The sequence below is a fragment of the Dipodomys merriami genome, unplaced genomic scaffold (assembly GCF_024711535.1).
Source record: "Dipodomys merriami isolate MVZ:Mamm:240054 unplaced genomic scaffold, mDipMer1.0.p SCAF_98, whole genome shotgun sequence".
Classification (NCBI taxonomy): domain Eukaryota; kingdom Metazoa; phylum Chordata; class Mammalia; order Rodentia; family Heteromyidae; genus Dipodomys; species Dipodomys merriami.
The window spans coordinates 2,212,917-2,334,812 of NW_027206601.1; the positions used below are offsets into that span (position 1 = coordinate 2,212,917).

At 45.6% G+C, this 121,896-nt stretch overlaps 1 protein-coding gene and 1 non-coding gene across 7 annotated transcripts; both read right to left on the reverse strand.

Annotated features, from left to right (window-relative positions):
- Window positions 1–10,172: 10,172 nt before the first annotated feature.
- Ogdh (oxoglutarate dehydrogenase) lies at window positions 10,173–120,539 on the reverse strand. 6 transcript variants are annotated; one of them, XM_070014553.1, is made up of 24 exons: window positions 120,461–120,539; window positions 78,005–78,253; window positions 55,830–56,021; window positions 53,960–54,050; window positions 45,551–45,595; window positions 34,734–34,849; window positions 29,332–29,486; window positions 28,937–29,083; window positions 28,256–28,346; window positions 27,519–27,698; window positions 25,140–25,268; window positions 23,316–23,495; window positions 22,671–22,823; window positions 21,599–21,701; window positions 21,186–21,314; window positions 20,736–20,886; window positions 20,372–20,499; window positions 20,104–20,282; window positions 19,300–19,371; window positions 18,654–18,782; window positions 16,866–16,938; window positions 11,572–11,735; window positions 11,264–11,418; window positions 10,173–11,183 (listed from the first exon to the last, which is right to left on the reverse strand). In XM_070014553.1, exons 2-24 carry the CDS (start codon window positions 78,224–78,226, stop codon window positions 11,063–11,065), a joined length of 3,105 nt encoding a protein of 1,034 aa, XP_069870654.1. In that variant the 5' UTR covers window positions 78,227–78,253; window positions 120,461–120,539; the 3' UTR covers window positions 10,173–11,062. The 6 variants fall into 6 exon arrangements, with proteins under 6 accessions (XP_069870654.1, XP_069870657.1, XP_069870652.1 ...); XM_070014556.1 differs by lacking the exons at window positions 53,960–54,050; window positions 120,461–120,539 and adding exons at window positions 53,735–53,837; window positions 84,506–84,609; XM_070014551.1 differs by lacking the exon at window positions 120,461–120,539 and adding an exon at window positions 84,506–84,609.
- On the reverse strand, window positions 91,269–91,375 carry LOC138822081 (U6 spliceosomal RNA). The gene has a single exon (XR_011370311.1). It is a non-coding gene; the product is annotated as a U6 spliceosomal RNA (small nuclear RNA).
- Window positions 120,540–121,896: the final 1,357 nt, after the last annotated feature.

Sequence of the window (121,896 nt, forward strand, 5' to 3'; positions counted from 1 at the left end):
CTGTTCACAGCTAACACTATCACTTGAGTTTAGGCCTTTTTTTTTTTTTGGTCGTGGGGCTTGAACTCTGGCCAGAGCACTGTCCCTCAGCTCTTCAGCTCAAGGCTAGCGCTCTACCACTTTGAGCCACAGTGCCACTTCCAGTTTTTGAGTGGTTAATTGGAAGTAAGAGTTTCATAGGGACTTTTCTGCCCAAGCTGGCTTTGAACGATCCTCAGATCTCAGCCTTCTGAGTAGCTAGGATTTCAGGCATGAGTCACTGGTGCATGGCTAGGGCTATTATCTAGTTAACTGAAGATAAGTATTTGTCTATCTAGGGGCTGGATTCAAACCCTGAGTCTGAGATCTGTCTCTGGGGTAGGCTGGATTATAGGTGTGAATAATCTGCCTGCTTTATTAGGATTTTGAGTCTTTTTTTTTTTTCACACCATCAACGTAAGCAAAACAAGAGATTCATAGCAACCAACTAGTGAACTGGCTAAACTGAGCTGGCTGATAAGGAAATCCATTGTAAGGAAAGTAACTTTAAAATGGCCAACCCATTGAGTGCTGGTGGCTCACACCTATAATCCTAGCTACTCAGGAGGCTGAGATCTAAGGAGCATGATATAAAGCCAAACCCAGGCATGAAAGTCCATAAGACTCTTATCTCCAATTAATTATCCAAAAATGAAGTGGAGGTGTGGCTGAGTGCTAGCCTTGAGCAAAAAGCTCGGGAACAGTGTGCACAGGCCTGAGCTCAAGCCCCACAAGGACTAAATAAATAAATAAATACAATAAATAACATATAAATAAATAAATGGCAGATTTTTTTTTTTTTTTTTGCTGTTTTTGCTTCAATCAAGCCTTTTCTGTTTATAAAGCCACCTTCCTCTGCTTAGTTCACTGGAATGTTTTTCTTTGTCAGTCATGGGGTTTGAACTCTGGGCCTGGGCGCTGTCCCTAAGCTCTTCAGCTTAAGGCAAATGCTCTACCACTTGAGCCACAGAGCCATTTCTGGCTTTCTGGTGATTATTTGAAGAAAAAAAAGCTGTTAGGGTTGGGAATGTGGTAAAGTGCTTGCTTAGCGTGAATGAAGCCCTGGGTTTGATTCCTTAGTACCATACAAACAGAAAAAGTTGGAAGTGGTGCTGTGGCTCTGTGATAGAGTGCAAGGCTTGAGCAAAAGAAGCTCAGGGACAGTGCCCAGGCCCTGAGTTCAAGCCCTATGACCAGCACACACACATACACACACACACACACACAAGCTGTTTGTTTGTTTGTTTGTTTATTTATTTATTTTGGGGTCCAATTGTGGGGCCTGAACTCTGGGCCTGGGCGCTGTCCCTCAGCTCTTCAGCTCAAGGCTAGTGCTCTACCACTTGAGCCACAGTGCCACTTCCGGCTTTTTTCTTTTTGCTTATGTGGTGCTGAGGAATCGAACCCAGGGCCTCATGCATGCAAGGCAAGCGCTCTACCACTGAGCCACTTTTCCCAGCCCCACAAGCTGTTTTATTTTCTGGTGTCTGCTCAGATATCTTTAACTTCTGATCATTTCAGCATGGACCATGTCTTCTGCTAGTGTCATTTGGTTCTACCTGGCCTGATCTGGTTTGGATATATTTCTATTTACAGTTCTACCTTCTCACATTCTCCCCTGCTAACTAGATGTGTGTGTGTGTGTGTGTGTGTGTGTGTGTGTGTGTGTGTGTGTGTGTGTGTGTGTGTGTGTGTGTGTGTGTGTGTTATTTGTGTGGTCCTGGGGTTTGAACTCAGGGCCTGGGCACTGTTCTTTAACTCTTTTACTCATGGCTAGTACTCTACAACCTTGAGCCACAGTTCTATTTCCAGTTTTCTGGTGTCTTATTGGAGATAAGAGTCTAATGAGCTTTTTTGCACAAGCTGGCTTTGAACCACAATCTTCAGATGTCAGCCTCCTAAGTAGCTAGGGTTGTAGGTGTGAGCCATCAGTGCCTGGCTTCCCTGAACTTGCTCAAGGATGGTGCCCTTCTATTTAAGCCACACCTCCACCTCTGGCTTATTGATGCTTAATTGGAGATGAGAGGCTCATGGACTTTCATGCCCATGCTGGCTTTGAACCTCGATCCTCAAATCTCAGTCTCTTGAATAGTTAAGATTATAGGTGTTTAGCTAGGTGCCGGTGGCTCATGCTTATAATCCTAGCAACTCAGGAGGCTGAGGTCTGAGGATTGCAGTTCAAAGCCAGCCTGGGCAGGAAAGTCTGTGAGACTCTTATCTCCAGTTAATCACCAGAAAACTAGAAGTGGCACTGTGGTAGAGCACTCGCCTTGAGCTGAAGAGCTTAGGGACAGCACCAAGGCTCAGAGTTCAAGCCCTACGACCGATCCCCCCCAAAAAAAAGAAAAAGAAAGAAAAAGAAAAATTATAGGTGTAAGCTACCAGTGCCCAATAGATCAATCTTTTAATGTTTCTTTTTTTTTTTTTTTTTTTCACCTGTCCTGGGGCTTGAACTCAGGGCCAGGCCACTGTCCCTAAGCTTCTTTTGCTCAAGGCTAGCACTCTACCACTTGAGCCATAGGGCTACTTCTGTTTTTTTTTCAGGCAGGAAAAGAAGTTTATTTACCAAATGCTGCCATGCATGGTAGAGAAGCATGGCTGAAAAGGGCGGTTTTTGTTTTGTTTGTTTGCTTTGTTTTGCTTATGTGCTACTGAGGAATAGAACACAGGACTTCATGTATGCTAGGCAAGCACTCCACTACTAAGCTACATTCCTAGCCCCTTTCAATGTTTCTTTTTTTTTTGGGGGGGGGGTCCGGTTGTGGGGCCTGAACTCTGGGCCTGGGTGCTGTCCCTCAGCTCTTCAGCTCAAGGCTAGAACTCTACCGCTTGAGCCACAACACCACTTCCAGCTTTTTTTTTCTGTTTTTTTTTTTTTTTTTTTTTTTTTTTTTAATGTGGTGCTGAGGAATCGAACCCAGGGCCTCAAGCATGCAAGGCAAGCGCTCTACCACTGAGCCACCTTCCCAGCCCATCTCCAGAAGTTTTTGTCCGGCTGGCTTAGAACCATGATCCTTTTGATCTTTGCTTCTTTTTTTTGTTTTTGTTTTTGGTCGGTCGTGGGGCTTGAACTCTGGGCCTGGGCGCTGTCCCTGCACTCTTCAGCTCAAGGCGAGCTCTACCACTTGAGCCACAGCGCCACTTCCTCAATGTTTCTTAAAGTTCTGACAATCAGTGGCTAGTTAACTGACTTTTTCTCAGGCTGTGATCACCTTCTGAACTGCACTTCTGCCCCCAGTGGGGGGCAAGGATAGGAGGCAGTGAATATGGGGGCAGTGTCCTAGATGGATAGAACTGAGGTTGTGAATTTACCAAGACATGAGGATAGAAGACACAAAGGTTCATTCAGACATAGGTATAAGAAAGACACTTCGAGGCTGGGCACCAGTGGCTCACACCTGTAATCCTAGCTACTCAGGAGGCTGAGATCTGAGGATCACCGTTCAAAGCCAGCTGGGGCAGGAAAGTCTGTGAGACTCTTATCTCCAATAACCACTAGAAAACCAGAAGTGGTGCTGTGGCTCAAGCAGTAGAGCACTTGCCTTGAGCTGAAGAGCTCAGGTACAGGCCCAGAGTTCAAGCCTCACGATCGGAAAAAAAAAAAAAAAAGACACTTTGATTGTCTATTTCACTTAGTGAAACCTGTTGATTGGCTTCTGTTTCTTTCTTACATCATGATTTACACTTCGTGTGAGTGGGAAGGGCTTGAGCCCTTCAGGATTCATATGATATGATACCCATATCAGGGTTTCATCTGATCCATTTCCTGGTCTACACTCACTTCCTCATTCCACTTGGAACTTGGTATTTCTGTGTCCATCATGTCACTTTAAATGGAGTTCCCTCCACAGGTAGTCAATGTGCACAGCAATAGTTCAGGGTCAGAGGTCGTGAGGGGCAGCTAGAGGGTTTTTTTTTGACTGATCCATCTATCCATCCTGCCTCCTAGACCAAGATGGTGACTAGCTGCCTCCTGCAGTCTCCTTCCCTCTGTGCTTTTTTTCTAGAACAGAGGCCAAAGACCTTGACACTCACAGCTCCTTCACTGAGGCCTGACAATGATCCACTGGAATTCCAGGCTCTTCTGAGGTCCTACCCAACTCCAACTCTGGTCCCACCCAGATCCCAGGCCTGGGTTTTTATCCAGCCCCCACCGTAGGCTCTGCCAGGCCAGACCTGGCTTCCTCCCAAGAATCACCAGTTAATAATGTTGGAATTTGTGTGTGTGTGTGTGTGTGCGCACGCGCGCGTGCGTGCGTGCACGCACACCTATCCTGGGCTTGTACTCAGGGCCTGGGCACTGTCCCTGAGCTTCTTTTGCTCAAGGCTAGCACTCCATCACTTGAGCCACAGCACCACTTTCAGCCTTTTCTGTTTATGTGGTACTTAGGAATTGAATTAGGGCTTCATGCATGCTAGCAAGCCCTCTACCACTAAGCCACATTCCTAGCCTAACAATGTTAGAATTTCAAAGATTACATCATGTTGAACTGTAACTCCTTTGCATAACTCCTCCTCTTCCCCTTTTTGGGGGCAAGTTTCAATGTCTGAACTTTTAGGTCTGGCTACCACTTGAGCTACAGCTACACTTCTGGCTCTTTTTTAATTTGTTGGGTGCCAGTGGGTCATACCCATAATCCCAGGAGGCTGAGATCTGAGGATTGCAGTTCAATGCAGCCCAGGCAGGAAAGTTCATGGGGCTTGGAAGTGGCACTGTGGCTCAAGTGGTAGAGCGCTAGCCTTGAGCTGAAGAGCTGAGGGACAGCGCCCAGGCCCAGAGCTCAGGCCCTACGACTGGACCCAAAATAAATAAATAAATAAAAAATAAAAATTAAAATTAAAAAAGTCTCAGACTTTCTTGCCCAAATTGGCTTCAAAGTGTAATCTTCAAACCTCAGCCTCCAGAGAGCCATCAGCACTCAGCTGCATAACTATTTTAAAATAGCAAAATTAAAGTATGATTCAACTGAAATACTAATGTATTATTTGAAGAGTTTTTGTTTTATTTTGTTTTTTGTTTTTTTGGTCAGTAGTGGGACCTGAACTCTGGGTTCAGCTCTTCAGCTCAAGCCTAGCACTCTACCACTTGAGCCACAGAGCCAGTTCTGGCTTTTTCTGCTTATGTGTGCTGAGGCATCGAACCCAGGGCCTCATGCATGCAAGGCAAGCACTCTACCACTGAGCACCTTCTCAGCCCTTAAAGAGTTTTAATTATGTCATCACAAAAGTAATACAAGTTCAGCTGGGTGCTGATCTCAATCTCTGAAGATTGTGGTTTGAAGCCAGCCTGGGCAGACAAATCTGAGACACACTTATCTTAACTAGCAAAAAGCCAGAAGTGGAAATGTGGAGTGAGTACCATTATTGAGTGAGTTCAAGCCCCAGTAGTTGCATATGTATTAATACATGGCCATTGAAGAAAATATTATATAAGATAAAGTGTACTACAACTGCCAGCTTTTTTTTGTGTGTGGGGGTAAGATGCCTCTCCTGGTGTACTATCTCAGGGCCTGGGCACTATCCCTGAGCATTTTGCCCAAGACCAGCACTCTTGAGCCACACTTGAGCACACTTGAGCCACAGCTTAGCTTCAGGCTTTTTGGTGGTTACTTGGAGATAAGAGTCTCATGGAGCTAGGCGCGGTGGCTCACGCCTGTAATCCTAGCTACTCAGGAGGCAGAGATCTGAGGAACGAGGTTCAAAGCCAGCCTGGGCAGGAAAATCCGTGAAACTCTTACCTCCAATAAACCACCAGAAAACCAGAAGTGGCACTGTAGCTCAAGTGGTAGAGCGCTAGCCTTGAACTGAAGCCCTGAGGGACAGTGCTCAGGCCCAGAGTTCAAGCCCATGACACACACACACACACACACACACACACACACACACACACACACACACACACACACACACACACACACACACACACACACACACACACACACACACACACACACGAAGTCTCATGGACTTACCTGCCCAGGCCAGCTTTGAAGTACAATCCTCAGATCTTAGCCTCCTGAGCAGCTAGGATTACAAACATGAGCCACTGGGACTTGAACTGCCTTTTGTTGTTGTTGTTGTTGGTTGTGAGCTTTAACTCAGGGCATAGGCAGTGTCCCTTTTCGCTCAAGGCTAGTACTCTACCACTTTGAGCCATAGTGCACTTCTGGTTTTCTGGTGGTTAATTGGAGACAAGAGTCTCACAGACTTTCCTGCCAGGCCTGGCTTCAAACTACAATCCTCACCTCTCAGCCTCCTGAGTAGCTAGGATTGCAAGCATAAACCACCAACATCTGGCATGCTCCTATATTGAATGTATTTTTCTTTTGGCATTCATGAGTCCTGTCCCATTAACCCTACAACCTGCTGCCTGAGTTTCCACAGTGAAAATGGGTGGCACCAACACCCATGCACTCCCTGGGTCACTCGTTCCTCCCTTTGCTTTTCTCTCCATCCACTCTTGTCTGCACCTAGTCATTATGCTCCTGGTTTATGTGGCCACACTGTGGACATCATCTCCATTAGCTTCTAAATCTCTGAAGACCTGAGTCAGGCAACCTGGCCCCACCTTCAAGGCAAGGACAGACATTAGCTGCCCTCCATGAGCAACTGACTGCTCCCCAGATGAAATGAGTTTCTCTCAGGGCTGCCCCTTCTAGCCACTAGGACCTCCATGTGTAAGGCCCACCTGACCTGGCTCTGGTCCATCCTAGGCACTCAGTGCATGCTGGCTTGGACTTAATTGATGAAGGCAGTAGAAGGGAAAGCAAGCAGAACCTACACAACTCACCCAGCTCAGTTCCTACAAATGCCTGGAAATCACACCTGGGACAGATCACCAGCAATACACCATGGTATTGAGACAAACACTGGCTTTATTATCTGCTGTTTTCCTTTCTGACCACTGGCTTCAGGAGAGCCCTTGGTCTGTGGGCCATGGGCTGACTGCTATTTAGATGATGCAGGCTAGACAGAGATCATCGGGTCTCTTTTGCTGGCTTTACCAGACTCCACTAAGTGGAGATGCCCCTCCTACCCCCACTAAGCTGTCCCTGAGCCCAGGTTCTCCACCCATGTTGGGCTGAATGGTGGCCCTGAAGATGTCATCACATCCCAATGCCCAGAACAGTGACTATCACCTAAGTGGCCAACAATGTGACCAATGAAGCATCGGATTGTGAGTGTGGCTCCTGGAGTATGGGAAGGAAGCTGAGAGGCCACTGGAAGTCAGGGCATGCCTCCTCCATACCTCCAGATCATGTTAGCCCAATGCCTGGGGAGCACGTCACCACTCCCCCTCCAAATATGTAGGCTGAAGCCGTGCTAGTGTCAGATGGTCTGCATGAACACATATGTATGTGTTGTGTTGCCTTGTCTGGTCTCCCAGTTACTCTACTTAGTATATCTTCCCATTACCTAATGTCTGTAGCATTTCCCAAAGTCAGGGACAGCTGGGCAGTGGCTCCTGCCTGTAATTCTAGCTACTCAGAAGGTTGAGATCTGAGGATAGTGGTTTGAAGCCAGCTTGGGCTGGGAATTCGGTGAAACTTATCTCCAATTAACCACCAGAAAACCAGAAGTGACTCTGAGGCTCAAAGTGGTAGGATGCTAGCCTTGAGCCAAAAAGCTCAGGGACAGTGCCCAGGCCAAGTTCAAGCCCTGTGACTGACAACAGAAGAAAGCTGATCTGGGCAGAAAAGTCTAATTAACCAGCAATAAAACCAGAGGTAGAGGTATGGCTCCAGTGAGTTCCAGCCTTGAGTGAAAAAAAAAGACAAGAACTCAAGGCCCTGAGTTTAAGCCCCAGTACACAACACACCACACACAATGACTAACCAGTGAGTTTGGCATATCAGAGTACCTAAGGTTCTACAGAATGCAAATGTGACAAGTCCTAAGTGGCTACTATAAGGATATTGGGTGGGGCGCTGGTGGCTCACACCTGTAGCTTTACTCAGGAGGCTGAGGTCTGAGGATTGAAGTTCAAAGCCAGACTGGAAAGGAAAGTTGGTGAAACTCTTTTTTTTTTGGGTCCAGTCGTGGGGCCTGAACTCTGGGCCTGGGTGCTGTCCCTCAGCTCTTCAGCTCAAGGCTAGCGCTCTACCACTTGAGCCACAGCGCCACTTCCGGCTTTTTTCTTTTTGCTTATATGGTGCTGAGGAATCGAACCCAGGGCCTCAGGCTTGCAAGGCAAGCGCTCTACCACTGAGCCACCTTCCCAGCCCTGGTGAAACTCTTATCTCCAATAAACCACCAGAAAACCAGAAGTGGCACTGTGGTTCAAATGGTAGAGAGCTGAGGGACAGTGTCCAGGCCAAGTTCAAGCCCAGGACTGAATTAAAAAGAAAAAAGAGGGGCTGGGAAGGTGGCTCAGTGGTTAGAGCGCTTGCCTTGCATGCCTGAGGCCCTGGGTTCGATTCCTCAGCACCACATAAGCAAAAAAAAAAAAAAAAAAAAAAAAAAAAAAAGCCGCAAGTGGCGCTGTGGCTCAAGTGGTAGAGCGCTAGCCTTGAGCTGAAGAGCTGAGGGACAGCACCCAGGCCCAGAGTTCAGGCCCCACGACCGGACTCAAAAAAAAAAAAGAAAAAAGAAAAAAAGGATAATGGCCAACAAAGCAAGGAGCAGGGTCACCATCTTTCTGCTGCAGAGCCATGATGAACAAGGTCAGCACACACTTCTAAGAAGCCAGGTTCCAGGTTCTAGAGGAGCCAGCACTGTTTCACGGCTTGAAGAGGTTACTATGGGCAAAGGGGCCAGTTCTGTGTTGGGGGCTAGGAGAGAGGGTTGCTATAACTTCCAGCAATTGTGTTGAGGAACTTTGCGTGAATGGCTGGCTCTCTGAAGAGCCACATGCAGGGAAGACATGCTGGGTGGTAAGGGAGTGGGAGAGGCACTGAAGGAGCCCTTGAGGGCTTTGGAAAACCAAGATAGGACCTGTGGTTTAGGGGACCGTGGTATTGTACCCTGAAGGGAAGGAGCCTAGGGTAACCAGCAGACACAAGGTTAGAGTCCTCTTCCCTTTCCCCACACTGCTGGCTTCTGTACACATCCTGCCTGTTTGTGTATGCAACAGTAAAAGCTGGCTTACCAGGCTGAGGCCAGTTCCTGGTGATGGTGACGCAGTGAGGCACCTTCCCAACTCCAGGGCAGTTCAGTGAGCTCTCACTCACTGCCCCCCCCCCCCCCCCCACAGTGGACCATAGTGGTGTGTGAGTGTGGTGACTGCAGGCAGATGCACAGGAGTGCTCTACCCTTTGCAGTTCTGGGTGTGAGGGTAGGTCTTACCACCCCAGGACCTGCCCTGGCTGGCACTGGTTGCCAGTTGTGTAATAAGAAAACCCTCAAGCCTTGCTATATTGGAGATAGGGGGAAGGGCAGGGGGAGTGGAAATAGAAAGCTTCCAAAGGTGTTAATGGCATGAGTACTGGCAGGTATGTGACTGAAGTCCTACCCCCAGAAGGCCAGCACTTGACTCAATATGAGCTAAAAATAGTGGGCCCCTGGTGTGGCCAACGGGCCTGTGCTGGTTATAGAGTCTCATCTCCAGGTTGGATGAGTTGTTTGGAGGGACAATAGCCAGTAACTGTCATTAAAACAAGCCTATTAGGATTGGGTGCAGAGGTTCATGCCTATAATTCTAGCTACTTGGGAGGCAACCATCTAGGGAGTGTGGCTGGAAGCCAGTGAAAGACCTCATTTCAACCAATAAAAATGCTGAGTGCTATGATATACACCTGCCATCTCAGTTACTCAGAATTGCAGACAAGGCTGCTGGGGCATAAATGGGACATCCTATTAAAAAAACAATGAAAGCAAAAAGGGCTGGGGTATTGCTCAAATGTCAGAGTGCCTGCTTAGCAAGGGATGAAACCCTGAGTTCACACTGTAGTATTGCAAAAAACTTCCAAACCCACCAGGCATGCTAGCTCAAATATGGATGGGCAGAGTGCAGAACACCCTTCCTAGAGGAATGGTTGCAAGGATGTGAAGCAAACTTAGCCACAGGCTGCATGCAAGCGTAATCTGCTTATGATGACGTGAGGGTGTAGAAGGATGTGGGGTGATCTGTGTGGCAGGGTGGGGAGGGGATGGCTGAGCCTAGCTGAGCCCGTTATCTGGGGAGAAGTCGGAAACACAGAGTGACAGCACACAAGTCATGGATAACTTAGTTTATGGGTCAAGCCAATGCAATGCAAAGTTATTTTTTTTTCTTTTTTTATCCAAAATAAATAAATCAGATCTGTCCCTGTGAAGGTCAAAGTGAGGGATGAAGGGCAGCTGGCCCCTTGGCCTACCCTGCCTCACCTACCCTTCTCCTGTTTCTGACCTGCTTTGGCACAGCAAAGAGGATGCATCAAAAGTCTCCATTGCGCTCAAAGGAACAGCAGAAAGTTGGGGGGAAGGCGGCTGGGGGACTAGAGGAGGTGAGGAGTCAGAAGGACCACAAGGGACAGCCAGTGCCCCAGCTGTGGAATCCAAGGGAGCTTTTGTGCTCCACATAGAGCCAACAGGCTCCAGGGGCTGAGTAGCCCCGGTGGGATGGGTAGGGCACCCTGACCACACACAAACCAGGACCTTCACATGGCAGAAGAGAAGGCCGAGACCTGTCTTCCTCCACATCCCCCAGCTGAGGCCCACCCTGCTAGCTCGATGAAGCTACTCCTAGTCCTGGATCTGTGCCTTGCTGGGTGACAAGGATGAGCACCAGGCAGCCACGAGGCTCTGCTCCTGCCTCAGAGGATCACAAGATGAAGGGCGGTGGCCAGAGCTGATCTTTCCCAAGTTGTCTTGCAGAGGTTCCTGCTCCTCAAGGCCTGCCTTCATGAAAGCTGCTCAGCCTGACACAAATCAGACAGGCTGGCAGCATCTGGCCTGGGGCGCAACCAAGCAAGGGGACAAGAGCCTGATTGCTATGAGCAGGGGACAATGTGAGGCATAGCGAGGGGCAGAGGGTGGGCAGCGCCGAGGCACTATTCTTTAGTTGAGAAGCAAAGGGCATCATGGGCATGGGGGCAGACCATGGCCTGAGTAACCCCAGGAGCATCTAAGTGAATTTCTTGAAGGCGTTCAGGTCGAAGGCTGTGTCCAGGAAGCGCTGCAGCTCTGTCAGGTGGGTTTTCTTGTTGCCAGTTGCTGGAGCAGCTGCTGGGTCTCGGCCAGCATACCTGAGATAGGAGGGGGCGGTCAGTGAGTGGGCTACCTGCTCCCGTCCAGCATACCTACTTGGTAGGGACAGAGGCCTTACCATACGGGCCTGGCACGGTCAATGGTGGTCCGGAGTCTGGGTTTCACATAGTCATAGTAGCCTTGGTTCTTGTGTTCCTCCTGGCACCAGGCTAGCTCAGCATTGGAGTACTTCTGTGCTTCCTTTAGCAGGAGGTCAAATGGGAATGGTGACAGCTGGAGAGAGCAGGAGTCAGGTCAATGAAAGCTGAGCAAGGGGAGACTGGTATTCTCAAAAAGGCAGTATTGACAGTAATTCTGCCAAGATACTAGAGGTTCAACAGCCTTAGGAGGGATTCCACACAGAGAGGCTATGCCATGGGCCCTCACCTGCTCAATCCTTGTGATGGCCACCTGCTCCTCCATACCCCTGGCTTTGCGTTCACGGGTAAGGTCATAGTACACCTTGCCAGTGCAGAAGAGGAGCCTCTCGACCTTGTCTGGGTTCTGAGCGGCAGGGCCATTTTCTGGGATCACACGTTGAAAATGGGTTCCTACAAGAGAATCCCCATGTTTAGGCTGGTTCTCTCTTCATGCTCTGCTGCACTGCTGCTGTGTGTTAACTGGGACCATTTGTTGCCCAGGGCATGTGGGTTTCAAGGGTTAGAGCAAGCTCAGCTCTCATCTGCCTCTGAAGTCACTAATGCCAAGAACACTTTTTCTTTTTCCCTCCTTTTTTTTTTTGGTGCTAGTCCTGGGACTTAAACTCAAGGTCTAGGTGCTGTCCTTGAGCTTTTCTGCTCAAGGTTAGTGGCCAAGGGCACTTTATTATTATTTTTGGTCAGTTGTGGGGCTTGAACTCTGGGCCTGGGCACTGTTCCTCAGCTCTTCAGCTCAAGGCTAGCACTCTACCACTGGAGCCACAGCACCACTTCTGGCTTTTTTTTTTAAATGCTTATATGGTGCTAAGGAATTGAACCCAGGGCCTCCTGCATGCAAGGCAAACACTCTATCACTGAGCCACCTCCCCAGCCAGCCTAGGGCACTTTAAAAAGCACATAAAAGCTAGGTGTTGGTGGCTCACATCAGTTATCCTAGCTACTTAGGAGGCTGAGATCTGAAGATTGTGGTTTGAAGCCAGCCTGGGCAGAAAAGTCCCTGTAAGGATCATATCTCCAATTAACCAACAGAAAATCAGAGGTGGTGCTGTGGCTCAAAGTGGTAGAGCACTAGCCTTAAGAAGAAAAAAACTGGGACAGTGCTAAGGCTCTAAGTTGTTCAAGGCCCAGTACAAAAAAAAAAACAAAACAAGACAAAACAAAACCACACATAATACACAGGAGATAGGGCAAGACCAGGATAGAGCAGGTTATTCTGTTAACAGTCCACTGCAGACTTTAGGAACAACTAATTATGTCAAAACATAGCTACTCCACTCATACTCCTCATGAATTTACAGGTGGCTCACACTTGTAATCCTATACTCAGAAGGCTGAGATCTTGGTTCAAAGGCAGCCCAGGCAAGGAAAGTCCGTCAAACTCATCTCCAATTAACCACCAGAAAACTGGAAGTGGCGCTGTGGCTCAAGTGGTAAGAGCGCTTGACTTGAGCTGAAGAGCTGAGGGACAGAGCCCAGGCTCAGAGTTCTAGCCCTAGGACCAACAAACAAAACAAAACAAAAAACCTCCAAAACCTTTAAACTGGAGGACTCACTGTAATAGAGAGTATTAAGATAGATGTCCATGATAACAATGGGATCAATGCCAACATAAGGGGCTTATTTGATGAAAATTCAAATCTCAGTATGATGAAAATCACAGATGAAAACCATAGCAAGAATAACAATGATGAAAAAGTGCAATCTGTTCCTCTAAGGTCCACAATAAATCTAGAATGTTCACTCTTGTAGTACCAGAAGTACTACCAGGAAAGAAAAAAGAAACAGAATGACCTCTGTTCACAGACAACAGGATCTCATAATTAGAAAATTCTGAGCACTGCACTTAGAATTACAAATGCAGCAAAGTAGCAGGATGCAAAAAGCAGTGTACAAGTCAGATGCAACTAGACACCAGCAATGGAAAATCTGAAATTAAGAAAATGATTCCAGGGGCTGGGAAGGTGGCTCAGTGGTAGAGTGCTTGCCTTGCATGCCTGGAGCCCTGGGTTTGATTCATCAGCACCACATAAGCAAAAAAGCCGGAAGTGGTGCTGTGGCACTAGTGGTAGAGCGCTAGCCTTGAGCTGAAGAGCTGAGGGACAGGGCCCAGGCCCAGAGTTCAGGCCCCACGACTGGACCCCCCCCCCAAAAAAAAAAAAAAAAAAGAAAAAAAGAAAAAGAAAAAGAAAATGATTCCGAAGCTGAGTACAAGTGGATGATGCCTGTAATACTAGCTGCTCAGAAGACTGAGATCTGAGGATTTCAGCTCAAAACCAGCTGGGGTAGTCCCTGAAACTCTCCAATTAACCATCAAAAAGCCAGAAGTAGCCAGGTGCCAGTGGCTCATGCCTGTAATCCTAGTTAAGGAGGCTGAGATCTGAGGATCACGGTTCAAAGCCAGCCTGGGCAGAAAAGTCTGTGAGACTCTTATCTCCAATAAACCACTAGAAAACCAGAAGTGGCGCTGTGGCTCAAGCGGTAGAGTGCTCACCTTGAGCTGACGAGCACAGGGACAGCACCCAAGCCCAGAGTTCTTCTCCTCCCCCCCCAAAAAAAAGCAGGAAGTGCAAGTGTGGCTCAAGTGAGCAAAAAAGCTCAGGGAACACACCAAGGCTCCAAGTTCAAGCCCTAAGAACACTAGACACACACAGACACACATGATTCAATTAAAAAAAACAAACAAACCTTAAGAAATACCACCAAGGTAAATAAAGTAAAAATCACTGGAGGCTGGGTGGCTCATGTCTGTAATCCTAGCTACTCGGGAGACTATGATCTGAGGACTGTGGTTTGAAACCAGCCTGGGAAGAAAAGTCCCTGTGAAACTCTTATATCCAATTAACCACTCAAAAACCAGAAGTTATACTATGGCTCAAAATGGTAGAGCACTATTCTTGAGCAAAAGCACTCAGGGCAGTGCCCAGGCTGAGTTAAAGCCCCACAACCAACAACAACAAGAAGTAATAATAAAATCACCAGAATCAGTTTCTAATTTTGTAACCTATAACAAAGTTACAGTAACAAAAACAAGTGTCATTCATATAGAGACAGATAGATTAACAGCATAGAGAGCTCCGGAGTAAGCTTTCACATCTGGCTTGTTGTCCACCAGAGAAGCAAGGCATTCAATGGGAAAATACAGCCTTTCTGAAAAACAGTGCTGAAAAACTGGAAACCTCTATACAAGAGAGATTTTAGGACCTTAACATCATTTTACAAAAATTAATTCAAGCCAGGCGCTGGTGGCTCATGCCTGTAATCCTAGCTACTCAAAAGGCTGAAATCTGAGGATCACGGTTCAAAGTCAGCCTGGGCAGGAAGGTCTGTGACCACCAGAAAACGGGAAGTGGTGTTGTGGCTCAAGTGGTAGAGTGCTAGTCTTGAGCTGAAGAGCTGAGGGACAGCGCCCAGGCCCAGAGTTCAGGCCCAGGTCTGACCAAAAAAAAAAAAAAAGGCAGAAAGCTATGACTGTTGAGTATCATGGCCCTATAAGACATTATGTTAAATGAAATAACTCTGGGCTTGGGCGCTGTCCCTGAGCGCTTCAGCTCAAGGCTAGTGCTCTACCACTTGAGCCACAGTGCCACTTCCGGTTTTCTGGTGATTAATTGGAGATAAGAGTCTCACAGAGACTTTCCAGCCTGGACTGGTTTTTAATCTCGATCCTCACACCTCAGCCTCTGAGTAGGTAGGATTACAGGCGTGAGCCACTAGTACCCAGCTAGCATCACTACTTTTTTTTTTTTTTAAAGAACTGTATTATTTTTTGTCTTTTCTCTTTTGGTACTGAGGATCAAACCCAGGATGTTGCACTTGCTAGGCAAGTGCTTTGCCACTGAGCTACTTCCCAGCCCAGCATTACTATTTTTTTTTTTTCTTTTGTCGGTCGTGGGGCTTGAACTCTGGGCCTGGGCGCTGTCCCTCAGCTCTTCAGCTCAAGGCGAGCGCTCTACCACTTGAGCAACAGCGCCACTTCCGGTTTTCTGGTGGTTTATTGGAGATAGGAGTCTCACGGTCTCTCCTGCCCGGGCTGGCTTTGAACCGTGATCCTCAGATCTCAGCCTCCTGAGTAGCTAGGATTACAGGCGTGAGCCACCAGCGCCCGGCAGCATTACTACTTTTTAAAATCCAAAATCTGAAAACTTTTTTGTTTTTTGCTAGTTCTGGGGCTTGAACTCTGGGCCTGGGTGCTGTCCCTGAGATCCTTTTGCTCAAGGCTAGTACTCTTACTACTTGAGCCACAGTGCTACTTCCAGCTTTTTCTGTGATTAACTGGAGATAACAGTCTTACAGACTTTGATGCCTGGGCTGGCCTCAAACTGTAATCCTCAGATTTCAGTCTTCTTAGTAGCTAGGATTATAGGTGTAAGCCACTGGCACCTGGCTCTGAAAACGTTTATTTTTTATTTTCTGCCAGTCCTGGGGCTTGAACTCAGGGCCTAGACACTCGAGGTTAGTACTCTATCACTTGAGTCACAGCGCCACTTCTGGCTTTTTCTGTGTATGTGATACTGAGGAATCAAACCCAGGGTTTCATATATGCTAGGCAAGCACTCTACCACTAAGCCACATTCCCAGCCCTCTGAAAACTTTTTGAGTGTTGATATGCTACTTAAAAAAAAAACATTTGACTTTATGAAATGTAAGTGAATTTTGTGTTTAGACTTGGGTTCCATCTGAGATATCTTTCTCTCTCACACACACACTTGGGTTCCATTTCAGATTTCACACACACACACACACACACACACACACACACACACACACACACGCACGCACGCACGCACACACACACACACACACACACACACACACACACGCAGATATTCCAAAACCTGCAAGAAAAATAACCCTTGTCATTTAAAACATTTCTGGGCCCAAGTGTCTCAGAAAGGACAGTCAGCTCTACTGTATGATTGTACTTAGAAGTAGAATGCTTCTAAGTAGGTTGCTTTGTATATGAGTGTGTATGCATGTGTCTGCATATGTGTGTAGGGGTCAGTGGAAGGAGTCCTAGAGATGGATGCTGAACTATATGCATACATTTTAGGATGAACTACATACTAAAAAAATGGTGAAGATGATAGATTTTGTATTCACAGACACATACGGAAAATAAACATGGGAGGAAGTGGTCAGCATGGCTGTGCCAGCACTTGCTTGTCACCATGGGACATGCACATGGGAATCTCAAGCCACAGTGTCCCTTCACAGCAGTACAGTTGTGTTACGTGGAGGTCCTGCCTCCTAATGTCTTTTCCTCTGTTCTGAGCTTGAGGTAAGCTGCTGTCACATTTGGCCAGGGCTGACTAGGGCAGCAACCCCACCTTGTAACTTGAGACTCAAGTGTCTCTAACATAATCCTGAAGGTATTCAGACTAAAGGCAACAGTCCACAGATCTTTTACCCATGACCTACAATTTGGCAAAAGCCATAAATACAAGCCCTATAAGCAAGCCCTCAGAGCTGTAAAGAGGCCCCAAATTCTGGTCCTCCCAGCAAATGCTCCTCCCCCAAACCTACCTGGAAGCATCTCATCAAAGTTGGTTCTGGCCTCAGGGTGGCGCAGGAGGGATTTGGGAGTGAAGATGATTAACTGAAAGACAGAATTTTTGTGTGTGTGTGTGCTGGCCCTGAGGCTTGAACTCAGGGCCTAGGCACTGTCCTGGAGTTCCTTTTGCTCAAGGCTAGTGTTGAGTCACTTGAGCCACAAGTCCACTTCTGGCTTTTTTAGTGATTAATTGGATGAGAGGTTCACAGACTTTCTTGAACTTTCAAACCGCGATTTTTAGATCTCAGCCTGAGCCAATGTCAGTTAGCTTGAAAGACAGACTATTATGCCCATGGATCTTCATGATAGGGAATTGCAGGGTGGGGTTTACAATGGAGATGTGGCTCAAGTGGTAGAGCTCCTGCCTAAAAAGCACAAAAGGCCTGGTGTCCAAACTCCAGTACCACCAAAGGAAATCTAGAGGGATGATAAAAAACAAGGGCCACTCAACAAGAAGGGAGGCAAGCCTCTCCCTGGTAGCTTCTGAGCAACTGCTAGGTGGTCTTAAACACACATACCCTCAGCCTGTCTAAGGCTGTGACAAGGTCCAACACCAGGGCTATCCTGTCATGGGTGATGATGTGAATCTGCAGGCTGCCAGGGACACAGCTGCAAGCTTCAGCCATGTACCCACTGCTAGTAGTGAACAGAGCTCTTCCAGCTGGGAAGGTGGCTCAGTGGTACAGTGCTTGCCTTGCATGCCTGAGGCCCTGGGTTCGATTCCTCAGCACCACATAAACAGAAAAAGCTGGAAGTGGCGCTGTGGCTCAAGCTGTAGAGGGCTCGCCTTGAGCTGAAGAGCTGAGGGACAAGCGCCTAGGCCCAGAGTTCAGGTCCAGTCCACGACCGGCATAAAAAAAAAAAAAAAAAAAAAAAGAGCTCTTCCATACTGTCTTACTGTTTTTTTTTTTGGTCAGTCATGGGGGCTGAACTCTGGGCCTGGGCACTGTCCCTCAGCAGTTCAGCTCAAGGCTAGCACTCTACTCTTGAGCCACAGCGCCACTACCAGCTTTTTTCTGCTTATGTAGTACTGAGGAATTGAACCCAGGACCTCATGCATGTGAGGCAAGCACTCTACCACTGAGCCAATTTCTCAGCCCAATCTGTCCTACTCTTGGACCACTTTTTTTTTTTTTTGGTCATGGGGCTTGAACTCTAGGCTTGGGTGCTGTCCTTGTGCTCTTCAGCTCAAGGCGCGTGCTCTACTGCTTGAGCCACAGTGCCACTTCCGGTTTTTCAGTGGTTTATTGGAGATAAGAGTCTCTCAGACTTTCCTGCCCGGGCTGGCTTTGAATCTCGATCCTCAGATCTCAGCCTCCTGAGTAGCTAGGATTATAGGCATAAGCCACCTGTGCCCGGCCTCTTTGACCACTTTTTCCACTTGCCTCCTACCCAATTTCTACTTATCCTTCAACACCTAGCTCAGAAGTTGCTTTTGGGACCCCCTTCTCTGCCTTGGCCCTGGCCAGGGCTTACCTCTCTTCTAGACTGCAGCTTACACACCTGTTCTCCCCATAATGCTCAGTCGCATGGGAGGACTGGGCTATAGGGCAAGAACACAGTTCTCCAGTATTAGCAGTCAAGGGAGTCCAGGTCCTATACACCACATCCTGTTCATAGCCTCCCTCAGGGGTCAGCTACTCTAAAGTAGGTGGCACTGGGGTGAGGGGATGGGAGGCTTCTTGGTGCCAATACAGCAAGGTGGGACCCCAGGTCATTTTGAGGCCAGATCTGGTCAAGGTAGGGAGACTACTACTGACCGGCTTCCGGAAGGGCAGCAGGATCTGCCGTCGTAGCACGTGGAAGAAGTTGCCAGGAGTGGAGCAGTTGACAACAATCCAGTTGCAGTCATATAGCTGATTGATATCAAAGTTGGCTTCTTGCAGGTCCTGCAAGTGCAGAAGGGTAGGGCCAGAGGCCAGGTGGCAGCACTGAGCACACTGCCATATAGAGGTGAGGGCTTCAGGAAGTTCCACCCTCCAAGAGTGGAAGAAGCAGCTGGTATTTGTATTTCAAGTCTTAACCCTTCTAAAATACAAAGCTACAATCTGGCAGGGAATTGATAGCATTTTTAGGAATTGCCTAAAGCCAATTCTCATTTTAGATACTGAGTCCCAATAGTTTTCTTCCATCCTTTAAAATGCCCAGGAGATCTCTCCTTCATAGTATTTGCCTGAACCAGAAAACCAGCCACAGGACAGAAACAGCAAGAAGCAAATAGAAACAATCCTCTACTTTTATATTCTGGGTCCTGAGGAAGTCTTTCATTTCAAGGAGATCAGTGGGTGTGGGCTACCCTGGTCTACAGAGGAAGGGCCAGCAGATATTTGACTTCTCAGGACATCTAGATGGACCACCTCCTCAGGGTCCCAAGCACAGCTAGGCAATAGGGTCTGCTCTACTTACTGGTAGGACATCTGGGTCATCATTGCACATCTGCAGGAATCGCTCTGGACGGGCTGAGGAGTGTTCTGGACCCTGGAAGCAAACATACACAAAGGATTTAGTTTGGCAAGCCCGGTGCCAGTGGTGCATGCCTGTAATCCTAGCTACTCAGAAGGCTGACATCTGAGGATCGCAGTTCAAAGCCAGCCCAGGCAAGATAGTCCGTGAAACTCTTGTTTCCAATAAACCAATAGAAAACCGGAAGGGGGGCTGGGAAGGTGGCTCAGTAGTAGAGTCCTTGCCTCGCATGCATGAGGCTCTGGGTTCGATTTCTCAGTACCACATAAATAGAAAAAGCTGGAAGTGGTGCTGTGGCTCAAGTGGTATACTGCTAGCCTTGAGCTGAAGAGCTGAGGGACAGCACCTAGGCCCAGAGTTCAAGCCCCACGACCAACAAAAACAAAAACAAAAAAATTAATAAAAAGAATTTAGTTTGGGAACTCTCATACAATGCCCTCTGCTGCTTCTGCTGGAGCTGTTCTCTAGTTTGCTTTTTTTCTGATTTTTCTTCCTATGATGTCATTCATTTAATTGCTCCCCTCCTCAACAACAAAGGGCAGGACAGGCAGAGCAGGGAAGTGAGGGAGCCCATATTCTTGGGATGCCTGAGGTCTGCATGAATACCACTTGCTATTTATCCAAGGATAGGCATGCAAGTGCCATCCAGATGGGTAGGAGGCACCATCAGAACCCTCAGGATTTGGGGCAGGGTTTCTAGGCTCTGGGTCTTTTTGGGGGTGAGGGCAGGGGAGGGCAGGAGCTCACCATGCCCTCCATGCCGTGAGGGAGCAGCAGCACAATGCCATTCTGTCGCACCCACTTGGCCTGTCCTGGGCAGATGAACTGGTCAATGATGCACTGGGCCATGTTGTTGAAGTCACCAAATTGGGCCTCCCAGAGGACCAAGGCATTTGGGCTAGCCATGGCAAAGCCCAGCTCAAAGCCTATGAAAGATAGAAGAGAAAGGAAGTCATCCAGGAGACTAGGGGCAGAAGACAGTGGCAGGAGTGGGTGGGTTGGGGTGGGCACTCACCCAGCACACCGTATTCAGACAATGAGCTGTTGCACACAGTGTAGGGGGCCTGATTGGGCCAAAGGTGGTTCATGGGGATGCAGGTTCTCTTGTCCACATTCTGGTCATGGAGCACATGGTGCCGGTGGCTGAGGCAGAACAGGATAAACAGGAATGCAGATCTCTCAGCAAACTGCTGAGGATCTCTTGGCAAGTAGCAAAAGGTCATGGCAACAACCAGGCTTCCTGCCAGATGTGGGCTGAGCCTGCCCCGTGCTTAACAGGGTATTTACAGTCAGGAGAAGGGTACAACTTGACTAGACAGATACTGGGAACTCCCCACTCTTGCATCTCTGATTCTGAGGGTGAAAAACCTGAATGTTACCTGAAGGTGCCCCGCTCCACATCCTGGCCACTCAGCCGGACATGGATGCCCTCCTTCAGTAGTGAGCCAAATGCCATATACTCTGCCAGGGCCCAGTCCACAGTCCGGTTTGTCACTAGATCCTTTCGAGTTTTCAAGATCCGGCTTAGTCCTGCAGAGAAATGGAATGATCACCCAGCTACTTCATTTCCTATGCTCCAGCAACACTCTTGGCACTCTGGAGTTTCTGATTAATATAAAGTAGTGATCTCTCAGTTTTTAAACTCAGGGCTTGGGCACTGTACTTGAACTTCTTCTGCTCAAGTTTAGCACTCTGTCACTTGAGCCACAACATCTTGCTGAAGGCTGATTGTAGGAGGTGGGCCCACTACTACATCTGGTGGGCTGGGCAGGGGAGTCATCACATGGCACGGGCTGGGCCACCATTCCTGTGGGCAAGCCTAGGGTTACCTCCATGGATGGTGAAGTTCTCCACAGGCACAGAGCTGGCCACATTCCCAATGTGGGCTAGAACGTCCTCCTCCAGGCCGGTGGAGGGGCAGGACATGCTCCTGGGCTGTCCATCCAGAGTGAAGAAGCCTACAACAGCAAGGACAAGGTGAGGCATGCCACCTGATTTGGAAGGAACATTTAGGAACCTCACTGTCATAAACCTAACTTTGGGGAGATCCAGAGTGAGAGACGATGCAACCTGAACCGGACTCCCTTTGAGCACCTGGGGATGACCAAGCTTTACTGAAATGGTACACCATGAGCATGGAGGGGGCAGTGGGAGTTTTTTTTTTTTTTTTTTCCTGGGAAGAGGGTTCATGGTTCCATCAGATTCACAAAGGAATCTATCTGTGGTTTGTCTCCTTGCTTACCAGGCCAGGGGGAATCAAGCCAGTGCTTGATGTGCAGGATCTTCTCATCTTTGGATCTGGTGAATGCTTCCTCACAGATCTTATCGTACTTGGAGATCTCCTCCTGGGGGTAGAGTACACACACAATGGATTAGTTTGGCACACCCTGCTGTGCAGGCTTACCATACCTCTGGGCTCCCTCAGCCTTGCAGGCCTCCCATGCTCATCCACATGCATAGCACAGCTTTTCTAAGACTGGGAGAAGCCTACAACTTTCTGTTCTTTTCATACAAGACAGCACAGAGTCAGAGTTCAACTCTCACATTCTTTCCTAAGAACTGGTACAGTTCTTGCCAAGTGTGGTGGCTCACCTAGGAGGTTGAAATCTGAAGATTGCAGTTCAAAGCCAGACTGGACAAGAAAGTCTGTGATCCTCTAATTCCAATCAACCGCCAAAAGAAACAAAGAAAAAACCAGACCTGGTGCAGTCTCAAAGTTGCCATGTGCCATGGAGGATTAGGCTCCAGAGTTGCACTTCCCGCAGCTGTTTCCATTTAATACATACTACCTAAATGGGCTTTTCTCCTCATCTAGTCAGGACTTCTGATGCAGGTCACATGAGCCCTTTACCAATCTGGACCCTTTACTCACCTCTCACCTCCACAAGACGGGCCAAGTAAGAAATGTACTGGCCAGGCGCTGGCTCATGACTGTAATCCTAGCTCTCAGGAGACTGAGATCTGAGGATGTGAGGATCCTGCTTGGGCAGGAAAGTCTGTGAGATTCTTATTCTCCACTATACTACCAAAACATCTGGAAGTGGAACTGTGGCTCAAGTGATAGGGTGTTAGCCTTGAGCAAAAGAAGCTCAGGGACACTGCTTATGCCCTGAGTTCAAGATCCAGGACTGGCACAAAAAAAAAAAAAAAAAAAAGAAAAAGAAAAAGAAATTTACTGCATAGCCATACCCAGAATACTCCAAAAACACTGCTTTAAGGTCAACCTCCTTTAAAGCATTTTGATGACTTTCACTTGGGTCTTATTGTGAGGATTGGGTGACTTTGGCCTCCCCAGCTCTGCAGCCAGGACAAACCTCATATTCAGGCTGGTTGACCACACCCTGTGACACCAGCAGCTCTGCATACTTCTGTAGCACAGGCTTCTGCTTGCGGATCTGCTTGTACATGAGTGGCTGTGTAAACATGGGCTCGTCCATTTCATTGTGGCCATTGCGCCGGTAACATACCTGGTCAGAGCAGAGCAGTAAGAGATAGGTGAGAGATCACAACTGGCCCTAAAGAAGAAACACAGGTGAGGGCCTTGCCTTATCTTGTCTATATAATGCCAACATGCCCATGTCTGTGCTGCCTCAGTTTATTTCCTCTAGAATTAAGTTCCTGTCTCCTTCCATTATGCAACAGGGTAGTTTTACCAGAGGAAAGTGATTTAGGAATGTGAACCACTGACAATACAGTCCATGGCAGGACCAGAGGAGCCCATGAATGGCTCTCTTCACCCATACAGCTCCTGGCTGGGGAGTATTCAGGGTGGGCTTGGCTGAAACACTCTGGAGCTGGAGGGTTCTCTAGTGAGGCATGGTTCTTAGAAAGCTCCAAGGTGGCTCTGGTGCCAAGGGTGGGGCACACACATGGGGTGTATATGTGTGTGTGTGTGTGTGGGAAGGGGGGTGTAGTTGGTCAGGTGTTCTGCCTGGAGACACACTCCCTGGAATACGCACCAGATCAACAACCACGTCCTTGTGGAAGGTGCTTCTCCACTCTGCCGCCACCTTGCACACATACATGACGGCCTCTGGGTCATCTGCGTTCACATGGAAAATGGGGGCATTCACTACGCGGGCCACATCAGTAGGGTAAGGAGAGGAGCGGGCCATCCGAGGGTCTGTGGTAAAGCCTATCTGTAAGAAACATACGGCTTGATGAGAGGGTGCCTAGACTGGCTGGCCTAGGGCCCTATGGGTCGTAGACAGTGCTAGACATGGTTGTACTTCCTGTTTGGCTACTCTGAGTATGTGTCCCAAATGGCCATTTAGACTTCTTAAAACTTAAAAGTTTTGTTTTTGTTTTTTTCTATTTTGACAAAAAAGTTTGTGTATGTTTAAAACAGAATTTGGAGAGGCAATAAAAAAAATTAAAGTTACTGATAATTCTATAGAGTATAGTATAAACATTTTGACATTTTTCTTTCCATACTTCTAGCTTTTTGCTGGTTAACTGGGGAGACGAGGCTCATAGATTTTCCTGCCTGAGCTGGCTTCAAACTGTGATCCTAAGATCTCAGCCTCCTGAGCAGCTAGGATCACAGGCATGAACCATCCATTATCCACACCAGGTCTGATTAACCTTATATGGTAATATTGAGCATCTACGGCTTTCATTCAAAAGATTTCTTTTTTTTTTGTAGGTCGTGGGGCTTAAACTCTGGGCCTGGGCGCTGTCCCTCAGCTCTTCAGCTCAAGGCGAGCACTCTACCACTTGAGCTACAGCGCCACTTCCGGTTTTCTGGTGGTTTATTGGAGATAGGAGTCTCACGGTCTCTCCTGCCCGGGCTGGCTTTGAACCGCGATCCTCAGATCTCAAGCCTCCTGAGTAGCTAGGATTACAGGCGTGAGCCACCAGCACCCGGCCAAAAAACAAAATCTTAAACAGAAAGATACCATATAATCCAGTAATTCTACTTCTACATATATATCCCAGAAAAGTAAGAAATGTATGTACATACAAATGAGCCCCTTTGGATTATATGTATTAAATCAATGTGTATGAAGTGCTTGGAGGTCTGGCTCACAACAGGCATTTAGTAAATCTTTTTTTTTTTTTGGTGCTAGTACAGGGTGGAGTTTGAACTCAGGGCTTAGGTACTACTATCTCTGAACTTTTGTGTACAAGGCTAGCACTCTAGCAACAGTTCTACTTATGGACTTTTTGGTGATTAACTGAAGATAAAGAGAATCATGACTTTCCTGCCCAGGCTGGCTTTGAACCTCGATCCTCAGTTCTTAGTCTCCTAAGTAGCTAGGATCAGCCACCCGCCTGGCTAAGTGGCAGCTTTTACCATGGATGGACATATTCTTTGTTTTCTGTTGGTCATGAGGTTTGAACTCAGGGTCTGGGTGCTGTTCCTGAACTTTTTCGCTCAAGGCTGACATCCTACCACTTGAGCTACAGAGCTCCCACACTATTGGCTTTTGGTGGTTAACTGAAGATGAGAGTCCCACAAACCTTCCTGCCTGAGCTAGCTTTGAACTGAGATCTTCAGATCTCAGCTTCAAGTAGCTAGGATTACTCAGGGCCTGGGATCTGTCTCTGAGCCCCTCTGGGCTCAAGGCTAGCACTCTACCACTTGAGTCACAGCAGTGTTACTTCTAGCCTTTTCTCTCTATGTGGTACCAAGGAATCGAACCCAGGGCTTCACAGATGCTAGGCAAGCACTAAGCTACATTCCCAGCCCCAACAACAGATATATTTTTATAATCACAAAACAGTGAATGATGTAAATGACCAGAATACTCAGGAGGGTGACCCACTGCTTTGGGAGTTACCTGGTTGTTGACGACTACATGGACGGTGCCATGGGTTGTGTAAGACGGCAGGTCGCTGAGGTGGAAGGTCTCATATACGATACCCTGGCCAGCAAAGGCAGCATCTCCATGCAGGAGGATGGACATTACCTGCAAAGGAGATCCCAAATCGAACACATCTGGACCTCTATGTCCAACGAGGAAGTAAAGATATAGGTTATATTTTGCTTTTCAAAAATTATTAGTTTACATTCCCATCAGCAGTATAGTAGGGCTCCTTTTTTCTCCACATTTCCACCTGAATTGTCTGAATTCAGAATACTAGCCAGTTTAAAACTGGAGTAAGATGGTATCTCAATCTATTACTCTTATATTTATTAGGTGACATTCTTCTCCAAGAACTCCAACCCCAACTGGTTTGTATTAATATGTGCTTGTCTTTAATTAGGTTGTACATAACAGATCAACACCACCATTTCTGATGCTCTTGTTCCTGCTGGCTCCAGCATGTTCTGGGTGGCCTATTGTTCAGGTACCTCCCTGCTTTGTGGTACAGCAGCACTGAAGCTCATTGTGCTGTTCTGCTTGGCTCTGGGTCCTCCAGTGGCTGCTACCTGATATAGAATATCCTCAGTGATAGATTCTGATGGGGTATGCACATGCGTATGCAGGTGCGTGCACACACACATACAGCTTATTTTGAATTCTGTGTTTATATATATATATACACAGTTCGTACTGATACCTCTAAATTCCAACTCAATACTTTTTTCTAAGCTTCCTCCCTCCCACCTATCTTCTCTTCCTGATACATGCAATATTTACCTATTTGCTCAGTGAGCCCTGCTCCTTGGATGTCATCTATGCTTCTACCAACCCCATGCACTAGTCAATAGTCTCCAGAGAAACAGAGCCAGTGGGTTTAGGGGTGGGCAGGGTACAGCCTAACTTTAAGTTGGCATGTCCAAACTCTATAGGGCAGGGTAGGCTGAAAACCCAAGGAGGAGCTGAAGATGCAGTTTGAGTGACAGCCAAGCACCTGCAGAATCTGTTTGAGAACCCCAGTCTTCTTTGCAGGTTTTGATTTATGAAGTTGAGGAGCATGTGTTGTGGAGGGTCATGTCCTTCAAAGTCCACTAACTGAAATGTGGATCTCATCTAAAAATGACTCCACATAAACATCTAGATAGATGTCTGGCCGACAAGGTGACCTAAGCTGTTACCTTCTGCCCTCTCATGCTGTGACTCATTACTGACTTGTACTCCTAAGTTCCTATCACCATCCTGGTGTCTGCACCAGGCAAAGTCCTCCTTGCCAGGAAGGGAGGGTCCATGATCTGCTTTCTACAGAGAAAAATCTAAATTTTCTGAATATCCCGATTTTGGTGGACATAGAGGATGCTCACAAGTCAGAAAAGGGACAAATTGTGTAGTTTGCACAGGGACTCAGCTTTGCTATAGAGCTTGAACTCTGGGCTTAGGCACTGTCCCTGCATTCTTCAGCTCAAGGAGAGTGCTCTACCACTTGAGCCACAGCACCACTTCCTGTTTTCTAGTGGTTTATTGGAGATAAGAGTCTCATGGAGGGCTGGGAAGATGGCTCAGTGGTAGAGCGCTTGCCTTGCATGCCTGAGGCCCTGGGTTCGATTCCTCAGCACCACATAAGCAAAATGAAAAAAGCCGGAAGTGGTGCTATGGCTCAAGTGGTAGAGTGCTAGCCTTGAGCTGAAGAGCTGAGGGACAGTGCCCAGGCCCAGAGTTCAGGCCCCACGACTGGACCAAAAAAAAAAAAGAGTCTCATGGACTTTTGTGGCCTGGGCTGGCTTTGAACTGTGATCCTCAGATCTCAGCCTCCTGAGTAGTTAGGATTACAGGCGTGAGCCACTGGCGCCTGGCTTCTTTTTTCTTTTTTTGTCAGTCATGGGGCTTGAACTCCCTGAGCTTTTTCACTCAAGGCTAGCACTCTACAATTTTGAGCCACAGCACTACTTATAGTTTTCTGGTGGTTAATTGGAAATATGAGTCTCAGACTTTCTTGCCCTGGCTGGTTTCGAACTACAGTCCTCAGAACTCAGTCTTCTGAGTAGCTAGGATTATAGGCGTGAGCTACCTGTACCTAGGCTTTCTCCTCTTTTTTCCAGTGAACATGTCTTTGACAATTAATTAAGACTCTATCCACCAATAGCATGATACAAATCTACCTAGTTGGATGATTTCAATCTAGAGGAAGCCTGTCTGTAAGCAGGATTGATCTGCTCTTTTAAATTGTCTTTCAATATTTTTAAACAGCAGAAATAAATCTACAACATGCTCAGGGCATTGAGCCTCAGTAGAGTAGAGAGCTCTGTGTTGAATTCTGGGCTGAAGGGACTATTCCTCCATGCTGTGTGGGGACCTCACCTTTTTCCCTTCAGTGTCCCCACAGTAGAACTGCTCAGCTTTGGTCTTGCCCATCACCACAGGGTCAGCAGCCTCCAGGTGGGAAGGGTTTGCCACCAGGGACAGGGTGATGTTCCTGTCGGTCACACGGTTGATCCTACGGTGATACATGCCCAGGTGGTACTTCATGTCCCCGGAGCCCTGATGGTGCAAACAAAAAATCTGATGGGGCTGGGAAGTTGGCTCAGTGGTAGAACGCTTGTCTTGCATGCATGAGGCCCTGGGTTCGATTCCTCAGCACCACATAAGCAGGAAAAAAAAAGCTGGAAGTGGCGCTGTGTCTCAAGTGGTAGAGTGCGAGCCTTGAGCTGAAGAGCTGAGGGACAGCATCCAGGCCCAGAGTTCAGGCCCCACGACCAGACCAAAAAAAAAAAAAATCTGATGGTGGCCAGGAGATGCTCAGTTTCCCACAATAACCCTTCAGATGGGATTTCTACTTCCAAGGCTCACTCTAGAAGGATGGCATAGCCTTTTCTCAAGATCATCCAACCTAGCACAAGGAGAGGGGGGGGCTCCTTCCCCCACCAGGAAGAAAAGGAGACTGCTGGGTAGGGAAGTTTGGCCACGCCAGAGATAAAGACAAATTAAAGTTTGGAAGAGCCAAGCATCTGCTAGGACATTCTGAGAAAGCAGTGTAGTCAGGGACCTCGTGTAGGTGAGGCAACCACACTAGGTATGTCTCCATACAGAGACCTCACCTCATCAGCTGCCTCCAACTTTGAATCGAACTGACAGAAAATCTGCTCCAGCTCCTTCCTGATGACATTTGCAAGTACATTTAGCCGTCCCCTGGGAGGGATAGAAGGTCAGATAAGCAGAACTCCAGGTCATGGCTGTTCCCCCTGTCCCTCTTTCAGGACACTGCATCATCTTCATCTACAGCCCAACAATAGTTGTAACCAGGACCCATTTGGTGAGTGAGTCTCTGCCTAGTGGGGATTCAAGGCCACAAGCCATGGGTGGTAGAAATGGAGACGGGTGCAAAATGTTGCCAGCCCCTGGTGCCCCCTTTGCTTACCCTCAACATCAGAGTGGCCTTTCCTCCAACCAGGGTCCCACCCAAGGCACTGGAATTTATTTTTGAGACAAGGTCTTGCTATGTACGTAGCGCAGGCTATGCTGGAACTATGTAGCCCAGGCTATCCTCCCTAGTGTGGGATTGTAGGTGTGGATACCATGCCCAGCTGGGCTTTCAACTGTATAAAATTCAGTACAATGCTAAAAGCCAGTCTGAACTATATGTAGGCTGGCTTTGAAAATGACTCTGTAGTCGTTCTAACCCAGGCATGCCTGGAAACAAGACATGTCCCAGTGAGGCCCCAACTCTCTGGCACTGAAGAGGAACCCCACTCCTGTGCCTGCAACACGCCTGGCAGTACCTGTGTGGCATGCCCATGATCACATAGTCCACGCCATTCTCACTCGACTTGTCGATGATGGTCTTGAGGGCAGGGATCAGCACCTCACAGCCTTCCAGACCAAAGCGCTTCTCAGAGGACCACTTGCGCTGCAGGAACTCCTCAAACCTGGACAAGGAACCAAGCACCTTGAAGAGCAATGTCTCAAGAGCTAACCTGAACATCACCATTAGATGTTCCTAAATGACAAGAGGATACTCTGAAGACCAACTCTACTCACTTGGCCATCTGTATGCAGCTGTGGACAGCCCCATGGCCATCCACCCTGGCCGACAGGCCCATATTAGGCCCATAACCACAGACGAGCCATGGATCCCCTGGGAGTCTGTGCTCCACAGTCCCAGCTTGACTCATACCTGGTGGACCGCACAAGCCTTGCCAGCAGGGTCCGCTTCTCCTCATTGGTGAACTGCATGATCCCAGGGGTCTCGAACTTTTGCCGGATCCATTGGCATTGCTCCAAGTCGTTAATGAACATGAACTCCACCCCAATGTGCTGGCAATATGCCATCTGTACCCCCACAAGAGGACACACAGATCAATGGTGAACATGAGCCGCACCCCAATGTGCTTGCAACAGGCCATCTGTCTCCCACATATACATATTTTACCAAGCTTGGTTGGATGAATAGTGCTGACTCAGTCTATTCAGCCAAAAGGTTGAGGAGGAGCAGACTTCCTCCTCCAATGTCCTTGAGCTGGTGTGACTAAGAAAACAGGAATAAGAGTCGCATGGACTTTTCTGCTTAGGCTGGCTTTGAATTATAATCCTCAGATCTCAGCCTGCTGAGAAGTTAGGATTACAGGCATGAGCCACTGGCGCCTGGCTAAGACTTACATTTTTAACTTTAGTTTGGTAGTATTGAGTTGTTTTGGTTGGTCGTGGGGCTTGAACTCTGGGCCTGGGCACTGTCTCTCAGCTCTTCAGCTCAAGGCGAATGCTCTACCACTTGAGCCACAACACCACTTCCACTTTTCTGAGTGGTTTATTCGAGGTAAGACTTCTGTGCCTGGGCTGGCCTTGAACCACTATCCTCAGATCTCAGTCTCCTGAGTAGTTAGGATTACAGGCGAGAGCCACTGGCATCCAGCCAATATTGAGTTTTGAACTCATAGCCTTGTGCTTGCTAGGCAAGTGCTCCACCACTTGGCCATGACTCAGCTCCTCTGCTTTATTTTTGGATAGAAGAATCTTACAGTTTTGCCCCAGTCTGCCCTGAACTGTAATTCTATTTTTAGCTCTGGAGTATCTGGGATTACAGATGTGCACCAACATGCCCAGCTTCATTTCAATTTTCTTTTTCTTTTTGTCAGTCATGGGCCTTGTACTCAGGGCTTGGGCACTGTCCCTGAGCTAATTGAGCTCAAGGCTAGAACTCTACCATTTGAGCCACAACTCCACTTGTGGCTTTTTCTGTTTATGTGGTGCTGAGGAATCGAACCCAGGCAGCACTCTACCACTGCGCCACATTCCTAGACCTTAATTTCTATTTTCTAGTGGCTGACTCCTTTTGGATACTTCAGGCTTGAAGTATAACACACTGTGTGTATGACAAAGGACAGGTCTTGAACACATCAAACATGCTCCAAACCACAATCGTACACCAGAGTGGATAGGTTGGTAGCGAGCTAGATGGGGGTGTTTGCCCATGAGAGAGCCAGTTCTCTTGGGAAAAAAAATTAGAAAGAGAAAGGGTCTATAAACTATAGAAGCCCCAGGGATCCTGCCAGAAGTCCTTGCTAAGCTTTAGATCTCTATCTGTGTTTGCTGTTGTGGAGGCCCAGAATACAGGTATGAAAGGAAACTTAGAACTAGCACTGGAGCAGCAAAGGGAACAGGCCTTGATGTAGTTAACAGACTTTACAGAAACCCCTCTTGTTGTTTTCCTGACAGCCTCTGACACCCAAGCACTCAGAGCCCGAGAACTTGCTCAGTAGCTCCTTTTTTTTTTTTTGGTCAGCTCAAGGCTAGTGCTCTACCACTTGAACCACAGCGACACTTCCGGCTTTTTCTGTTAATATGGTGCTGAGGAATCGAACCCAGGGCTTCACGCATATGAGGCAAGCACTCTTATCACGGAACCACTTTCCCAGTCCAGTAGCTTCTTTCTGAGATTCCATTTGGTTTCCTCAACAGATGAGGAAACCAGCTGACACCGAGCAGTTAAAAGGACATGCCAGATTTGCCGCTGGGAGCCTGTTCTCTACAAGGTGAAGGGCCAAGGCTAACTTTGCTTGAATGCACAGAATATCAACACCACTCGTGTTCTTGGTTCAATGAAGGAAATCAACACAAAGAAAATATTGCTGGGAATGAACCTGGTATTTAAGATGGGTTGATTAATCCCCAAATGCTATTTCTTATTTTCTTTTTTTTTTCCTTTCTTTCTTTTTTTGGTCAGTAGTGGCTTGAACTCAGGGCCTAGATACTGTTCTTGAGGGTTTTTGTGCTCAAAGCTAGTGCTCTACTACTTTGAGCCACAGCTCTACTTCTGATTTTCCGATAGTTAATTGGAGATAAGTCTCACAAATTCTCTCATCTGGGCTGGCTTTGAATCGCAATCCTCAGATCTCAGTCTCCTAAGTAGCTAAGATTGTAGGTGTGAGCTGCTGGCCTCTAGCCCCCAAACCCTACTTCTTTTTTTTTTTCGGGTCCGGTTGTGGGGCCTGAACTCTGGGACTGGGTGCTGTCCCTCAGCTCTTCAGCTCAAGGCTAGCACTCTACCACTTGAGCCACAGCGCCACTTCTGGCTTATTTTTTTCTGCTTATGTGGTGCTGAGGAATCGAACTCAGGGCCTTAAGCATGCAAGGCGAGCGCTCTACCACTGAGTCACCTTCCCAGCCCCAAACCCTACTTCTTGATGATAACTGGGAACCTTTGGATTAGCCCTTGTCCCTGTCATAGCTGTCATTAATCCACTGCTGTGTCTCACTCTTCATACATGTAGGAACCCAATTTACTGACCAGCAGAAGAGCTTCTACAGACACCAGCCCCACAGAGGCTGTTAATACTAAGTGTCATGGAAGTCCAGTCTTCCCTGGATGTATGTGAGCTGACATCCAGTAAGTAGCTCCCTTATCCACTCCTTGTCAACCCTCCTCTCGGCCTGCTAATGAGAGGCGCTGGGGAAGGCAGATTCTTCCTTTGGTTGTTACCATTGCACAAGAGGTAGAAAACTGAATGGAAGCACCAAGGAGAGATGGTGACAAGATTATAGTTTATCATACAGACTTATACACCACTCTTGCAGTCAGGGTTCATCACTGACTTGGTGAGAGGATTAAATCCAATGTCCAGCCACGGTAGGAGTCCCCTTGCCTATCTGTTTGCCAGTGTGACTCAACCTGGACTGTTAGGTACATCAGATGCCATAGGTTCAGAATCTGTTAGCTCAGAATGCCACAGACAGCTAACACTGGTCGATGACCTCTCATTAAATCCATTCTTTCTGGAGTGGGTACTGCGGTTATCCTTATATAAACAAGGAAGCGGGCTGGGAAGGTGGCTCAATGGTAGGGCGCTTGCCTTGCATGTCTGAGGCCCTGGGTTGGATTCCTTAGCACCACATAAGCAAAAAGAAAAAAAGCCGGAAGTGGTGCTGTGGCTCAAGTGGTAGAGTGCTAGCCTTGAGCTGAAGAGCTGAGGTACAGCGCCCAGGCCCAGAGTTCAGGCCTCACGACCGGACCCCCCCCAAAAAACAAACAAACAAACAAACAAAAAAAAAACAAGGAAGCACAGGACCCTGGCACCAGACTCTCAGCCACTGCCTACGATATGTGTGAAGGAGTTCTCTGGCAGAATGAGTACTACCAAAAGAAGGAAAAGAGTAAATGAGAGGGATGAGAGAAATGAGGGAGAAGTGGAGATTGAGGGCAACTACCACCTGCTGTCTTGAGACATATCAGTGTGGGGAGCAATCTGTGGCTGCAGGAGTGTCCTCTGGGTGAAGGAAGATCTCCAGGGAGCCTCATATATCTTAAACAAAATACAGGGCTCTGAAATCCCTGTAGAGAGAATTTTCTCTCTGTGGATAACTGAAAACCAAATTCCTAAAACAAAACAAAACAAAACCTGCTAGTCACAAAATGGAAAGTCACCTTCCTTAACATTCTTTTTTTTTTTTTTGTCAGTCGTGGGGCTTGAACTCTGGGCCTGGGCACTGTCCTTCAGCTTTTCAGCTCAAGGTGAGCGCTCTACCACTTGAGCTACAGCGCCACTTTCCTTAACATTCTTAAAAAATATAGGCCTAGGGCTGGGAAGGTGGCTTAGTGGTAGAGCGCTTGTTTTGCATGCAGGAGGCCCTGGGTTCCATTCCTCAGCACCACATAAGCAAAAAGAAAAAAGCCAGAAGTGGTGCTGTGGCTCAAGTGGTAGAGTGCTAACGTTGAGCTGAGGGACAGCGCCCAGGCCCAGAGTTCAGGCCCCACGACCGGACCCAATAATACATAAATAAACAAAAAGTATAGGCCTTACCGGGCATTGCTGGCTACTCAGGAGGCTGAGATCTGAGAATTATGGTTCAAAGCCAGCCTGGGCAGGAAACTCTATGAGACTCTTATCTCCAATAAACCACTAGAAAACCGGAAATGGCACTGTAGCTCAAGTGGTAGAGCACTTGCCTTGAGCTGAAGAGCGCATAGACAGTGCCCAAGCCCAGAGTTCAAGCCCCATGACTGACCAAAAAAAAAAAAAAAAAAAGGCCTTCCAGAGGCTGGACACCTGTGCCTCAAGCTTGTAATCCTAGCTGCTTGGGAGACAGATTGAGGGGTCATGGTTTAAAGCTAGACCAAGAATAAATCTTCAAAAGGCTCCATTTCAATGAATGACTGGGTATAGTGGGGTTTGTGGTCATCCTAACAAAGGGAAACATAAATAGGAGGAACACAGTTCAAACTGGCCCAGGCACAGATCCCTATCTCAAAAATAACCAAAACAGCTGGGTGCTGGTGGCTCATGCCTGTAATCCTAGCTACTCAAGAGGCTGAGATCTGAGCATCATGGTTCAAAGCCAGCCTGGGCAGAAAAGTCTGTGATACTCTGATCTCCAATAAAAACTACTAGAAAACCGGAAGTGGTGCTGTGGCTCAAGAGGTAGAATGCCCACCTTGAGCTGAAGAGTGTAGGGATAAGCGCCCAGGCCCAGAATTCAAGCCCCACGACCGACCAAAAACAACAATAACAACAACAACAAAAAAAGCAAAACAAAACAAAAGGAGGCTGGTAGAGTGTTTCAAGTAGTATATGTCTGCTTAGCAAGCAAGAGGCCCTGAATTCAAACCCCAATGCCACCAAAAAGGAAAAGAAAAGGAGAGAGAAAGGAAGTACGTGCCTGCCAGCCAACCAGCCAGCCACTACTGTGTGTGGAAAGTCCGGCCTGCAATCCTAGCTACTTAGAAAGTAGGGAATACAAGGATCACAGAAAACAGCCCTGGTAAAAAGTTTGTGAGACTCTATCTTAGTCAATAAAAAGCTACGTGTGGTGATGTACACTTATCACAGCTATGCAAAAAACACATAGGAGGAGCAAAGTTCAGTTCAACTCAAGCATAAATGCAAGATCTTATTCAAAAACTGACAAAAGCAAAAAGGGCTGGGGGTGGTGGTGGTGGCGGCTTAAGTGGTAGAGCACCTAACCATCAAGAATAAAGGCTAGAGTTCAAATCCAATCACCAAAAACAAAAATCTGGAGTTTATCCAAACTGCAGGATTTCAGCAAGTCTAGTAGATTGTTCTAGAAACCACATCACGTTCTTACCTCTAGCCGTCGGATGATCTCCCGCAGAGGAAGTGCTGACTCCTGTCCACCGATGAAAGTGGTGGTGGGCAAGTGGAAGACTTTGTCGAGATCAGACTCATCTAGGCCATAGAACCCTATAGGCAACAGGGGAGAGGGCACAGCCATGCAGGGAACACAATTTATAGGAAAGGGAAGAGATACCCCAGGGAGCAAAAAGAAAAAAATTTAAATCACTCACACACATATATACATATATATAAATATATATACATATATATAAAACCAGTATATATGAAAACAAGTAATATTTTACAGTCATAAGTAGAACTTTTAGTAATAGATGGTAGCTGAGATTATTTCTAGGTGTCAAAGGTAAATCAGAATAAACCTATTATGCACAGTGTGCCAATTATAATTTAGAGACAAATTTATTTTGAGAACCCAAAGATAAAAACCAATTTTTAGAGGAAGACAGGGCCATGAGAAGGCACTTCAAAAGTTGATCAAAAAAGCACAGAGTTAAACAAGGAATTGAAGTAGGAAATAAGGAACTAGCAGATAAAACAGCAGATCGTATCAGTCATATAACAATACATGTATGTGTGAGTGACAAAGAGTCAGGGATTAAGAAGTGAAGAGACACTGTCAATAGGAACTGCCTGGCAGAGTCTATGTGGGTGCAGAGAATGCCCTCCACTTTGGATTAGCAAGGGGCCTCTATCTCTGGAGTCAGTCACGGGGCTTGAACTCTGGGCCTGGGCACTGACCCTCAGCTCTTCAGCTCAAGACTAGCACTCTACCACTTAAGCCACAGTGCCACTTCTGGGTTTCTGGTGGTTAACTGGAGATAAGAGTCTCACGGCCTTTACTGCCTGGGCTGGCTATGAACCGCAATCCTCAGATCTCAACCTCCTAAGTAGTTAGGATTGTAGGTGTGAGCCACCGGCGCCTGGCTGGGGTGCACATTCTTTTTTTTTTTTTTTGGTCCGGTCGTGGGGCCTGAACTCTGGGCCTTGGTGCTGTCCCTCAGCTCTTCAGCTCAAGGCTAGTGCTCTACCACTTGAGCCACAGCGCCACTTCCGGCTTTTTTCTTTTTTTGCTTATGTGGTGCTGAGGAATCGAACCCAGGGCCTAAGGCTTGCAAGGCAAGCGCTCTACCACTGAGCCACGTTCCCAGCCCCTGGGGTGCACATTCTAAGAGCATCTGCAGACAGTAGACAGTACTTGGCAACTACAGGTCAAACCCTTCTCTTTCCAGTCTGATGACTATTGAGAGCTATCTTGCTCAAGGAGTCCTCAATCCAGGGAAGATGCTGCCTCATTTGAAAGCGCATTTCAGATTGATTGAGGGCAACATGGAAAGGCACCTCTCTTCCTTTAGCATCTCATGATTGTTTCATCAAGAACATTATTATTATATTTGTCAAGTCATGGGGCGTGAACTCCGGGCCTGAACGCTGAATGCTTTCCCTCAGCTCTTGAGCTCAAGGTGAGCGCTCTACCACTTGAGCTATAGCACTGTGGTTAGGAATTCTACCATACTCTCAACTTTTTTTTTTCCCCTAGTAGAGTTTTTTTCTTTTTTTGGGGGGGGTCCGGTTGTGGGGCCTGAACTCTGGGCCTGGATGCTGTCCCTCAGCTCTTCAGCTCAAGGATAGCGCTCAACCACTTGAGCCACAGCGCCACTTCCAGCTTTTTTTTCTTTTTGCTTATATGGTGCTGAGGAATCGAACCCAGGGCCTTATGCATGCAAGGCAAGCACTCTACCACTGAGCTACCTTCCCAGCCCTTTTTTTTTTTTTGATCGGTCGTGGGACTTGAACTCTGGGCCTAGGTACTGTCCCTCAGCTCTTCAGCTCAAGGCTAGTGCTCTATCATTTAAGCCACAGTGCCACTTCCAGTTTTCTGCTGGTTCGTTGGAGCTAAGTCTCATGGACTTTCCTGCCTGGGCTGGCTTTGAACCATATAACCCTCAGATCTCAGCCTCCTAAGTAGCTAGATTACAGGTGTGAGCCATCAGCGCCCGGCTTAGGATAGTTTTTAAATGTGAAAAGTAAATTGTTTCCCAGCCCCTTTCACATTCATTAAACAAGGACAAATATGCTTGTCTTTACTTGAGGATGGTGTTGTAGAAGTGTGTAGCTTGAGCATACCACCCATTCCCTCAGTAAGGACACTGCACTCATGGGGTCTGGGGAAGCAGACAGCTTTCACCCATTTACACTCAGCTTCTGCTTATGGAGAAAAACCAAAATCATTTTTTGAGAAACTTTCCCAAGCTGATAAAAAAAACTCAGGCCAGAAAAAAAAAACAAAAAAAAAAAAACAAAAAAAACCCAAAAAACCCAGGCCAGGAGTAGATCAGAAGACTAGAGTATCAAAACAGGCCCCATCTTGTGAAAATATTTGCAATATGAAGTTATTTAGTAAGAGTATGAAATGTGTTGTTACACTTGCAGCATGAAGGTTCAAAAGGCAGGGCTTTACCACAGGCTAGTCCTTCACATCTGACACTCTGAATCACTGTTCCTGGGTTGTACACTGCTCAGTCTCAGAACTTCTAGCTCCATTTCTAGCTCTTCAACAACCTGAGAAATTAAACTATAGATCTCTGCAAAAGGAAAGTGGAAAGTAAAGGAGACATATTCTTCTCTATTCCTTTACTAAGTGAAACTAAAAAAAATCTAGACACAAAGTATGTAAAACAAATGTAACATAACCCCCAGGAAGGGGCAAAGAAGAGACTGGGCAGGGGCTGGGACAGCGCCCAGGCCCAGAGTTCAGGCCCCACAACCGGACCCAAAAAAAAGACTGGGCAGGGAGCCCCTGGCTTTCCTTTACTCCAATATCTCAGGCCTCAAGAAGCAGAAGCTTAGAAATTCTAAGAGGTACAGGTAACAAATGGGCCCCCAAAACTGTTCTCTGTATGTATTTAAAGGATGAGGAAGGCAGAAGTCTGGCAACATAGAAAGCTTTTAGACAATTACTGTCCACACTAGCCAAAGAACACAGTAAACAATACTATGGCTTACCACTTCTCACTGTTAGAAGCCCATGCACCCATCCCACATCAAGAATTTAGTAAGATCAAAGATGGAGACCAAACTTTTCCTCCCTTTGGGAGGCAATACACCCCATCCCACACCCACCTGTAGGAACAAAGCAGTATCCTCTTGCCTCCCTCACCAGAGCAATGTCTGAGGAGGTCGCTATACCAGAAGATTTAAATCAGGACTGAGCAGCAGTGGCACACTATAATCCTAGCTACTCAGGAGGCTCAGACCTGGAAGATCTCAATTTGAAGCCAACTATGGCAGAAAATCTGTGACAGTCCATCTCTAATTAATTAGCAAAAAGCAAGACTAAAGGCACGGCTTGGGTGGTACAGCACAGGCTGTAAGCAGAAAACAAAGTAAGCAAGAGGCTCCTGAGTTCAAGCCCCAGTATCTGTAGATTTAGGAAAAGATCCTGATGTACATAATACCCTGAAGACCCTCATTTTGATTAAAAAACAAAACAAAACAAAATCCACTGAAACTTATTTTGATGACATAGGTCTATTAGTACTTGGGAGGCTGAGGCAGAAGGATCAAGTTCAAGGCCAGCCTGGGTTACAGTGAATTTAAGGCCAAACCTTGCTATTATTAAGACCTCAGCTAAGGCTGGGCACTGGTGGTTCACACCTGTAATCCTAGCTACTCAGGGGGCTGAGATCTGAGGATCATGGTTCAAAGCCAGCCTGGGCAGCAAAGTCCATGAGACTCTTTATCTCCAATAAACCACCAGAAAACCAGAAGTGGCACAGTGGCTCAAGTGGTAGGGTGCTCGCCTTAAGCTGAAGAGCTGAGGGACAGCATTCAGGTCCAGAGTTCAAGCTCCACGACAAAAAAAAAAAAAAAAAAAAGACAGACAGCTACTATTATTCCAAAATATTCAAAGAACAAAACTGAAAAATCCCCACTATACAAATATGAATTTTGTAAATGTGGATATAAAAATCTACAGGACAGAAAATAAAAGCAAAGAAGTACAAAAATACAGAAATCAATTGAATGAGAAAAAATAATCCATAGACAGCAACATCACAATGACACAGATGTCAGAATCACCCAAGATTTTAGTGGATTCATCATAAAATTATTTCAATGAGCAATTACAAATATGATATTGACAAACCACTGAGTTCATAAGGCAAAAAGTGTCAGTAAAACTGAAAACAGAAGCCAGGAGCCCGTGGCTCACACCTGTAATCCTAGCTATTCAAGGAGGCTGAGATTCAAGGATTGTTGTTGGAAGCCAGCCATGGCAGGAAAGTCTGTGAAACTCTTATCTCCAATGAACCAACAAAAAAGCCTGAAGTGGGGCGGGGAAGATGGCTCGGTGATAGAGCGCTTGCCTTGCATGTCTGAGGCCCTGGGTTCAATTCCTTAGCATCACATAAGTAAAATGAAAAAAGCCGGAAGTGGCGCTATGGCTCAAGTGGTAGAGTGCTAACCTTGAGCTGAAGAGCTGAGGGACAGCGCCCAGGCCCAGAGTTCAGGCCCCATGACCGGACCCCCCCCCCAAAAAAAAAACAACAAACAACAAAAAATCCTTAAGGGCATGTGACACTACAGTAAAGTATTTCACATACATGTAGAGAAAACTCTAGAAGCAAAGGAAAAAAGGGACTAAATAGTAACTTAGAACACTCCCCAAACACAAGAAAACAGGTGGAAATTCAAGAAGTCGAGAAAATCCACAAGACTGACATCTACGCTATAAACTTTTAAAGATTCAAATATAGGAAAATCTTGAAAGCAGCCATAGTAAAGTGACATCTCATCTATTCTGGCAACACAAGTTGAATGAAAGAGGATTTCTCATCAGAAATCATGGAGGCTAGAAGAGTGGTACAGTTATCACTAGCTGAGAGAAAAGGACCCTATCTACACAGAATCCTACATCCAAAAATATTTGTAATAATTGAGAAGAAATTGAAATGATTGTTCAGCAATCTAGGATTGTTCAGCAAAACTAGGGAATTCTGAAAGAATAGTCAAAGGAAATTCTCTGAACAGAAGAGGAAGCAATAAAGGAAGAAATGCTACAAATGAAAACAGGATACAAGAAAAATGTGAGTAAATACAACAGCTGTTCCCTGTTTTCTTGAGTTTGCTTAATTATGTATGGTGGTTGAAGCAAATGAGTAACACTCTGATGGGGCTGTAAGAGAAAATACATAAGACAATTAATAAATGGAGGAAGGTAAGGAGATATAAAAGGAGAAAAAGTTTCTATTTAATCTGAACAGGGAGAATGATGACATTAGGACACTGATAAATTATACAGTAATGCTACATTTTTACATATAAATAGAAAAGGAATTTTTAAATAGGGATACAAAAATACATGGACAGGAAATAACAGTAAAGAAAATGAAAACCAAACAAGTGAGAAGAAAATGACAGATTTACATAACTACATACAATTTAATTATCCATCAACTATCTGAATATAGTAAAGAGTTAGCAATGTGGATTAAAAAGAAAATAAAAATTCCCACAAAAAAGAACAAAGTATTTTTTGGTTTGTTGTGCTGGTATTGGAGCTTCAACTTTTTTTTTTTTTTTTTTTGTCGGTCATGGGGCTTGAACTCTGAGCCTGGGTGCTGTCCCTCAGCTCTTCAGCTCAAGGCGAGTGCTCTACCACTTGAGCTACAGAGCCACTTCCGGTTTTCTGGTGGTTTATTGGAGATAGGAGTCTCACGGTCTCTCCTGCCCAGCTGGCTTTGAACTGCCATCCTCAGATCTCAGCCTCCTGAGTAGCTAGGATTACAGGCGTGAGCCACCAGCGCCGGCTGGAGCTTCAACTTTTTGACTCATGTCAGATGCTCTCTACCTCTTGAACCACATCTCAATTTCTGGTTTTTCTGCTCAGGCTGGCTCTGAACTGCGATACCAAGGTCCTCAGATCTCAGCCTCCTGATTAGCTAGGATTATAGGCATCAAACAACGACACCCAGTGATAGGCTTGTTTTTAAGAACTTCACTTTATGGGCTGGGAAGGTGGCTCAGTGGTAGAGCGCTTGCCTTGCATGCATGAGGCCCTGAGTTCGATTCCTCAGCACCACATAAGCAAAAAGAAAAAAGCCGAAAGTGGCGCTGTGGCTCAAGTGGTAGAGCGCTAGCCTTGAGCTGAAGAGCTGAGGGACAGTGCCCAGGCCCAGAGTTCAGGCCCCACGACCGGACCCCAAAAAAACCAACCAAACAAACAAACAAAAAAAACCCCTCACTTTAATATGATATAGGCAGATATAGAATACAAGGATGGAAAAAATATAAACATTAGTTGAATGAAAACAGGAAGGTCTGAGGGCATACGTGGTAGTACAAGCTTAGAAAGCACAATGTCCCAGCCGGGCGCTGGTGGCTCACGCCTGTAATCCTAGCTACTCAGGAGGCTGAGATCTGAGGATCGTGGTTCAAAGCCAGCCCGGGCAGGAAAGACTGTGAGACTCCTATCTCCAATAAACCACCAGAAAACCGGAAGTGGCGCTGTAGCTCAAGTGGTAGAGCGCTCGCCTTGAGCTGAAGAGCTGAGGGACAGCGCCCAGGCCCAGAGTTCAAGCCCCATGACCGACCAAAAAAAAAAAAAAAAAAAAGAAAGCACAATGTCCCAAGTTCCATTCCCAGTATTGCCAAAAAAAAAAAAAAAAAAAGAAAAATTTAGACTTCAGAAATTTCTAGTGGCTCATGTCAGCAATCTTAGCTATTCCGCACCCAGGACCCGAGTTGCCCAGTACTAGCACACACACACATACAAGCACAAACAGAACAAAAGAAAGGAAAGAAAATTACTAATAATAGGATCAATCTATGGAGAAAACACACAGCAATCCTAAATGTTCACGCAATAAATAAGAGAGCTAGGAAATGTTGGAATCCCAAACCAATAGGACTGAAATGAGAAACAGACAAACTGCAGATGTAAAGACTTCAATAGCCGTTTTTCAAAAACATCAGAAAAGATTTTTATAAAGATATGAGACTTTAACCATCATCAAATAAGACCAAAAGCTGAATATGACATTGACTTGAAAACTGCACACCAAACATAGTGTTCTTTACAAGGCACCATAGAACACAAGACAGATGATATACTGGGCATTAAACAAAACAAAACAAAACAAAAATCTCAATGGGTATATTCCAATTGAAATCATAATGAAATCAACCTAAAGCTGACTGCTAAAAAGGTAACAAGATAATTTCCAAAAACTTAGAAACTAGACAACACTCTTCTAAATAACCCCCAAGTCAAACAGGTAGTAACATGGGAGACAACAGTATAAACTGAATTTAGCAAATACACATTAAAATTGGTGAAATAGCTAAAGCAGTAAAAGGAAATTTACATGAGAAAAGAAGAAAAGTACACTGGGAAGGAGGGTCAGTGGTAGAGTGCTTGCCTTGCATGCATGAGGCCCTGGGTTCGATTCCTCAGCACCATATAAGCAGAAAAAGCAGGATGTGAAGCTGTGGTTCAAGTGGTAGAGTGCTAGCCTTGAGCTGAAGAGCCCAGGGACAGTGCCCAGGCCCATAGTTCAGGCCCCATTACCGACCTAAAACAAAGTCTTTAATAATTTAAACTTCTACATCCTGGGACTAGAAGAAGACAAAACCCAATGAGCTAATAAGGAAAGAACTAATAAGGAGCAGAAATCGATTAAATAAAAAAGCACAAAGCAATAGAGAAAAACCAATGACACAAAGAGCTGGATCTCTTAAAAGGTGGGTAATACTGGCAAATCCCTTGTATAACTGACAAAGAAAAGAACAAAATTTACTAATGTCAGAAATGAAACAGGATATCACCAGAGATGTTCCAGATACCAAGAAAATACCAAAGGAATACTGTGAACCATTCTACATAAATCTGACAACTCAGATGCAAGGAACCATTTACCCAATAGAAAGTATTTACCTAGGGTTGGGAATGTGGCTTGGTGGTAGAATGCTTGCCCAGCATGCACAAAGACCTGGGTTTAATTCCTCAGTACCACATAAACAGAAAAGTCCCTAGTAACGCTGTGGCTCAACTAGTAGAGTGCTAGCCTTGAGCAAAGGAAGCTCAGGAATGGTGCCCAGGCCCCAAGTTCAAGCCCTAGGACTGGGGGAGGGAGGGAGGGAGAGAGAGAGAGAGAGAGAGAGAGAGAGAGAGAGAGAGAGAGAGAGAGAGAGAGAGAGAGAGAGAGAGAGAATATTTACCCAATCAAAAATAGGTAATTTGCTGGGCATTGGTGGCTCATGCCTGTAAAGGATCCTAGCTACTCAGGAGGGTAAGATGTGAAGATTCAGGTTCAAAGCCAACCCAGGATAGAAAAGTCCAAGAGAGGGGCTGGGAAGGTGGCTCAGTGGTAGAGTGCTTGCCTTGCATGCCTAAGGCCATGGGTTCGATTCCTCAGCACCACATAAGCAAAAAGAATAAAAGCTGGAAGTGGCACTGTGGCTCAAGTGGTAGAGCGCTACCCTTGAACTGAAGAGCTGAGGGACAGCGCCCATGCCCAGAGTTCAGGCCCCACGACTGGACCCAAAAAAAAAGAAAAAAAGAAAAAAAAAGAAAAGTCCAAGAGACTCGTGTCTCCAATTAACTACAAAAAGCTGGAAGTGGCACTGTGACTCAAGTGGTAGAGTGCTAAGCCTTGAGCAAAAGGAGCCCAGGGATAGTACCCAGGTCCAGAGTTCAAGCCCCAGGACAATAAATAAACAAATTGATTAATTAAGGAACTGGTGGCTCACACATGTAATCCTGGTTACTCAGAAGGCAGAGACCTGAGGATTGCAATTTGAGGCCAGCCTGGGCAGGAAAGTCCAATTAATCCCCAATTAATCACTGAAAAAGCCAAAAGTGGAGCTGTGGCTCAAGTGGTAGAATGCTAGCTCTGAGCAAAAAGAGGTCAAAGATAGCACCCAGGCCCTGAGTTCAAGCCCCAGAACTGGCACCTAACCACCAAACCAACATATACAAATTGCCAAGCACCAGGGGTTCATATGTATAATTTTGGCTACTCAGGAGGCTGAGATCTGACACTTGTGGTTGGAAGCCAGCCTACTGAGTAGAAAACTTGGGAGACTGTTATCTCCAGTTAACTACCAAAAAGCCAGAAGTGGGGCTTGGCTCAAGTGGCAGAGTGCCAGACTTGGGCAAACAAAGCTAAGGGACAACACCCAGGCCCTGAGTTCAACCAGGTGGTGTGGAGGGTGGAGTGAAGGGGTCCTGAATGTTGACTGTGTAGATGAGGGGCTGTAGTTGTGCAAGTTATTTACTGGCTAAATAGCATGAAGCCACTCTGTTGTTTCTTTTCTTTTTTCTTTTTCTCTTCTCTTCTTTCTTTCTTTTTTTTTTTTGCCAGTTATGGGGCTTGAATTTTGGGCTGGGCACTGTCCCTTAGCTCTTTCAGTTCAAGGGTAGTGCTCTACCGCTTGAGCCACGGCGTAAACTTCCAGTTTTCTGGTGGTCTGTTGGAGATAAGAGGACTTTCTTGCCTGGGTTGGCTTTGAACTGTGATCCTCAGATCTCAGCCTTCTGAGTATCTAGGATTATAGGCATGAGCCACCAGTATCTGGCTCTTGTTTGTTTGTTTTTTGGGTCCATGGGGCCTGAACTCTGGGCCTGGGCGCTGTCCCTCAGCTCTTCAGCTCAAGGCTAGCGCTCTACCACTTGAGCCACAGCGCCACTTCTGGCTTTTTTCTTTTTGCTTATGTGGTGCTGAGGAATCAAACCAGGGCCTCATGCATGCAAGGCAAGCACTCTACCACTGAGCTACCTTCCCAGCCCCATTATTTTTTAAGAGTTTTAAAAGAGTTTTTTTTTTTTTTAAGAGTTTTAAGAGGTGCCTGGCCACTCTGTTGTTTCTTAAAATCAAACTATAATTAAGAGAATATCTTAAGAAAAGCCTGGAGGAGTTGTCAAGTGCTGCGGTTCACACCTATAATCTCAGCGAGAGGACTGTGTTTCAAGTATAACCTAAACAAAAGATAGTAAGACTTCATCTCAACCAATATGTGTCTACAGTATGTGACTAAATAGGAAGACTGTTGTCCAGGCCAGACACTGTAAAAATGTAAGATCCTATCTCAAATATAACTCAAAGTGCTAGAAGTGTGGCTCAAGTAGTAGAGCACCTGCCATGTGCACAGCCCTGAGTTTAAGTTCCAGTACCAAAAAGAAAAAGAAAAAGAAAAAAAAGTCCTAGAGAGGGGAAGAAGGAACTGGCCACAGGGCAAGGGAGAAGGGGAATGATAGCAGGCAGGTGGCCCTAGAACCTCAATTCTGGATTCCTCAAAGGTATTCTGTCCAGAATGAAGAGACATGAAAGCTCTCAGAATGTTTTTTAATACTTGAAACATGGAACATTCTGGAATATCTTGTCCAGAATAGCCAAGAAGCAGAATCTGAAAGAATCCAGAGTATATCCAAAGCCACAGCACACGATGTAGAGGACATGAGAAGCCACTACGCAGCACTTATCACTGATGTGGTCTCAGGGCCCCACTGGCTCTGGCAGGGGAGCGATGGCAAAGATGGAAATTTACAATAAAGCAATGGTGAAGCACATGTGAGGATGAAAATGCTCTTCAAACACAAAATGGACAGAAATTAAATGACAGCTAGGAATGTAATGGTACTTGGTTAATAATTAAAGGGAAAAATATATTCCAAAACAATTAGCAAACTTAACACTGATAGAAGTTGTGTCAACTTTCCCCGAATCACATGCTTGGAAAAGTTGCACATCCTATTCAAATGAAGTCCTCAACTCTGGGAAGGTGAAAGGCTCATTATTTTCATACCTCCTACTGTTAGCATTCCAAGTCGTTCCTTGAAAACTGCAAGATCTGAGAGGCAGTGGGGTAGCATGGGTGAGTGCAGAAGGAAAAAGACAGATGAGAGTTAGTTTCAAACCCAAACACCAAAACCCTACAATCATCACCACAGTAACAGGAAGCACAGACACTGTCACATGGACACATACACCAAAGGAAACATGGGTGGATGGGAGGTTAGGGGATCCTGTTGGGATAAACGTGGGACTTGTCCATAGAACAGCTGGAATAACATAAGTCAGAGGGCAGGTGGCACTCGCCAGACACCTCAAAGCCAGCAGGCAGCGTCATTTGACCTCCTCCTCTCCCTAGCTTCCAGAAGCAGTTGACATACAATGGCTCACTCCTGCAAAATTGTACATGCCCAATCTAGACAACCATGGATGAAAAAAAAATAGGAATAGAAAACAAAAAGGTCTAATTTTAAGAGCAGCAACTTTGCAGAATTGAGTTCAGGCAGAAGTCTATATTCTAAATCTCCTAAATGGTTCCTCACAAGGTGGGCAAAACTAGAATAGAAGATGTCAATAGTTGAAAATATCCCAAGAATCCCAGCTATACACAGCTAAACAAAGTTGTACATTTCCCTTCTACTTGTAAGCTTTGCAAAGCATTTCTTACCCTATATAAAAACTTCCCTGGCCACTAGTGAAGATCAAGGTATCTACTAGGATACATGTAATTTCCTTTCCTGACTGGTTGCCTGGACTCAGCCTTGGGGGCTGAGGAGAGGCTGGTAGTGACAGTGGTGCACAGAGGGGCTGATGACTGAACACTCACAGCCAGGGTCACTGTGGCTGTAGATGTGGCCTGCTCTAGTGAGCAGAGAAGGGCCAGTTGAGTGCTTCCTTTCAACCTCATAGTCCCAACCCTGAACTTGATGAGTTCCTAACAAGCAGGCAGGCTTTTGGGACTCAAGCACCAGGGTGAGTGTGCATGGGGTGAGGCACTCAGGGAAAGCATTGCCTTCCTCCGTTAGAAGACAAAGGCACTAGCCTTCAGGACTCAGTTTTTCCTTAAGACAAGAGAATATTTAAGCTCTGCACAAAATCAGGGATGTTGCCAGGTGCCAGTGACTCAGGCTTGTAATCCTAGCTACTCAGGAGGCTGAGATCTGAGGAATATGGTTTGAAGGGAACTTGGGCAGAAAACTCCTTGTGAGACTCTTATCTCTAATTAACCACTCAAACACTGGAAGCGACACTGGTTCAAGTGGTAGAGCGCTAGATTTGAGCACAAAGAAGCCCCACAAGTGGTAAAACAACCACACACAAAAAAAAACAACAACACACAAAAGAGATGCTTTGCTTAACATGAAGGTAAACAATCTTAAATTTTGCCAGGCCCTGGTGGCTCATGCCTATAATCCTAGCTACTCAGGATATCTGAGGATCACGGTTCAAAGCCAGCCCAGGCAGATAAGTCTGTGAGACTCTTTTTTTTTTTTTTGCCAGTCGTGGGGCCTGAACTCTGGGCCTGGGCACTGTCCCTCAGCTCAAGGCTAGTGCTCTACCACTTGAGCCACAGCGCCACTTCCAGCTTTTTTCTGCTTATGTGGTGTTGAGGAATTGAGCCCAGGGCCTCATGCATGCAAGGCAAGCACTCTACCACTGAGCCACCTTCCCAGCCCCCTGTGAGACTCTTATCTCCAATTAAATACCAGAAAACCAGAAGTGGCTCAAGTGGTAGAGACTGAGCTGAAGAGCTGAGGAACAGTGCCCAGGCCCACAACTGATTAAAAAAAAGAAAAAAAAATTTTTTTTGCTGGTCCTGGGGCTGGAACACTGGGCCTGAGCATTGTCCCTGAGCTCCTTTTTACTCAAGGCTAGTGCTCTACCACTTGAGCCACTTGAGCGCTACACTCCCAGGTTTGTGATTAATTGGAGATAAAAATCTCCTGAACTTTTATGCCCAGGCTGGCATGGAACTATGATCCTCAGATCTCAGCCTCCTTAGTACCTAAGATTACAGATGAGCCACAGGTGCCCAGCTATTTTTTGTTTTTTGTTTTTGTCCATTGTGGGGCTTGAACTGTGGGCCTGGGCATTTTCCCTGAGCTCTACAACTCTAGGCAAATGCTCTAATACTGAGCCACAGGGTCACTTCTGGTTTTCTAGTGGTTTACTGGCAGTGGTTTACTGGCGATAAGAGTCTCATGGACTTTACTGCTCAGGCTGGCTTTTGAACTGTGATCCTTGGATCTTAGCCTCCTAAGTAGCTAGGAGTACAGGCGTGAACCACCGGCACCAAGCCCAGCTAATTTCTTTAAAATAAAAAGCAAACTAAAGATGCAAAGACAGAGGAGGGTGAAAAGAGAACAAGAAAAGATATTCAGTCCTCATTTACAAAAAGCACACGATTTCCTTCCAAGTACCCCTGAGGGTACACTTTAGAAAGTGTTTTAACAATTCATGGAAGTGGCTGCTGAGGACACTTGTAAGTGATGCACAGTGGGTGAGAAACAGGAATGGGACACCAGGAGCTACTGCAACTAGGTTTACTAGTTATTGGATATCTACAAAGAATCTTCTTAAATGACAGACGTCTTTGTGGTTCAGGCCTTCACTCCTGAGGGGTGACCATATCCATGGTGACTTCAATGTCTTTTTGGGTATGGCCTCAGCCCAGTCACCTCTGGGGTGAGTCACTGAAGCAGCTTGCTAAACACTCCTCACCAGCTATCTTGAGGCGCATCATACTGTACACAGCAGATAGTGTCTGCTAGACAAAGTGCGATCACTGAATTTCGGAAAGCTAATTATATATCAACTCTAGCTAGGTGCACCCGTGACTCACATCTCTAATGCTAGCTACTCAGAAGATCTGAAATCTGAAGATCATGGTAAGAAGCCAGCTAGGGTAGGAAAGTCTGCGAGACTTTTTTTTTTTTTGTCAATCATGGGGGCTGAACTCTGGGCCCAGGTGCTGTCCCTCAGCAGCCAGCTCTTCAGCTCAAAGCTAACACCCTACCACTTGAGAGCCACAGTGCCACTTCCAGCTTTTTTCTGCTTATGTGGTGCTGAGGAATTGAACCCAGGGCCTAATGCATGTGAGGCAAGCATGCTACCACTGAGCTAACTCCCAGCTCCAAGTCTGTGAGACTCTTATTATCTGCAGTAAACTACTAAAAGCTGGAAGTGGAGCTGTGGCTCAAGTACTAGAGTGCTCGCCTTGAGCAAAAGAAGCTCAGGGACAATACTTAAGGCCCTAAATTCAAGCCCTAGAACCAGCATCAAAAGAAAAGGAAGAAAGGAAGGAAGGGGAACTACCCCCCGAGAGAGAGAGAGAGAAAAGAAGAGAGAGAGGGATGGAGATGGAGAGAGGGAGGGAAGGAGGGAAGGAGAGAAGGGAAGGAGAGAAGGGACAAAGACCCTACTATAACTCTATAGATGGGTACTATAGCTGCTGTGAGTCTGAGGAAAGGGAGGATTTCTTAAACATGTAAGTTGCCTGAGCAACACAACTAGACTCTGGCTCAAAAACAACGTATCAGCCAAGAGCCAGTGGCTCATGTTTATAATCCTAGCTACTTAGGAGGCTGAGATAGGAGAATCAGGGTTCCAACCCAGTCTGGGCAGGAAAGTCTGTGAGACTCTTATCTCCAATAAACTACCAAAAAGCTGAAGTCATGGTTCAAGTGGTAGAGTGCTAGCCTTAAACATAAAAAAACCTCACGGAAGCCGGGCGCTGGTGGCTCACGCCTGTAATCCTAGCTTCTCAGGAGGCTGAGATCTGAGGATCGCGGTTCAAAGCCAGCCCGGGTAGGAAAGACCGTGAGACTCCTATCTCCAATAAACCACCAGAAAACTGGAAGTGGCGCTGTAGCTCAAGTGGTAGAGCACTCACCTTGAGCTGAAGAGCTGAGGGACAGCGCCCAGGCCCAGAGTTCAAGCCCCATGACCAACAACAACAACAACAAAAACCTCACGGACAACACCCAGAGTCAAGCCCCAATATGGGGGCTGGAGGGATGGAGTTTGAAGCTCATTCTCAAGGCATCAAAGAGCAAACCTGAGAGCGTGGGAGATCAGGAGAATATATGGGAATGCTGTCATTTCTTACTGTGATGTTTAATGTCATAGATGCAAGAATGAATTCATTTAAGTAACTGAAATTCTACTAAAGCTTCAGGCTTTTAACTTTCAATTATCCAACTCAAGTTTATTTCCTAATATTGTTATGAGGAATTTACAAATACTATTGGATACAGAAGAGAAGTTTCACATTTCCTCCCATTTATTTACAGAATGCATTCTGAATTCTCTCTTAATTATGTTTAAGTCTCACACTAAAGAAGATATTGGTCATCTTTATGTAGGAGTTGCTACAGATTGTGCATAAGAAACACAGAGGAAGGCATTTTTAAGTGGAAAGTGAGGGCAAGAGAGAACAGAAATAAGACCTCCCCTCTTCCCACCTCAAACAGTAAGGAAGGGATGACCAACATAGTAAACTCTAAGACAACGTTGTACCTAATTTTAGTTAGGTGAACAAGTCAAGTCTGTTTCTAACTAAGCAATCCGTCTCCAAAAGATAACAAGGAACTCCAGGACCTCACTACACTTCCAGTGATAGCACCATCCTAAAAGTGCACTATACACATATTGTTCTGCCAACCTATGAGTTTTCTTTCACGCCAGTTGGGAAAAGCCTCCTGGCAGACCTTGGGCAGCCACACCCTCATGTCCCCAGGCAGGAACACTAGAAAAGATCCACAGAACCAGGCTGGGAATGTGGCTTAGTGGTAAAGTGCTTGCCTAGCATGCATGAAGCCCTGGGTTTGATTCCTCAGTACCACATAAACTGAAGAAGCTGGAAGTGGTGCTGTGGCTCAAGTGGTAGACTGCTAGCACTGAGAAAAAAAGAAGCTCAGAGACACTATCAAAGTCCTGAGTTCAAGCCCCACAACCAGCAAAACAAAACAAAACAAAACAAAAAAAATCCACAGTACCTCCCAGTGACTGGGTATACACAAGGCATCTCATGTGAGAATTCCATCCTCCTTTCCAAGGGAGCACAGAGTGTACATTACTACCTGGCATAAATGAAGATAGGCTTCCCTGGCCCCCATAGAACAAATAGTGCAAATATCCTTATTCCAGTCATCACCTGCAAACTAGGACTATGCAGAGCCACACAAGAGATAGAGCTGGTTCCCTTAGATGTTGTGCCATGTAAGGAAACTAGCATTTCATAGTGCCCACGCTGAATAACGCTGTAAGAGGGGCTCCTCTCAGAAAAGGGGTCCACAGGCAAGACAATGGACTGGAGCAAGACCAGCAACTAGGGGCTCAACAGAGAAGACCTTATTTGGAAGGCTCTGGAATACTCAAGTGCATTGCACCTGGGGTCTAAAGAAGCTTGGGGCTGCTGATGGTGACAAGATTAGAGGATGGAAAGCAAGGGTTTCTATGTTAAAGAATGAGGTATATAAAGCCCCAAGACCTCTTAGGAATACTTCAAATAAAGGCCCACTTCTTAGGAGCACAAAGTTTTCATCAATGAGTAAAAGCATGTCCAGTCATGTCCTGTTTATGATACAAACTCCTAGCATAGTATATGTATATGTGTGTATATATATATATGTATGTAAATATGTATGTATGTATTTTATTTGTCAGTCGTGAGGTTTAAACTCTGGGCCTGGGTGCTATCCCTTGGCTCTTCAGCTCAAGGCTAGCATTCTACCACTTGAGCCACAGCAGCACTTCCAGTTTTCTGGTGGTTAATTGAAGATTAAGAGTCTCATGGATTTTCCTGCCCTGGCTGTCTTTGGACCGTGATCCTCAGATTTCAGCCCCCTGAGTAGCTACGATTACAGGTGTGAGCCACTGGCACCCAGTCTATGATATATATTTTTAATTCTGCTATTCATATAATTTCCTCCCTAAGGCATGTTATAGAAATTAAGTTATTCTTCAAGCTGGGTCACAAACCCCCTAATTTACAGCCTTTCTGTTCTGGAATGGCTATAAATTCTTAGACCTACCTTATCTGACAATAGGTCTAAGACTCCGTTTCAGAAGGGGTCCTGCCCCATGCCTAAGAAGAAATTCTGATGAATCTGCACCCTTGCTGGGTCTCCACTCAGTCAAGTAGAATCAAGTCAAACTAACATGGTCCAATAACATTTCTACATAGTTGTCCGTGCAAAAAAAGTCTTCTAAAACCTACAAGGATGGGATTCTAGGAGTTTCTGGACTGCTAAACACATGGAAGCTGAACAAAAACACACCTATATACCAAGAAGGTGGTGTTCTCCAACTCCATGGGAACAGAAGCTCTGTACTCAGGACCCTTACAGACCTTGCTTAACACGTTTCTTCATCTGGCAACTTACTTATACCCCTTAAAATATTCTTTACAATAAATTGGTAAATGTAACCAAGTGTTTCCCTGGGTTGTGTAAGCTATTCTAGTAATATAATTGTGCCTGAGGAGAGGGTTATGAGAACCCCAACCTATAACCAGTCTGTCAGAAGTTCTAGAAACCTGAGCTGCAGGGGGCAGTCTGAAGGATACAGCCCTCACCCTGTGGAATCTGAGGCTATCCCTTGTTACATAGTAGTTGGCTTCTGTTCACGGATCCTGGCTCACTCATAATTTCTTCTCCAAGGCAGGCTATAGAAATTAGAATTCTTCTTCCCCAAAGAGGATCACAGGGTCACTAATCTTCCCCAGCCTTTGTGTCAAGAGCTGGCTATAAAGAAATTCTTTATATATACCTTGCCTGATGAAGATGGTTCCATATTATCAGAATAGAATCAAATGAGAGGACATTCAGCTGATGTCTGCTGCAAAACTGAATGCTTTCTTGTGGAGAGAAATCTCCACACTTTTTGAGGTCACAAGTCTTCTGTGTTGACTGTTGTAGTTTGAAGGCATACATAATATCCAAGGGTGTTTCGTGGTTTTTATTTATTTTTTGCCAATCCTGGGGCTTGAACTCAAGGCGTGGGCATTGTCCCTGAGCTTCTTTCTGCTCAAGGCTAGCACTGTACCACTTGAGCCACGTCGCCATTTCTGGCTTTTTCTGTGTATGTGGTACTAACTTAGGGCTTCATGCATGGTAGGCAAGCACTCTACCACTAAGCCACATTCCAAGCCCTCCAAGAGTGTTTTTTAAAAACCAAGGCTAAAGAACAATTATAAACTGCCAACAATTTTTGAAATTTAACTTTACCCAATGAATGTCTGACCTCTTAGTCACAGTTCAGCAATGCCTATGAGTACAAAGGGCATCTGCAGAGCCTTAGAGACTGTTTTCTCTGCACTGTTCCCCCAAAGTGTCTACAAGGAGGCCAATTTTGTTCCCTCCCGGAGAGCAGTATTATCAATTAGGTGATCATCAATTTCATTAGCATGCATAGTGCCTATGGTGAATGCCCTGGTCATTGTACAATTAGTCACATCATTTCTTTAGTATAGGTTAGCAGCATGGTGACATAAGCAGATTAACTCTGGAAGCAAACTGTGGTTGAGCACACACCCAGCCACAACACCCATTCACCTCACAAAAAGACGAGGTGCAGATGAGTTTATCTTCTGGCAACTGTGACAAAAACCCAGCTGTGCTCCATACATGCACCTCCCAAAGGCCCTGGCCTCCTGACGCTGTGGGAATGCCTTCCAAAGTTTCCTCAGTGTGATCACCAGCATTTACAAATTGGGAAACCCCAACTGCACACATGCTCAGGAATTTGCCCTTTAGGGACATGAATAACTTCTGGCCATAGGCAACACTGGGCTCTAGAATGGGACATGTGTGACTGCAGCTCCCTGGCAAGGCTCATCATTGGCCTTGTGCAACACTGCCTGGGAATGTAGAAAGCTGGAGCCAAATGAGCTGTTCTCTGAAGTAGTTTTCCAACCACCTGCCCCCTGAGGGGTAGGGAGAGGGGGGCTTTTCTCTGTGCCACAGACCTTTCCATTGAAAATTTTATTTTCCAGATTGAGTCTTAGACAATCTGGCTGACAAGTGGAATAAAACCATGCCTGAAACACATGAAGGCTGTATTACTGATGAATTTTAAGTGATCATAACAAAGGAAACTTAAGAGCCTTTCCCTCCTGTCTGGACATCCTGGCTACCACAGGCTGTGACAGAGAGAGGAGCTCAAGCAACGCAGCTGACTGCTCTCAAACCCTCACCAAGTTTGTCTGTGGATGAGATAATGTCAGCGGGCACGGAGGAGTCCAGATCAGCATCCAAAATCCCCAGGGGGTCCAGCTGTGCTACATGGTGCCCTCGTATCTATGAGTGGACCAACAATGAGAGGGAAGGACACACACAAAAGGACAGGAGAAAAAAAAAGAGGGAAGGGGTAAAAAAAAGTAAAATTACATTAAAATTAGCATTTACAGATTAATTCTCACCCACGTTTGAAGAAACAGTTACTGGAGCATCATCAAAATTTACACAACTAATTCCGAGAGGATCAAGTTTTGCAATGTGGTGACCCCTGACCTGGAATAATAACACAAGTCATTAAGCAGATCCAGTGAGCTGTGGGAGGGGGGTAAAAAGTTATACTTCATGCAAATCTTTCCTAGAGTGGAACATAGAACAATGAATCCATATAACATAATTAGCCCTACATGTATAAATACATTGTTATTAAAAAAATAAACTCGAGTTATGATAAACTGAGACTATTTTGGGGGTTCCTTAGTTTCCCTGGGTCATGGCAATGCTAGGGAATTGGAATCCAGTGTGGGGAATTCCTTACTGTGACAATAAACATTTCCCTAAGGAAGAAAATGAGAGGTTAGGTGTGGCTGGGGTACAGTACTACATAGATGAGGTATCATCTTACTAAGGGAAACTCTGTTTTTTATTACATTCATGTGCTGAGGCAAGCATGGGCTCTGGCTCCAACACTCATTCAGTAACTTGTACAGTGGCCAGAACAAAAATATCCCACTACAATATATACTTAATGCATCTCATCTGAACTATTCAAAAACAAACAAAAACAAACAGACTAGTGTGTAGCTCAGTGGTAGGGTGCTTTGTATGTTTGAGGCCCTAGGTTCCATTTCCAGCACTGCAAAACGAGAAAAACAAATTAGAAAAAACAGGAAAAATTTTTATTCTAATTTTAAGTTCTTTCAATGTTGGGTATTTCAATCATATTTTTTTTTCTTTTTGGAAGTGCTGAGGTTTGAACTCAGGCTTCATCCTCAGCTAGTCCACAGTCATAATTCCTTGCTAGCAGTGTGAGAAATTTAAGAATAGCTGAGAAGCCACTGAGAAACCATGTTAAAGATGTTACTATAACGTGCAGGAAATGGTTAGGCATAACCTGTTGTGCTATGCACCTTACCTAGAGACAGATCTTTTGTCTTACTTGCCACAGCACGGTGGGAAAGGACTGGAGACCTAGGCCTATGGAGCACTGTGTCTCCAAGAAACAATCATGGGGTGGAATGGAGGACCTGAAGTATAAGTTACCAGGTTGCCACTGCTTGCAGCACGACACATCAGATCACCACCTCTTGCTAGTGATGGTGCTTGGACTCCCACAGAAGATTCCAGAAGGGAGGTACCAGGCCTGCTTTACTCTACCTTTTCTCCTTAGGTCTAGTCACAGAAGGAGGCTGTTTCGTATGTGTGTGTTTGATACTGGGATTTGAACCTCATAGTCAGCTTACTTGTTCACAAGCTGGCACTCTACCACTTGAGCCATGCCTCTAGCCCCCTACAAAGGGAGTTTTAAGGTCTAAATTTCTAGTTTTACCCAACATGAAGTGGAAATGCTGCACGACTCATGTTTTGGAGAAAAGTCAGGAAGGATAAGCACAGTTCTGGGGACACACCTGGTGAGAATGGCTACAAAGTGGCATGTTTTAGGGGAGTTCTCGGTCTCTTGCCCACATTGTGCAGGCTAGGCTGGCCTTCTCCTACCCTTGAACCTGTGTGTGTCTCCAGACTCTACACATTTTTTTTTCCTTATACTATTCAGCTGTTAGTGGCTGAGACGAGGGTACCAACCCACCCCACAGAATACCCTCCCTGTCCCTGCTGGGTGAGCACCACTTCTCCTGGATACTCAGATACTGGTATTATTTCCCTGCCCACAATCATTTATGAAAAGAAGACACTAGTATGATGCAGGCAGGAAAGGTGGCAAAGGAACTGCCTGACTAGGGTCAGCCTGGCTCCTTTTCTTGTCCTAAAGCAAACAGAAAGTACCTGGGATTTAGAGGGGGTTAAATGATGACAAATGAAGTAGCCCCTGCTCACCTGATAGGCCCTGATGAGAGACTGCACGGCCAAGTGGTCCTCCACGAGCTTGTCAACATTAGGCTGGCTCTCCACCAGGGACTGTGCCTGGGCCATGGTAGCCAGGGAACTTCGGCTCAGGGAAAGGGGGCTCTGGTAGGCTGTGCCTGGGGGAGCTCCGGCATTGGTGTTGCGAAAAAAAACATCCCATGACTAAAGACAAAAAAAGTAGAGGATTACCTTATAATGGCCATAGAGAGCTGCCCTTCACAAAGGCAGTACTGCCTCTGCCTTAAATTCCTACTGTGTTTTGTTTTTTTCAAGCTGAAATGATTTGTTCTACAATTTGTACAGATACTGTGAACTATTAATGATTTATTTGCTTCAAGGATGTGTTTGTAAACATACTTTTAGAGATCAGAGATGCAAAGACAATAAAATTTCACTGCATAAACCAAGAATATTAAAAATTAGTTTTAGTGAAGAACCCAATGTATATCCTATAAAACCAAGGAAAGTAAGGGAAGGGATGGGTAAGGCAGGGATGGGTGAGAATTTTGAAAGGGGTGATAAGAATCAAGATATACTGTATTCATAAATTACTTTGTTAAATGGTGACTCCTTTGTATAACTACTTAAAGATAACAATAAAAAAAAATTAAGGCAGGCGCCGATTGCTCACACCTGTAATCCTAGCTATGGAGGAGGCTAAGACCTGAGGATCATGGTTCAAAGCCAGGCAGGAAGTCCATGAGACTCTGATCTCCAGGTAACCACCAGAAAACCGGAAGTGGCGCTGTGGCTCAAGTGGTAGAGTGTTAGCCTTGAGCTGAAGAGTTGAGGGACAGCAACCAGGACCAGAGTTCAAGCCCCAGGACTGACCAAAAAAATTTAAAAAAAATTAAAAAAACCCAAATCTCTCTCTCTCTTTTTTTTTTTGGGGGGGGTGGTGGGGTGGGGTGGGGAGAGAAGGTCTGGTCATGGGGCCTGAACTCTGGGCCTGGGCGCTATCCCTCAGCTCTTCAGCTCAAGGCTAGCACTCTACCACTTGAGCCACAGCACCACTTGCGGCTTTTTTCTTATGTGGTGCTGAGGAATCGAACCCAGGGCCTCATGCATGCAAAGCAAGCGCTCTACCACTGAGCCACCTTCCCAGCCCCCCTCCTTTTTTTTTTTTTTGTCGGTCGTGGGGCTTGAACTCTGGGCCTGGGTGCTGTCCCTCAGCTCTTCAGCTCAAGGCGAGCGCTCTACCACTTGAGCTACAGCGCCACTTCCGGTTTTCTGGTGGTTTATTGGAGATAGGAGTCTCACGGTCTCTCCTGCCCGGGCTGGCTTTGAACCGCGATCCTCAGATCTCAGCCTCCTGAGTAGGTAGGATTACAGGCGTGAGCCACCAGCGCCCGGCTCCGAGAGGAAAAACTTGACTAGACTTTTGTCCTTACCTTACAGGATCCTCTTACAAGACACTATCCATATGTGTCCCTTGTCTTGGGCTTGAGTGGTTATCAGATGTCTGTCTGTCCCTGGGGACAGGGAATCTATGACATCTGTCCTTAACATTTTATGCCCTTTTTTTTTTCAGTTCTGGGAATCAAATTCAGAGCCTTTCATGTGCTAAGAGTTCTACCACTGACATACATCTCCAGCCACTCTGGTTTACTTATTTACTTATTTATTTGTGCCAGTGCTGGGGCCTGAACTCAAGGTATTGTCTCTTATTTGGCTTTTTCAGTCAAGGCTGGTGTTCTACTATGTGAGACACACCTCCACTTCCACTTTTTTTAATGGGCTCTTTCATAATGCAGGTAAGGGCACAGACATACTTAACTCAGGTCTGCACTACTGAGAGCAGAGCTGTATGATTTTGATATATAAACCTGAAAATTCCCCACAACCAAACACAAGCCTGGCTAGCTATATGCCTCACATGAGACAGTCTGACCTCTGACTGAAAACATTTTTTTTTTTGTCGGTCATGGAGCTTGAACTCTGGGCCTAGGCTCTCTCCTTCAGCTCTTCAGCTCAAGGCTAGCACTCTACCATTTGAGCCACAGCGTCACTTTCTGAATGGTTAATTGGAGATTAGAGTCTCACAGACTTTCTTGCACTGGTTTGCTCTGAACCAACCCTCAGATCTTGGCCTCCTGAGTAGCTAGGATTATAGGCGTGAGCCACCACACTCGGCTATTTTTTATTTTGTCAGTCTTGGGATTTGAACTCTGGGCCTAGAGCCTCTTCAGCTCAAGGCTAGCACTCTACCACTTGAGCCACAGAGCCATTCCAGTTTTTGGTGGTTAACTGGAGAGAAGAGTCTCATGGACTTTCCTGCCTGGGCTGGCTTTGAACTGCAATCCTCAGATCTCAGCCTCCTGAGTAGCCAGGATTACAGGTGTAAACCACTGGTGCCTAGCTTGAAAACTATTTTTTAAGAAAAATTTTATGGAATGTTTAAAACATTGTACAATGCACAATATAACCCTAATAATACGCACTTCAACTACTAGCACTTGAGAGGCTGAGATAGGAGGATTGAGAGTTCAAGACAGGATCTTGTATCCCAGGCCAGCCTGAGATACACAGTGAGTTTGAGACCAGTCTAAACTTTATGGAAAAACTTTATCTCAAAGAAAAACAGAAACAAAGACAAATATAGATCTCTTTTCTAAAAGTAATCATTAAAAGCCAAACTATGATGAAAGCAGTGGCTCGTTGGTAATCTTGGGTACTTGGGAGGTGGAGATCAGGGGATAGCAGTTGGAGGCCAGCCTGGGCATCAAAATTTATCTCAATTAACTGCTGTTAACAATAGTGTAACATACATGGTATCTTAACTCATCTACTTAGGGTGTACAAATAGGAGAATAAGAGTCCTATATCAAAAATAGGCAACATAAAAGGGATTGGCAAGCTGGGTGGCAGTGGCTATTCAGACTGAGATCTTAGGATCACAGTTCAAAGGCTGCCAGGGTAGAAATGTCCATAAACCTCTCATTTCCAAGTAAGCACCAAAAAGCAGAAGTGGCGCTGTGGCTTGTTAGGTCTGCCCATCCTTCCTACCTCTTCACCAGCCTGAAACCAGTAATTACCTGTCAATCACTTGACTGTGAGTCAGCAAAGTACTCCAGGCTCTGAGGTCACTTCCTCATCCCCTGTGGTTATTTCCTGAACCACACTGGTCATGCCTGCCTAGGATAGGAGAGGTTTCCCAAGCATCATTTTTGCATCAGCTCTGGTCCTGCCACCTGCCTTTCCCTATATAATCTGGCTCTACAGGAGTCCCCCCTCTTTCCCTCTCCTTCCTTCTCCTGTCTCCCCATGCTTCCACCTTCTTGGTTTGCTCTCCTCCCAATAAACTCTTTTTTCTGCCTCAAACTTGTAGTGGTTTCCTTTCCAGCTAAAGTGATAAGAGTGCTATCCTTGAGCAAAAAAGCTTAGGACAGTGCCCAGGCCCTGGGTTCAACCCTGACACACACACACAAAGTTGGTAGAGTGGCTCAAATGGTAGAATGCCTGCCTAGCAAGAGCAAGGTCCTAGGTTCAACCCCGGTATTATAATATAGATATAGATATCTATATATATGTTTGTGAATATACAAAAAAACCACTGAACTGTAAGTCTTATAGTGGCATGTCATGTAAATTATATCTTTCTTTCTTTTGGTCAGTAATGGGGACTGAAGAAGATTCTGAACAAGGAGGCCTTGCTAAGTCCCTCCAGTTTATTACTAATAGAAAATACCCATTTTTTCTCAGATTATACTTCTGTATGGTTTTCCATACAAAAAAGAAAAAAAATAGTTATCTCTACTTCTTTATGTCTTCTTTTTTTTTTTGGTCCGTCATGGAGCCTGAACTCTGGGCCTCATCTCTTCAGCTCAAGGCTAGAATGCTACCCCTGAGCCACAGCGTCACTTCTGGCTTTTTCTGCTTATGTGGGGCTGAGGAATTGAACCCAGGACCTCATGCACGCAAGGCAAGCAATCTACCACTGAGCCACCTTCTCAGCCCCGTGAATTATATTTCAATGACAATCTTTAAATGTATTAACAATTAACCTTTCTGGTTGGTCTTCCTTCCTTGCTTGCTTCCTTCCTTCCTTCATTTGTTGGTGGGTCGTGGGGCTTGAACTCTGGGCCTGGGCACTGTCCCTCAGCTCTTCAGCTCAAGGTGAGCTCTCTACCACTTGAGCCACAGTGCCACTTCCTGTTTTCTGATGGCTTACTGGAGGTAAGAATCTTATGGACATTCCTTGCCCGGGCTGGCTTTGAACTGATATCCTCACATCTCAGCCTCCTGAGTAGCTATGATACAAGCGTGAGCCACTGGCGCCCAACTCAAACTTACGCTTATGAGATGGAACAGAGGACCCCTAGGGCAAGCTCTATCTACCTCCCACCCAGACCCTGCCAGGTTCTGTGCAAGGACAAAGTGTCAAGAAGCCCCATGGCCATGTATAAGCTTGGTAGATGTTCCTGAGTGGTTCTGATTTCACAGTGCTTTCCTAGGAGGCCTGAGAAGCTCCTATAGTGTATTGTCACTTCTGTGATTAATAACAATTTACCCTGGCTGTTCATAATCCTGGGAATGGACACAATTAGGGGCTGCATATTTTGCCTGTCAATCCTTATCCTACAAGCAGAGATGACCAAGAATTATACACTTCAGGTGTCCACTTTTAGGAATAGAGGTGACCAATGATAACACATCTTGGCTGTCCATCCTCATTCTGAAAGCAGAGATGACCAAGGACCACATGCAACAGCTGTTTAACCTCAAACATATTTAGGCCCAAGAAGCTGCTAGAAGGAGGGCATTATCCTGAAACTAAGTAGCTCCTAGAGAGCAGCATAACACATTTCTTTTAAAATCTTTTTTCCACCCTCTAATGATGGGAATCAAACACAGGGCCTTCCCCACACTAGACAAGTGATCTACCAGTGAGCTACAGCTGAAGCCCCCAAGTTTCCTCAACCCTGAAAACTTCTTTTATCTCTCGGAACCCACTCAAAAAATCACTAAAAAACCAAGGCCCTGGATTGTGAGTTCTCTGTACCCACACAGGCTTTCTTATCCTGGGGGGCAGGCAAGAGCTGCTTACAGATCCAGAGGCCAAGTCATAGCAAAATCCATAATTTTCTATCTTTAAGCTAAGCATGGTGGCACACGCTCATAATCTTAACACTTGGGAGGCTGAGGCAGGAAGATTATTATTAAGTTAGCTTTAAATAACAACAACAAATTAGCAGCAGCAGCTGAAGTAGGAATAGTTAACCTGCAGCAATACCCTTGAGCTGGCATTACTTACTCATTTGGTGCACTGGTAATGTGAACTGTATCCTCCAGTGGGAGAGGGTTGGGCTTAGGCAGTTGCCAGGCAGATGTTAACAAGGCTAAGCAAATACTGGCACAGCAATAATCACAGAAAAAACTCTAGTAGCTCTAGTAAAAGTGCCACACAATAACCGGCAAGCTATTGGGCTTGACAATGAAAAGAGTTTCACGTGAACCCAGTTGAAGCATGGAGCCTAAGGTCAAAGACAGGGGCAGCCAGCGGGGCTGGAGGATTTTTTTCAGGCCAGGCCTTGGAAAGAAGGCTGGCATGATCATGAACATCGGGCATCCTCTCTCTGACCTTCTTTTGTGCTTAGAATAAAACTCTAGGTGATTTTCAATTGGCTGAAGACAGACAGAAATTCTGCTTGTATGGAACTTGGTCAGAAAAAACTGGTTCATACCGGTACTGCTGAGCTTCCCAGAGGAAAATGAAGAGAATGTAACTCAGGCCTTCCTCTAACTCCCCCACCCCCACCCTAAGCCTCACTTCACTCTCCAGAGTCAGCTCTACTGTAAGACAAGGGCCTACCTGACTGGCTGCCCCTCCCTTACCCTACCCACACCAGGCAGGACTGCAGCCTCTACAACCTGGCTTGAAGCCTTATTAAAGGTTTTCCCAATTCAGGTGACACATAGTTCTGTATCCAGCAAGCTGAATACACACATTTGGCAAAACCCACTAACACTACACACTAAAGTGGGTAAAGTCAGATCTCAACAAAAAGAATTTTTTCAAAGGCTTAAAAGTAAAGGTATTTTTTGTTTGTTTTTTAGCATCAAGCTTCACCTCTCCACAGAGTGGCAACAAGAAGGTAAGACTATAGCTGCCCAAGGTAGCTGTTGACTGCCCCCTTCCCAGGTGTCTCTGACGAGATCACTTCCTTTTTGGAGGAATTAAGCAATGCCAGTCCATCCCCATTTCTCCTGCACCTTTACATCTCTTCCAGGGCTCCCATTCCCAAGCCCTTCTTACATCTCCTTTGTCTTCCATGCCACCCTGGCTTCAGTTGCTCTGTGGCCTGTAAGGCCCTCCCCATTCCTGCCTCTGCATACCCCACTTACTCCTTCCTTTCCTCAGGTCTGGCAGCTGTCCTTCTTCCTCCTGAAATGCATATCCTGGCTGGTCCTTGTCAATGCTAACACTTGGCCCTGGAAAAGTTTTCTTCTACCATAATGCCAGCGTTATTTGTCTCTTTCTTCATTTGGCTCAGCCTGAGTTTTTGTGTACTTACTCACCCCTGATCTGTCCACCTACTGCTAATCAAAACTAAGTAAGTGTCCATCTCTCTCCCAGGGAGATAAAATTATCACTAGGCTGGAGACAAACCAGTGACCAGCCAGCAAAAGGTGATGTCCTGAAAACATAAGGAAAGCTTCAGGAAGAGAATACCGGAGGCTGTCCCCCAACTCCTGCTAAGTGGGGCATGACACCTTGGGTGAGGGCAGCCAATCCATTAGGTAAGGTATGGAACCTGGCACTAGCAGCATCACTAAGCACCTGAATAATCCCAATCTCCTCGCAGAAAACAAGGCTGTTGAATCCAGTGAATTCACTTTTCTGTTGTTCAGAGCCAAATTCATTCCTATCCTAATATCTCTTGCGATGGCCAGGATGCCCCAGGGGCCCATGGTCAATGTATACAGGGCCAGCAACTTTTACATTCAGAGATACTTCTAGACACAAGGCAGCAGTAAATAAGAGGGAAGAAACAGCCCAGAAGCAAATGTTTCCTGAAGCAAGAATAATTTTTCACCTTTGAAACAGGAAGGCAAGTGGACTTCTAAGTCACCTCTCCAACGTCTTAACTGATAACTATTGCACAAGTAATAAAGAAAAACATTTGTCCCTGGCACAGACTCAAATGTATAAAGGCCATACACATTCAGCTGATCACAAAATGAAGGTAAAAATATTGCAGTAGGTGGGCACAGCTACAAAGAACATTCAAGGATCAGGAAGCTGCCAGGAAAGGTGGGCCTGGAGGAGAGAGGAACCCAGTGTCTCAGGTGTTCATCTCTGTACCTGGCAAGGAGCTGTGAGATTGAAAGAAAGTTCTTACAAAATACAAGTTTTGCTGAAAGAATCAGGATGTTCCATGTGAAAAATAAAAAGATCATAATTATTTTTAAAAATCCATTTCTAGGGGCTGGGAAGGTTGTTCAGTAGTAGACCGCTTGCCTTGCATGCATGAGGCCCTGGGTTCAATTCCCCAGCACCACATAGCAAAAAGAAAAAAGGCCGGAAGTGGCGCTGTGGCTCAAGTGGTAGAGCGCTAGCCTTGAGCTGAAGAGCTGAGGGACAGCGCCCAGGCCCAGAGTTCAGGCCCCACGACTGGAACCCCCCCCAAAAAAAATCCATTTCTAATTTAACAGGTATCTATTAAAGGCATGTAGTTTAAAAAAATAAAGGCATGTAGTTAGACATGCAATGTATTGTAAGGTTTGGGAAGAGGAGACAACAACTTCAGTTGTTGAGTTTCTTACTTTCAAGGAGGATAAGACAAACCATCAAGTGCCAAGGAATGCAAGTGCCAAGGAGGGTCCCTCAGAGCTGCCTGTGGCCTGAGGACCTTAAGAGCAGGTGGAGCCTGTGGGGGGACAGAGACACCAAACCTTGCAGGCTGAGGCCATGGAGGGGATGTGTAGGACAGAATGACAACTACCTGACTGGAAGGGTAAGTTGGGTCCATCCCTTTAAACCAGACAGATCAGGGAAGAAATCTGATCAGGGAGGTAACCAGTTAACCACTCCCTAGGGAGCCAGGACCTGAGCCAGCAGTGGCTAACCTATGTCACCCAATGGCACAAGGAAGAGAAAAGCTCACAGGCAAGGAATACATGTCCTCCAGCAAACTTGCTACAAGTGGGATGAAGGTCATCACTTTCCTGCAAAGATGACTTCAGCTAAAGCATGACAGACTTCAAAAGTACAAGTACTTTTATTATGTGATTGAAATGAAACCAGCGCTCCTATGTGAATTGTAGATAACTAAAAGCTCTTAGCTGTAACACATAAATCTCTTCACTACTTCTCTCAACCAAATCATTGCTTCCCACACTTCCCCTGACCACGACAAACAGCAGCAGGGCTTTCTCCCAAATGAAGGATGCTCTTGAAATGGTAGAAATTAGGGCTCTGCACAGAGTAAGGGCTTAGCCTTAATTAAATCAGGTAAGATTCAGCTTCCCTCTGGAGGGAACAGCATGAAAAGGGTGGTGTTCCATGTCAGACAGGCCGAGGGACAGCCTCAAAGCTCCATCTCAACTCAGCACTGACCTTGAACAGGCCAGACTGCTAATCAAACAGTGCTTATCCATTCTCACACACTTGCAGTTCAGAGAGGCATGCTGTCTTATCTAAGTTCAATTTGGGAAAGTCTCAAGAGGCAGCCCCGCCTCCCTTACCAATTGTGAAATTTTAAATAAAGAACATTCACAGAGGAGTTCCTACTTCTGAGGGGCATCCAACAGGCCATGTGACACACCTTCCTCTGACTGTCTCAGACACCGCCATCACAAAGGACAGCCCTAAGGGTACGATCCTTGACACCGGTGGCATGCCCAGGTCTGCCTCCCACCACCTGCCTGACCTATCAGGAAAGTCACTCTGGCTCTCTGGACTGCTTTCTAGTCTCTAACAACAAGAAGTATAGCTGTTAAGAAGCCTCTGTATCTATCTGCATATTCCGTTACAATTTAAAACACATCTGTGCCTCTGCACTTTATAATTTGTTCAGGTAGTGGATGACATCGACATAGAGGCATCAGAATCACCCAAAGGCCATTAAAACTTATTCTAACTCCCTGAATTTGTATTGGTGATGGTCATGGACTGCCTACCTGTCTCCTATTTCTTGTCCACACCCTGCCAAATTGTGCAGCTGTCTTCCTACCTCTACCCCTCCCACATGGCCACCCTTAATTGTCATGATAGTATCACCTTATCACCACCCTGGTACTAGCCAAGGACTCACCAAGACCACATGAACATGATCCAGGTTCATGGGCAGGTTCTAGTCTCGTGGTTCATACAGCCACACCCCAGGCTCAAAGGCCATCACACAACTGATAAACTGGTGATGTGGCCCAGCAGTCCACAGTTCTGATACTGTTTCTAATTGCTATAAATATGAACTATAGGGCAACAAGTGACCATAAAACTGAAAAGTATGGCTCTCCTTTTGGCTTTCTGATCTGATCCAGATAAAACCATGAAAAGACAACTGTTCTTAGAGGCAACCTAGACCCCCGGAACCTGCCTGAAATACCAGTGGGGCTGCTCTGAGGGGCAAACTTCCCTGTGCCAGCACCTTTTTGGTGCACATACAAGACTAGCTGCATGGCCTCTGACCCCCTCCCCCAAAATGCTCATGAATCTGTTCTGACATATGGGTCCTTCATCTCTCTTGAAAATGCCTATGAGGAGCTGGGAAGGTGGCTCAGTGGTAGAGTGCTTGCCTTGCATGCATGAGGCCCTGGTTTCAATTCCATAGCACCACATAAATAGAAAAGGACGGAAGTAGCGCTGTGACGCAAGTAGTAGAGCACCACATAAATAGAAAAGGACGGAAGTAGCGCTGTGACACAAGTAGTAGAGCACTAGCCTTGAGCTTATGAGCTGAGGGACAGCACCCAGGCCCAGAGTTCAGGCCCCACGACTGACCAGGAAAAAAAAAGGAGGGCTGGGAAGGTGGCTCAGTGGTAGAGCGCTTGCCTTGCATGGATGAGGCCCTGGGTTCGATTCCCCAGCAACTCATAAACTAAAAGGAAAAAAGCTGAAAGTGGCGCTGTGGCTAAAGTGGTAGAGCGCTAGCCTTGAGCTGAAGAGCTGAGGGACAGCGCCCAGGCCCAGAGTTCAGGCCCCATGACTGGACTCCCCCCCCAAAAAAACAAACGAAACAAAGCCAAACAAACAAAAACTCCTCACCACTAGAAGCCTAGTATGGGGGCACCTCCTATGACCCCAGCTACTTGAAGGGATGTAGGGATGTAGACAGAAGGATTTCGAGTTTGAGGCTAGTCTCAACCAAAGTTAGAGACCCTGTCACAAAAATCAAAGGGTTAGGACTGTGGCTCAAGAAGCAGAACACCTGCCTAGCATGCTTGAGGCCTAGGTTCAATCCCAGTACCACCAACAAAACCACTGGGTGTCATATGAATGCATGCTTCATTACAGAAACACTGTTCTTTTTAAGACACAGATGACAAGTTATTCTAATCTCTGGCTGCTGCCTCTTGTTCACAGCCTCACAAACCTAATTCTGTGGTTGCCCTTCTGCCTCTATTCCCCTACATTGTGACCCCTGTTCTCTCTGTAGGGGTGTGTAAATGAAATGATAAAGTCCAAGATTAGCAAAGAAAAGCTGCTTCAGGGCTGGGAAGGTGGCTCAGTGGTAGAGAGCTTGCCTTGTATGCTTGAGATCCTGGGTTTGATTCCTCAGCACCATATAAGCAGAAAAAAAAAAAAAAAAAGTTAGAAGTGGCGCTGTGGCTCAAGTGATAGAGTGCTAGCCTTGAGCTTAAGAGCACAGGGACAGCACTCAAGCCCAGAGTTCAAGCCCCACAACCAACCAAAAAAAAACACAGTGATGTGTGCTTGTTATCCCCAGCAACATGAGGAAACACAAGTAGGATGATAGAGTACACATTTGCTTTCCTGGCCCCTTCCTCCTGCGTATAAAAAACACCTTACCAGCCGGGCGGTGGTGGCTCACGCCTGTAATCCTACCTACTCAGGAGGCTGAGATCTGAGGATCGCGGTTCAAAGCCAGCCCGGGCAGGAGAGACCGTGAGACTCCTATCTCAAATAAACCACCAGAAAACCGGAAGTGGCGCTGTAGCTCAAGTGGTAGAGCACTCGCCTTGAGCTGAAGAGCTGAAGGACAGCGCCCAGGCCCAGAGTTCAAGCCCCACGACCGACAAAAAAAAAAATAAAAAAATAAAAAAAAATAAAAAACACCTTACCTCAAAGATGACCAATGAGGAAGAAAACAAAGGAAGGGGTAACGTTGTCCAGGAAGAATTGTTCTTATTACCTGACTTATTTGGAACTGTAATCCCTTTGTACAACACCTCAATAATAACAATGAAATTACACTTTAAAAAAAACCAGATGCCATGACTCATATCTCCTGTCTATTCACATGCTGTCTCCTGGCCTCAGCTCTCCATTGGAACTGATCTGGTTTGTTGGTATTATTTTTTTTTTGCCGGTCATGGGACCTGAACTCTGGGTCTGGGCGCTGTCCCTCAGCTCTTCAGCTCAAGGCTAGCGCTCTACCACTGGAGCCACAGCACCACTTCTGGCTTTTCTGTTTATGTGGCGCTGAGGAATCGAACCCAGGGCCTCATGCTTGCAAGGCATGCACTCTACCGCTGAGCTACCTTCCCAGCCCCTGTTGGTATTATTTTTTTGCTCTTTCTTTTCCCTCCTGTTCTCATAGCTCAGTTTTCTGACAGTGTTAAGTATATTCGTTGGGCTGCAGGTCTTTGTGTAAAGAGTCAACCTGCAAACTGGCGCAGATGGCTCATGCCTGTAATCCTAGTTACTCAGGAGGCTGAGATCTGAGGATCATGGTTCAAAGCCAACCAGGGAAGGAAAGTCCGTGAGACTCTTATCTACAATAAACCACTAGAAAACCAGAAGTGGCTGGCACTGTGGCTCAAGTGGTAGAGCACTTACCTTAAGCTGAAGAGCGCAGGGACAGCACTCAAGCCCAGAGTTCAAGGCCCACAACCAACCAAAAAAAAAAAAAAAGTCGACCTGCAGATGCCAGCTTTCCAATAAAGACTCCCAATTTGAAAATAAATAACAAATGAGCCAGGCACAGGTGGCTCACAACTTTAATCCTAGCTACTCAGAAGGCTGAGGTCTGAGGATTGCTATTTGAAGCCAGTCCAGGCAGGAAACTCCATGAGACCCATCTGCAATAAACCAGCAAGAGGTAGAGTGCTAGGGACAGTACCCTGGCCCTGAATTCAAGCCCCAGGACTATTTAAAAAAGAAAAAAAAAAGCCGGGCGCTGGTGGCTCACGCCTGTAATCCTAGCTACTCAGGAGGCTGAGATCCGAGGATCGCGGTTCAAAGCCAGCCCGGGCAGGAGAGACCGTGAGACTCCTATCTCCAATAAACCACCAGAAAACCGGAAGTGGCGCTGTAGCTCAAGTGGTAGAGTGCTCGCCTTGAGCTGAAGAGCTGAGGGACAGCTCCCAGGCCCAGAGTTCAAGCCCCACGACCGACAAAAAAAAAATAAATAAAATAAAAAAAATAAATAAATAAAAAAGAAAAAAAAAAAAAGAGCAATGAAAAAGAGAGTATATGCATTGAGCCTACTTCTTCCATACAAAACCTTGTATCGGGGCTGGAAAGGTGGCTCAGTGGTAGAGCGCTTGCCTTGCATGCTCGATGCCCTGGGTTCAATTCCTCAGCCTCACATAAGCAAAAAGAAAAAAGCCAGAAGTGGCGCTGTGGCTCAAGTGGTAGGGTGCTAGCCTTGAGCTGAAGAGCTGAGGGACAGCGCCCAGGCCCAGAGTTCAGGCCCCACGACCGGACCAAAAAAAAAAAAAAAAAAAAAGCCAAAACCTTGACTCTACAATTTGCCAAAATCTTCACCACTCCCTTTTGCCCTGACCTCAGTTCTCTTCCTGCACTTACCTGCCATCTGCCAAAAGAAGAAAAAAGAAAAAAAAGAAAAAGAAAAAGAGGCTTAGAGGCATGACTCTAGTAGAGCATCTGCTTATTAGCAGGTGCAAGGCCTGAGTTCAATCTCCAGTACTGTCTTCCACCCATCATCTACTGAGTGACCATGATCCCCTGCTTGGTATCCTCTCTCTCTTCTACCCTTAGTGTAGACATCTGCCCCTGGAGTCTTTTGCAGGTGAGCCCAACCAGCACTTCCTTCCCAAAGTTCTCTACTCATTTAACTGACCCAACCCTGCTCATGTGATTGGCTGACAGAGTGGGCTTTCCCTCACACCTCAGAAAGCTGTCCTGAGCAACAAAGGGCCATGCATGATAGGCAGAGGCATTGCTTTAGGCTTTTGTTCCAAAAGGGTTATTTCCCTAAATAAATCTTGAGTACAAACCCCTTAAGAGTAAGATATTGTGCCAAAATTGGGACTGGTTTAGCTGTTTAACATGAAAAGCTTTAATGGCTAAAACTGCTCTGACACAAGAAGTGGAAGATCTTTGTGGAAAAAAACTTTAAAATATACGTTTTTTCATGTCATTCATAAACCTACAAAACTGGGCTGGAGATAATTCAGTGGTAGAATGCAGACCTTGTGTGTGCAATATCCTTAGTTCAACCCATCACACTATAAAACAAATCTAAGCACCAAACTGGCATTATTTAAAATGTCTTCTGAATTCTTCTCAGAAATAAATCACTGAGCCAGGCACTGGTGGCTCATGCCTGTAATCCTAGCTACTTAGAATGCTGAGATCTGAGGATCACAGGTCAAAGCCAGCCCCGGCAGTAAAGTCCATGAGACTCATCTCCAATAAACCACTAGAAAACCGGAAGTGGCGCTGTGGCTCAAGCGGTAGAGTGCTCGCCTTGAGCTGAAGAGCTGAGGGACAGCGCCCAAGCCCAGAGTTCAAGCACCACGACCGACCAAAAAAAGAAAAAAAGAAAAAAAAAAAGCCAACCTGCTTTGAAGGGTAGGAAAGTCTGTGAGACTCTTATCTCCAATAAACCACCAGAAAACCAGAAGTGGAACTGTGGCTCAAGTGGTAGAGCGCTCGCCTTGAGCTGAAGAGCTGGAGAGACAGCACCCAAGCCCAGAGTTTAAGCCCCATGACCAACAAAAAAGATAAAGAAAGAAAGAAAGAGATCACTGAGGGCTGGGAAGGTGGCTTAGTAGTACAGTGCTTGTTACAGCATGCATGAAGCCCTGAATTTGATTCCTCAGTACCACATAAACAGAAAAGGCCAGAAGTGGTGCTGTGGCTCAAGTGGTAGAATGCTAGCCTTGAGCAGAAAAATCTCATGGACAGCAACCCAGGCTCTGAGTTCAAGTACCATGACTGACCAAAGGGGAAAAAAAAAAAATCACTGAAGCAATGCCAACTTGTTCTACAGATTTCAACACAACTGCTCCCTGTCACGAGAACATGGTAGGAAGCCCCTGATGCAACAGGAACACAGCAGCTGTGAGAAAAACTTGGCATAGGCCCTTGCCCTTTGAGGTGTTCCCATTCAGCAAAATGGGTATGTCTATTTAAGTGACAGAAATGGGTCTGAGCCGGGCTACTCAGGAGGCTGAGATCTGAGGGTCGTGATTCAAAGCCAGCCCAGGTAGGAAAGTCCATGAGACTCTTACCTCCAATAAACCACTAGAAAACCGGAAGTGGTGCTGTGGCTCATGTGGTAGAGCATTCGCCTTGAGCTCAAGAGCACAGGGACAGCACCTAAGCCCAGAGTTCAAGCCCCATGACTGACCAAAAAAAAAAAAAGAAAACAATGAAAAAAAAGAAATGGGTCTGATATTCAAACTGCAGCCACAGCAGTTTCATTGTGACAAGAGTGAAAAGACAATGTATGTCACCTTGTGATGGATACATTGGGTATCTCTGTCTCTGCTAGGCTGGTTCACTCAAGAAAACAACACAATTATATTTCAAAACACATGGAAAGGAGGGAAGGGCAGAAGTGCACCCATGCCCTAAGTGCACCAGCCATGACTCAGTTCATACCATGCTTCAGGAATAGATAAGTAATACATATAAGAAATTTGGGTTAGGGGCTGGGAAGGTGGCTCAGTGGTAGAGCGCTTGCCTTGCATGCCTGAGGCCCTGGGTTCAATTCCTCAGCACCACATAAGCAAAAAAAAAGAAAATAAAGAAAAAAGAAATTTGGGTTAGCCAGGTGTTTGTGGCTCACGCCTGTAATCCTAGCTACTCAGGAGGCTGAGATCTGAGGATCATGATTCAAAGCCAGCCCAGACAGGAAAGGCTGTGAAACTCTTTATCTCCAATAAACCACCAGAAAACTAGAAGTGGCACTATGGCTCAAGAGGTAGAGTGCTACTTGCCTTTACCTGAAGAATTCAGGGATGACGCTCAGAGGTAGAGTTCAAGACCACCACTGACCAAAAAAAAAAAAAAAAAAAATAGTAGTTTGTAAAGGAATCCAAAAGAAGTTTCCAAGCCGGGCACTGGAGGCTCATGTCTGTTATCCTAACTACTCAGGTGGCTGAGATCTAAGGATCACAGTTCAAAGCCAGCATGGGCAGGAAAGCCCATGAGACTCATCTCCAATAAACCACCAGAAAATTGGAAGTGGTGCTATGGCTCAAGTGGTAGAGGGCTAGCCTTGAGCTGAAGAGCACAGGGACAACACCCAAGCTGGGTTCAAGCCCCATGACTGACCAAAAAAAAAAAAAAAGAAAAGAAAAGAAAAGAAGTTCCCAAGGGTTAAGTGGCACCTGTTCATTTTGTTAAGTGGAATGTTGGAGAGCAAATTTGAGATGTATGAGGACCCCTGGGAAAAAAAGAAATAGACCAGAGAGGCCCAAGAGCTAACTCAGTCTGACCAGAAAAGGGTATCTTCTAGTTGGAAGACAGGCTTTAGAAAGTAGAAAGTAGACAGCATTCAAACAAGGGTTAGAACAGGGGAAGAACTCTTAATTCCAGATGTGTTACAAGATCAAGAGCCATCCAATCAGAAACGGAAAGCCAGGCCAGTATAACCCTCAAGGCAGACACTGGAACACTGTTCCAGTGAAACATTGCAGGGAGGGTGAAAGCCTCCCTTAACCCCATCAGGACCAAACCTAAACCCTCCTTAGCAAGGCCAGAACCTGACAGACGAAATCAGGGGAAATTAAACACCATGCTCCAGCTGTGGGCAGGCTGTCTTCTTAATTACTTGTTTTAATCATTTAGTTTTGATTGTTTAAAGACATGAACATAGGGTTGGGAAGGTGGCTCAGAGGTAAAGTGCTTGCCATGCATGCATGAGGCCCCGGGTTCGACTCCTCTGCACCACATAAACAGAAAAAGCGAGAATTGGAGCTGTGGCTCACGTGGTAGAGCACTAGCCTTGAGCTGAAGAGCTGAGGGACAGCGTTCAGGCCTAGAGTTCAGGCCCCACGACCGACCAAAAAAATAAATAAATAAAAATAAATAAATAAAAAAGACATGAACATAAAATGTCACTAGTCTGTGTCCCTGACATGCTGACAGATCACCACCAAAGGTTTCTAAGAATTGTCAGTGAGACTGTTAACTACCCTGTTAATTTTGTTTGGTGTGGTAATGAAAACAACTTTTGCTGGGCACTGAGAGCTCATACCTGTAATCCTAACTATTCAGGTAGATGAAATCTGAAGATCAAGGTTCAAAGCCAACGCTTGCAGTGAGATGCCACATATTGGTTATCCTAACTACTGTCTATAATCCTAACCCACACTCAGGAGACCAAGTTCAAGGCTAGCCTGGGCTACAGTGAGTCTATCTTTAAAAAAAAAAAAAAAAAAAAAAGGGCTTTTTCTCTCTCTGTTTGTTTCTAGCTCTTGCTGCTCTTTTCTTGCTCTCTTGCTCTCTCTCTTTCCCAGCCACGTGGAGTGCCAACCTTGCCTGGTCCCAGCAGGTCTACCCCTTACCTGAATACCACGTGAGTGCTACTGTTCTTACCCCTCTCTCTGCTCTTTTCTGGCTCTTTTCTCTCTCTTTCCTCTCTTCCCAGCTCTCTCTCATTCCCAGGCCTTTCCCAGCCACGTGGAGTGCCAACCTTGCCTGGTCCCAGCAGGTCTACTGAATAAACCTACCCCTTATCTGAAAAAAAAAAAAAAAAAAAAAAAAAAGGTAATAGAAAGTACCAGGGCTGGAACTCAGGGCTTTCTTGTTCATGGCTGGCACTCTACCACTTGAGCCATACCTCTACTTCCAACTTAATTCTGGAGGTAATAGTCTTAAAATTGCTCACACTGTCTTTGAACAGAGATTTCTACATCTTAGCTTCCTAAGGAGAATAGATGTGAACCACTATGCACTCAGTTGCATTTTTTTTTTTTTTGCCAGTCCTGGGGCTTGAACTCAGGGTCTGGGCACTGTCCCTGAGCTTCTTTTGCTCAAGGCACTCTACCACTTGAGCCATAGTGCCACTTTTGGCTTTTTCTGTTTATGTGGTACTGAGGAATCAAACCCAGGGCTTCATGCATGCTAGGCAAGCACTCTACCACTAAGCCACATTCCCCACCCCTCTATTACTTTTTTTGGTAATACTAGGGATTGAATTCAGAACCTCATGCTTGCTAGGCACATGATCTATTTCTTGAGACAATTCCTTAGCAAGCCCCTTATTTTGGTCATGGGGCTTACCACTTTGAGCCACAGTGCCACTTCTATGTTTCTGGTGTTAATTGGCAAGTCTCAGACTTTCCTGCCTGGGCTGACTTTGAACTGTAGTCCTCGGATGTCAGTCTCCTGAGTTCCTAGGATCACAGGGGTGAGCCACCAGCACCTGGCTTGCCCTCCCTCCCCTCCCCCCTCCCACCCCCGCTTTTTTTTTGTTGGTTGTGGTGCTTGGGCACTGTTCCTATGGTTGTCAGCTCAAGGCAAGCAAGCGCTCTACCACTTGAGCCACAGAGCCACTTCTGGTTTTCTAGTGGCTTATTGGAGATAAGAGTCTCACGGAGTTTCTTGCCCAGGCTGGCTCTGAACTGCGATCCTCAGATCTCAGCCTCCTGAGTAGCTAGGATTATAGGCGTATTTTTTAAAATATTAGAACCAATCTAGTAATGAGAGGAACAGTGGAATATTTAAGTTACAAGGAATTAGGAATTCTATTTCCTTCCTTGTGGAGTAATCTGTCTTGGTAGAATGGGGGATCGAACTCACTAAGCTGGTACTCTACCACTTTTTGTTTTTAGAATTGGGAGCGGGGGCGGGTTGGCCTTAGATAGCAATTCTCCTAATTAAGCCTCTATCATAGCTGGATAATATAGGTATGCACCTGATGCCCTGCTTTTTTGTTGAGATGAGATCTTGCTAACTTATTATCTGGGTTGGCCTCAGTCATCCTCCTGATCTCCATTTCCCTAGCAGCTGGGATTACAAGCAGGAAATCACCACACTTGGCCAAGAATGAAATACTGGTAGTACAACTGGTAATTAAGGCATAGGCCCAATCTGGGCAGAGATGTCTCACGCCTATAATCCTAGCTACTCAGGAGGCTGAGATCTGAGGATCGCTGTTCAAAGCCAGCTCGGGCAGGCTGAAACTCTTATCTTTAATAAACCACCAGAAAACCGAAGTGGCACTGTAGCTCAAGTGGTAGGGCACTCGCCTTGAGCTGAAGAGCTGAGGGACAGCACTCAGGCCGAGTTCAAGCACCACGACCAACCAAAAAATAAATAAATAAATAAAGCATAGGACTTAATCCTCTTTGGGTCACAGGAACCTCTGAGAAATCAGATTAGTTAAGGATTATCTCCTGGAAAAATGTGGATGCACCATATATGGGCCTAAATTCAACTACCTCACTAACTGCAAGGTAAATTGGTCCTGCCCCTCCCTCAATGGGCCGGGAGAGGCAAATCATGAATACTCCTTTGACAGAGACAGGCATAACTCTGCCCCAGGACCTTCAACCTGAATACACATTTTTTACAAAGTATAAAACGTCTTACATACATACTAATCCCTGCCCTATCCTGCCTCAGAGCCTCTTCAGGATGTGCTTATACTAACCTGCACACCCCCAACTACTCCAATCCCAACCTGAGTTCTTTTAAAGAACTAGTAGTTTGGAAGTGGTACTGTGGCTCAAGTAGTAGAGTGCTTGCCTTGAACTGAAGAACTCAAGGACAGTGCCCAGGCCCAGAGTTCAAGCCCCATGACCAGAAAAACAAAAAACAAAAAACAAAAAACCACAACTAGTTGTTTACAGTTATCTATGGAGACAGCATTTAAAGTCATAACCCTTCAAAAACCTTCTTCCAAAGCTACCAGCACTGGATGTGCCACCCCACCCCTATAATCCATCTTCAGGAGGAAGAGGGAAGTGCTGATGTGGTAGAGCACTCACTGTGCAAACACATGAGGTCCCGAGTTCAAGCTCAGTACCATACCAAAAAAATTAATTAAAAGACAGAAGAAGTTAGACCTTGGTGGCTCATACCTGTAATCCTAGCTACTCAAGAGTCTGAGATCTGAGGACTTCGGTTCAAAGCCAACCCAGGCAGGAAAGTCCGTGAGACTCTTACCTCCAATAAACCACCAAAAAACTGGAAGTGTGGCTCAAGTGGTAGAGTGCTCACCTTGAGCTGAAGAGCTGAAGGACATGGCCCAGGCCCAGAGTTCAAGCCCCGAACTGACCAAAAAAAAAAAAAAAAGAGCTATGGGGCTGGGAATGTGTCTTAGTGGTAGAGTGCTTACTAGCATGCATGAAGCCCTGGGTTTGACTTCTCAGTATCACATAAACAGAAGGCTGGAAGTAGTGATGTGGCTCAAGTGGTAGAATGCTAACCTTAAAGCAAAAGAAGTTCACGGACAGTGTCCAGATCCTGAATTCAAGTCCCAGGACTAGGCAAAAAAAAAAAAAAAAAATCAAGACCTAGATGCCAGTGGTTCACACTTGTAATCTCATCTCCTCAGGAGGATAAGATCTAAGGACTACAGGAAAGTCTGGGCAGGAAAGTCTATGAGACACGTATCTCTACTAAAAAACTGCCAACCCCCCCCCCCAAAAAAAAACCCAGAAGTGATGCTGTGGCTCAAATGGTAGAGCACTAGCCTTAAGCAAAAGAAGCTCAGGGAGGGCTGGGAAGGTGGCTCAGTGGTAGAGTGCTTGCCTTGCATGTATGAGGCCCTGGTTCCATTCCTCAGCACCACACAAGCAGAAAAGCTGGAAGTGGCACTATTGCTCAAGTAGTAGAGCGCTAGCCTTGAGCTGAAGAGCTGAGGGACAGTGCCTAGGCCCAGAGGTCAGGCCCTATGACTGGCAAAAAAAAAAAAGCTCCAGGACAGTAACCAGTCCCTGAGTTCAAGACCCAGGACTGGCACCAAAAAATAGTAATATTAAACTCAAGAGGTGGGAGGATGGCTCAACTATAGAGTCCTTGCCTGATATATGCAAGGCCCTGGCTTGATGCCTTACAATACAAAGAAAAACAGCTTCCAACAGGAGCACCTATGCCAGTGTCAGTCTGGCATTGATGGTATTGTGGCCACAGTTCCTAGGGTGCCCTTCTTCCACTCAGTGACAAGCACCACAGGCACAGGCATCCAAGCTGCTAGCTTTACAAAAAAGTTGTTTGAGAAAAGGAAGCATCATTCAGTTTTTCACTCAAATCTCTAAGTTGCATTATTCCAAAGACAATTCACAACCACTGTTGTCAGGATCCTCCAAGGTCTAATATATCCAAAGTAGGGATACTGTCAAGACTTCTTCTTTCTAGGGCTGGGAAGGTAGCTCAGTGGTAGAGTGCTTGCCTTGCATGCATGAAGCCCTGTGTTCGATTCCTCAGCACCACATAAAACAGAAAAAGCCAGAAGTGGTGCTGTGGCTCAAGTGGTAGAATGCTAGCCTTGAGCTGAAGAGCTGAGGGACAGCACCCAGGCCGAGTTCAGGTCCCATGACTGGCAAAAAAAAAAAAAGAGTTCTTCTTTCTAAGCCACTTTTTTACATACTAGGACACCAACTACAGATCGAAGAAGCCAGGTCTCAACTTACTCAGCAAAGTAACACATCTCAGGGTACCACGGAAACTGGGAAGACAAGGGGACTCTGCTGCTAAACCAGGGTCACTGGCTCCTAAGAGGATGTCCAGTCCTCACTGTCACTAATGCTACAAACCAATGTCCTGTCTTTTGGTAAGATGATCCCAAGATTCAATGGTAACAAAAATTCAGTGAAACAAGCAATGCTAGCCCAGATCACTTTCCATGCAGATGTTCAGTACCCTGCCCATAAAACAACATTTCCTTCCATTCTCCCAAAAACCCTGCAGATAAGGATGAGGAATATGGACTCTACCTTCCTACCTCCCACACTCCACTGTAATCCCTGTATCATAAGGCTGGTAGCCTGAGAATCAAGAAATCAAAACATTCAAATGTCAGGCCTGGAGACTCACACCTGTAATTCTAGCTACTCAGGAGGCTGAGATCTGAGGATGGTATTTAGAAGCCAGCTCAGGCAGAACTCCATCTCCAGTTAGTCAACAAAAACTGGACTGGAGGCATGGCTCAAGGGGTAGAGCACCAGTCTTAGGAGAAAGAAGCCAAGTAAGGGTGTTAAGCCCTCATTCAAACACCAGTACTGACACACACACACAAAAAGCATATACATATTCACTGACCCATAGGATAAACAAGACATCTACCAGCAGATATGAAGGGAGCTAAGAAGGAAATGCCTATCCAGCTAATACAGAGAAATTAGAAACAGGAGGACAATGGAAACATAATGAACCCATTACATCTAAAAGGCCATTACACAGAAATTACGTGAAATGACTTTAAGACAGGTCAAACAGAAGCGGCCTCATGGGATAATTAGTAGTGGAGTAGCGTCTTGAGGCCCTTGTTCTTCCCTCATGGACTCCATCTTCAGAGGATTCTTCTTGAAGCAGCCAGTAAAGAGACCCTGAAGAGCCACACATGTACTTCCTCACATCCTTCCAGGTCTGCAGGTGTACTTCTTCATGAATCAGCAGCGCTGAGACTCGTGTTTATTGTTGGACATCACACCAGGGACTGTGGTTACTGGAGACCATACTAGTTCTGATGCAGACAATGTGGTGGTTGGTGTTACTTCCAGCTGCCTACTGACTTTAGGATGCACACACTTACCTGCATAGCCAGTCAGTACCAGACAACACATTAACACAGGAAATATCCTATAAGCCTTACCTTATGTACACTTTTGGGATTCTCCAACCAAGCACAGTACATCTCCTCTACATAGTTTGAACTAGTCCCACTCAGAAAGGGTTCAGCAGCAACAGGTGCAGAATAGCACCGAATGTGTTGGAACGTCCTAATTGCTGCTGGTTTGTTTTGTGAAAATGTCTTAACAGTCTGGGAGGCCGTCAACGGCCTCAACTTAGTAGCACAAGTCCTTAAATGAAACATTTTTGTCCTGAAGTCTGTCACAACTACCTGTGGACAAAAGCAAGAAAGAAAAGTTTAAAAATGAGCATTTGTAGGAAAGTTACTGAACAATGCGGGGAGGCGGATTAGAGAGGACCAGTAAAGAGAACAATAGATGAGATTATTTTACCTAAATTATAATATATATACATGATTTATCATAGTAAAACCCCTTTGTATATACACTGAAACATGACAGTGCTAGATGCTGGTGGCTCACACCTGTAATCCTAGCTATTCAGGAGACTGATATCTGAGGGTCATAGTTCAAAACCAGCCTGGGCAGGAAAGGCCATGAGACTCATCTCCAATTAAGCACCAGAAAACTGGAAGTAGCGCGGTGGTTCAAAGTGGTAAAGCACTAGTCTTGAGCAAATTAGCTCAGGGACAGCACCCAGGCCCTGAGTTCAAGTCCCATAACCCACCCACCACCCCCTCCAAAAAAAAAAAAAAAAAAAAAAGAATGATAAAAAAGTAAAAGGCTATGTTGGGCCAGACACTTTGGCCTACACCTGTAATACAAGCTACCCAAGAGGCTGATTTCTAAGGATCTTGACTTGAAGACAGCTTTGGCAGAAAGTCTGAGAGATTCCATCTGCAATTAACTAGTAAAAAAGCTAGAACGGAAGTTTGGCACCAATGGCAGAGTATCATATATATGATCCTTATGTTCCTATAGGATTAGCATGCGCTGCAAAATGGTAAGTTTTTCTAGTTGGGTGCTAGTGGCTCACACCTGTAATTCTAGCTACTCGGGAAGCTGAGATCTGAGGATCACAGTTCAAAGCCAGCCCAGGAAGGAAAGTCCCTAAGACTTATCTCCAATTAACCACTAGAAAACTGGAAGTGGCACTATGACTCAAGCGGTAGAGAGCTAGCCTTGGGTGAAACGGCTCAGTGAACTTGGCCAAGGCCAAGTTCAAGCCCCAAAGCTGACCCCCCAAAAAGATGTTCTAGTCTACCCAGAAATTAGACACTTGCTGTATTCATAGTATTCTGAAAAACACAAAGAAATCAGTGTAAGGTCTGCCACAGGCCATGTGAACCCTGGCCTCCCCACCTCCAGCACAAGTCTCCTCCTAGTACCTGCCTCACCTACATAACTGGCACACCTGGAAGCAGTCACCTCCCCCTCCTCCAAGGTCACATCCTGGTGGCCCCTGGTCAAGCTTCTGGGGGGGGGGAGGGGAGAAGAATCCCTGGCCCTGAGGTCACATCTGGATCCAGTGTAGTTACACCTTTCCCCCACCTGGCCACACCTCTTCCGGTACCTGGGCTAGATAAGTTCTGGGCCAGGATCGGTCTCCCCTAATGCTTTCCACCATGCATAGCAGGGCAGCAATTCGGTAAATAAACTTCTTTTCCTGCCTGAATATCATGTGGCGTTCTCTTCATTGGCTACCTAATTAAACCTATTTAATTTACCTCACAGTAAGAAAAAGCCTTTGCTTCTCTTCATACAATTTATCCTTGAGTAATCAATATATTCGATTCCCAGCCTATCTATCTATCTATGAATGAATGAATGATGGTCCTAGGGCTTGAGCTTAGAGCCTGGATGCTGGCCCAGAGCTTTTCTGCTCAAGGCTTAGTGCCCAACCACTTGAGCCACACTGCTCCTACTGGATTTTTTTTTTTTTTCGCCAGTCATGGTGCCTGAACTCTGGGCCTGGGCACTGTCCTTCAGCTTTTCAGCTCAAGGCTAGTGCTCTACCACTTGAGCCACAGCTCCACTTCCAGCTTTTTCTGCTAATGTGGTGCTGAGGAATCGAACCCAGGGCCTCATGAATGCAAGGCAAGCACTCTACCACTGAGCCACCTTCCCAGCCCCTGGATTTTTTTTTGGGGGGGGAGGAGGGGTGCTTGGTTGGAGATAAGAATCTAAGACTTTCCTGTCTCAGCTGGCATCATACTATAATCCTCAAATCTTTGGCTCCCGAGTAGCCAGGATTACAGCTATGAGCCACAAGCCACAAGTGCCACTGAGCCAGGAGTGCACAGCTTCAACTACAGTATCAAGTCTTACCAGTTTAATCTGATACATCCTCTGAGGACAAGATATTTAATAAATTTTTGGATGAGAGAATACGAGCTTGCTCTGTTCACTCCACACCCTCCTGGTATTGATGGAAGGAATGAAGGAGAGAGAGGGGGAGATGGCAGTAGGACACACCTGTAATCCCAGCACTCAAGTAACTGAGACAGACACAAAAAAAAAAAAAAGAAAGAAAGAAAGAAACTGAGACAGGAGGATTGTAGTTCAAAGTCCACCTGGGCTATATAACAGGATCTGTCTCAAAAACAACAAACCAAACTAACAACTTAAAAACCAAATCACACAGAAAGCCCTGGTTGCTTAAGAACATGCCAACACACTCTCCTGGGAGGCAGGCTCCATGCAGATGAAATATCTCAGGCAGGAACCAGACGGAAAAGGCCCTGAAACTAGGAAGGTGGGAAGAGTTGGAGAGAAAGGCTAAAACTGTTGTGCGGAGGAGAGGAAAGAAGGCCAAGTAGGGCTTGTCCAGGGTCCTGATCATCCCAATGAAAGACCCTTATGAACCCTGGGGTGCCCAATCTGAGCAAATAAGCACACGGTGGGGGGAAGGGTGGTTAAAAAAAAGAACTCCTAAAGCAGTCATTTGTTTTTTTGGTCGTGGGGCTTGAACTCTGGGCCTGGGCACTGTCCCTGTACTCTTCAGCTCAAGGTGAGCTCTACCACTTGAGCCACAGTACCACTTCCAGTTTTCTAGTGGTTTTTATTGGTGATAAGAGTCTCATGGACTTTCCTGCCCAGGCTAGATTTGAACTGTGATCTTCAGATCTCAGCCTCCTCAGTAGCTAGGATTACAGGCGGGAGCCACCGGTGCCCGGCTTCCTAAAGCAGTTTTTAAATCCACACATTGTCTAGAAAGTTTGTTAAATGGTCTGTCCCCTTATGTTCCACCAAGGTCATAAGCCTAGAAAGTTTGTTAAATGGTCTGTCCCTTTATGTTCCACCAAGGTCATAGGACTGTCAATAGGACTCACAATGTAATGTCAACCCTCCTGATAACAAAGTCTTCCTTTTGCTCTAAATATAAGCCACAGGTTTTTGGGCAACCTCTATCCAGTGGGTTGGAAAAAGGGAGGAAGAGGCTTAAGTCAGTGTGGAAAGAGAGACCTGGAGTAGACAGGAGCGGGAAGGGGCATTTGGGACATGGCAGAAAGGTTAAGATCTAGATATGGCAGCTGACGTGCATAAACTAATTCCTAATGATCAAAAATTGTTACCTATAAAAGAAATTTTGAGTGACTGGGCATGGTGGTATATAAGAGGATTTTGAGTTTGAGGCCAACCGGGGCTATATATAAAAAATAAAGTAGGCTGGGAATGTGGTTTGGTGGGAGAGTGCTTGCCTAACATGCATGAAGCCCTGGGTTCAATTCCTCAGTACCACATAAACAGAAAAGGCCAGAAGCGGCAAGGTAGCTCAAATAGTAGAATGCTATCCTTGAGCAAAAGAAGCTAAGGGACAGTGCACAGGCCCTGAGTTCAAGCCTCAGGACTGGCAAAGAAAGAAAAGAAAAAGGAAAAAAGAAATACAGTGTGTGTGTGTGTGTGTGTGTGTGTGTGTGTAAATAATATAAAGTCTACCAGAAGAAATACAGTGTGTGTGTGTGTGTGTAAATAATACAGTGTGTGTGTGTGTGTGTGTGTGTAAATAATATAAAGTCTACCAGAGGAGCTCAACCCACTTCCAGGCACTTTTAGGAATGCTGCCTCCACAATCTAATTTAGATGGTGGTTAATTCCTCAGGAAAGCAGGGGAATGAAGACTGCTTCTCTATTCCTCTCAAGAGTCCTAGCTAGCCAAAGGGAAACCAGTCTCAGCCAGCAGGAAGGGCATTACTTGCTGGATTAATGCTTGCCTGGTCATGAATTTTCTTCAAAGCAGATGACGATTTCAAGGTGAAATTGTGTTTTACTCTTTGTCCAGGGCTGTGGGTGTGGCTCAGTGGTAAAGCATTTGTCTAGCCTTGGGTTTAATCCCTAGCACCAAAAGTACCGTAACAAAAAAATATACCCAGCTTATGTCCATATGTATGTGAGAAATGCAAATGCTGAAACAAGCTATTATACATCAAGAAATGTTACCAAAAAACATTTATATTATTTATTAGAACCATCTTCATAACTTGGGGTGTAGCTTCAGTGGAAGAGTACTTGCTTAGCATGCAAGACATCCCCAGCACTGGAGGAAAAAAAAAGGCCTCCCAATTAGCCTAAGACACTGACAAGTGGGCTGTTTGTAGTCATCTTGTCTCACAGTTTAGTGCTCCCCAAGCACACTCAGCAGAAGAACAGCTACAGAGATCCTCAAGCTTCCCTTAAAATGACTCATCAGAAAGTTGCTTTTCAGCAGAGGCCTTTGCCACTACCCAGGACACCTGACTTCATAATGTTAAATATTTCTCTACCAGGTGGGTCCACATAGCAAAATGGTAGTGGTAGTAGTAGTAGTAGTAGTAGTAGTTAGCAATAGCTAAAAAATAGGAAATAAAATTGCCAGGCACCAAGAGTTCACACCTCTAATATAACAACCCAGAAGATGTTGGTTCAAGGTCTGCTTGGTTGTTTCAACTCCATCGCCAAAAAAACAGCATAGAGCCAGGTGCCAGTGGCTCACCTGTAATTCTAGCTACTGAGGAAGCTGAGATAGCAAAGTCCATGAGACTCTAATCTCCAACTAACTGCCAAAAAAGCTGAAAGTAGAGCTATGGCTCAAGTGCTAAGAGTACTAGTGTTAAGCACAAAAGCTCAGGGCCAACGTCCAGGCCCTGAGTTCAAGCCCCAGGACTGGCATCAAAACAAACAACAACAATAACAAAAAACAGCAAAGAGCCCAGCTGGAGGCATGGCACAAATGGTAGAAAGCAGGCAAGCCAAGGGCAAGGCCCGAATTCAAAACACCTTATGGGGATGGAAAAAACGTTGACTGTAAAGCTGACTGTTGCACCCAGTACCAACTCATCCTGATGCCAATTAAGAGTTGTACATCTGGATCAGTGACTTAAGTGCAGAACGGAAGCAACACCAAACCGAAGGAAACGAGTTTTCCTCCGCTCAGTGTCGTTGCAAAGGGGTGCGCTGACGGTGGGGTGTATCAGGTCATGAAACTGAGAAAAATCTTAATACATCCCTTACTTCACTTGTTTCCGATACTTTTAGCAGCAACTTTGGAAGGCACATAATAGGCAGGTACCTAACAGCAGTTAGGTACCTGACCATGAGTTAACCAAGCTTAATTTTTTGTTTTTTCCTATCCCAAACTAGTTAAAAAGCACTTGAGCTAAAAAAAAAAAAAAAAAAAAAAAAAAAGCACTTGAGCTATTATTTGGGCTAGTACAGGTGTCCAGTGAATGACCTTTTGACTTCAGAGCTCCTAAAGCTCCACCCTTAAAGGATGCTAACGCCGCCATTTTCTGAGCAGACCTATTTATAGCCACGAACTTTGAGCACGCATGCGCATGCCCTAGAGCGCTCGGCCTGCCCTCACCTGCAGCCACCTGTCCTCCCCCCTCGGACCTGCCGCTTCTGCATGCCACACCCTGACCTCAGGAAGACTGGGCCACACCTGCATTCACACGCAACAAATTCCCTGGCAAAACCTGTCATTTCTGTAACTGGCGCGCTACACGCTGGGTGGGAGTGGGCTCTGTCAGGGGCCGGGGCGGGCACGGTGGCAGGGTGCCCGGGAGCTCCCACGGCCTCACGTCGCGACACCACGCCCTCCGCGAGGGGCGGGATGCGTGAGCGCGGCTTCTCCCCGAGCCGCCTCAGAGACCAAGGTCACTGCCGTGACCTGTGGACGCCGAGGAAATAAGGACGGCGGCCGGACAAAGACTCGCGCGGACGACGGGGTCGCGGCCGGGGCCGTCACGTGACGACACCGCGACCTTGGGGGTCACCCCGGTCTCCGCCGCGCCCTACATCCGCCGAGGACGCCCGCTCCGTCACTCACAGCCAATGGCTCAGAGTCCTCGCGCGCGCCCGCCGGGAGGTCTCCGCCGTCCAATTGGCCGGCACGCCTGTCCGTCAAGCTCCGTCCCCTCCCACCACCGCCGCCTCGGTCCGCCTGGATCCGTCCGGCTCCACTGCCTTCACCTACGTGCCCGCCGCTCCAAGGGCGCAGAGGCCTCGCCCTCCACCATACCGCCCCGGCCGACCAGCGCCTCACCTCCCAGCGTGAGCCAGGCCCGAAGGCAACGCGCGGTTACCTGTCTCTGACTCTGCTCCACCCGAATGAAACGCCGACACCCTACTCCGGGGCACCAAACTCTCCGGCCCGCCCCGGCGTGCCCCGTCAGCGCGTAGCCCGGCCCCAGAGGAGGCCCGCCCCGCCTGCTGTGGGCGTGGCGGTGACGTCACAGACTCGCGCCGCCATTGCGGGTCCTCCACGCAAATGAGGGCTGCGGGGTTCGGGCCCGCTGGCGGCCGGGAGTGGCCTGTTGGTCTTCGCTGAGACCAAATTGAATCCGTGGGCTTCGGTGTTTGCGTGGCCACTGGAATAAGATGCCTGTGCAGAGCGTCGTGGCACATGCTTGTAGGCCCAGCATTTGGGAAGTGGAGGCTGTAAGGTCGCAAGTTCGAGATCAGCCTGGGCTACAAAGGGAGACTATGCATACGTAAAATTAGGGGGAAATTTTTGTCTCAGAATTGTCGACACATGGTAAATTGTGGTCAACCATATATTATGTGTGCTTTACAGTTTGTCCTCGTTACAAGCGGAAGAAAACCGCAGTTCAAGCCTATATCTAATTACAGACTTGTTAACCCTTTTGGCAGAAGACAATCAGACCCTAGGCTCAAAGCTTTAAGTGGGGGGCTGGGAAGGTGGCTCAGTGGTAGAACGCTTGCCTTGCATGCATGAGGCCCTGGGTTCCATTCCTCAGCACCACATAAGCAAAAAGAAAAAAAGCCGGAAGTAGCGCTGTAGCTCAAGTGGTAGAGCGCTAGCCTTGAGCTGAAGAGCTGAGGGACAGCGCCCAGGCCCAGAGTTCAGGCCCCATGACCAGACCCAAAAAAAAAAAAAAAAAAAAAAAAAAAGCTTTAAGTGGACAGTAATATAGTTAGACCTTAAACTGCTTTGTCATTGTTAGAGGATCGGACACATCCATCCTAGGGGACCACACAGAGGCAGGCAGGCACAGGAGAAAGTTTATTATAAGGTTTTGTTAGAGGAGCCATATTTCCCCCAAAAGGGAGCACATGGCCTCAGTCACCATTCAGGTAGCCGGAGGGTCTGAGGGATGGGAAGTGAGGTAGATTGGAGTTCAGGTGGGTCTGGGCGGAGAGAAGGAGGGGCCAGCTGTATGGAGGGACTCCAGGAATGGGAGGGGGCCCAGGTGTGGGTGGAACTAAGGACCAAACTGTCATCAAGTATGTTGACAGTTTATCCTTGATAAATATGACAAGTAATATGTTTTCCTACTTATGCTAATCATAGTTTTCTTTTTAAATAAATGACTCCATTTAAAGAGTATATTAACTAGATAGCAGGATGAGATATTTGCATCAAAACAACTGACAGAGAAGAATCATAGTTCCAGACTCTAATGTCCTGGAAATACTGTAGCTACAAGATAAAGAACTACTTGTAAACAGAACTGTGTCTTGTGCCATAGCAGAAGTTTTGGGGGAAGGGGTCGAAGAGACAGAGATCACTGCATGATAGCTCCATAGAGCACAAATATCTGAATTTTGGCCAATATTCAGAGCAAAGCGATGGCACCACCAACAGGTGTGATAGACTAAAACAATTTCTAAAAGAATGGTGATTTTGTGTGAGTGTGTGTGTGCGTGTGCACCAATCTTGAGGCTTAAACTTGGCCTAGATGCTGTGCTTGAGTTTTTGGACTGAAGGTTTGTGTGCTACTACTTGAGCCACAGCTCCACTTCTAGCTTTTCAGTGGTTGGTTGGAGATAAGAATTTCATGGAGCTGGGAATGTGGCTTAGTGGTAGAGTGCTTGTCTAGCATACATGAAGCCGTGGGTTCAATTCCTCAGTACCACATACACAAAAAAAGCCAGAAGAGGCACTGTGGCTCAAGTGGTAGAGTGCTAACTTTGAGCAAAAGAAGCTCAGGGAGGAAGTGGCGCTGTGGCTCCAGTGGTAGAGCGCTATCCTTGAGCTGAAGAGCTGAGGGACAGCGCCCAGGCCCAGAGTTCAAGCCTCAGGAGTGGCAAAAAATACATAAATAAAAGTTTCATGGACTTTCCTACATGGCTGGCTTTTTTTTTTTTGACAGTTGTGGGGCCTGCACTCTGGGCACTGTCCCTCAGCTCTTCAGCTCAAGGCTAGTACTCTACCACTGAGCCACAGCACCACTTCTGGCTTTTTTCTGCTTATGTGGTGCTGAGGAATCGAACCCAGGGCCTCATGCTTGCGAGGCAAGCACTCTACCACTGAGCCAACTTCCCAGCCCCATGGCTGGCTTTGAACTGCATTCCTCAGTTCTCAGCCTCCTAAGTAGTTAAGATAACAGGTGTGAGCCACTGGTGCATGTTAGTTTTCCTTTTTTTTTTTTTTTTTTTTGTCGGTCGTGGGGCTTGAACTCTGGGCCTGGGTGCTGTCCCTCAGCTCTTCAGCTCAAGGCGAGCGCTCTACCACTTGAGCTACAGCGCCACTTCCGGTTTTCTGGTGGTTTATTGGAGATAGGAGTCTCACGATCTCTCCTGCCCGGGCTGGCTTTGAACCGCGATCCTCAGATCTCAGCCTCCTGAGTAGCTAGGATTACAGGCGTGAGCCACCAGCGCCCGGCTAGTTTTCCTTTTTTTAAGAGGAAAATACAGTGCATAATAGCAAAATTGGGCTGATATATGAGACAAGAAACTGAAAACTGGGAAGTGAAGGGACCAAGGAATAACCCTCATATGCTGTTGCTCCCATTTAAAACGTGGTGAAGCCTGTAATCCTAGCTACTCAGAAGGCTAAGAGCTGAGGATTGCAGTTTGAAGCCAGCCTAGGCAGGAAAGTCCTTTTTTTGTTTTTCAGTCGTGGGACTTGAAATCTGGGCCTGGGTGCTGTCCTTCAGCTCTTAAGCTCAAGGCTAGCACTCTACTACTTGAGCCATAGCACCACTTCTGTTTTTCTGGTGGTTTATTGGAGATAAGAGTCTCATGGGCTTTCCTGCCCAGGCTGCTTTGAACCACGATCCTCAGATCTCAGCCTCCTGAATAGCTAGGATTATAGGCAAGAGCTCCCGGCACCAGGCCAAGAGACTCTTATCTCCAGTTAATCACAGAAAAAGTCAGAAGTGGCTCTGAGGTTCAAGTGGTAGAGTATTATCCTTGAACAAAAGGAGCTTAGGAACAGCACTCAGGCCCAGAGTTCAAGCCCTGGGACTGGCAAAAGGAAAAGAAATGGTGAGCTGGGCACTATTGTCTCATGCCTATAATCTTAACTACTTAGGAGACTGAGATCTGAGGATCCAACTTTGAAGCCAAGCTGGGCAGGAAAGTCCATGAGACACTTATCTCCCCAAAACTGGAAGTGGAACTCAAGTGGTAGAGCCAGCCTTGAGTGAAAAAGCTAAGGAAGGAACAGTACCCGGGACCTGAGTTCAAGCCCCAGAATCACACACAAAAATAAACAAAAAAGCAACTTGTCACTTTAACAATGTAAGTGTACAAACCATCACTGCTATTTCTAGTCATTAGACAGTAAGTTCCCATTTTTTCTTTTACTTGTCTTTTTTGCCAGTTGTGGGGCTTGAATTCTGGGCTGGGAACTACTCACGGCTTCATGTATGCTAAAGCACTCTACCATTAAACCACATTCCTAGCCAAGTTCCCATTTTCCCTTTTCTTCTTTCCCTTGTTAGTTCTTTCTACTTTCTATCTTTACAAATTTGACTACTCTAGTAACCTCACATAAGTGAGGTTTGTGCTTTTGTGTCCATCTTATTGAACTTAGTATAATAGCAAAATGCATTCATTTTAGCATAGATTAGAACTTCATTCCTTTGTATAGCTTAATAATATTCCATTGCATAGCCAGGTGTGGGTGGCTCATACCTGTAATCCTAGCTACTCAGGAGTCTAAGATCTGAGGATTGCAGTTCAAAGCCAGCCAGGGCAGGAAAGTCTGTGAGACTTTATCTTCAATGAACCACCAGAAAACAAGAAAATTGTGCTGTTGTTCAGAGTGGTAGAGCCCTAGCCTTGAGTGAAAGGGCTCAAGGACATCAACCAGACCCTGAATTCAAAAAAAAAAATTCCACCATATGTAAACACTACATTATTTTATCCAGTCATCTATTGATGGACATGGGTTGTTTTCATCTTTTAGCTATTACGAGTAATACTGCAATGTAGAATAGCATAAAAGTATTTGAATACTTGTTTGTAATTGATTTGTTTTGTTTTGTTTGTAGTACAAAGGATTGAACCTAGAATTTCATGCTTGGTAGACAAGCATTCTTGAACTACGGCTCCTGCCCTTTTGCTTTTATTTTGTTTTTGCAATACAGTTTTGCAAACTTTCCCAGGCTGGCTTTGAAAATCTGCCTCTGTCCTCCAAGAAGCTAGGATTACAGGAGTTACCACCATTCCCAGCTTATAATTCTTTCTGATATATATCTGGGTATAGAATTGCTGGGTCATGTGGAAATTCTGACTAGCTTTTAAGGAAATTATAAACAACAGTAGCCACATTTTACACTCTTATTAGTGAAGTATGAAGTTTCCAATTTCTCTGAAACCTCACCAACACTTTTGTTGTTTAGCCAGTTGTATCAGAAACATAGACAGGTATTCTTGTCTTTCCCACAATGGCACAGTTCCACAAGTTAAGTATATTATTTTTGGCTCTATCTGCCAAGTACTACTGAGATTGCCTGATAGGCATGGACCATTGGCAATACAGATACTTTTATTCCAGCCTGATTACTAGTATTAGGTCTCAGATCACACACTGCACTGCACACAGAACAGTATATGTGATACAGAATGGCTAAGAGATTTTAAAAGGTTGCAGAGTTCAGAGGTGCTACACTGAAGACAGCAACAAAGAAATAGTACTTACACATAGAAAAGCCTTTGTAGGGGAACCAAATAGTTTTATACATTACTGGCAGAGAGTTGTCAAATTCAAGTCTGCATTGTAAGGTTATTTCAAATTCACCTTGAAGTGGACTATGTGTCACAGGCAGGAGAAAATGCCCATGAGCAGGAACCCAGAGAGAAGTCATTCACTTTGGCAGTTTTCCTGCAAGTGTCTTGTGACTTGTGACTGGGTGACAGGTTAGCGTGCCTGCCAAGTCTCAATTTGGGACACCCTCCCTTTTACAGTCCAGATGAGGGAGTTATATCTGGCTTGATCCATAGTCCATGTGTCTGATGTTTCTAATATGATTTAATGTACTTGCAGATGAAATTATTCATGGACACATATAAAGCAATTAGTGTCTTGTGGTGTGCTAGCAAGTGGTAGTTGTTTGCTTGTGTAAACAAGATGTAGTGTCATTTTATTTCCTCACTTATACTCAAAATAGAGTAGCTTAGGTTGAAACTGGGGCACTATAAAATAATAGGCCAAGCTAGACACACGCTTAAAGCTGCTGTTTTCATAGCATAAGGTAACCCAGAGCAGGTCCTAACTGGTCTTTTTCCTCCTTTCCTTCCTTTCTTCCTTCTCTCCCTCTCTCCCTTTTTCTTTTGTCCCTTCCTTCCTTCCTTCCTTCCTTCCTTCCTTCCTTCCTTCCTTCCTTCCTTCCTTCCTTCCTTCCTTCCTTTCTTCTTTCCTTCCTTCATTCCCACCCCCTTTCTCTCTCTTTCTTTTTTCTTTTCTTTCCTTCCTTACTTCCTTCTCTCTCTTTCCTTTTTTCTCTCTTTCCATCTTTCCTTGTTTCACCTTTCCTTCCTTCCTTCTCCTCCTCCCCACCCCAGAGCCTCAGGCTTAGCTATCACTTGAGCTCAGTCACCAGCCCTTTTGCTGTCAGTTTGCTTTTCATATGGGTGCAAGATCTTCCTACCTCTACCTCCTGAATACCTGGGATTACAGATTTATGCCACAATGCTCAGAATACTTCAGAAACAAAAGGTTCCTATAGCCAGGTGCTGGTGGCTCATGCCTGAAATCCTAACTACTAAGGATCGCAATTCCAAGCCAGCCTAGGCAGGAAAGTCCAGTCTCCAATTAACCACTGAAAGGCTGGAAAGGGAGTTTTGGCTCAAATGATAGAGCACTAACCTTGAGTGAAAAAGCCAAGGAACACTCCCTGGCCCTGAATTCAAACCCCAGTACTGGTGTGTACGCGCACGCATGTTCATTCACACACACACACACACACACACACACACACACACACACACACACACACACACACACACACACACACACACACACACACACACACACACACACACACACACACACAATTTTAGCTATCAAGCTAAAAGAGGTAACTCAGTTGTAGAGTATTTGGGGGCCTTGGAAACCTGAACATCTAAAGAAAGTTTTATTATAGCAATGCTAATAAGTATGAAGAGGTACTTGTCTTTCTTTTATAAAAAATCTTCATTATAAAGAGTTGAATAGGGGGTTACCTTCATGTAAGGTAATGAGTACATTTCTTTTTTTCTTTTTTTTCGGTCCGGTCGTGGGGCCTGAACTCTGGGCTTGCGCGCTGTCCCTCAGCTCTTCAGCTCAAAGCTAGCACTCTACCACTTGAGCCACAGTGCCACTTCCGGCTTTTTTTTTTCTGCTTATGTAGTGCTGAGGAATGGAACCCAGGGCCTCATGCATGCAAGGCAAGCACTCTACCACTGAGCCACCTTCCCAGCCCCATGAGTACATTTCTTTTTAAACACTATTATCCACTCCCTCATTTTCTCCTGCTTACCTCCCCCTATTCCTCTTCCCTCCAAGTTGTATAGCTCATTTCCAATATAGTGTGCCAAGTGAGTATCATTGTTGCATTAGTTCATCCTTTCTCCTGCTGTTTCTGTGATTCCCTTTCCCTTCCACCAATTGGATAGACTTATATGGGATGCTTCACCAATTTGTATGTCATCCTTGTGCAGGGGCCATGCTTATCTTCTCTGTATTGTTCCAATTTTAGTATATGTGCTGCCAAAGCAAGCACAGGAGGTACTTTTCTTTCCTTCCTTCCTTCCTTCCTTCCTTCCTTCCTTCCTTCCTTCCTTCCTTCCTTCCTTTCTTTCTTTTTTTTGTTGTTGGTTGTGGCGCTGTCCCTCAGCTCTTCAGCTCAAAGTGAGCGCTCTACCTCTTGAGCCACTGAGCCACAGTGCCACTTCCAGTTTTCTGGTGGTTAATTGGAGATAAGTGGCTCATGGACTTTCCTGCCCGGGCTGGCTTTGAACCATGATCCTCATATCTCAGACTCCTAATACGTAGGGTTACAGGCATGAGCCACCAACACCCGGCCAGGAGGTACTTTTCTTTTCCAGTTTTTGAGTAGGTAATTGGACACATGAGTCTCGTGGGGGCTTTTTTGCCTAGGCTGGTTGCAAACTGCAATCCCCAGAACTGAGCCTTCTGAGTACCTAGGATTACAGGTGTGAGCCACAGGCACCCAGTTCTTCTTTCTTTCTTTTTCCTTCCTTCCTTCCTTCTTTTTTTTGGTCTGGTTGTGGGGCCTGAACTCTGGGCCTGGGTGCTGTCCCTCAGCTCTTCAGCTCAAGGCTAGTGCTCTACCACTTGAGCCACAGCGCCACTTCTGGCTTTTTTCTTTTTGCTTATGTGATGCTGAGGAATCGAACCCAGGGCCTCATGCATGCAAGGCAAGCGCTCTACCACTGAGCCATCTTCCCAGCCCCTCCTTCCTTCCTTCCTTCCTTCCTTCCTTCCTTCCTTCCTTCCTTCCTTCCTTCCTTCCTTTCTTTCTTTCTCCTTCCTTCCTTCCTTCTTTCTTTTTAAAAATAACAGTACTGGGGAGCTTGAACTCAGGGTCCCACACTTCCTAGACTAGTGAAATACCACTGAGCCATACTTCCAACCCTGTTTGTTGTTGGTTTTTTTGTTGGTTATGGGGCTTGAACTCTGGGCTTGGGCACTGTCCCTCAGCTCTTCAGCTCAAGGCAAGTGCTCTACCACTTAAGCCACAGCACCACTTCCAGTTTTCTAGTGGTTTATTGGAGATAAGAGTCTCACAGACTTTCCTGCCCAGGCTGGCTTTGAACCTGGATCCTCAGATCTCAGCCTCCTGAGTAGCTAGGATTACAGGCATGAGCCACCAGTGCCTGGCCCCAACCCTGTTTTTAATGGTTATTTTTAGCATAGAGTTTCACTTGCCACTTGAGCACGTGCTGGTGCTTTTATCTATCTATTTTAAGCTTTTCATCCTCACTAGGATCATAGGTACACACCACTGTGCCCATCTTCCCATCCATGGAGATAGAGTCTCATGGAATTTTCTGGCTGGACTGGCTTAGAACCAGGATTCTCCTAATCTCAGCCTCCCATGTAGCTTGGGATGACAGGATGCACCAGTGCACCTAGTTATAGGTTGAGGTCTTGAAATCTTTTCATCCCAGTGTGACCTGGAACTGTAATGTTCTAATTCTCAGCCTTTCAAGTAGCTAGGATTACAGGCATGAGCCACCACTACTCAGCCATCAGTGTACTGTTCTAATTACTGTAGCTTTGTAATAAGTTTTGAAATTGGGAAGTGTGAATTTTCCAACTTTGTTCTTTTTTTCAGGATTGTTTTGGGTATTCAAGGTCCCTCTGCAAAACAAAACAAGACAGAGGGTCTGGGAGTATGACTCAGTGGTAGAGTGCTTGCTTAACATGCTTGAAGCCCTGGGTTCGATTCCTCTGTACCACATAAACAGAAAAAGCCAGAAGTGGTGCTGTGGCTCAAGTGTAGAGTCATAGCCTTGAGCAAAAGGAGTTCAGGGACAGTGCCCAGGCCCTGAGCTCAAGCCCCAGGACTGACAAAAATAACATAACAACAAAACAAAACAAAACACAATTTTGATAGAGATTATGTTGAATCTGAAGATCACTTTGATGTTATATGTCCTGATAGCAATACTGAGTCTTCTAGTCCAAGACCAAAAGATATTCATTCCTTTCAGCAATGTTTTGTAGTTTTAATCTTTGATTAAATTTATTTCAAAGAGGCCTAGGCTATTGTTCAGTGGCCAGTATTATTCACATGTATCTAGTGTGCACTGAGCTCTCAGTTCAATCCTCACCATAGTAAGACAATAAAAATTTATTCCTAGTATTTCATTCTTTCCATTTGCAAATGGAATATATTTTGTCATTTCCCTTTCAGATTGCTCATTACTCTTGTATTGATTTGGGTTGTGAAATTTTCTTTCTTTTTTTTTTTTTTTTTTTGTCAGTCGTGGGGCTTGAACTCTGGGCTTGGATGCTGTCCCTGCGCTCTTCAGCTCAAGGCGAGTGCTCTACCGCTTGAGCCACAGCACCACTTCCATTTTTCTAGTGGTTTATTGGAGATAAGAATCTCATGGACTTTCCTGCCCAGGCTGGCTTTGAACCGTGATCCTCAGATCTCAGCCTCCTGAGTTGCTAGAATTACAGGTGTGAGCCACTGGCACCCAGCTGAAATTTTCTTTTCTTTTCTTTTCTTTTTTTTGTCAGTCGTGAAGCCTGAAATCTGGGCCTGGGCACTGTCTCTCAGCTCTTCAGCTCAAGGCTAGTGCTCTACCAGTGGAATCACAGCACCACTTACAGCTTTTTCTGCTTATGAGGTGCTGAGGAATCGAACCCAGGGCCTCATGCATGCAAGGCAAACACTCTACCACTGAGCCATCTTCCCAGCCCTCTTCTTCTTTTATAATACCAGTCCTAGGGCTTGAATTCAAGGCCTGGACACTATCCCTGAGGTGCTTATTGGTGAATCCTTTTCTTTCTGAAACCCAAGGCAATTGTAAAGTGACTGCATGAGGGAATGACTCAGATCACAAAGGATAGATGCAAAGTGGGGGTAGGGACTCAGTATTCGGCTTTTAGTTATTTCACAGTAAAAGCATCCTTTAAGCTTGGCTCATACTTGTAATTCTAGCTATTCAGGAGGCTGAGATCTGAGGATTGTGGTTCAAAGCCAGCCAGGTCAGGAAAGTCTGTGAGACTCTTTTTTTTTTTTTTTTTTTTGGGGGGGGGTGTCCGGTCGTGGGGCCTGAACTCTGGGCCTGGGCGCTGTCCCTCAGCTCTTCAGCTCAAGGCTAGCGTTCTACCACTTGAGCCACAGCGCCACTTCTGGCTTTTTTCTTTTTGCTTATATGATGCTGAGGAATCAAACCCAGGACCTCATGCATGCAAGGCAAGCACTCTACCACTGAGCCACCTTCCCAGCCCCTCTGTGAGACTCTTATCTCCAATAAACTACTAGAAAACCAAAAGTGGTGCTGTGGCTCAAATGGTAGGGCACTTGCCTTGAGCTGAAGAGCCTGGCAAGGACAGCGCCCAGGCCCAGAGTTCAAGCCCCAGGACTGACAAAAAAAAAATTAAAAATTAAAAAATAAATAAGGGCTGGGAAGATGGCTCAGTGGTAAAGCGCTTGCCTTCCATTCATGAGGCCCTGAGTTCGATTCCCCAGCACCTCATAAGAAAAAAAGCCAGAAGTGGCACTATAGCTCAAGTGGTAGAACGCTAGCCTAGAGCTGAAGAGCTGAGGGACAGTACCCAGGCCCAGGGTTCAGGCCCCACGACCGGACCCAAAATAAATAAATAAATAAATATAAAAAATAAATAAGAAAAGAAAGAAAAAAATTTAAAAAGTTTCTGGGCTAGGGATGTAGTTCAGATTAAAGGGCACTTGCTAGTATATCTATGGCCCTGGATTTGACCCTAACAGAGGAAATGAAGGAAGAAAGGAAAGGAAAGAGGGAGAGAGGAAGGAAAGAGGGAGAAAGGAAGAAAAGAGGGAGAGAGGGGAAAAGGGAGGAAGGGAAGAAAGGAAGGGACAGAGGGAAAAAATTTCCTTATGTCTTATAATCATAGTTTTATGGGTTTTCGTTCATGAAAGGGTATTACCTTGTCTTCACTAGTTGAGATAACCATGTATTTTAACCCTTCTTTTATTTCTTGTAGGTTTGTGGGGCTTGGACTTGGCCTAGATGCTGTACCTCAGCTCTTCAGCTCAAGGCTAGCACTCTACCACTTTAAGCCATATCTCCACTTCTGGTTTTTTGGTAGTTTATTGGAGATAAAAGTCTCATTTTCCTGCCCGGGCTAGCTTTTGAACTGCAATCCTCAGATTTCAGCTTCCTGTATAGTTAGGATTACAGGTATGAGCCATGAGCACCCTGCTTAACCCTTCTTTTAAGGTTTATATTACATTTGTTTGTGTGTGTGTGTGTGTGTGTGTGTGTGTGTGTGTGTGTGTGTGTGTGTGTGTGTGTGTGTGTGTGTGTGTGTGTGTGTGTGTGTGTGTGTGTGTGTGTGTGTGTGTGTGTGTGTGTGTGTGTGTGTGTGTGTGTGTGTGTGTGTGTGTATGAGAGGGAGAGAGGCAGAGACAGAGAGAGAGACAGAGTCCTGAGGCTTAAACCTGGGCCTGGCTGCTATTGCTAAGGTGTTTTGCTCAAGGCTAGCTCTCTACCACTTGAGTCACTGCTCCACTTCCAGCTTTTTGGTGGTTAATCAGTGATAAGAGTCCCACAGACTTTTGTGCCCTGGTAGGCTTTGAACTGTGATCTTCAGTTCTTAGCCTTTTGAATAGCTAGGATTACAAGTGTGAGCCCCTGGTGCCTGCCCATATTGACCCCTTTTCTTACATTGAACTTCAAGATAGGTCTCCAGGGACCTTGAACTGGCCCAGTTCTCCCTCTTTCTCACTTGTAGTTCTCAAGAACCACTTTAGAATGTGCTGAGAATGCAACATCCCATGATAAGAGGGGATTGACAGAGCAACCTGGGCTCTGTTCCAGTTCTCCCTGCAAATAGGATGTCCTTCAGTCCTTCAGTGTTTAGCCAAGTGTGTCAAATGGCTCTGAGGATATAAAACCCTGGAGTAGACTGCTTTCTGGGCTCTCAGTGGGGATGCAAGTGCAGACAAGACCCCATCTGCCCTAGGAACTTTTCCTTGGTCTTGGAGTACCTTCTTTTTTTTGGGGTCCGGTTGTGGGGCCTGAACTCTGGGCCTGGGCGCTGTCCCTCAGCTCTTCAGCTCAAGGCTAGCGCTCTCCCACTTGAGCCACAGCGTCACTTCCAGCTTTTTTCTTTTTGCTTATATGGTGCTGAGGAATCGAACCCAGGGCCTCAGGCTTGCAAGGCAAGCGCTCTACCACTGAGCCACCTTCCTAGCCCCTGGAGTACCTTCTTATCCTGAATGAATAGCTTCTTTATCCTGTGGTGCCTATCTGTAAATAATAAACCTGGACACATAGCTTATTTGTGTGTTTTTGCCTCACTGGCTTCGGAAAAGTAGTAAAAGTGCAGTTCCAGATGCACTAGGCCAAAGTGGAAACCAGTGTTCAATGGGCCTGTTTCACAGAACCACAGCTGCATTTTGGGGAAAAAAATCTCATAGAGTCAAGGCTGAGTTCCAACTGTAATTCCAACTACTTGGTAGGCAGAGATAGGATCAAGATTTGACGTCAAGGCAAAAAGTTACTGACACTAAATCTCAGTCAATAAGCTGAGCCTGGCAGCATGCATACATGATCTCAAATACAATGAAGGCTGTAGATAGGAAGATCAAATGTCTGGAGCCCACCCTGGGCAAGAAGATGAGACTCTACTTGAAAAATAATTAAAACAGAGAAGGGTATGTAGTTCAAGTAGTAGAACACACTTGCCTAGCAATGTGAGGCCCTGAGTTTATAGCCCAGTACTACCAAAAAAAATATCTTGTTAGGTCATGATGTGTAATTTCCTTATTATGCTGTTGGAATGGTTTGGTACTACTTTGTTGGAGATTTTTGTATCTCTAGCCATAAAAAATATACTTATCTGACTTTACTATCCAGTAATGCTTATAGAATGAGCTAGGAAGTATTTTCTCTTTTTCTTTTGTTTAAAGAATTAAAGAAGAAGCCAGGTGCCGGTGGCTCACGCCTGTAATCCTAGCTACTCCGGAGGCTGAGATCTGAGGATTGCGGTTCAAAGCCAGCCAAGGCAGGAAAGTTTGTGAGACTCTTATCTCCAATAAACCGCTAGAAAACCGGAAGTGGTGCTGTGGCTCAAGCGGTACAAGGCTTGCCTGGAGCTGAAGAGCACAAGGACAGCACCCATGCCCAGAGTTCAAGCCCCACGACAAAAAAAAACAAAAACAAAAGAACAAGAATTAAAGAAGGATGGTATTGCTGGGTGCCCAGTGGCGCCTGCCTGTAATCCTAGCTACTCAGGAGGCTAAGATCTGAGGATTGCCATTCAAAGCCAGCCCAGGCAGGAAAGTCCGTGAGGCTCTTATCTCCAATTAACCACCAGGAAACAGGAAGTAGTACTGTGGCTCTAGTGGTAAAGCGCTCACCTTGAGCTGAAGAGCTGAGGGGCAGCTGTTCAGGCCCAGAGTTCAAGCCCCACTCCTGACAAAATGGGGGAAAAAAAAGGATGGTATTAATTTGGTAAATGTTTTGATAGAATTTACCAGAATAGGTACTGAAGTGTGACTATGGTTTATCCCCAGAGTAATGGATTAGTAGCTGGGTCCTTGAGGTAGCAAAGTTCGTAGATGGGATTTGAAAATATAAGACCTAGTGGGAGGCTGGGTGCCTGAAATCTTAGCTACTCAGGAGGCTGAGATATGAGGATCACCATTCAGAGCCAGGTGGGGCAGGAAAGATTATGGGATTCATCTCTAATTAACCACCAGAAACCCGGAAGTGGTGCTGTGGCTCAAGTGGTAGAGCTCTGGCCTTGAACTGAAGAGCTGAGGGACAGTGTTCAAGCCAAGGACCAACAAACAACAACAACAACAAACCTAGTGGGAGGTCCATAGGTCATTTGTAGGCACTGCAATAGAAGGGTTTTCAGGATCCCAGTTTCTCTTTCTGGCTTCCAACCTCAAGACATGATCTGTGCTAGGTGCTAGCAATCCTGAGATCTGAGAATCATTGTCTGAAATAGAAAAGCTAGTAAGACTCAGTCTCCAATTAGCCAGCAAAATGTTCACTGGAAGTGTGGCTCAAGTGGTAGAGTGCCAGCTGTGAACAAGAAAGCCAAGTGAAGCCGGGCGCTGGTGGCTCACGCCTGTAATCCTAGCTACTCAGGAGGCTGAGATCTGAGGATCGCGGTTCAAAGCCAGCCCAGGCAGGAAAGACTGTGAGACTCCTATCTCCAATAAACCACCAGAAAACCGGAAGTGGCGCTGTAGCTCAAGTGGTAGAGCGCTCGCCTTGAGCTGAAGAGCTGAGGGACAGCGCCCAGGCCCAGAGTTCAAGCCTCATGACCGACAAAAAAAAAAAAAAAAAAAAGAAAGCCAAGTGAGAGTGTAAGAACACACACACAAGCCAGGTGCCAGTGGCTCACGCCTGTAATCCTAGCTACTCAGGAGGCTGAGATCTGAGGATTGTGGTTCAAAGCCAGCCCAAGCAGGAAAGTCCATGAGACTCTTATCTCCAATTAACCACCAGAAAACTGGAAGTGGCACTGTGGCTCAAGTGGTAGTGCTAGCCTTGAGTTGAATTGCTGAGGGACAGCTCCCAGGCCTAGAATGACCTATTACACACACACACACACACACACACACACACACACACACACACACACACACACACACACACACACACACACACACACACACACACACACACACACACGATCTCTTAGGACCTGATAGCACAAGCTAAATCAGCTACTTAGAAGATATAAACAGGAGGATAGTGGTTCAATGCCAGCTTGGGCAAAAAGTCAGTGAGATCACATTTCAAAAACATGGTATATGCCTTTAATCCTAGCTGCATATAAGGCTGAGCAAGAGGACTGTGGTTTAAGGCAAAGCCTAGCAAAATTTTAGACCCTATCGGGGCTGGGAAGGTGGCTCAGTGGTAGAGTGCTTGCCTTGCGTGCTTGAAGCTTTGGGTTTGGTTCCTCAGCACCACATACACAGAAAAAGCCAGAAGTCGTGCTGGGGTGCTCGCTGTGAGCTGAAGAGCTGAGGGACAGCGCCCAGGCCCAGAGTTCAGGCCTCACAATTGGAAAAAAAAAAAAAATAGACCCTATCTGAAAAACAAAAAGCAAAATGAGTGCTGGGCACTGGTGGCTTACTTCTGTAATCCTAGCTACTCAGGAGGCTGAGATCTGAGGATTGTGGTTTAAAGCCAGGCTGAGCAGGAAAGTCTATGAGGCTTAGCTCCAATTAACCACCAGAAAACTGAAAGTAGAGCTGTGGCTCAAAGTGGTAGAGCGCTAGAGTAGAGTAGAGTAGGTAGAGTTGCTCAAGTGCTAGCCTTGAGCAACAACAAACAAAAGAACCTCAGAGCCGGGCGCTGGTGGCTCACGCCTGTAATCCTAGCTATTCAGGAGGCTGAGATCTGAGGATTGCGGTTCAAAGCCAGCCCGGGCAGGAGAGACCGTGAGACTCCTATCTCCAATAAACCACCAGAAAACCGGAAGTGGCGCTGTAGCTCAAGTGGTCGAGTGCTCGCCTTGGGCTGAAGAGCTGAGGGACAGCGCCCAGGCCCAGAGTTCAAGCCCACGGCCAACAAAAAAAAAGAACCTCAGAAACAGTACCCTGGCCCTGAGATCAAGCCCCCCATGGATGTCAAAAAAGAAAAAAAAAAGCAAAAGAACAGGGGGAATAGCAAGTATAAGGCCTGAGTTTACTCCCCAGTACCACACATACACACAGAAAGCTATTGTTTTTCTTCTCTCACATACCCTTCCACCCCTGTGACTCCATACATTACCAGGTTTTCAGCAGAGTTCTGACTTTTGGGTGCTTAGTTGGAGATCAAAGTCTCATGGACTTTCCTGCCCTGCCTGGCTTCAAGCCATAGTCCTCATATCCTTACCTTCTGAGCAGCTAGGATTACAGGCATGATCCACCTGTACCAGCTTTCTTCCTGGTTTTGATACTGAAGTTCAGTCATATTTGGTAGTACGATTGTGGGAAAGGTGATAGTACATGAAACCTCTGTATTGTGTGTGTCTTTAAAAAGTTTCTTGAAGCCCGGTGTTTGTGGCTCACCTACAATCCTAGCTGCTCAGGAGGCTGAGATGTGAGGATTGAGGTTCAAAGCCAGCCTGGACAGGAAAGTCCGTGAGCCTGCTTTTTTTTTTTTTTGGTCATATGGGGCTTGAACTCTGGGCTTCGGTGCTGTCCCTGAACTCTTCAGCTGAAGGCAAGTGCTCTACCACCTGAGCCACAGAGCCACTTCTGGTTTTCTGGTGGTTCACTGGAGACAAAATCTCATGGACTTTCCTGCCTGGGCTGGCTTTGAACGGCAATCCTCAGATCATAGCCTCCTGAATAGCTAGGATTATAGACCTGAGCCACCAGCACCCGGCCATGAGAAAACCAGAAGTGGTGCTGTGGCTCAAGTGGTAGAGTGCTAGCCTTCAGCTGAAGAGTTGAGGAATAGCACCCAGGCCCAGAGTTCAAGCCCCACGACTGACAAAGGAGAAAAAGAAAAAGTTTCTTGAGTTATGATCATATAGTAAAAAATAAATCTAAAGACTAAACATAAAAAATAAATTAATAAAGCCGGGTGCTGGTGGCCCTCGCCTATAATCCTAGCTACTCAGGAGGTTGAGATCTGAGGATCATGGTTCAAAGCCAGCTTGGGCAGGAAAGTCCTTGAGATTCTTATCTCCAATAAACCACTAGAAAACCGGAAGTGGCGCTGTGGCTCAAGTGGTGGGGCACTCGCCTTGAGCTGAAGAGCACAGGGACAGCGCCCAGGCCCAGAGTTCAGGCCCCACAACAAAAAAATTAATTGATTAACAGACTGCGTTTGGTGAACAAGGTCAGGGTAGAATCTGTGCTGTGGTAGCTCAGCCATTTCTGACGCATTGTCTGTGCGCCTTTCGCACAGTTTCTCAGGGTGCCAGGTTGGGCCAAAGCGTCCAGAGGTTTACAACCTCTGTGATCCGTCGGGCCCACTCTGAGTATGGCCTGGGGAAGACTCTGCCATCTTCCGTGGAAAACAAGTGGCGGTTCCTGGCCATGATGACTGTGTTCTTTGGATCTGGGTTGGCTGCACCATTTTTTATAGTGAGGCACCAACTGCTTAAGAAGTAAGGGAGTCATAATTCACCATTTAACAGATAAGAATGTCTGAAGAGGCACAGACTCTGGAAAATGGATTAAACTCTCCAACTCAGAATACTAGATATGTTTGTAAATAAACTCCTGACATAAAAAAAAGTTAATACAAAAAATTTCAAAATCAAACATTTGTCAGGGAAAGAGAAACAGGCTCTGTTGGGCAGTGTGTATGCTAGCTAGAGGAGGCTGAGCTAAGAGGAGTGAAAGGATGATTAATGTAAGGTCCACTCCTGGATGGCTGGCAGACTCCACCCTCCTAGCAGCAAAGTCTCCACCCAGTACCTGCGTTACCTAGGCAACTGGGACACCTGGAAGAGGTCACATCTGCATCCGCTGAGGTCACATCTGAATTTTTTTTTTTTTTTGGTCGGTCGTGGGGCTTGAACTCTGGGCTTGGGCGCTGTCCCTCAGTTCTTCAGCTCAAGGCGAGCACTCTACCACTTGAGCTACAGCGCCACTTCCAGTTTTCTGGTGGTTTATTGGAGATAGGAGTCTCACGGTCTCTCTTGCCCGGGCTGGCTTTGAACCGCGATCCTCAGATCTCAGCCTTGTGAGTAGCTAGGATTACAGGCGTGAGCCACCAGTGCCCGGCTTCACATCTGAATTTGATGTGGCCACACCTTTCTCCGCCCATACCCTAGATAAGGCCTAGCCCAGGCCCAGATGCTCTCTCTCTGCACTTTTCTAGCTCCTCTTTTCTAGCTTTTTTCTCTCTTTTCTATCTCTCTCTTAGCTCTTTTTTCCCAGCGTTCTCTCTCTCTCTCTCTCTCTCTCTCTCTCTCTCTCTCTGTTTCCCAGGCCTTTCCCCACCGTGTGGAGGACCAAGATGGCCTGGTGCCAGCCAGAACGACGAACAAACCTACCCCTTACCTGAATACCACGTGCATGGTGCTGTTCTTACTCCGCCACCTCTTTTTAAAAACCTAACAACTAAGTTCTCTCTCATTCATGAAGAGTTCCCAGATTTTTATCATTTCAAATGAAAAGTCAAATAAATAGTCCTTCCTATGTCTCCAGTTTTTTATTTTTGTTTTTCACCATTACCAGAGCTTGAATTCAGAGCCTTGCATACTTGCTCTGCTAGCACTCTACCACTTAAGTCATGCCTCCAGTACAGCATTCTGGTTACTTGGATATAAAAGTCTCAAAGACCTTTATGCCTGTGTTCACTTGAACTGTGATCCTCAGATCTCAGCTTACTGAATTTCTAGGATTACATGCATGAGTCACAGACATTCCTGGATATATTCTCCTAATTTCCTATAATTTTAAAAGGAGATAATTTCTACATTTATAATTTAAAAAGGAAAAGATAGAGGGAAGGGGGGACCAAGATGGCGACGGGGCAGTAGGGAAACGCCACAGCTCTCTCCAACCAAAAAGAGAGTTCGAGTTCCAACGCTTAATCTCCCCAAGAGACCGACAACAACAAAAAGACGAACACTCAGAGAAAAACCAGAGGCGGAGAATAACAAAAAAAGAAAGAGAGGAAAAGAAGAATTTCAAAACAGAGAAAAGCGAAGACCCCTCCCCCAACCTTTACTGGCCGCGCGGCAGTGCGCCAAGCCGCCGGCCAGCCGGCCCGGCGGGGGCTGTGGGAGCCCCAAGAGGCACAGCAGAGACACAGGGGGCCGCTTTCAGAACATCAGGTACTGGTTTGCAGAACAGCAGATCGCCAGGAACAGAGAAACCTACCAGCCAGGAGTCTCCACGAGGATCCCACCCCCACCCCTCACTCTCCACCCGAGCAGAGAGGCATCAGCAGAGTGACAAAAGGACCTGTCGGCAGACCACCCGGCCCGCCTGATCGCGATCGCAAGATCCAGCACTCTCCACCCGAGCAGAGAGGTTCCATCCCGCCAAAGCTGCTCGGCCCCAGCAGCGCTGGCAAAGGGTCCTGTCTGCAGACCACCCGCCCGCCCGATCACGATCGCAACGACCCGGCGGGGTCACTCGGGCCCCAGAGGTACCGAGAAGAAGCTGCCTGAGCGTGGACACTCTTGACCCGACAGCTTCGACAGAGGCAGAGACAGAAAAGAATAACACAGAGCCACCACTGCCCAACCCAGCCCGGATTGCAACAACTGACGACCTACACCACACAGAAACAACCAGCTCCAGGGTGAGTACCCCACAGGGGAAGTGTATCCCTCAAGGGAGACCAGAGCTGGAGGGAATCCCCAGACCCTGACCTAGACTCCCTACCCCAGCACCCAGACCACAGGACCCACTAAAACTGGGAACTGTTTGAGAGCTCCACCAGCCCGTGGAGCACACTCAGCTGGCCAGGCTAGAGCAAGAGCACCCCTGGAAGGGAGCTTAAATGCCCAAGCCAGGAACAGCGCCCCTGGGTCAAGACTACCAACAGTAGAAGAAATTTGAACTGTGTCCCCCAGGCTGTATAACCTAGGTGGTATACACATCAGCACAGGCCTAACGAGTGCGCTCCAGGCTGCATAACCTAGGTGGTATACACATCAGCACAGGCCTAACAAGTGCGCTCCAGGCTGGGACCGGAACCAGGCCCGGGGATCCAGCGCCTGAACAACACAACCAACTCCTCCCAATTGAAGTAAAAAGCTGAGCATACGCCTCAACAGAGGGGAGAAAACCAGGAAACAACACTCCCCCGGGAAGCACGCCTGTGACAACAAAAGACCTGGAGGCCCAGGACAAGAGAAGCCCAAACCCCACCAAAACTCCACCCATATACCCTAGACTGGGAATTGGACAACACAGGCTGCCAGCACCTGATAGTAAGCAGGAGCTCAGACTGTTAAGGCGGCTCAGCAATAGAGTGATAGTCTTGGATGTATGAGGCCCTGGATCTGATTCCTCAGCATCACAAAAGCAAAAAGGGTCTGAAGTGGTGCTGTGGCTCAAACGGTAGGGTGCCAGCCTTGAGCTGAAAAGCTGAGGGACAGCACCCAAACCTAGAGTTCAAGCCCACAACCAGCCCAAAACAAATAAACAAAAACACATCAGGAGCCCATAGCAGACTCCAGCATTTGGGAGAGTGCATCCAGAGCATCTGTTCTTCACAAGAGCACCCGTAGGAGCAAACACAAGCAGTCTAGGCTGCTCAACCCTTCCAAAGGCGGGAACTGCCAGCAATCTACAGCAGAGAGCTGAGAATCCTAAGTAAGTCAGAATAGCAGCTGGAAATAGGCTCCCAACAGAACCCAGATCAGGCACAGACTCTCTCCACCAATACAGAATCAGCAACCAAGCAAAGACAGACACACCAAAACAAAATTGAAGAGCAGTCTCCTGAACCTCCATGCGAAAATCACAGAGAAAAATCACAAGGTTTACTACCACCCAGGACAGCAAGCTCACCTCAAAAGCCAGCAGCCACACAGGGGAGAGCCCCAGTGGGAGCAAAGCAGGAATGGAAGACAAAGGCTACTTCCAAGGGTTGCTGGAGGCAATGACTCAAGAAATAAAGTGAGAAATTGATCAGAAATTGAAAGAGCACAAGGATGAACTATCCAAAGAGATACAGGGTATCAAACAAGAGATGCATGCAAAAATAGAAGCTGCACAAACCTCAGTAAGAAGTGAGATAAACGCCAAATTAGAGGTAATGCATACCTCATTGAGAGGTGAGATCAGTACTCTGAGAACCAACATTGAATTCATAAAGGGATCCATTTCCTCCATGCAAACCACAATAGAAGCCACTGTCAACAGAGTGAATGAAATGGAAGGTAGAGTGTCAGATACAGAAGACAGAATACACCAACTGGACCAAAAAGTGACAGATATGGAAAAATCACTCAAATTAAACCAAAGGGATATTCAAGAGCAAGCAGATAATGCTAAAAAATTTAACCTTCTCATAATTGGAGTGGACGAAGGTGAGGAATTCCAGAGCAAGGGAATGCAACACCTATTTAACAATATAATCAATGAAAATTTTCCCCACCTCAAAAATGACCATCTTAACTACATCACAAAAGCTTATCGAACACCCAACAAGCAAGACCCCAGGAGAAACACTTCTAGACACATTATAGTAAAAATGATAGATCTGAATAATAAGGAAACAATCCTGCATGCAGCAAAAATGAAGAAGGAGCTATACTACAATGGGAAAAAAATAAGAATTACTGCAGATCTCTCCACACAAACAATGAATGCAAGAAAAGCCTGGGAAAGCACCATACGAGCCCTGAGAGCCAATAACTGCCAACCCAGACTGATCTACCCGGCAAAGCTAGCATTCACATTTGATGGAGAACTGAAAACTTTTAATAGCAAAGAAAAACTAAATGAATACATAAACATTAAGCCAGCATTACAAAGAATTCTAAGAGGGGGGACACAACCTGAAGAAAGCAGCCAGGAACTGGGGCCTACCCCAAACAGGCGTTACTCAAAGTCTAACTGAGCAAGCACAGGAGGAAAGGAAAAAAGAAAAACTTAGGAAAACGGAATGGCAGGGACAACAATGCATCTCTCTATACTTTCTCTTAATATAAATGGGCTGAATTTGCCAATTAAAAGAAAACGAACTGAGGACTGGATAAGAAAACAAGACCCATCCATCTGTTGCCTTCAGGAGACCCACCTCTCAGCCAAACATACAAACAAACTCAGAGTGAAGGGGTGGAAAAGGATCTACCAATCAAACGCCCCCAGTAAGAAAGCAGGTGTAGCTATCCTGATATCTGACAAAATAAACTTTTCATTAAAATCAGTACAGAAAGACAAGGACGGACACTACATATTAATAAAGGGAACAATCCAAGAGGAGGATATAACCATCATCAACTTATATGCCCCAAATATTGGTGCACCCAGATATGTCAAACAAATGCTCTCAAACTTACAGAATAAAATAGATCCCAATACGATAATACTAGGAGACTTTAACACACCACTCTCACCAAGGGACAGGTCTACCAACCAGAGGATTGGCAAAGAAGCTACCGAATTAAGAGAGGCCATACTTCAAGCGGAATTAACTGACATCTACCGAGTATTTCACCCTAAAACAACACAGTACACATTCTTCTCAGCAGCTCACGGAACTTTCTCCAAAATAGACCATATCATAGTTCATGCAAGGAACTTAAGCAAATACAAAGGAATCGACATAATCCCCTGTATCCTATCTGACCACAGTGGAATCAAGCTAGCTCTCAATAACAAAGCATACCGCAGAAATTTCTCCAATACATGGAAATTGAACAGCACACTCCTTAACAATGCCTGGATAATAGAAGAGATCAGAGAAGAAATAAAGCATTTCCTACAACTCAATGAAAATGAAAACACCTCACAAAGAAACTTGTGGGACACAGCAAAAGCAGTCCTGAGGGGCAAATTTATTGCCCTCAGTGCCCACATCAAGAGAATGGAGACAGACCAAGTAAATAGTCTCATGTTGCAATTAAAACAGCTAGAAAAACAGGAAAAAATGGGACCTAAAGCTACTAGAAGAAGCCAGATAACCAAATTAAAAGCAGAGATTAACCAATTAGAAAATCAGAAAACCATAACCAAAATAAACCAAACAAAAAGCTGGTTCTTTGAAAAAATAAACAAAATTGATGGCCCATTGGCTAGATTAATTAAAAAAAGAAGAGAGGAAACCCATATTAATAGGATTAGGGATGCCACGGGAAACATCACCACACGTACCCAAGATATCCAAACAATTCTAACAGACTACTTTCAAAAGCTATACTCTCTAAAGGAAGAAAATCGGGCAGAAATGGATGCATTTTTAGAGAAATACAAGTTGCCCAAACTGAGCAAAGAAGAAGTTAACCAATTAAATAAGCCAATATCCTATAATGAGATACAGGAAGCTATCAAAAGTCTTCCAACAAAAAAAAAGCCCAGGACCAGATGGATTCACAGCAGAATTCTATAAGACCTTTAAACAAGAACTAATACCCATACTCCTCAAGCTCTTCAGAGAAACAGAGAAGGAAGGAGCTATCCCAAACTCATTCTACGAAGCCAATATCACACTCATCCCCAAACCAGGCAAAGACCCAACCAAAAAGGAGAATTACAGGCCAATCTCCTTGATGAACACAGATGCAAAGATCCTTAACAAGATTCTAGCTAACAGAATCCAGAAACACATAAAAAAAAAATTCACTATGACCAGGTAGGCTTCATCCCAGAGACACAGGGATGGTTTAACATACGTAAGTCAATAAATGTAATCCAACATATCAACAGAGCCAAGGTCAAGAATCACATGATTATCGCTACAGATGCAGAAAAGGCCTTTGACAAAATTCAACATTCATTCATGCTAAAAGCTCTGGAGAAAATAGGAATAGAAGGAACATTTCTAAAAACAATAAAAGCCATTTATGACAGACCAATAGCCAATATTATACTTAATGGGGAAAAGCTACAACCAATTCTCCTAAAATCAGGAACAAGGCAAGGATGCCCACTGTCTCCACTCCTCTTCAATATAGTCCTAGAACCCTTAGCCAGGGCAATAAGGCAAGAAAAAGACATTAAAGGGATCCGCATAGGGAAAGAAGAAGTTAAACTATCCCTTTTTGCAGACGACATGATACTATACCTCCACAATCCCAAAAACTCCATCCCCAAACTCTTAGAAATCATAAATCACTTCGGCAAAATAGCAGGATACAAAATAAACCCACAAAAATCAGTTGCCTTCCTATACACTGATAATGTACAGGAAGAGAGGGAAATAAAGGGAGCAACCCCATTCACAATAACCTCCCGAAAAATAAAATATTTAGGAATTAACCTAACCAAAGATGTAAAAGAACTATTTAATGAGAACTATAAAAAGTTAAAGAAAGAAATTGCAGAAGACACTAGGAAATGGAAAGACCTCCCATGCTCCTGGATAGGCCGACTTAATATAGTAAAGATGGTAATACTTCCAAAACTAATATACAAATTCAACGCAATTCCTATTAAAATCCCAATGACGTACATCACTGAAATACAGAAAACAGTCCAAAAATTCATATGGAACAACAAAAGACCTAGAATAGCCAAAACAATTCTAGGGGATAAAGACAATATGGGAGGGCTATCCATGCCGAACTTCAAACTCTACTACAGAGCTATAATAACAAAGACAGCATGGTACTGGCACAAAAACAGACCCGAAGACCAATGGAACAGAATAGAAGATCCAGAAATAAATCCACAGGCCTACAGCCAGCTGATATTCGACAAAGGAGCCAAAGACATACAATGGAAGAAACACAGCCTCTTCAACCGCTGGTGCTAGGAAAACTGGGCAGCCACATGCAGAAAACTAAAAGTGGACCCCAGCCTATCACCATGCACCAACATCAACTCAAAATGGATTAAAGACCTTAACATTAAACCTGAATCTCTGAAACTACTGCAGGACAGAGTAGGAGAGACACTTGAACTAATAGGCACAGGAAGGAACTTCCTGAACAGAGTCCCAGGGTCACAACAAATTGGAGAGAGACTCGACAAATGGGACTACCTTAAAATAAAAAGCTTCTGCACAGATAAAGCTATGGCAACCAAGCTAGAAAGACAACCAACTAATTGGGAAAAAATATTTACCAGCAATATATCAGACAAGGGGTTAACATCCTGTATATACAGGGAACTCAAGAAACTAATCCCTCCCAAACCCAACAAACCAATTACTAAATGGGCAAGGGAACTAAAGAGGGACTTCTCAAATGAAGAAATAAAAATGGCAAAGAAACACATGAGGAAATGTTCATCATCCCTGGTGGTGAAGGAAATGCAAATAAAGACAACCCTGAGATACCACCTTACCCCAGTCAGAATGTCCCACATCCACAAATCAGCCAATGACAAATGCTGGAGGGGATGTGGAGAACGAGGAACGCTATTACACTGCTGGTGGGAATGTACACTCATACAACCACTTTGGAAAGCAGTCTGGAGGGTCCTTAGAAAGCTAAAGATTGACCTCCCTTACGACCCAGTCATACCACTTCTAGGCATCTACCCTGAACAACAGGAACCAATATACAAGGACACGTGCACCTCCATGTTTATTGCAGCACTGTTCGCAATAGCTAGGATATGGAAACAACCTAGATGCCCCACCACAGATGAATGGATCCAAAAATTGTGGTATCTATACACAATGGAATACTATGCAGCCATTAGAAATGACAAAATAATGGCATTTGCAGGGAAATGGATGGAGCTAGAAGGAATCATGTTGAGCGAGGTAAGCCAAGAACGAAGAGACAAACAGTACATGGCTCCCTGATAAGTGGATGATGAATCCAAAATGTTAGGTGATATGACAAAACTAACAGGACTTAAGAAACAAAGAACTCCCACTCATCTGGTTGAACCACTACTAAATATCCCCATGCTGCTGATCACATATATGGTATATAACATATGAGCACCGTTATATATTACAGACTGTGATAGACAATTTGCTCCAGGAAAGTTAGAATGAACATGTGACTTTAAATGAGCATCATTATTCCACAATACTGTGAATTTCCGGAAATTAAGTAATCACTTAATCACAATCAAAAAAAAAAAAAAAAAAAGAACCTTGGGGAAGAGAGGGAGGGAGGGGATGGTAGGGGGAAAACAATGGAGTGGGTAACAATGTTCAAGAGGAAGTGGAAGTGTACTCATTGCCTCACTCATGTAACTGTAACCCTCTGTATAGTATCTTTACAATAAAAAAAATTAAAAAAAAAATAAAAATAAAAAGGAAAAGATAGGCTGGAAAGGTGGCTCAGTGATAGAGCGCTTGCCTTGCATGCCTGAGGCCCTGGGTTCCATTCCTCAGCGCCACATAAGCAAAAAGAAAAAAGCTGGCAGTGGTGCTGTGGCTCAAGTGGTAGAGTGCTAGCCTTGAGCTGAAGAGCTGAGGGACAGCGCCCAGGCCCAGAGTTCAGGCCCCGACCCCCCTTCCAAAAAAAAATAATAAAAGGGAAAAGATTTATCTGTTTGGACTTTTTTAGTTTACTTCCTTGTTTTAACTTGCAGACCACTGATACTCCTATATTTTTGGTTTCCACCATAGCTGCCACTATAACTAACTTTTGTTCAGATATTATCTCACTGACTTCTACGTAGACTGTCCTGGAACAATGATCCTCCCAATCTCAGTGTCCAAAGTAGCTAGGATAACAGGTGTAAGTCAACAGGGCTCAGCTTTTTTTTTTTAAGTCTATTTTACTTATTTATTTTGAAAGAACTGGGGCTTGAACTCAAGGTGTTGTTGTTTAATCTTTTTCACCCCAGGGGCTGGGAAGGTAGCTCAGTGATAGAGCGCTTGCCTTGCATGCATGAGGCCCTGGGTTCAATTCCTTAGCACCACATAAGCAGAAAGACGCTGAAGTGGCACTATGGCTCAAGTGGTAGAGCACTAGCCTTGAGCTGAAGAGCTAAGGGACAGCACCCAGGCCCAGAGTTCAAGCCCCACAACTGAAAAAAAACCTATTAATTAATTAATCTTTTTCACTCAAGACCCCAGTCTACCACTTGAGCCACAGCTTCATTTCCAGCTTTTTGCTGGTTAACTGGAGATTAACATAAGATTCTCATGGACTTTCCTGCCTGATTTAACTGGCTTCAAACCACGACCCTCAGATTTCAGCCTCCTGAGTAGCTAGGATTACAAGCATGAGTCACTGCACCCAGCAGGACACCTCTTTTGAGAGTTGCTGTTAAACCAGCTCTATCTCTTTGCTTTCTGTTCCTTGTTTTAGCTTTCTCAACTGTTGAGTCCAGCTGACTTGCTATATAGTTCTTTAATTATCTTATTGAGAGGCAGATAATGTTTGTTTGTTTGTTTTTTGGTCCTGGGGCTTGAACTCTGGGCCTGGGCGCTGTCCCTGCCAGGCTCTTCAGCTCAAGGCAAATGTTCTACCACTTGAGCCACAGTGCTACTTCTGGTTTTCTAGTGGTTTATTGGAGATAAGAGTCTCACAGACTTTCCTGCCCGGGCTGGCTTTGAACTGTAATCCTCAGATCTCAGCCTCCTGAGTAGCTAGGATTACAGGTGTGAGCCACCAGCGCCCTGCTTAAAGGATGCTTTTACTGTGAAATAACTAAAAGCCGAATACCGAGCTCCCTACCCCCACTTTGCATCTATCCTTTGTGATCTGAGTCATTCCCTCATGCAGTCACTTTACAATTGCCTTGGGTTTCAGGAAGAAAATGACTCACCAATAATCACCTTGTGACAAAAATTTAATTCTATATCTATCTATCTATCTACCTATCTAGTGTGTGTGTGTGTGTGTGTGTGTGTGTGCGCACGCGCGCGTGCACGCGTGCACACGTGTGCTCGTGCATGTGTGACTACTGGAACTTGAATTTAGGGCCTCTACTCTCACTTGGCTTTTTTTTTCCTCATGGCTATGCTCTATTACATTTTTCCAGTTTCCCCTCCTGAGCAACAGCTCAGTCTACTTTCAGGCAACTAGCTCCTGATTCTCCACTTCAGAGATAAAGTGATAACAAGTTGTCATTATGACTGTTCTCAAGAACAAACACTAATAATGGTCCCCTTGGCCACAATTGTGATTTGGGACTTTTTAACTGTACCTAACTTTCTTACTTCCTGCCCCTAATTTTCCCTATTTAATCTAAAGCCAGTGTCTCTACCCTTGAAGATGGATGAAGTTGTACTGAAGTGATATCTTCCCATGGCTGCCATATAATAAATCCCCTTTCTGGGCTGAGAATGTGGTTTAATGGTAGAGTGTTTGCCTAGCATTCATGAAGCCCCAGGTTTAATTCCTCAGTAGTATATAAACAGAAAAACTAGAAGTGATGCTGTGGCTCAAGTGGAAGAATGCTAGCCTTGGGCAAAAGAAGCTCAGAACAGTGCCCAGACGCCCAGCTCAAGCCCTGTCACAAAGCAAAACAAAAACCATAAACAACAGAAAAACTCCTTCCTCCTCCTTTTACTATGTCTCTGTAAAGAGACTTATAGGGAGAGTGGTCAGACCTAATGTTGGACTCCTGGACTTTGGGCCTCAGGTCAAAAATCTTGGTTTCAAAGCCACAAGAACAAGGAACTTTGTGCTTTGGTTACCATTACGTTCGTTCCTCTTAGAATATTAAGTGCCACAAATGGCTATGTACTGCATATTGGCTAAGCAAGCATAGGAAGAAGTGTCTAGACAAACAGCCAGCCAAACACTAATAAAAATTGCCCAGCACCTTTGAGGAGAAAAGTTTCTGAATCTGGAAAGTTAAATTAACCTAAACTAAGTTTTCTTTTCTCTTCCCTTCCTCTCTTTCTCCCTCTCTCCCTACTCCCTACCTCTCTTTCCTTTTGTGTGTTGTCGTTTTTGAACTCAGGGCCTTGGCACTGTTACTGAACTTTTGTGCTCAAGGCTAGCACTATACCACTTAAGTCACAGCTCTGATTCCAGATTTTTTTCCAGTCATGGGGCTTGAACTGGGGGCCTGGGCACTGTCCCTGAGCTTCTTTTGCTCAAGGCTAGCACTCTTCCATTTGAGATACAGTGCCACTTCCAGCTTTTTCTGCTTATATAGTACTGAGGAATCGAACCCAGAGCTTCATGCATGCTAGACAAGCACTCTACCACTAAACCACATTCCCAGCCCACTGAGTTTTCTCTTTTTTTGTACTTTTTATTGTAAAAATGCTGTACAGAGGGGTTACAGTTACATGAGCAAGATAATGAGTACATTTCCTATTGAGCATTGTTGCCTCCTCCTGTGTTTTCCCCCAACCATTCCTTCCCTCCCACCCACTAAGTTTTCTATGATAGGGAATTCAATCTCTTTAAGATTATCCATTACTTGGGGCAGATTTCAGGTCCTACAAAGTTATTGATACAAATACTTTTCCTCACTGAGATGAATTTGGATTCCTTGTAGAAATGATTATTTTGTGTTTAGGGCAGTCAATATACAAAATGGAAAGCAAGAAAGTTCCTAAGACTACTAGAATTGTGTCAAAATGACACAGGCGCCATTGAATATTTGATGAGACAATGTGAACAGCAAAAAAAAAAAAAAAAAATAGTGCCTGGTGTCCATGGCTCAAGCCTGTAAGCCTAGCTATTCAGTAGACTGAGTTTTTTTTTTTTTTCTGGTCCTGGGGCTTGAACTCAGGGTCTGGGCTCTGTCCTTAAGCCTCTCTGTGCTCAAGACTAGTGCTCTACCACTTGAGCTACAGCACCACTTCTGGTATGTGATACTAAGGTATCGAACCCAGGGCTTCATGCATGTTAAGCATCACTCTACCACTAAGCTACATTCCCAGTCCTAGACTGAGATTTGAGGACTGTGATTCAAAGAGTGCTTGGGGAGAAAAGTCTATGAGACTATGATCTCCAATTAAATAGCAAAAATTGAGAAGTGGAGGTGTGATGGCTCTGCTTTGGGGAAAAGAGTCCACCACTCAGAGACAGCCTCATGTAAAAAGATAACTTTATTGGGGATATGGATAGCTGACTAGCCAGGGATGCAGCCCAGACTCAGGAGCTGAAACTGTGACCCTAAATGGCCCACAAGCTAGGGTTTTTAATGGCAAAATCCATGTGGTCAAGCCTGACCACACACAGGTGGCCAATGGGATGTAACACACGCATAAAGATTGCATATTTATGTCAATGGTCAATGGGGTTACAGTCCATCTCATAGTAACTGTTTGAACTAACCTATCATTTGGTTTGAGTTGGCGTGCAAATTTGGGGTCCCCACACAAAGCTGGTGGATATTCTTACTCATGGGGGCTGTACATTCCAGAAACATAATGTCATGTGCCCCTGCACCCTTCAAGCTGGGGGTTGTTACAAAGACAGCTACAGGAGATGTATTACAAAGATAGCTTCCAGAGGATACACAACATGGCACAGCAGGCACTATTCTAATTAGGCAGGGTATGAGATAGCACAAAAGTCCATGTGAAATATATTTTAAGATCTCCCTTTATGGCCTCTCTTTGTTTTTAGTAAAGGGTCAATTTCTCAGCTTAGTTTTTCTCACATAGTCTGGGACCTTAACAGTCTAGGAGACCCTTCTCCTCTATAGCTCAAGTGATAGTCAGCCTTGAGCAAAACAGCCCAGCAAGAACAGAAGGCCCTGAATTCAGGACACACACACACACACACACACACACACACACACATGTGCACACACACAAAAGAGAGAGAGAGAGAGAGAGAGAGAGAGAGAGAGAGAGAGAGAGAGAGAGAGAGGGAGAGAGAGAGAGGGAGAGGGAGAGGGAGAGGGAGAGGGAGAGGGAGAGGGAGAGGGAGAGGGAGAGAGAGAGGGAGAGGAGGGGACCACCATTTTGTAACCCTAATGAAAATAACAGATGCAGACTTGATACTCACCCTGGGCACTACTGACATTTTGGGCTTGATAATTCTTTACCTTGTGCAGGGGGTGGTGGGGTATAGTTTACTCTATGATTGTGCAGCATCCGCCTCTACTCACTGGATGACAGTTGTAGATTCAGTACTTTTTTTTTTTTTTGCCAGTCCTGGGGCTTTAACTCAGGGCACAGGCAGGGCATGGGCATTGTCCTTGAGCTTCTTTTGCTCAAGCATAGCACTTGAGCCACAGCACCACTTCTGGCTTTTTCTGTTTATGTGGTACTGAGAAATTGAACCCAAGGCTTCATGCATGCTAGGCAAGCACTCTACCACTAAAACATATTCCCAGCTCAGATTCAGTACTTTCATGCAGCACACCACATGAACTCTCCAGTTGCAATAGCCCAAAATATCTCAACATTTCCAGAGTTCTTCAGATTAGGTAAAACAAAATCATCCCTAGTTGAAAACCACTGGTCTAATAATTAGCAATGGTTGCTAGACAATTAAAACCTGAGGTCAGCTTTATGATGGATAAAATTAGGCTTGTCACCCGTGAATGGAGAGATGAATTCTAGCATTACTGAAGGAGACAACCATACACTGAACCTTTCATTGTACACTGTAGAATTAACCCTAGCCATGAAGATTTCTTGCAAAAACCAAAACCAAAGCCATAAAAAAAAGCCCCAAATTAAACCTGATTCTAAGCCGGGTGCCAGTGGTTCACTCTTGTAAGGCTAGCTACTCAGGAGCTGAGATTTGAGGATCATGATTCAAAGCTAGCCAGGGCAGGAAAAGTTCATGAGACTCTTATCTCCAATAAACCACTCAGAAAACCTGAAGTGGTGCTGTGGCTCAAGTGGTAGAATGCTTGCCTTGAGCTGAAGAGCTGAGGGACAGTGCCCAGGCCCAGAATTCAAGCCCCACAACCAACAAGAAAAAAAGAAAAAGAAAAAAAGGAAAAACCTGATTCTAATCAAGCCTCTAAACAGTCTTGGATCCAAGCTTTTGTTTTTGTTTCTTTCTTGTGCTATTACTGGGCTTGTCTCAGGATTATGCACTCTCTCTGGGGTTTTTCTATTCACAGCTTATGCTCTATCACTTAAGTCATGTGTCTAGCTCTGGTATTTTGCTGGTTAATTGGAGATGTCTTTCAGATTTGTCTGTCCTTTGGCTTTGAACCTCAATTTTCAGAACTTAGTCTCCTGAGAAGGTAGGATTATAGGCATGAGCAATCAGTTCAAGTATTGATACACTTATTTTTTTTTGTCAGTCATAGGGCCTGAACTCTGGGCTTGGGCACACTGTCCCTCAGCTCTTCAGCTCAAGACTAGTGGGCTACCCCTTGAGCCACAGGCCCACTTTGGTTTTTCTGCTTATGTGGTGCTGAGGAATCGAACCCAGAGCGTTATGCATACAAGGCAAGTACTCTACCACTGGGCCACCTTCCCAGCCTTGATACACTTTTTATCTTTAGACCTTTTTTTAATTGGCTTGAACTCAGGGCCTCATATTTCATTTGGCTTTCTTATTCAATGACTGATGTAAGCATTAAGCCCACCTTGGATCCTCAGCTCCACTTAGACCTGAACTCCTCCCTTCCCTAGAGTTCCCTGCATACTGCTGTCCCCTCCCTCTCTCCGCCCAGACCCACCTGAACTCCCATCTACCACACTTCCTGCCCCCAGACCCTGCTGCTACCTAGATAGTGGACGTTTCCATGTGCTCTCTCTGGGAGAAATTTGGCTCCTCTAATAAACCTTGTAATAATCTTTCTCCTGTGCCTGCCTGCTTCTGCATAGTCTCCCGGGATGGATGTGATGGATCCTTTCATTGGTGGTTCTACAGGGATAGGTTCCTTGGTGGATTTGCTCCCCCCTCCACTTCGGATGGGGGTCTGACCAGCTCCCCCAGGACCTAGCCTGAGGTCCTACACTCCTGTCACCAGAGGACCACCAAGGTAACGTCCTCCTGACCAATCCCCCTACCTGCTGCCCAACACTGGTTAATTAAGTACTACCTTCAGGTAAGTGAAGAGTCTTAGATTGCATTGTATAGGCTCCAAGCATATGTTGGGGGCCTCAGGCCCCCCCCCAAAAAAAACTTGGCCAAGAATCTAGCCGATGGCTTCCACGGCTGAGGGACGCCATGGAGAAATGTGACATTTCCCACAGGATGTTTCCCACTTTTTGAGCCAAATTCACTGTCGGGGACTCTCGCAGTCAGATTTTAGTTCCACCATCACTTACCATGGAAAAGGACAGAACTAAATTTCCTTACAATCAAATTTGACCCCCTGGTCTGTGGCCCCCTCTGCGGGGGGCATGTGAGGCACCCCCTCTGAGGCCTTCCCTATGGGCCCCCTCCTCTGCCCTTGTAGTGGGGGTGGAACCTGAAGCTCCATGTGTGCCAGAAGCAATGCACCCTCACTGTCAAAATCTTCAGCTCTCTCTAGCATTGACCATATGGCAGATGCGCCATCTTGGCATCATGGGAGCTCAGCTGCTATTTCTCGCCAACTCAATTTTGCTCTGTAGTAGGAAGACCCCTACGCAGGCAGGCAAGCCCACCTAGTTGTCTGGAGTGACAGAGCCCACCGCAACAAAGTTGTTAATAAAGAAGCAACTTTATTGAGAAGGTTCCTACACTGACCAGCCAGGGCCGCAGCACAGGCTTGGGAGTTAATACTGTGACCCTGAGTGGCCCCCATTCTTGGTTTTTAAAGGCAAAAATCTATGAGGTCGAGCCTGGTCATGTGCAGGTGACCAATGGGATCATATACCACTGGGTAGGATCATATGGTCATACCAGACCACACATTACCACACAAGGTGGAGTTTACTGTAAGCAAGTAGATTACAACCTATCTGGATCAGTCTTTAACTGAACAATCAAGGTGGGTTAGGTTGTTAAGGGGAAGGGGACCTAGAGGCATTCTTTCCATTCCAGGAACTGGGCTGGTTGGAGCCTAGGTCTAGTTAACCTTGTTTAAAGGTTTTTTTTTCTAAAATCCCTAAAACAAAGGCAAAGCCTGGAAAGAAGCTATACCAGCTAGAGTCTCCTCTCAGGGCCTACTTCACTCCCCTCTTTGACTTGTTCCTGAGTCAAATCATTGACTCAGTTTTTCCATTGGGATGGAATCATTTTGAGTTCTCATTACCATTAATTTTATGGCTCCAATCCTCTTTTGTATGAATGACATTGATGTATTAATTACACAAGGGCTAATTAATAGCATCAGGAGGATAAGAATCAAGGTGGGCAGCAATAGCTGAAATCAGGGTCATTATCCATGGAGACTAACAGTTAATGTCAGAAGCAAGAGAACTACGCCAGTGAGGGCAGTTATTAGGGTTGTCGCCCATGGGGACCATGAGAAGAGAGACTGATAACATGACTCAGTCCCTCAGACTCTCCTGAAGCCAAACTTTCCCTAATACAAAGGCTACCTTGCTTCATGAGAAGAAGTCCAGTCCCCAGTGATTTCAGAGAACTACCTCTGCCAATGAGTCTAGCTGGCGGCTCTAACTAAACCAGCATCTAGATTGCAGTAGGCCCATCCTTTCTCCCCACCATACAGGTAAGACATAAAGAATGTTCCACATCAGTGCACCAATCCTGACTCTATGTGTATCACAGCTAACTTAATTTTATACCAGCTTTACTCATAAGCTCCAATTTTAAGACACACTCATATCATTTGCTACGTACTTAAACTTACAAACATTTTAAGACAATCCTTACTTTTTAAGCCCCTTTTTTTTAAATCCAGGAGACCATTTTTCCCCCAATTCCTTTCCCAAGGCTTTCTTTACTACCCTCTTTTTTTTTTTTTTTTTTTTTTTTTTTTTTTTTTTTTTTTACAATTCCTTGAGCTTCTTTGTGGCTAGAGTTTAAAACTGCCCAATTTTTCCTTTGGCTTGTGGAACCAAGTTATCTCAGAACAGCCTTAAGGCACCACTGGGGTGAAGAAACTTGCTAGATTTTTAAGGCTAAGAGCAGGGCTGGGTCTCATTCCTTTTATTACCTGCATTGATAACACACACTCAAGAGGAAGCAGGTTATTACCATAGCAGAGCCAAACTAGGCTGTGATTATAGAGTGGATTTCCAGTCACTAAGCCCTGGAGTGCTTAAGGCAAGCCAGTGATATCCTTGCCCCCAATATCCACCGTGGGAGTAGAGAGGGTTACTGGATATCACCCAAAATAATGTCCCACAAGATCTTAGTTTTAGCAGCTTTCAAGCGGGATGCAGTCTCAGGTGATGGAATCAGGAAGGAGTTCAGTCTACTTTTTCCACGGTGGAGGTGGTCAGGGTAACAATGTAGATTTCCTCCAGGTGACTATCAGGCTGTAGCAGCAGCAGCAGGGTCTTTTCAGTGGCTCCAAGGGACTGTCACACCTTGTGCTGGGCTGCAGATTCCTACACAGACTGGTTAAGGATATATTACATAGGCTTGGCAGGCCTTGGCCCCATTGGTTTTTAAGACTATTTAGACAGTAGCCCAGGACAATTTACCAAAATGACAACTTTTTTACTAATCAGACATTTTTGTAAATAGACACAGAAGGCTTAGTCTTGTAACCATCTCTGACAGATGCAGTCTCCACACTTGCACACCTGTTAACACTATTCTTTATGCCTTTTTCTAAAAAAAATTATTTTATCTATTTTGTCTCGTTCTTCCAAAACTGACTCTGGACTCTTGATCTTAAAAGGAGGTTGATGGGCGAAGGTCCATCTTCTGTAACTTCTTCAAGCTGACTTCAGGGGTATTGATCCTACCTAGCCAGGAACCTATAACCTTAGCCTATTTTACAAAGAGGTTACCTGGGTTAGATGTCATTAAGAACAATATTTTAACTTTTGATAAATGCACAGACCTTTTCTCTGGTTACAGCAGTGTAGCTTGTTTAGCACTCTGGTTTGCAAAAGCATCTTTCTGGATGGCTTAGGAATGTGATCTCTAGTGACCCTAGCAATGCCTAAGTTACCTGTGCAGGCCTTCAGACAAATGTCAATAGAAATAGACTCTCAGGTTTATAAACCCTTTTTTTGTTGTTGTTGTTGAACAGATGAATTTCATGTAGCTGGTGTCAGCTCAGTTACTGCCAATTAGGGCTTTTGGCACATACAGGGGTTGAGATTTTAACTCTTCCCCACATTTTATAACTTCAGCTTTTTACTACTATCACAGAGGATGGCAAGTTCCTGTCCTTTACAAGGTAGATAGTCATGGACATTAGGCATGCTTACAAACTATCTTCCCATGACCTCCTGGCTCTGACCAATTTTTGAAGGGTCATGCATAAATGACTCTAGGATCTGACATTATTTCTGCCATCCAAGCAGTGGCTTACTGCCTCTGGATGCTCCTCCATTGCTTTTGTCCCAGGAGTGTCTTCTCCACACTGGGATAAATGCCTCATTGGCATTAGCTGGTCCCTGGACTTGAATGTGGGACCTGAGCGCTGTCCCTTAGTTCTCGAGCTAAAGGCTAGCACTCTGCCACTTTGAGTCCCAAAGCAACTCTGCTTGCTCTTTCAGCACTCTGCTGGCTGATTAGAGGTGACAGTCTCACAGGGACCTTTTTCTGCCCAGGCTGGCTTTGAACCAGTTTGCGGATCAATGAATCTTATAAAAGGCCACTTTACTCCAATTAAAAGCAACAAGGTCGTCAACATAGAAGTAGCTTTTAAGCATGTTCTTACCTGGAACTTAAGAACCAAAGTTACATCTGACAAATTGTAAGAATCCTCTGTGCTTTGCTCTGGGCTTGCTGGAAACTGTTAAACAAACCTATAAGAGCAAACAGGAATAGCAATTATTCTGATAATCCTTTTTTTTTCCTTTGTGCACTTTGAGGCAAATGTTAAGAACAATTTTACTTTTTATATCCAAAAATCCATTCCTAAGTTTTAAGCCTCTTATTGATCTCTTTTAATATTTTATACTTTAGTTTTCATTTGCATTTTGAAAAGGTCCCTGGAAATCTTGAGGCCAAGTGTCACTCATTGCCCCTTGGTTGCTTGTTTTATTATTTATTTATTTTTGTGGGGCCTGAACTCTGGGCCTGGGCGCTGTCCCTCAGCTCTTCAGCTCAAGGCTAACACTCTACCACTTGAGCCACAGTGCCACTTCTGGCTTTTTTCTTTTTGCTTATGTGGTGCTGAGGAATCGAACCCAGGGCCTCATGCATGCAAGGCAAGCACTCTACCACTGAGCCACCTTCCCAGCCCGGCTGCTTGTTTTAAAACAGATACACATTAAAAACTTTTAACTCAAATGACAATTTTTCCTTAATGCAAGAATTACAATCACCATCACTGTACCAAGAAGCTAGACTTAACACCTTTATGATTTTTAAAAACCTATCCTAATTGTAGAACATCATTGAAAGCAATTCACATTATACAAATAAACTTTTTAACCCTCTTTTTCAGGCCTTTTTAATCTTAATTTTAACACATTCCAGGGGCAGTTTTAGCAATACTAATCAGATCACTACATCACTAATTTTTACCATCATGTTTCTAGTATTTATCTGTAGAGAAGGACAGAACAAAAATGGGTCACTCGGCCCCTCCTGTGGAATGGGCATGCACCCAATCCGACTCTTTAGGGTTAGATGAACTGCGTTTGTGCCAGCTTGCCCTCTTTCACCATGCGTGGACTCCTCCCAGGGCCCGTACCACCATCTGTGGACCCCCCCGGGCCTGTCCCACCATGCATGACCAGCTGAACTGCACTTCTGTCTGATAACCCCTCGCCCCTAAAGATAGGTCTTCTGTTGGCTTCTAAGTTTTTTCCCTTTCTTTTCTCTTGGTTCTAGAATAAAATACAGTTTTAGACCCACAGAACAGGTAATGTCTTTGACAGTGTTAAACTAACCTTTACATTTAAATTTTTAATATTTATCACCAAATTTTAGCTAAGGAAACTAAATCCCAAACAGCCAATGCATTTTTGTTAAGCCAAATAACTTGATTACAGTGTAAACAGCCTTATGCATTTTAAATATATTTTAAAATACCAGATTTTCTAATTTTCAAGTTAAAGAATCCTTAAAAAGCCTTTTAAAACAATGTAAAGATTACCCAACTGTTACAGCATGCTGACAATTCTTTTTTTTTTTTTTTTTTTTTTG

Coding starts and splice junctions, on each gene's coding strand:
- Ogdh (XM_070014556.1), bottom strand. CDS start 78,226: ATGTTTCATTTAAGGACTTGTGCTACTAAGTTGAGGCCGTTGACGGCC. Junction 22,824..23,315: donor AGGACGTGGTTGTTGATCTG/GTGCGTATTCCA, acceptor TGCTCTGACCAG/GTATGTTACCGGCGCAATGG. Junction 16,939..18,653: donor TGCTGCCCTTCCGGAAGCCG/GTCAGTAGTAGT, acceptor TCTGTCTTTCAG/TTAATCATCTTCACTCCCAA.